Here is a 144,179-nt window from a genome sequence, read left to right as displayed (position 1 = left end):
ATGGGTCGATCAGCTACCTCACTTACTATGGGCCATAAGAACACACAAAAACACAAGCAACACGGAAACGCCGTTCAGCCTAACTTATGGTACCGAAGCAATGATCCCAGCCGAAGTTGGTGTCCCATCGCCAAGAATCATAATACCGAAAAACAACGACGCAGAAAGGAAGTTAGAACTAATGCTTCTTAAAGAGCGTCGAGAGTTGGCGGCAATAAGAGAACAAAATTACAAACGCCAACTACAAAAGTATTACAACGCTAAAATGAAAATATGTGAGGTCAACATCGGAGATTACATCCTTCGCAATAACGAGGCATCAGGAGCACAACCGCAAGGTAAGCTAGCGCCATCTTGGGAAGGCCCACACCAGATCAAGGAAGTATTGGGAAAAGGCGCCTACACTTTGATGCACCTCGATGGTTCAACGATTCCTAGAACATGGAACGCAGCACAATTACGAAGATGTTATATGTAAATCGATTCCAATTGTAAAAACAGGCCAAGGGTCAAATATGAATGGAAACGATACTCCGCATTTCACAAAATAAACCTTTTCATCTATAAGCAAAAAAAGGGAGAAAAAAAGGGAGAAATACAGAAAAAGAACACAAAAGAAAAAGCCTAATCTACATCGTTGACACTCCTTCTAGAGTCAGCGACCGAAATATCCTCTTGATCGCCAGCAGTAGCGGTGGAAGGACCAGCCTGCGAAGGCTCAAGCAAATTCCTCAACAGCTGCACGCCATTCTCTTCCTTAGCATACTGAGCAACTTTAGAAAGAATAGGAAACGTGAGGGAATCATAGTCCGTCTCAGCAGCAGCATACTCCTTTTCCACGTCAATGGCGTGAAGGGCATAGGCCTCAAGTGGAAGGTTGTTGCGCAAATGCGCAATACCATCATGAAAACCAGCCTTATGACCAAGCTGTTGAGAAGCATTGACAAGGGCTCCAACGCAGCGCGTTAAATCATCATCACTAATGATGCGTTGAGCAACCTAAACAAAGGAAAACATCATCAGAGTAAATAAAAAATATATATATAATAATAAGGGGGGAAGAGCAACGAAAGAAGATAATACCTTGCAAATAGCATGCTTCAGCAACCAATCGCGGTCGGCAGTGGTGGCAGCAAGCTTGGAGGTCAAAACCTTAATGGCCTCCTCATTAGAAGCCAGCGTATCAGCCAACTTACCAGCATCCGCCTTCCTCACCGCGGCTTCCGTCTCCAACTCTTCAATACGCTTGCGAAGGTCAGCGTTTTCACTCTCGAGTCGAGCGGAAGCCTCCTTGGAAGCAACAGCGCGGCTGCGTGCGTCCGCAAGATCAGCGTTTGACTTCTTGCACGCAGCCTCAAACTCTTTATAGCGGGAAGCACAGTCGCGGACAGACTCTGCCAGGTCTGCCTCAGCCTTAGCCAATTTCGTTTCAACATCGCTTAAAGCTTGGCGATGATCAGCTGATTCTTTACCCGCTTTCCAGGCGCCGGCCTCGGCGTCTTTCACCAACTGCTCTATCTCTCTCATTCGAACACCGACATCGATTTTGTCCTCATGAAGGGCACGGTTTTCGCGCAGCAACTCCGCAAAACAAGAGAAGGCCTGGACTTGGTGAAAAGCAGCATCGGAGTACAAAGTGCCTCGGGGCTGGATCTTACGAGCAATGCGCTCACCGGGAGGAACAGCATACTCCAAAAACTCGGAACATGTAGCGGGGTCCTCAAAATTGGCCCCACAATTAACCTTCCAGCGGGGGCGGAAAACTTGGATCGCCTCTATGGAGTTGCGGGGGTCCGTATCCACATCCAGTACACCCCCACTCAAACATTCGCTGAACCCGCCGCTGCTACTGCCTGGGATTTCGAAAAATTTACCCTGCACCGTCGCACCAAGGAGAAAAGGAGGCAACGGCACAGCCTCATCACCATCAAGAATTAAAGTCTTGTCCGGTGAGGACTGTCTTGATTTCAAAAAATCAGCGACAGAGAGACCTGCTGATTCAAGACTAACCTTAGGTGATTCGTCCACAATCGCCTTCTGTAACATCCCGAAATTTCCAAAATAATATTAATTATATTATTTAATAATAGAGGGAAAGTTTACTCGGGTTATCGGGAAATAAATAAATAGAGTAGGAGTTGGTATGGGTCGGGCTAGTGTTGGGTAATGGATATGGGTTATGGACTTGGGCTATGAAGGAAAGAGGGAAGGACCGTGTGCCTAAGCCCATGATCCATAATTATATAAACCTTAAATCACTAATTATCTTTCATTTCTCATACTCCATACACCACCCAAAACACACACTTAGTTCTCTCTCATTCCACTCTTTCTCTCTCTAGCCGAAACCAAGAAGAAGAAGAAGAAGAAGAAGAAGGATCGATTTCCGACCCGAGGTAATGATAGCATGTTATTGTAGAGATACAAACCCGTTAGATTTAGTCACGAAACGACGAGCCGACACCGTTAAACCGTTTAAGTCATGAGATCCGGATGGAATCGGGTATAAACCGAACCTAAGATGAGCTTAGGGGTCACCCTAGCTCAGATCTGGATCGAACGGGACGAAAAACAGTGAAAATGGTGGTGAAACAAGCGAGATCTCGCTTTTGCGGCGAGATCCCGTTATTCCGGCAATGGCGGCGCCGGAAAGGCGGCGCCGGAGATTCTGGTACGAGGTTCAGATATTGTCAGGGAATGTTCTGACCTAACCCTAGTTCGCTAACGGGAAGTTAACGAACTAGAGGTGTTTCGCTAAGAGGTTCGCTAAAGAAAACCTAACGAATTAGACTTACTTCGTGTTCAATTCGTTAAGGGAAGAAGATAACGAATTACCTTTAATTCGTTATAGCCATTCGTTAAAGAAGATAACGAACTAGAAGGGTTAAATTCATTAAAGAAGGGCCATTCGTCAAGGGTCCCATTCGTTATAGGGTTCAGTTCGCTATAAAGGTCAATTCGTATTAAAGTAACGAATTAGCCAGAGATAGAAGTAACGAATGAGATCCAAATCGTTAAGGGACTGTAACGAACTAGAAGGTTAACCTAATGACATAAATGGTCCCTGGACTTGGAAAGAATGAGATAATTACGTATTAACCCTTGGACTTTGATAAATTATGAAAGATGCCTTTAGAAGGTTAACAAGTACAGATTAACTAATCGGGTAATGATTTAATGAAGTAAAACCGGCTTAGACACGTAAGACTAATTAAGTAGCAATGAGAATAGCTAGAGTAGTATTTGATATTCAATTATTAAACAGTTAGACGCGCACGGCTCGAGAAGGAATAACCAGTAGCAGAAGAAGTAACCAGGTTCAGGTGAGTTTCTAGCCCCATTTCCTTGTTATGTTTTCGGCGCTGTGTGCATACTCGATGTGAAGTGTGAATACACTTACCTTAAGTGTAAGTGTATGCTATAGATGTTATACGAGGTAGCTATTATACAATGTTTGTCGGTACGTGAACGATCTTCGGATATTGCACGTATCGCCAAGGATAGTGATTGCCAAGTGGTTATTAGTGTGTATGAATGCTATGATGTGACTTGCTTATTATGTAAATGATATGAAGCGTGTTGTAGACAAGTAGAGGTAGAGTGTGTTAGAAGTGGCAAGAGTCAAGTAAGAGTGTTAGTGGCATGACGATAGTACGTGGTAGGGTAAGCCTATACGTGACTACGTCATTAAAGTGGCAAAGTGGCAAAGTGGCATAACGTTATACGTTATTAAAGTGGTAGGTGTAAATAAGAGGCTAAGTGGTAAGGTGAGCAGGTTAGATAGTGGACTACGTGTCTTCGGATACGTATATGTTGTATGTAGTGGTTGTATGACAAGTTGCTTGATTAACTAGAACTCACTCAGCGTAGCTGACTTTTAGTATGCACGCAGGTGATCAGATCAAAGAACTAGCATGAGGATGGCACATGGCATGGATTGAACGGCTGGCATCTGAAGATGGAAGAAAAGATGTTTTAAATATAATGTTTTGTGTTATGGTATCAAAGAAAAGATTTAATGTTTTGTAATGAATTATTTAAATTGACGTTTCCGCAAAAGTTTTAATTAACTCTGATTGTAAGAACTGTGTTTATGAGTAAATCTGACGCTAAAGTAGGGCTACCGGGTACGGGGCCTTACACCTTCATTGGTTGCACATACGACGCCGGCAGCGAGACAACTGGAATTGACCCAGTTGAAGCACGAACAGTCGTCACAATGGTCTCGACCTCAGACGGGCCAACCACACCCGCCATCATTGGCAAACTCAGTGTAACATCCTAAAATTTTTAATGTTGAATAAAGAAAGTTACGTTTAGTGATTTCGCGTTATTAATTAATTAATATCGAGTAAGGAGCGGATCATGGACTTAGATTAATTGAGATGGGTTAACTGAGAATGGGCCTTAGGTCCATGGGCTTTAAGGGATATAAATATCCCCTAAACCCTAAACCATCATTCATTTCCATCCTAATCTCTACACACCCCAAAACACACAACCCGAACCAAGATCCAAAGGCGAAGACCCGAGCTCGTTGGTGCTAGATCGTCGTGACGAACCAAAGCAACAAGACCAGCTCGTGTTCGTAGTTCGACTCATTTACGGTACGTTTATATCGAGAACTTGTTCGTTTAGGTTTGGATTAGTATAGAAATGATAGATCTGTGTTTGTATGGTAAAAACGAATCCAACAAAGCTAAACTTACTGAAAATGGTTACGATTTGATGGGTTAATCGATTGATAAAAGAACCCGTAACCTATATGCCTAAATCGCACCCTATAAACATCGATGTTAGGTCGATTTGATGGTTGGGGTTTGTAGGCGCTGGTCAGACGATTCTGTGGATACCTAAATCGAGTTATTTGGTTAAGAAACGAAGACGATTAAGGACGAACAGTAGCTGCAGCCAACAACTTCACCTGCAAGCTAAGTTCGCCTGATGAACTTCGCCTGCAAATCTAAGTTCGCCTGATGACAACTTCGCCTAAAGCTAAGTTCGCCTAAGGTTTAACTTCGCCTAAAGCTAAGTTCGCCTAAGGTTTAACTTCGCCTAAAGCTAAGTTCGCCTAAGGTTTAACTTCGCCTAAAGCTAAGTTCGCTTAAGGTTTAACTTCGCCTAAAGTTAAGTTCGCTTAGAAAATAAATTAAAAACCTAATGAAAAATGTGTTAAGACAGCTCGACCCCAGCCAGGGGCTCTGCCCCTTGGACCCTGCCAGGGGCGCTGCCCCCGGACCCCCGTTCGTTGTGGGTCATATAAAGATAGAAATACAATATGAGTAGTGATAGTTAATTGATACGTATACTTGTTATACAGTCAGCCGTGCACAACTGAAGAAAGGGATTACGATTAACGGTGAACGTAACCGTGTTCAGGTGAGTTTCTAGCCCCATTTCCTTGTTATGTTTTCGGGGCTGTGTGCATACTCGATGTGAAGTGTGAATACACTTACCTTAAGTGGTAAGTGTATGCTATAGATGTTATACGAGGTAGCTATTATATAATACTTGTTGGTGCGTGAACGATCTTCGGATATTGCACGCATCGCCAAGGATAGTGATTGCCAAGTGGTTATTAGTGTGTATGAATGCTATGATGTGACTTGCTTATTATGTAAATGATATGAAGCATGTTGTAGACAAGTAGAGGTAGAGCGTGTTAGAAGTGGCAAGAGTGTAGTAAGAGTGTTAGTGGCACGACGATAGTACGTGGTAGGGTAAGCCTATACGTGACTACGTTATTAAAGTGGCAAAGTGGCATAACGTTATACGTTATTAAAGTGGCAAAGTGGCATAACGTTATACGTTATTAAAGTGGCAAGGTGGTAGGTGTAAATAAGAGGCTAAGTAGTAAGGTAAGCAGGTTAGATAGTGGACTACGTGTCTGCGGATACGTATATGATGCATGTAGTGGTTGTATGATAAGTTGCTTGATTAACTAGAACTCACTCAGCGTAGCTGACTTTTAGTATGCACGCAGGTGATCAGACCAAAGAACTAGCATGAGGATGGCACATGGCATGGATTGAACGGCTGGCATCTTAAGATGGAAGAAAAGATGTTTTAAATATAATGATTTGTTTTATAGTAGCAGAGAAGAGATTGAATGTTTTGTAACGAATGCTTCAAGTAAACGTTTCCGCGAAAGTTTTTAATTAACTCTGATTGCAAGAACTGTGTTTATGAGTAAATCCGACGCTAAAGTAGGGCTACCGGTTTGGGGCCTTACACTCAGCATCTGTACAGTTGGCCCAGCCTCCGACAAGCTGCCAACACTTGTTATCATCGGCAAACTGGCAAAAAGAGACGCCAGAGAAGATGTAACGTCAGAAGATGCAGGAGAAACAGTCGATGAAGAAATCGCCATCAAACCTGAAATAAACAAATGATTTCAGAGAAGGTCTAAGTTCAATCAAAAGAAAGAGTAGAAAAACATATATCTGACGATTTAACAAGACCACGCTTGACAAAACCGCCAAGAAGAGGTTTCTTGACGGCGCGGAAGACTTCTTTATCATCTTCATTAATCACAGGGGTGGGACCCAAATGGTTTGGAACAGTGAACGCCCACCCGCTGAGGAGGAAGAGGAAGAAGATAGACCGGTAGATACGAAACTCGTATCCACAACGGTTTCAGAAGCTGCAGCTGCAGAAAACACATCAGTCGCCACCAAAATGGGAGTGGCAACCGATGTGGTTAGCGCAGACACATCAACCACAGGCTGTGAATCTGTCGGCGAGAAGAAGCCAACAGAAACCTGGGCGGAGGTGGTTGGGGAAGACGCCACACTGCCGGCACTCACACCAGCTTCAAGCAATGAAACCGACGACGACACCGGAACCCCAAAGGGAACGGCAGAGACCTCGACGACATCGTCATCATCATCCACGGCGTCTCTTGCGGCGGCGTCTATCGGAAACACAACCATCTCCCCACCACTGCGTTGTGCGCCCCTACCACTGCACTTAGGAAGGCGCACAACGTTAGATCGTCTACCTGAAAAGGAGAATGAAACGTTAGTAAAATAAACAAAGCAAACGGTGGAAACAGTTGAAGAACTTACCAATCTGAAGGGTAACGAAGTTAGGAGGTGGCAGCGGCCGCGAGGCAGGTGATCGCCCCATAGGAAGAGGAAACACAAAGTTTCGAGCGGTCCGAGTAAGGATCGGCTCTTCACGGGGACCTAACTCCCTTCGCCCCAGCATCTTAATGCCCTTAGCTGCAGGTTGCAGGAGGAGCATGCGGTCATCCACCTCTGAAGAAAAACAAGTTACGATATCAAAAAAAAAAATTATATAGTAACAATAATAATAAATACTAACCTTGACCGCCATTAAGAATGACCGGTATGAAAGCCACATCATCCCAGATACGACTCATGCCGAATAACACCAACGTGCGCTCCGAATAATGACGGAGCGGAGACAAGCTAGCCTGCAAAGTGGTGAACCAGTCTGAACCGGAATAAGGAACCACTTTCGGCTCAGGAAACTCTTTCACATCCATGAAAAACATGGGATGTGGCACCACATGAGCGGAGACGTAGAAGAACACACTCTTCCACTCATGCAAACTGGGTGGTGCATCCAGAGCAATGGCCTTTGCACCAGGGCGGGTGTGCAAGTTATACCATCCCTGGGCAAAACGCCACCGATAAAAAGCCGATAACCTATCAGCCGTCGGAGTAATACCGAGACAATGACAGGTATATTCGAAATGGAGAATACGAGCCATTCCGAACGGATGAATCTGGCTAAGATGCAGCCCAAAAACACCCAGAACATCCACCAAAAATCGGGTAAGGGGAAAACGAAAATTGCCCAAAAAGAAATACTCCCGATACACTGCAATCTTGCCGGCAGGAGCCTCTCGAGCAGTCCTGCCAGGGGCAGGAAACTCGGGCTCATACTCAGGACCAAGATTGTACACCCTGACAATATCGTTGAAGTCCTCGGCTGACATACGACAACCGACGAACTCCATAGAATTATTCTTCTTAGTCTTGGAGGTTTGGGAAGACTCAGCCATGTAAATAAAAAAAGACAATAAGAAGAAATGAGAGAAGAAGAAAACTATGAGAGATGGTGCTTAAGGCGGTGTAACCTCCCCCTATTTATACTAATCGCAATTAATAAGGGACAAGGGTACAAAAGGGATATTTAACACGTGGCCCAATCGGAAAGCACCACGATAATAACGTGACAGAGGGTATGCACTACAACTGGGCGCGTCACCGGGATTCTCGCCCACTCGCCTGACACAGGCAGAAAGTTTGCAGGGCAGAGCAACCGTCGTCAAACTGTCACGTCCAGCAGTGGTTTCACTTAATTGCATTTTATTCACTCACCAACGCCAAACTACACGTCATCCATATAAAGGGAAACAAAAACGGTAAGTGTTGGCAGAAAAGGTTACGCCAAAAATAGGCGCAATCATGAGATGATTAAATATAAATCACCCGCCAAAATAGGCGCAATCATGGAATGATTTAAGAAATCACTCGCCAAAATAGGCGACATCATGGAATGATTTAAAGATAAATCACCCGCCAAAATAGGCGCAATCATAGAATGATTTAAGAAATCACTCGCCAAAATAGGCGACATCATGGAATGATTTAAAGATAAATCACCCGCCAAAATAGGCGCAATCATAGAATGATTTAAGAAATCACTCGCCAGAATAGGCGACATCATGGAATGATTTAAAGATAAATCACCCGCCAAAATAGACGCCATCATAGAATGATTTAAGAAATCACTCGCCAAAATAGGCGACATCATGGAATGATTTAAAAATAAATCACCCGCCAAAATAGGCGCCATCAATGATTGATTTAAGATAAATCACCCGCCAAAGCAGGCGCCAAAATGGGATGATTTAAGATAAATCACCCACAGAAATAGGCGACATCATGGAATGATTTAAAAATAAATCACCCGCCAAAATAGGCGCCATCAATGAATGATTTAAGATAAATCATCCGCCAAAGTAGGCGCCAAAATGGGATGATTTAAGATAAATCACCCGCAGAAATAGGCGACATCACGGAATGATTTAAGTATAAATCACCCGCCAATGTAGACTACCAAACGGGATGACTCAACATGAATCAACCGTCAACCAACGGTTACGACTAATGAAGTCACCCGTCCAATATGTGGAAATACCCACGAAAATAAACCAACCCAACAAGGAAAGAAGGTGAAAGCCAAAAGCCCATGATAAGTCCACAGCCCCCACTTCTTAAAGGAAGGGCGACTATGGGCTAGGGGGACTTGTAGAGGTAGGGTATGAAACCCACCATTTGGCTAAGTATGACACTAATTGCATACGCCGGGCGGAACACTAGGCGCCGGGAAGCCACTAACGCAAGGCGTAATGCATGGCGAGAAGAGTGAAGTCCAATATAGCTTTTCCTGACACTTCGGGAATGGTAATGCAAAGGTCCCACCAGCATGGGACAAAAAGATGGTAACCCACATAGGGATAAACACCAAACCAATGGGGATTGGACAACACATAAAAGATGGTACAAACAGTACAATCAAATCCTTGTCAAAAGGCCATGATGCCCATCAACTTCCACCAACCACCACGACCGCACGAGTGGGGAACATTATTGGTGGAGAACCTGACAACGTGGTTGGTCACACTCTCTCTCCTACGGCTATAAATACCAGTAAACCTCCAAATGGTAAAGCATATACTCACTCTCACTATCACTATCAAATTATACCCTCTCGTATTATCAAATACCGATTCTCACGCCGGAGGGTGGTTACGAGAGAATCCCCCCATTCCTCGTAACGAGCTCACGGTGTTCTATATTGCAGGATATACTTGTCTGCGCCAAGAAGGTTTTATAACACATCATGTAGAATACTTAACCATTACCCTCAGACTAACGTGTTAGACCTTGAGGGGTTGATCAGTGTTTCTTCAATTAACTTAACATGATTTGACATGCACTTAAAATGGGTTAAAGGACTAAATAGATATTGGTACCAAGGTATTTAATAAGTTTTTGTCTTTTAAATAGTAATTTTAAAGTATAGGCCAAAAGCATAAAGTATAGGCCAAAAGCATGTGAGATGTTCGTTCCATGTAAATGGATTAAAGGGGCAACTAAGAGACCTAGCGTCGCTTATGCCCTCGCCATCACTACTTACGGCCTTAATTATCACATTGATGTTATACATAGATCATATTATTTCATGGATTGGATTTAACTTAATTGTCTATTGTTCCATTGCGTTTGCTCGGAATAGACGTTTTGTTTAAATGAATCGTCATGCTATTAAGTATTTTGATTTAAGTTTTTTTTTCCTAAGATGTGTAAAGATGGAGATGATTCTCGCATTTTTTGTATCTACCTTCTCTCACTAGGATGGAGAAAATGATGAATAAAATGGCTAGATATATTTTTCATGGGGGTTATGTTACTATATACATAATCAACTTTGATTAATGACGTAATGATCTCTAAATTTTCATAAATGACATTTAGAACTTAAACAATGAAATACCCATATTTATATAATAAACTTAGATTTTTACAAAATTTGGGTCGTTATATTCATGGTCATGGACAATCATACGGTATTGCAAGAATTTTTAGGGTTTGCGTGCTCCACATCTTTCAAAACATCCATAATATTTTCACATGAATAATTTTTCTAGAACTCATTAAAAATGTTTGTTCTAGATGCCCAAGACTGATATAATACGTGACTAATATTAAGATATTTTAAGGTGAAAGAGGAAGTTAGCACCCATCACACATAGATACGATACCAATATCTTAAACACAAACAATATTACATGGATCATCATTTAAACAAAATATGTTTTGAATAATTAGCACCCCCAACCCACACTAGTGACTTGATTGAGATGGGATTACAAAGAAAAAAACCTATTACTTTTTTGCAACCTCTCACAACCCAGACTCCATGACCACCTGGGTTGCAACTCCACATCTATCGAACCAAATGCATTTTTTTTTTCTTTTAACAATTTATTTTAAATATAAATTATTTTTGTTAAATAAGTTATATAATTTAACATCTTCAAAAAATCTAAAATACAGTCTCTTTTTAGTTTTTTTTTCTTTTGTGAACATTCCGGTGTGTAAATTTTATTAAAATCGAAGTTATTTAAAAATATATTCATTTTAATATGATTGGGATATAATATTATTGGTTCGTAAACTAATTATCTTAAGATTTTATTTCTTTTACATCTATATTAAATAATCATAAACCATACTTATTTAATGAAATAAATTGGTTTAGGTTAGGTTTGCGACTATGAGTGAAAAATAGGATTAGGTTGGATTATGTATGTGAAAGAGAGAGGAATTCATTTTTAATTGGAATTGGGTTGGTAACTTGATTGGATTGTGAATAAGAATTGTTAGTTTTGTGCGGAATTCGATCCATTAACATTGAAGAATAGATTGCAATTCATAGATCTGAATTCTCATAATTACACAATGAATTTCCAAATTGAATTAGGGCTAACACTCGTTTATTGATTTCCAAAGCAAAGAAACATGAACGAATGAAATATATAATACAACGAAGAAGAAAACCGAAGTAACATTATTTAACAAACCCTTATAAAATTATTTATATAATATTAATTCATTATATAATTATATATAAAAATATAATTATAAATTAATTAAGTAAGTATATTATAATTTAATTACTATTACAATATATTATAATAGTAAAATTAATATATTATATTAATTTTTATTAACTTATATAAATTAACTAATAAAAATTAATATTTTGTATTTCAATATAATGTTTATATTGAATTAACTTAATACAATATGCACTAAACTATTATATAACATATAGATATCACAAGTGTAATATCTATATGTTTATATTGTGCGAGCCACCCGAGAAGCAAGCTATTACACCTGATATTGAGAGCGTCTGTTGTCTTTGTAGAGGAACAGTACGATCTTGGACTGGCCCCCTTCGCATGACCTAGAAAGAAAAAGAAGTCCGTGCTACTATAAGGCCTCTAAACTCCTCCCTCAGGACACTGTTGCGTTGCCATGGGGACGGGCTAGCCCCGACTTCCATAGGTCCTTGGTTCGACCTCCTAATGAGAATTGAGGTCCTTGCGCGGGCGTCTCATCCCTAAGACTTGTTTGCTCTGTATGGAGTGCCCCGTGGTTCCTCGAGTGCCAGCCGCAGAGAGGAATGCCATCAACTAGGGCGCTATTGGCCACTAACCACTCGCTCGCCGGACGTGTGTATATGTATACTCCTTTACCACCTCTTGTTAGATCTTAACAAACATCTTTCAAATGTTGCAATAGGACCCCTCAAGTTCACATGATATGCACCTTCAAACTAAACACGTACACTGAAATTAAATAACACATACACTTTAAACAAAATGTTGAACCCAAAATCAAACTAAGCATCACATCCAACATGAATGGTGTAAATCACTCAAGTCTTTATGCTTGCTGCTTAGAATAATAAATCCCAAGGAGCATGAACGGTCACTTTAACCCTCCTCGAGGCACTTCATCCATAAAATCAAATTTCATGCCTAACTAATATGACTCATCATCATTTAGTTATTGTGTTTATTTTTGTTATTGTTGGGCACATGTGTACTTGTGTATAACTAATTTAGGACTAGGCACGTTATAAAAGAACTTTTAGATGCACATATCCAACCTTGAGGAGGTTGGCACGATTAATAATTTACATTCACAATCGGTACAAAATATTGCGGATCCTACTATATATATTTTTTATAAAGTATTACGGTGCAAGGGTGCAGCTTAATGGAAACCCAGGGGGTCCCCGCCCCACCCATCCGCTCATGTTTCGTCTAAACTTCGCCACTGTTTTGAGTATATGGTAGGTTTTGTAATATGATTTCTAGCTTTAGTCGTAAAAAGAAGAAAAGGAAAGAGGGGGCCATAAATATCTTCTTTTGTAAATTATTTGTCACATGACAACAATGTAGAGCCACGTGATATTGATTATTAAAAATGTGGATGGAAAGTGAGTTGCTTTTGTTATATTACCAAAGACATTTGCTTGGTTTCTTCTTTCCTTTGATATTTTATTCATGTGAAGTACAAGAAGAATAACCAACTCCTATATACATGCTTTTTCTTTGTGTGTTTGTTGGTTGGTATTTGAAATGCATGTGAGAGGATTGAGGCTAATATTTTCATAAATAGACCTTTTTCAAATCGATTGTTTTATCAGTTCGTTTGTCTGATCAGTTTAAAATACCAAATACGTTATAAAATGTTTAATATCTATAGGTACTAGCTTTTGACCCGTGTAATACATGAGATTTGTCAAATGATCAAAATTTAAGTATTTAATCATACGTACTTTAGAGATTTTCTTTTAAATTTATAGATTAATTTTAATATTATCACACACACTTCAAATGTTACATATTTAAATTTTACATTTTCCTAAGATTGAAATAATGTTTTAAGATAACATATAATCAAATGCTGGTGATTACCTAAACATATAAAAGATGTTTTATATGATCAATACGAATATAAATTAACTAAAGTTTTACACATTGTAAGATTATAAATATTGTATTTATTCAACAAAATTTGAAGTACACACATAATTAAATATATATTATAAACATATGTCACTAATTATTTAATAGTTCGAGAAATCATTATTTAACTAATTTAATAATTCACTGTTTGTTTTAACATTATTATATTATTATAGATATTCAATAGTTTATATATTTTTTACAAAAACATGGACAAACTTTCTATATCTAATAGTAAAATTAGATGTAATGAGTTAGTAAAAGTTAGTGTGATTAAAATTATATTAAAACCCTATTTTTTTCATATGTGTTATAACTAATGGTTCGTAACAATTAAACCTATGTCCTATGAATAATATGGATTATATAGAGTAAAGGTTTAAAATATGAGAAAAATTAAAGTTAGAATTGAATGTGATTATGTTTGTTTATAATAATAGGTAGACACAACTAACTTAAGCAAATAATGAAACTACTTTGTCTTTTTAGTGTGAAATTAGTCAATTACAACGTTAATTAAGGGTGGGGTGGCTTTACAGTAGAAGCAACTAAAGCAACATAAACATTAACATTATGTCTTTTAGCGCTCTATAAAGTTACATTTCTAGAAAAAAATTCATATATTCAAAACATTTTACAAAAGAGCCTCAATTTTAGAGCCCTAAAAGTATGTTGAGTTGCCCTGACATTATTAATGCTTAAAAGACAAGGTTACAACTTGCTAATTAAGGGGCAGTTTGTTTACATCTGAATGAAACCATTCAGATGTAAACATCTGATTCATTCAGACTTTAGACTGTTTGGTTCTAAACAGAAAAACATCTGAATAGTTAAAATTATGTCTGAAACATTCAGACTTACTGTTGTTGCTGAATGGGACATATGTTCATTCAGATCTGACTTATTCAGATCTAAATGAACCAAACAGCCCCTAAGTAAAAATGATTTATATTTAACCGAATATGGTGTGTAGGTGGTTCTGAATTCGACCGTGTAGGTTGTTCCGGATCCGACCGTCGACATCCATGGTTTGAAAAATGTGATTCAAGAGTTGTAAGGTTTCACGGAATTGAACTTTGCAAGGGTTCCAATCTATTTCAAAAGTATTAAAAGTTGGAGAGACATAAAAAACGAGAATGAAAAATTGTAAAGAGACATGGAAAATGACTAAATGAGTGACGGTTTGTGTGACAAATGTTAAAAAGATGTATTGGTATTTATAGAGTAAAACTTTTAAATATTAATTTTTATAAAAAGACTTATTGTTGAATGGCAATATTATTTACCATTGTTGAACGACTAACTCACCATTGGGAGATCGTGTTCACCAAGCAGATCAACATATTTTTCTGTTGGTACGAGAACACCCAGAGTGATATTCCTGAAGGTACAATGTTTGAGCTGCCCTTTCCCTCCCTTCACTCTATCTACACTTACTAGTTATTCCATAAAGTTAGCGGATCATTCACAAATAGGTGCTTTATATTTATGTGAGTTAGTTCTTTATATTCTATGAAGTGGTTGTAACTGAAGGAGAGAGAACAAGTTAATATTCATGAGTAAATTTAGAGAATTATTGTTCACCCTAACAATTCTTTAATGTTTTTTTTAAAAATGGTTGCGAGTGGAGGAAATATAAACGGTAATGATAAAATTATAAAAAAAATTATTTAATTGAAAATGAGAAAAAAACATAGTATTTTTAATGTAATTATTGTGATTGAGATAGATAATCTAATGAGAATGCTTTAGGGTTAGGTGATAGATGTCTTAAGTCTCTAGGATTCTTTTTTAATCACACTAACACAAAGAAAATATTATTCTCGTCATTTTTGATAAAATAAAAGAAGAAGGGGTACCGATATAATTGCATAGCTTGGCGGAAGAAATAGAAGTGTTTGGCTTTCTTTGGGTAAAACACAGGTAAAAAAAGATTGGATTATTATGAGAGGATTGATGTAGTTTTCGGTTGTAATTAAATATGTAATAGAAGTATTATTGTAACATGTATTGTTTTTTATGGTTGGGATTGTACTACTTTGGTGCATGTTCCATGCGTTTGGTAGTTGTAACTAGTGGTTTCTAGCTCTTCCTAGAGTATTAATAACTTCTGTCGGTATAAAAAAAAATAATTCTAAATTTACGTTGTTTTTATTAATGGGTTGAAGTGACCACACCAAATTGACCATAGAAGCTTACTGGATGTGGGTACACAATATCACAATGATATCTTGGTTACTCCATCGAAATTTATGGAGTGAATTAACTAGTGCTGCAAACGGGTTGAGCAGAGTAGACCCTTACGGTCACTACTCGAGCTCGGCTCGTTAAGCTTTATTGAAGCTCAAGCTTGGGCTTGTATACAAAAAATTGAAGCTTGAGATCGTCTCGAGCTCATTTGGGAAAAATCTTAAACAAGCCTAACGTGTGTGGTACCATAAACAAGTCAAAGCTCGGATCGAGCTCGATGGTGCATTGAGCATTGTGATATAACACATAGAAGTACAAAATATTTAAAACTTAAAAATACACAAGGCTTGTTAAGGTTTAACGAGCCTAAACAATCTTCCCATACAAGGCGTGAGCTCAGGCTCGATAAGGCCTAACTCGTTTCAAGTTTTTTATTAATCCAATTTCAAGTAGCTCGGGAGGGGCTTGACTTGTATAGTCGTATGCACCACTAGATTTAACGGACAAAACTAACAATATTCGAACCCATTGATTATGAAAACTTAGTTAAAGGTAATTAGTTTTTGTTATTTCGCCTCTTCTTCCGTATATACATGAAACTGAATATCGTATCTTTTATAACGGTACAACAACAGTTCGATCCCAAACTGAAAACCATCAACACCAAAGAAATGACATATCTTTGAGCTCAAGACTACTTTTTTAAGATATGTCATTTCTTTGTTGTTGATGGTTTTCGGTTTGGGATCGAACTGGTGTTGTACCATCATAATTAAAGATACGATATTCAGTCTCTGTTTTTACTAGTACCGTTGGAACCCATATCCAACCGAACAACTACTGGTATCAATATTCATTTTTATGGTTTTTGATTTTGGTATTAGTTGGTTTCTATATTCTTTCACTAACATTCCAACCGCTACCGTATCGTTGTGTTCAGGATGTATTTTCACTCATTTTTTGTTTCGGTATTTTTCCGGCTTCCGGTTCGGTACTGATCTCATAGTTGGTCTTCAACAATATTTTAACACTTTATGAATTATCTTTTTCTATTTATATATGTTTATATCTAAACATGTAGGCCAACTTCCGTACAATAAGGTATTTTATAGTTTCAGCTTATCTTCGCACATGTTTTAATAAGTCAGATTGTAAGTATAACATGCACAAAATTCTCACCGCATCAAATATACAAAAGATATAAACATGCAACTGTAAGATGTGATTTGTTAACTAAATAAACATGCAACCTTAAAATTTCCGTTTGGAAATACATATAATTAAGTTTCATTATCATTGTAACAGTCAAACCTAAAATGTATGCTACAATGAAACGTTTGGAACCCAACCTCTTATCTACCGAATTGAATATAAATACACGTGCATTAAGGATGTAAACGTATTTAGATTTTAAGTCTTTATTTCTAATAAGCTGTATTCATTTTTAGCATATTTTACTTGTTAAACTAAACGAGACATGTTCAATTCATACTTAATCTTTTAATTGAATAGATCGTGTTTAGATTAACGGAGTTATAAGTACTTATCAAGGCATAACGAAATTAGGTTTGCTCAATCAAGACATCGGTGCTGGAATAGTGGATTGGACCAACTACGTGACAAAGCTAAGATGAAGAGGTTACATCCTATACGGGCGTAAGACTTATGTATTCAACTCAACTAGGTTAACACATTTAGATAAATTGGTCGAAATTTTTACTCTAAGGCATACATATATTTTGTTTGTATATTTTATAAGATGAATCTCTCAAGCACATAACACTAATACGTATATAAATAGATAAGTCGTTTGGTATTAGTTTTGTAGCAAAGTTGGTTTTAAGTTTAAAATGTTGGTATAACACGATAACTATAATCTTATAAGAATAATTACAACTATATTAATTTATTTTACTTCGGTTTATTTAATTGTTTAGAGCCGGAAGTCTCGTTGTTAACAATCTCTATTCTGAAGTTTTTTTTTGAAAGATTAAATGTTGCACAATACATGAATTAAACCTTTGATATCCTATTTTACACCCTAATAATCATCTTACCACCCCACAATCTCTTTCTTGAAGTATTGAGAAATATTATCTCTATCTTATAAATTACTATCGTATATATTTGTTTAGTATTGCTTTTTAGAGCTAAAGTTTTTGGTTGTATTTGTAAACATACTCGCCTCATGTTACTTGGACAACCAATCATTTTTTTTAAGTTATATTTTCTAAGCATTTATATAAATGCCTTATTTTTGGATTTTAACAAACATGTATTTGGATCTTTGATGGGGATTTTGGTTGTAAGTGTTTAAAACCTCACCACCATGTCTAATCACCTAACTACATAAGAAATGTTTTTACCAAATTTTGTCTTTTGAATTTCATTAATTTCAAACGTTACTGATTATTACATCTTGCATCATAGTTATGTTATACACTTCTATATACATCTTCACTCGGCAACCTTTCTTCCATTTTTTATTAAAATACCAACACTTCATCTTTATGACAAATTGGAAATAAATAATCTCACATTTTGTGTATTAAACGATAATAATCCCACCTTTAAAATCTCTGCCAACGGTTCAATCTTTTGACTATTTTTCTTTCAATAGATATCCGTTAAAAAACACTTAGTGTTGTTAACTTTTTTTTCCCGAATTTCAAACCGACGCTTTAAAGCTTTTAACATGTGTAGTGTGCAATTTGAGTGTGTAAAGGGTTTCACTAATGTAGGCACCACTATCATGACAAACTGCATAGCGATCAATGGTGTGTTTGTGAGTAGGGTGGCCATTGGTGCAGTCACACCACACCCATGAAAGATGCCCCGTTGGAGGGCGTGGGTTTCAAGGAATTATAGCTGTTGTAAATTGACTTTTTTTTTTAAAAAGGGACAGCGCAGCTTGTTGCCCGCTTATCCACCTCTCTATTGTAATTAGATCCTTTTATTTAATCTCGAATAATTAAACGAGCCTCCGGTAAAAAAAACATTAAAATTATAAAAGAAAACTCTATAAATAAATGGTATTTTTATAAATTCATCATCAAATATTCTCTATTTCCTTCGTCTTCTTGCTTAATATTTTTTTTACCTTTAACTCTATAACTAGTTGGTATTTTTATTAATAATATATTTCTATTTTCGTAATAATCAAAATAAATAATGTTACTTTCTAAAATAATACTTAAAGATGGATTAAAAAGTTAATTTAAATGCATAATCATTATAACTTACCAGTAGATACATTTATTGATATTAAAACTCCTTATGTTATGTGACCACACTTTTACTATCATCACTTACCATTAGACATAAACTTATAAAAAGTATAACGACATAACTTTAAAATGGCCAAATGCTTTTGAAAATGACCCAAATCCAATCCCATAACTTAGTTACAGAGCTTTTAAATTTAACAAGGCCTAAATTACGTGTTGTTTCTAAAACACTATGAAGGCATAGTAACTAGATGTGTACAACACCAGTTTCGGTTTAAAACAATAAAAGTTAGAACAAGTTTTGGTCAAAACCAGTCCTAGTTCGGTTTCAAACCGGTTTTCAAGTGAAAAGGACGTGTTCTAGTTTTTAATCAGTTTTTAACAGGTTCAATTATTTTTAACCAGTTTCAACATAGGGGTTTCCGACGCAGTTTCAATCCAACAATCCAAAAAGGAATACGAAGTAGTTTGTTTATAACTCTAGGCATAACCGTTTGCCGACCCTTTTAATGGTGTTATTTTCCGTTCTGAGGACTTTCACCATAAAAAGCTTTGACTTGTCTAATCTCTAGGCTCATGAGTCATGTCTCTATGCGACCTTTTAATGTTGCGCTATTATAGTTAAACTTTAGGAGACCGCATTCCCTATATTTAAAAGAACAAAATATGTCGTTTAATTTTAGGTGATGGTGAAGCATGGAGGAAAATATGTAATGATAGTGTATGTGGACATGTTATCATCAAACAACTACAGGAAAATGACATAAAACATTTTTTTTTCTTATGTAATGATGGTGTGATATATCCCTTTCATTATTATGATATGGGATGGTCTTAATATCTTTTATGATTTTCCTTTCTTGGTTTATATTAAAGAATAAAGAGCATGAAATGATGACCAGGCCCGGTCAATCCTCACCATATTTTAGATAGACCTGGTGTGTGTATTGTTTGATTCGGTTTGGTTAATAGCCTCAACTAAATTAACCAATCAGTTTTTGGTTAATAGATTCGTTTTATTCAGTTTTGGGTTAAGTTAATAACCAAAATCAAATTTAGACTAAACATTTTCTTATATATAAAATGGATGCTTAAATACATGAAATGAATGTATAAATACATGAAATTTAGATATAAATACATAAAATTGTGGTATAGAACATGAAACACATAAACATAAATTGGAGAAATACAAGTTAGAAATGTATGAAAATATTAATGGTTCGGTTCGCTACAATAATTTTGGTTAACCAAGGATACAAAATATAATTGATAACCACTTCTTGGCTAATTTAGTTGTCGGTTAATCTCGATTCGGTTTGGTACATGCTTACCACTACTTTTAGGTTGTATATTGGACACATGGTTGAAGTTCTAATTATTTGTTGGGTTTAAAATATAGCGGGTTTAAAATAAGGTTTATGTTTGTAATTATAAATTGTTTAAAGGTTGTTGTTTAAGATTTACGCACACATATATATCCGTTGGAACGGATTCTAACTCCGTGTTCTTGAGTTTTTTTAAAGGAGGGAAAGTAAAGGAAAACTAAAAAAATGGGTGTTCTTGAGTTTTTTTTATGATGAAAAAGAAATGAGTAAAAGGAGTTAGGAGTGATTAAATTAATGTATTTTCCCAATAAGTTATCATCCCAAAAATGGGATGATTACTAAGGATAACCATTATCCTATTTTTTAACATAGTTATCATTTTCTTTCCTCTAATTTCCTTCCAACTCGAGGACACACTTAATTAAAAAAAATTTCCTTCCCTTCCCTTTCTTATCCTTCCATCTCCTTTCCTTGGTTAAAAAACTCACGAACAAGGGGTAAGCGTTCGTGAAGACCACCACAATTAAAAGCCGTCCTTGAAGAGATGATAGATTCATACATATCTTTTTTTAAAAGTTTTATTATCAAGATGTTTCAGAGTAAAATTTATATCTAAAACACCAAGATATAATGTATTATTTTCATTGATAAAAAGTTTGGACATATAAGTAAAGAGAAATTTCAATTTTGGAAAGGGGCCATAATGGAGCTGGAATGGAGATGGGGGAAGACTGCGAAAAAAAAAGACCTATCGGGAACACCAACCGTGGATTCGAGAGTTCAATATTTTAAACAAAGCAAGGAATTTTCCCCGTCTTCTTCCACTACTTTTTACAGTTTTTTAACTAGTTTTGCACCTCATATAGGAGACAAGGGACGACTCCCGTATGCAGGGGCGGCCCAACCGTGTTGTTGGGTGAAGCTAGGGCTTGAGGCCACCGAAAAAAAAATTAATTTTAGGTATTAAGGCCTCCGTTTAAAATGTTTAAACATTTATATATATGCAGAAAATGATATTATAACTGTTTAATTGTGTCATAAATCAACACTACATCTTGGCCTGGTGGTTAAATTAAAAGTTATCTGCATTATTAACTTCCCCACCCAGGTTTGAGGCCTCCATTGTCTTGTATTGCATTTGTTTTTTAATATTAGTAGTTTTATTTTTGTTCATTTTATTTCTATTTTCTTCCCTGGGTAAGTTTTTGATGTTTTTGAGAAAAGTAAAAGAAAGATGGTTGTTCTATGATTTGTATTATATAATCAAACTTCTTTTATAAAACAAAAACATATTGTATTATAAGCCTCTTTTATAAAACAAAAACATAAAGTTATGTAATTTCATATATAAAACATGACAATATAAATTATAAAAAAATTATAACTTTATACATTTTGTAATTTTATTTCTCTAATACTCGGTAAAGGCCCCGGTTTTACCTTCGCTTTAGGTCTTTAAAATGGTTGGGCTGCCTGAAGAAACACTAGGTGACCCCGAGTAGATTATGGATAATCTGGCGGTTAAGTAATGTTTCCCACGAGGGTTAGGTCCGGCAGAGATGGTTATTCTGATGACCTGCAAAACAGACACCGTGAGCTCGTCACTGAGAATGGGGGGTTCCTCCTTGTGACCACCCTCCGGCGTGAGGATCAGACTAGATTGCTCTGAATATAAGTGTATATAAAGAGAGATTGCTAGAGAAGATAAGATACAAGATAATAATACCGTTCCAAGGTGTTGGAGTATTTATAGCCGAAGGTAGGTTTCCAAGCAGGTACAGCCAGCTGTATAATATTCCTTTTCCACCAACTGTGGGCTACGCACGTGCCATGCTGGTAGTTGGTGGGTAGGCAGCGGCTGATAGTGACATGGCCGGCTGTGTACTGTTCCTTTTCCACCAACTGCAGGCTATGTACGTGCCACGCAAGGGTTGGTGAGTAGGCAGCGGCTGATAGTGACATTTTGTACTAGAGCGTGCTCCTCGTACTGTTGTCGGTGAGCTGTCACCCTGTGATTGGTTCATGGGCCGCTCTGGTCAGATCTTGTCTATTTTGTCCATACCTTGGCAGGTATAGTACAAAAGACCTTCCAGAAGCATACGGACTGGCTCATTTGGGCGGGAGTGTTCCCGCCTTGCTCATTCCTTCAGGTGACATTATTGAATTATTGAGTTAGTGCCTTATGCGTGTAGCCTTGCTGTTAGTGCGGGTAGCCTTCCCTGATGGCTTGTATCCGCAGCTGCGGGAACAGGCGGGGTACTTCACCATTGGGAGGCTTTTCCTGCGGGAACAGCTGGCGTACTGCGCGTAAGGTCTTCATCTCTGAGCATGGTTGGTCCTGCGGAACCAGTTGGTCCTTGCGCAGACGTCCCTCTTCAAGGTGAGTCTTGCGGGTCCAACTGGGCTCTGCTGGGACCTACCTCTTCAAGTCCCCCAGTCCAATGTTCTTCTCATGAATTGTTAATAAGTGAGGTGAACTTTTGGACTTAAGCAAGGGGTTTTGAAAAGGGTTTTTAGTTTTAAGGTTTTCCGTGGGGATTCTTCCCGCGGTTTTCCTAATGTCACTCGCAGAAATTCCCGACTTTTCTGCCTGATCTTTGGTTGTGATGCGGGTAGGTGTTTAACCCCTTCGCACATCGGGAGCGTTGAGTTTCACTTGCATAGATTCTTCACGAGATTTGGTAGTTTCGGACATAGTGATCAGTTATGTTAAACCACCAATTCCGCTTTGAAGTTTCAAACAAGGTAGTTCTCAACGTTCCCGCTATGCGGAGGTGCTATTTCTCTTTCCGCAAGCACGGTCCAGAAGATCCTTCTTGGTTTCAATTCCCTGCAAGTGCTAAGTATGTGAAGGGTTTCGCCTTGACACTGTACCCGCACTCGTCTTATAGTTTCTTTACTTCCAAGGTATTCTTGGCTTCAATTCCCTGCAGGTGCTAGGTATGTGAAGGGTTTCGCCTTGACACTGTACCCGCACTTGTCTTACGGTTTCTTGGATACCAAGGTATTCTTGGCTTCAATTCCCTGCAGATGCTAGGTATGTGAAGGGTTTCGCCTTGACACTGTACCCGCACTTGTCTTACGGTTTCTTGGATACCAAGGTAAGGGGGTATATTTCCTCTTATTTTTGAATCTTTGAATCTTTTTGAATTTCTTTGAAATTCTAAGAGTTGGTGAAAGGATAAGAACAGTCCAAACTGTTGAAGGGACGTTAGCGTCCGACGGTTTCTTCTGACAGTTTCAGGACGTGCAGGAAGTTATGACGACGTGACAGTATGTGGTCATTCCAGACGCTTTTTCAGGCGCGTGGGCGCGAGTTTTCGGGCGCGTGGGTGCGGATTTTACGGCGCGCGTCCTGTCAACAGCTGTTGCCAGCTTGCTTTTTCCACGTGTCATAGTTTCATTGCACCAGCGCTTTTCTCTCTCCTCCGCATTAAATTCATCGCATTCATTGCGATGAGTATATAAAGGGGGAGAGGGTTCATCTTAATCCACACTTTCACTTCTCTCTTCTTCTAAACGATTTCCGGCGAATACTCTAAGCTTTGTCGAGCATTCTCCTGAAATCGTTCCTTCTTTACTTCTAAAACATGTCTTCTGCTCACGATCTTGAAGCTACCGCCGAAGAGTCTGACGTGTACGTCGAGAACCCGACGTCTACGTCTGATAAGGACGATAAGGGCACTGCTGGCGAATGCCAGTGTGCTCTTCCCATCGAGCTTTACCAGTACATCATCAGGAAGTTCATGCTCGAGCCATTCGAGCCTGAGTTTCCTGAGCCTCACCAGACCGTGTATGATGCCCCCAAGGGCAAAATAGGGGTATATGCCGCCTTCTTCGTCTATGGGAATCTCAGGTTCCCATTGACGAAGTTTGTATACCGTGTCTTGGAGAGACACGGTGTACACCTGACGGAGGTACACCCAATGGCGATCGCCAAGATCCGCCATTTTGAATGGGTGTGCCTCATTCTTGGCGTGGAGCCCCATGTTGACCGCCTGATGACCTTCTACTCCTGGAGGTGCATCCAAGGCTGGTACACCCTGGTCACCCGGATCAAGGGTTTGAAGATCTGCGCTACCGAGCGCAGTCTTCGGTCTTGGAAGCGGGAGTTCTTTTACATCTATGCCAGTGTCGTCCCTATTGCGATGACATTCAAGAACGGGAGAGCACTCCCCAGCCTTCACGCCTCCAACTACCAAGAGGCGGAATGGCTTGCCAAGATTTCCCGGATCCAGTCTCCGGTTTACCGCTTTGCGGAGTCCGGGATGGTGATGCTCGGTATGAGCCGGGTGTGGAAGGATGCTGGGGCGGAGGCGCCACAGATTCCCATCGTCCTTGAATACGGTTTGAACTTTATCCCTTACGGTATGCTCCGTCTTCTTTGTTAATTTAGGGTTTTATTCTAACTCTTTTTATTTCAGAGGGGAATGACTTGTAGTCGCTCTTGCATCCGCGGGAAGCTGGTGGTCCCGCTCGGCTGGGTACTCGTACTCTTGACGAGAACGAGTTGCCCATCCTCGAACAGACGGCGGATCGGTTTGTGGAGGCCTACCCGCCAGGCCACGAGATACTGAGCGCCACGCAGCCAGGTAAAAGACTATTTAACCCTCGCCCTCTCAATGCTCGAACCTCTGCTGGAATTCCTCTAATCTTGTCATCTTCTGATGAGGAATCCGCAGATGGTCCTTTCCTTGCGCGGAAGAAGAAGGCTGTCGGCGGGAAGGGTAAGGCGAATGTTGCCTCCACTGCCGATCAGGGGAACCGGTCTGAGTCGGAGACCGAGAGTGAAGAAGCGGCGGGGAACCCAGGTGGTGTTGAGACCACTGCTCCGGAGGTTGAAACGGCTGTCACCTCCGAGCAGCCCAGGACGACGACGGTGACCGGTACGAAGAGACCGGCTCCATCGGGTTCGTCCCCGCCTGTTCGCACCTTCAAGCTCAAAAGGACCCGTAAGTGTACATAACTTTAACTTCATATCTTTCCGCTATTATACTTATATATCTTGTCTTCGTGCAGGCATGGATGCTACGGCATTCCAGAGTGGAGCGAGAGGGAGCAGCTCTGGACCCATGAAGGTAGGTTTGGTCAACCTACCCGAGGCGATGACCCAGGCGGCTACGCCTGCTTGCAGTACTGGTTCAGTTGCTCATCCCGTTGAGCCAACTGTTCCAGCTGTAACATTATCCCCGCCGGCTGTCAGTGTCATTTTCACAGAATCCATCACTGAGCCGGCGGTGATTTCTCTTGCGGGTTCTTCCGCAGCCGCGGCCACGGTTGTGAGTTCACCTCCGTTGGTTTCCACCGCGGCAGCCTCCACCATGCCTCCTCCGGCGCCTGCGACTACGGCCAGTCCTTCAGGTACGTTTGGGGTTGGGGCGTCTAGCCAATCCTTGCCTCCTTCCCGTCTCCTTGACCTTTTGGATGGATATCCCTTAGATTCAGGTGATGGGTTTGGTGGCTATCGGCCTGTTGTCGACCCTACAGGTGCGTAGGGTTATTTTGGCCTATATCCCTTTCATCATTTCTCTCTCTTAACTGTTTTTTGTTTTATTGCAGTTCGTGATTCCAACGAGGTGTACGCTCCTCGGTGGAATATCCGCCGGGGAACGACCCTCCGGACTGCTGAGGAGTGCGTCGAATGGGCGCGTCACGCCGCCCCAAGCGGTGCGCTGGGGGAGGCCATGGCCAGCTACCAGGAAGGTAGGCTGTCCAACGAGCTCCGAATCCTCCTCGCCCGGATGCAGCCGCGCGTCGAGCTACTTTGTCGTGAAAACGACAAGTTAAAGACGGCGAGTAGCCTTGAAGTGGCTCAGGCACGGGCTATCCGGGAGGAGAATGCGAAGCTTGCCGCCGTTGCTGCGGAAAAGGAGAAGGCCTTCAAGGCCCTCTAGGTTGAAGTTCAGGCCCGGCTCGAGGCCCGTTCCTAGGCTGCCCAAGCTGTTAACGAACAGCTTCGGCTGGCCAAGGAAACTGCACGGAACGCAACCGAGAGGGCCACCAAGGCTGAAGCTGTTGCTGAGCCTCTACGCATCGAGAATGAGGAACTTAAAGCCAAATTAGAGAGGCTCCAGCAGGCTCATGATGCCTTGGCCATGGAAGATGCCAAGAAGCTCCAAGAGATCTTGGACCAGAGGGGAGTGCTTGACCACACTGAGCGTAAGCTAAAGGGCGTCAAAGAGGCTGCAGCCAAAGATGTGTTGCTTGCCAACCTTACAAAGAACGAAGCCGAACGCGCCCGTAATGAAGCTCAAGCTGCCCTCCAGGAGGCTCTGGTTACCAAGGAATGGCTTCTTCGAGAAGCGTTGTCACAGGTATGCGCAGTTTCACAATTTCTTTACGTTTTTCCTTACACTTAGAAGAGTTTTTGATATACTTCTGTTTTATAGGTTGTGCATCGGGTCTTCACGAACACATCATATGACGATGCGATGAGCGCAGCCCTTAACGCTTCTCATGAGGATGGGGAAAAGGCTGGCTTCCTGCTTGGTCTAGGGTTTGTTGAACAAGGCATCCCGCCTTCCAACTTCCCTCTTTACGATGTGGATACTGAAGCTGCTTATGACCAAGCAGTGAATCAGTATGCTGCCTTCCCGCATCCGGTGGTGGAGAAGGTGAACGAGATTAGTGCTGCTGATGATGGGCTAACTCTTCTCAAGGCTTTCCTTGAACCACCACGCTCTACTGATGGTGCGGGTCCAAGTGGGAGTAGTTCTGAAGCTTGATCCTTTAGATCCCTTTCCACCGTTAGAGTAGATTTTTATTTTTGTATAGATTTATATTCTTGTACGCGGGTATGTGCCCAGCAATTCTTTTAATATTTGAATTTTGATGGAATATAAATCTTTTGTTAATGCTTTGCCTTGTAAACCTTATATGTTTTGCTCATGCATATTCTAGTTTAACTTGGCAATTTCCTAAGTACTTTGGATAAGTTAACATTTCCACGTGGTAGATAATAGGTTAAAGTTCTGCTTCCTCTTTCGTGATTGTGCGGGTAAGACCATCACTTTCACTTAGTGGGATGGCTAAACTTTACCTATATCTGACCTGCGTGGAGGTTTTCCTCATCTTTTCCTTAGAAATTTTCTAAGTGTTTTGAATAAGTTAACCTTTCGACGCGCGGTTGTTAATAGGTTAATGTTCAGTTTCCTCTATCATGATTGTGCGGGTAGGACCGTCACTTGCATTTAGTAGGATGACCAAACTTCACCTATAACTGACCTGCGTGAAGGTTTTCCTTATCTTTCCCTTAGAAATTTTTACCGTTTTATGTGTTTATGCGGGTTTTGCCGCCTTCCACATGCAACGACTTACTTCTTCCCATATTTATGCGGTGAATACCGGCACATCAGTGTGGAAAGTTCATAAGTATAAAGGTAAGGCTATCAACACAATGTGATAAAGGAGAATCATTTCCATTAGAAGTGGCTCTAGGCCTTTTCTTTACAAGTTTGGAATTGATCTACATGTAACATTTGCGTAATTGAGCTCCATTCCATGTTCTTGGGATGGGAGTGCCATCGAGCCTTTCAAGCTGGTATGCGCCCTTTCCCAAAACTTCTTTGATAATGTATGGTCCTTCCCAGACCGGGGCCAGCTTTCCTGGGCGCTCTTGGTTTGAAGCCTCGTTGTTACGCAATATGTAGTCTCCTACATTGAAGTTGCAGAGTTTTACCCGCGTGTTGTAGTACTTTTGCATTTGTCGCTTGTAGTTCTCTTCACGCACTGCGGCTAAGTCTCTGCGTTCTTCGGTTAGCATAAGGTCTAACCGTCTTTCCGTATCATTGTCTTCTGGCTGAATCAAGACCCTTGGTGAGGGTAAACCAATTTCGACCGGGACCATGGCTTCAGTGCCATAAGTGAGGCTGAACGGGGTTTCTCCCGTACTGGCCTTTTTCAGCGTTCTGTTTGCCCAAAGGACGTGTGGGACTTCGTCCACCCAGCCGGATCTGTGTTCCAAGAGTCTTTTCTTTATGCCGTCGACGATGTTTTTATTTGCTCTTTCCACCTCACCATTACCCTGCGGGTGCGCCACTGAGGTAAAGGTGTGGGTGATTTGAAGTTCTTCCAGCCACTCTTGTAGCTTCTTGTCATCAAAGTTGGTGCCGTTGTCGCTCACCAAAGTCTGTGGAAGTCCAAAACGACAAATAATAAATTCCCAAATAAATTTTTTGATATGTTTTGCGGTTGTTTGGGCTAAGGGTTTTGCTTCTATCCACTTGGTGAAGTAGTCGATGGCTACCACTAGGAATTGAACGTTTCCTGCTGCTGTGGGAAATGGGCCTGTCACATCGATGGCCCACTTCTGGAATGGCCATGAAGAGGTGACTGGAACAAGTTCATTCTTCGGGCGATGCGTGTTGGGTGTGTAGAGCTGGCAAAACCTACATTTTCTGATGTATGCCAGCGCATCCGTATGCATCCCCGGCCAAAAGTATCCCGCATTGTTAAGCTTAGCTACAACAGCGCGTGGACCTGCGTGTACTCCACAGATGCCCTCGTGTACTTCCCTTAGGAGGTAGTCAGCATCTTGGTTGTCCACGCATCTTAGGAGTGGGCCAAGAAAGTTACGTCTATAAAGGACGTCATCGATGAGTTGATAGTTCAGTGCTTTACAACGTATTTTTCTTGCCTATGTTTTTTACTCTGGTAGTATACCCGCCGCAAGGTAATTTATTATTGGTGTCATCCATGTTTCTGTGCAGGTTTGGATGACACAGATTGTAACACCCCGACCAAAGGCGGATTATACATCGGGGCGCCACATATTGTTTCATTACTCGTGACACTATTGGTGTCAATATTTATTAATACACATTTTATCGCGCACGCGCAGCGGGGAAAATAAAGAACATAAATCAAACATAAGTCAATATATTATAAATTATAACATTCAAACAATATTAACTTGTCTTGATACATTTTAATTCTAGGTCCAAAAGTAAAAACGTCCTACGTGTCCACAAGCTCCAAAACAGCTACTGCAAACCTGAACATGTGTTAAAATAAACGTCAAACACTTGCGTGTTGGTGAGAAATCAAGTTTAATACAATACATAGATAACAATAAATCTGCGCGCAACATGTGTATGTCTGGTTTTCAACAAGGGTGTAATCTGATCGGGACCAACTCTAAGAGACAAGACTGCCAGTGCTCACAATTGAGCTCACAAACAAGACTAACTGTGCAAGTGTAACAAAAGAGAAAATCATAAACGAATGTTCTCCCGTGTTCATCTAATGGTACCATGAAAACTGCGGAATAGACCGACAAGACGGTTAATGATCCACACATACAAATAAACAGCCAAGTCTACGTCCTCAACACATGGGATACTGCGCGACTAAAGTTCATAAACAGTTTAAGACTCAAGTTTTGTATGAACACATGAACATCCCAAAGCATTTAAAATAAAAAGGGATTAGATACGAGATAACTCACTTGATAACGATGCGGTGAAAGATATGCAAGAATCAACTCTTAAACAAGCAAAGTTAACCTATAATTAAGATTATTGTTTTAATGATTTGTTTTAAGTCTTGATTATAAGTTAGCATAATTAAATAAGTAAACTATTATATATATATATTACCGGAAAAGCAGGGCAGAACAGGGAGGAAGACGGAGGCAGAGAGGGAGGCGGCAGAGAGAGCAAGGAGGAGGACAGGAGAGATTAAGTGTTTTGTGTGTGTAGTGTTAGGAAAATAATACTATTATTTATAGAGAAAACCCTAGGAGACACAAACCCTAGAAAAGGGGAAAAGATCTCAAAAAGTAAAAGAAAAGATATCAACGGTAAAAAGTTCTGAAAAGTAAAGATATCAAAAGATATGGCAGCTGCAGGGGGCAAGATAAAGCTGACAGGGAACAGTAAAAAGCATGGGCGGATCAGATAAAGGTACTGGTCAAGCATGGCAAAAGCAGATCTCAAAAGATTATGTCAGTCACTTTATCTGTCAACCAATGGGGTTGGTGCGCATGCTGCGCCGAAAGTAACTGTTCAGACATTAGATGGGTTAGGTCAACGGCTCAAAAGATAAGACAACACAAAAGCAAACGGCTAGATTTAAACAGAAGATACAAGGGTTAAGCGCGGGAAGGCTGAGTGCGCGAGCGCGAAGGCTGGCACAACAATCCTTAGCGCACTGCGGGAAGAATCACATCCTTAGCGTGCTGCGTGAACTAGAATTCTAAGCGCATCGCGGGAAGAACATACATTCTTAGCGCGCTGCGAGAAGAGTTCTCTTCACGCATCGCAGGAACAAGATGTCTTCACGCAGGCTTCCATGTAAGGAGTCTGGCGCGTGGAGCTGCAGACATCCTTAGGCGGGAAGAACCAAAGGACAAGCAAAGAGTTGAGGGAAACAAGGCTTAAGGGCGGGACGGCGACAAGAGGGAAAAGAAGGCGGAATGAGAGAAGGAAGAGGGAGGGGACGGCGGAAAGAAAGAGAGAGAAAAAGGCGGGAAGGAAATATATATTTTTATTATTAAAAGTAAAATATAAGTATAAATAAATACTAAATCACAAAAGAAAGAGATCGGATAAGAGAAACGGGTACCTGGGTCGGGTCGGATCGGGCAGATGTCACAGTCTCCCCTACTTTAAGAAATTTCGTCCCGAAATTTATCTCGAAGTAGGTTGCGCAGAGAACAGGTGCGGGTACTTGATCTTCATTTGATCTTCCCTTTCCCATGTAAACTCGGCTCCGCGCTTGGACTCCCAACGAACTTTCACGATAGGGATACGACTGCGCTTGGTTTGCTTAACCTCGCGATCCATAATCTCAACAGGCTTCTCAACGAAATGCATAGATTCATCAACTTGAACTTCATCGAGTGGGATGTGAAGGTTCTCGTCAGCTAAACACTTCTTGAGATTGGAAACATGGAACGTTGGATGCACATTACTGAGCGCGAGCGGCAGGTCAAGTCTGTAGGCAACTTTTCCCACACGCGCGAGAATCTTGAATGGACCAACATAACGAGGAGCAAGCTTACCCTTCTTCCCAAAGCGGACAACACCTTTCCAGGGCGACACTTTGAGGAGAACAAGATCACCAACTTGAAATTCGAGAGGCTTTCGTCTACGATCTGCGTAACTCTTCTGTCGGCTTCTGGCAGTCAGCAGATGATCACGGATCTTGGCGATTTTATCGGTTGTCTCTTGAACAAGTTCGGGTCCTGTGATTTGAGCTTCACCCACTTCGCTCCAACAAATCGAGGAGCGGCACTTACGACCGTAAAGTGCTTCAAATGGGGCCATACCGATACTGGAATGATAGCTGTTGTTATAAGAAAACTCGATCAAAGGCAGGTGTGAATCCCAATTACCTCCAAAATCAAGAACACAAGATCGGAGCATATCCTCAAGAGTTTGAATAGTTCGCTCAGACTGACCGTCAGTCTGAGGATGATATGCCGTACTCATGTCCAAGCGAGTTCCTAGTGCAGATTGGAGAGATTTCCAAAAGCGAGATATAAAACGGCCATCGCGATCGGATATGATGCTCAAAGGAGTACCATGGCGGCAGACAATTTCCTTGACATAAAGCTGCGCGAGTTGCTCAACACGGTAGTTTTCACGAATGGGCAGAAAGTGAGCAGACTTAGTCAAACGATCCACTATTACCCAAATGCTATCATGTTTGCTTGCTGTCAAAGGTAACTTGGTAATAAAGTCCATCGCTACACATTCCCATTTCCACGTAGGAATTTCAGGTTGTTCGAGCAAACCAGATGGGCGTTGGTGTTCAGCTTTCACTTTAGAACAAGTCAGACATTTAGCTACGAACACAGCAATATCCTTTTTCATACCGGGCCACCAATAAGTAATGCGCAAATCCTTGTACATCTTATCAGCGCCAGGATGAATAGAATACCGAGATTTGTGCGCTTCACTCAGGATATCAGCGCGAAGATTCTCATCAAAGGGAATCCAGATGCGATTGAGATAGCAGAGAATTCCACTCAGATTAGGGACAAAGAGTGCTTCCGCGCCACACGCTAACTCGGCGCGAAGGCTACCATTACTGATGGATGCGCGCTGCGCGTCACGAATACGCGATTCAAGGTTGCTTTGAATCGGCGCGAAGTGAAGCTGGGTGCGCGGCAAGATACAGTTAAGTTGGCAGGGTTTTCGGCTGAGCGCATCGGCTACCACATTAGCCTTACCAGGATGATACCGGATCTCACAATCGTAATCGCTGATGAGTTCGTTCCATCGGCGTTGCCTCATGTTAAGTTCCTTTTGATCAAAGATATGCTGAAGGCTTTTATGGTCAGTGTAAAGGATACACTTAGTACCATAAAGGTAGTGTCTCCAGATCTTCAAGGCAAAAACAACTGCACCAAGCTCGAGGTCGTGAGTTGTATAATTCCTTTCATGAACCTTGAGTTGCCTTGATGCGTAAGCGATAACCTTGCCTCGTTGCATAAGAACACAACCGAGACCTTGGTTGGATGCATCGCAATACACGACAAAATCATCATTACCCTCAGGTAGCGCAAGAACAGGAGCTTCACACAACAAACGCTTGAGCGTTAGAAAGGCTTCTTCTTGCTTCGAGCCCCAAATATACGGTTTGCCTTTGTGCGTCAGAGCTGTTAAAGGCAAGGCGATCTTCGAGAAGTTCGAAATAAAGCGCCGGTAATAACCAGCTAAGCCTAGAAAGGAACGGATCTCAGAAGGAGAGGATGGCGTAATCCAGTTCTTGATTGCTTCAATCTTGGATGGGTCGACATGAATACCCATCTTGTTTACAACATGACCAAGAAACTGTACTTCATCAGACCAGAATTCACACTTGGAAAGCTTAGCAAAGAGCTGCTCAGCTCTAAGCTTTTGCAATACCAATCGGAGATGTTGCTCATGCTCGGCCTTGGTCTTAGAATACACCAGAACATCATCGATAAACACGATCACGAATTTATCCAAGAAAGGCCTACACACCCGATTCATTAGATCCATGAAAACGGCGGGTGCGTTGGTTAGACCGAAGGACATGACCAAGAATTCAAAATGGCCATAACGAGTTCGAAAAGCAGTCTTCGGAACATCTTCATCGCGGATGCGCAACTGGTGATAGCCAGAGCGGAGATCAATCTTCGAGAAACAAGAGGCACCTTGGAGTTGATCAAAGAGGTCGTCAATACGCGGTAAGGGATACCGGTTTTTAATGGTGAGTTTGTTCAACTCGCGGTAATCAATACACATGCGAAACGATCCATCTTTCTTTTTAACGAACAACACCGGAGCACCCCAGGGCGAAGAGCTAGGGCGGATGAATCCTTTAGCAGTCAACTCTTGAAGTTGGCTGGCCAATTCTTGCATCTCAGCGGGTGCAAGACGATAAGGAGATTTAGCCACGGGGGAAGCACCAGGGACAAGATCAATACGGAACTCGACTTCACGAGCGGGAGGGATACCAGGAAGATCATCAGGAAAAACTTCAGGGAAATCACGCACAACAGGGATATCGCGAAGCTTCTTCTCTTCAACAGGTTTAACCACATGGGCTAGAAATGCAATACACTTCTTCCGCATGAGTCTTTGGGCTTCGGCGCAAGACATAAGTTTAAGACCACTGGAGGGTTTTTCGCCGTAGATGTGAAGATCACCATTTTCTCGAGGTATGCGAATCATCTTCTTGGCGCAAATAACTTCGGCGCGATTATGCGTAAGCCAGTCCATACCAATGATAACATCAAAGCTTCCAAGAGGCATAGGGATGAGGTCAATCAGAAAATCGTTTTCGTTAAGGTTAAGCGTGCAATCTTTAATCACCGAGTTAATTAAAACAGTTTCACCGTTAGCCAATTCAACTGAAAAATCTTCTTTTAAGTTATCGCGCGGTCGCGCAAGCTTCTGCTCGAAGGCGCGAGAAATAAAACTTCGATCGGCGCCAGTATCAAAAAGTATAGAAGCATAAAATCCGTTAAGCAAAAATGTACCATTAACTACGTCATTATTCGCTTGCGCTTGGTGCGCGGTTATGTTAAAAGCTCGTCCACGCGTCACTTGGTTCGAAATCTGGTTCACCGGATTCGCTTGCGTAATCTGAACTTGTAGTCTTGGGCACGCGTTCCGGAAATGACTGGGATCACCGCAGTTAAAGCACGATCTGGGTCGTGGGTTTTGGTAGGTTGGTTGTGGGTTCTGCGGGTAGACTGGTGGTGTTGGCGCAATTGGATTGGCGGGAAGGACTCTACAGTTTTCAGCAGTGTGACCAGTACGGCCACATCGGGTACAAAGTCGACACGGGGTTTGGGTTGGGTGGTGAAATCTACAGGTTGGGCAAAAGGGATGGTTTCCTGTGTAAGGTTTCTTAGGAGGCGGGGCAGGGAGTGCTGGATTGGTTAAGGCATAGTTATGGACTGCAGGAGGTGCTGGGTAGGTTGACAGTGGGTTAGGCGCGTAAACTGGGGGTTGGTAAACGGGTTGCTGGACAATGGGCGGGTTGGTAAGCGCATAGGCCTTGCGCCTGCGCTTGAGGTTGTTACGGTTTGAGGGTTCTGGTTTGGTTTCTGCGGGTTCAGGGACAGTTTTGGTGGTTTTGGTCTTCTCAGTTCCCCGCAGGAACAGAGTTCCTGCTCTGACATGGTTGTCGCTGAGCACAGCGGCCAACTCAATGGCGTCAGAGAGGGTAACTGGGTTTCTGGCCCATACAGAATCTTGAATTTCCATGGGGAGACCCCCAAGGAATTTCTCGATTGCTCGGCGTGAAGGGGTAACAAGGTGAGGGACCAGCAGGCTTAGTTCATGGAAGCGCGTCGCGTACTCGCGCGCTTCGCCGCTGTATTGCTTCAAGTTCCAGAATTCTTCCTCCAGGCGCTTAACTTCGTTGGGAGGGCAGAATTCTCACGTAAGAATTTCCTTGAATTCCTCCCATGTCATGCTAGAAGCAGCCTCTGCGCCACGCGCATGAGCTACTCCATTCCACCATGTAAGCGCTCTGGATTCCAGGACACTGGAAGCATATAGGGTTCGTCTGTCTGAGGGGCATTGGGTGTGGAGGAAAGTGTTTTCAATCTTCTCAAGCCATTGGAGCATCACGGTGGCTCCTTCAAGACCTGTGAACTTCGGAGGGTTACCCGCATTAAAGGACTTAATGTTATAACTCGAGGTGTTGGTATTGTTTTGGCTCAAAGCTTGGGCTATTGCGGCGGCCATTTCCTGGGAACGTTGCTGTCTACGCATGCGCGAGGCTTCTCTTCTCTGAAATCGGCGAGATAGCGGAGGCATTCTATAAAAATGTTCATTTTAGTTAATATCTTGGTTTTTATCGCAAAGTTTTAATCTTATAAAGCTTGGTTTCACGGAGTTAGATGCTATCAAAAGTTAAAGTAGATTAAATGACCCTAAATGCAGACTTAATAAAGGTAACAAATTCGAATCAGAAATCGACAATTCATGTATCACCATGACTTTCCGAATTCCCAATTTAAAATATACGAGTAAACGAGTATTGGAGATTGACGATTCATGTATCACCATGACTTTCCAATCTTCAATATAAAATATACAAGAAAATGAGTATTGGAGGTTGACAATTCATGTATCACCATGACTTTTCAAGTCTCCAACCTCAGAACATAATCGTAAATGGAAATTGAAAATCAACTATTCATGTATCACCATGACTTTTCGGATTTTCAATCCCAACAAACGAATATGTAAGTAAAATCAATAAAAATCGAAATTCAACAAAAATCGAAATATCGCGGAATAAAACATAAAATCATATACTGCGCAAGCGCGAGCATATTCATAAATAACGAGTAATTAACAATAAGCGCGCAAACATGAGATTTCTCTCATGCGCGAGAAGGGACTCTTAGGTATTCTAGGCCGTTACGTCTAACCACCTATCCTAAAGTCAACGAGCTCTGATACCAATCTGTAACACCCCGACCAAAGGCGGATTATACATCGGGGCGCCACATATTGTTTCATTACTCGTGACACTATTGGTGTCAATATTTATTAATACACATTTTATCGCGCACGCGCAGCGGGGAAAATAAAGAACATAAATCAAACATAAGTCAATATATTATAAATTATAACATTCAAACAATATTAACTTGTCTTGATACATTTTAATTCTAGGTCCAAAAGTAAAAACGTCCTACGTGTCCACAAGCTCCAAAACAGCTACTGCAAACCTGAACATGTGTTAAAATAAACGTCAAACACTTGCGTGTTGGTGAGAAATCAAGTTTAATACAATACATAGATAACAATAAATCTGCGCGCAACATGTGTATGTCTGGTTTTCAACAAGGGTGTAATCTGATCGGGACCAACTCTAAGAGACAAGACTGCCAGTGCTCACAATTGAGCTCACAAACAAGACTAACTGTGCAAGTGTAACAAAAGAGAAAATCATAAACGAATGTTCTCCCGTGTTCATCTAATGGTACCATGAAAACTGCGGAATAGACCGACAAGACGGTTAATGATCCACACATACAAATAAACAGCCAAGTCTACGTCCTCAACACATGGGATACTGCGCGACTAAAGTTCATAAACAGTTTAAGACTCAAGTTTTGTATGAACACATGAACATCCCAAAGCATTTAAAATAAAAAGGGATTAGATACGAGATAACTCACTTGATAACGATGCGGTGAAAGATATGCAAGAATCAACTCTTAAACAAGCAAAGTTAACCTATAATTAAGATTATTGTTTTAATGATTTGTTTTAAGTCTTGATTATAAGTTAGCATAATTAAATAAGTAAACTATTATATATATATATTACCGGAAAAGCAGGGCAGAACAGGGAGGAAGACGGAGGCAGAGAGGGAGGCGGCAGAGAGAGCAAGGAGGAGGACAGGAGAGATTAAGTGTTTTGTGTGTGTAGTGTTAGGAAAATAATACTATTATTTATAGAGAAAACCCTAGGAGACACAAACCCTAGAAAAGGGGAAAAGATCTCAAAAAGTAAAAGAAAAGATATCAACGGTAAAAAGTTCTGAAAAGTAAAGATATCAAAAGATATGGCAGCTGCAGGGGGCAAGATAAAGCTGACAGGGAACAGTAAAAAGCATGGGCGGATCAGATAAAGGTACTGGTCAAGCATGGCAAAAGCAGATCTCAAAAGATTATGTCAGTCACTTTATCTGTCAACCAATGGGGTTGGTGCGCATGCTGCGCCGAAAGTAACTGTTCAGACATTAGATGGGTTAGGTCAACGGCTCAAAAGATAAGACAACACAAAAGCAAACGGCTAGATTTAAACAGAAGATACAAGGGTTAAGCGCGGGAAGGCTGAGTGCGCGAGCGCGAAGGCTGGCACAACAATCCTTAGCGCACTGCGGGAAGAATCACATCCTTAGCGTGCTGCGTGAACTAGAATTCTAAGCGCATCGCGGGAAGAACATACATTCTTAGCGCGCTGCGAGAAGAGTTCTCTTCACGCATCGCAGGAACAAGATGTCTTCACGCAGGCTTCCATGTAAGGAGTCTGGCGCGTGGAGCTGCAGACATCCTTAGGCGGGAAGAACCAAAGGACAAGCAAAGAGTTGAGGGAAACAAGGCTTAAGGGCGGGACGGCGACAAGAGGGAAAAGAAGGCGGAATGAGAGAAGGAAGAGGGAGGGGACGGCGGAAAGAAAGAGAGAGAAAAAGGCGGGAAGGAAATATATATTTTTATTATTAAAAGTAAAATATAAGTATAAATAAATACTAAATCACAAAAGAAAGAGATCGGATAAGAGAAACGGGTACCTGGGTCGGGTCGGATCGGGCAGATGTCACACAGATTTCCTTGTGCGGGACTGATGGTGCTCCAAGGAGTTCAATGCGGATATCCTTTCCCAAGTGAGTGAAGGCTAACGATGCAAGCTTGCTTAACGCATCCGCAGATTTGTTTTCGCTACGCTTGACGTGTATGACTTTACAATCATTAAAATCGCGCATAAGGGTCTTTGCTTGTGCGAGGTACAGGGCCATTGTGTCGTTCACGGCCGTGTACGTCCCGTTTATTTGGTTGGCTACTAACATGGAATCCACGTGGGCTTCCATGTTTTTCACTCCCATTTTACGCGCAATTCTCAGCCCGGCCAAGAATGCTTCATACTCCGCTTCGTTATTCGTACTTGGAAAATCCAGTCGAATAGCGTAAGTATATTCTTGACCTGCTGGGTTGGTAAGTTTCAACCCTGCGCCTGAACCCTCGTTGCTGGCTACTCCATCTGTGTAGAGTCGCCAGACCTCCTGGATATCCTGTGCTGGGAAGGGTTGAGCCTCCTCCTGGCACTCTTTCTCCCGCGAAGCGGGGACTTCTGCAATAAAGTCAGCCAAGACCTGGCCTTTTATGGCTGGTCTTGGCTTGTACTTTATCGCGTATTCTCCCAATTCTATTGCCCATTTGGCTAGGCGTCCCGACAATTCGGGTTTGCCTAGAACGTTTGCAAGTTTGAAGTTGGTGAGAACGGTGATTGGGTGACCTTGGAAATATCGTCTTAGCCTGCGTGAAGCCTGTACAAGTGCTAAGACTAATTTTTCCAGGGTAGAGTACCGGGTTTCTACGTCTGTTAGGACACGGCTAACATAGTAGATTGGAATCTGGATGCCTTTTCGTTCTACTAGCAGGACTGCTCCGGTTGCTCTATCTGTGGCGGAAAGGTATAGGATTAATTCCTCCTCCGCTTCTGGTGCTGTGAGCGTTGAGAGTTCGATCAAGCGTGAACGAATCTCCTGAAAAGCTGCTTCCGCTTCTGGTGTCCAGCGGAAGTGCGTTTTCTTTAAGAAGTTTCTCAATGTTGACACGAATGGAAACAACTTATCCGCATGGTTTGCCAAAAAGCGGTTAAGTGCGACTAGTCGTCCATTCAGTGTCTGAGCTTGCTTGATGGTAGTCGGTGATTCCATTTTGATAATGGCTTCGACCTTTTCAGGGTTCGCTCTGAAGCCATCTTTAGTAACGATGACTCCTAAGAACTTCCCTTCTTCCATCCCAAAGGAACACTTGCTCGGATTGAGCTTCATGTTTATCTTCCTGAGCGTGTTGAAAGTTTCTTCGATGTCCTTCAACATCGCTTCCGCGTCAGGGCTTTTGATGACCAAGTCATCCATGTAGACTTCCAAGTTTCTCCCAATTTGGGCATGAAACTCTTTGTCCATCAGGCGTTGGTACGTGGACCCGGCATTCTTAAGTCCGAATGGCATCATTTGATAACAAAATGTGCCATCGGGCGTCCGAAAAGCGGTTTTGTCCTGATCATCAACGGCCATGTGGATTTGATGGTACCCCTTATACGCATCCAGGAAGCATTTAAGGCGAAACGGTGCTAACGAATCTACCTTAAGATCAATTTCGGGTAACGGATAACAATCTTTGGGGCATGCTTTGTTTAAGTCTTTGAAGTCTATGCACATGCGCCATTGTTTGTTATTCTTCGGTACCATAACGGGATTTGCAACCCATGTTTGATATCTGCTAACGCGTACGATGCCTGCGTCAAGGAGTTCCTTGACTTGGGTTCTACACGCGTTAGCTTGTTCCGCCCCCATTACTCTGCGCTTTTGTATGACTGGCGTAAAAGCCGGGTCACACTTGAGCTTATGCTCTGCCTTACTTCGAGGTACCCCAGTCATGTCAGCTGGTGTCCATGCGAAGATGTCAGCGTTTTTCAGTAGTAAGCGTTTGAGTAAGGTGCGCGTAGGATCAATGACTGTTGGGCCAATGGTAACGACCTGGTCAGGGTATTTACCATTGAAGGCCCATTCTTCCGGTTCGGTGATGGTTGGTTTAGCCATATTTGGTTTGGGTTTAGATGAGACAGATGCGATGCATACCTGGGGAATGCCAGTGATCATCGCTACACCCTCAGCTGTTGGCCATCCCATCATGCCGTGGACTGAAGATACCACGGCATTGAATCTTGCCATCCCGTCTCTCCCGAAGAGAATGTCGTACGTGTGGTGTGGCTTCCTTATCACGACAAAGTCCACATCTTCTGTGCGGGAGTGTTTCCCGTCCGTGAGAATGACGGGGAAAGATAGGATACCCAGGGGGTGTTTGTGCTGCCGTCGAACCCTTCCATCGAGGCGCATACCGTTTCCAGGCGTTCCGTGTCTTCGTCGTCTAGCTTGTCGAAGAACTGCCTATACATCACCGTTGACGAGGCGCCGTTGTCAGCAAGAGTGCGGGAAGTGATGTAGTGCCCCAGCTGGCTTTTGATGACGATAGGGCCTTCTTTGCTGGGTCCTCCTGGCACTCGCGGGAAGCGCACCTCAGCTTCCTTCCACGCGCATGGTTCTGTCATTCGTCTTTTTCTTCCTCTGATGTTACTATGAACCATGTGGATGCTGATGTCAACGGGCTTTCGTCCGTTGCCTTTGTATCGTTTATCATTCCTCCCTCCATTCTTGATTGATGCCACAAGGTGTGTAAGTCTTCCATCCTTGACGAATGTTTCAACAATATCCTTCAAGGATGTACACTCCTCAGTGCTGTGACCCTTTGTCCCGTGGAAGTCACAAGATTTTCTCTGATCCGCATTAGGTCGCTGCCGGATCATTGGAGCTTTTGGCCATGGGAGTTTTTCGGTGGCAAATATTTCCGTGACGCTTTTGGTGAGTGGCGTCCATCGGTTTTTTCGGCTTGATGGGTGTGTGTTATCCCTTCCGCCTACTAGAGGGCGAGAGCTGGATGAGGTGTCAAAGTTTACCCTTGACTGCCAAATACCTAGCTTCCTCTTTTTGTTTTGCCGAGCGGTCCGAACGTTGTTTTCTCTAGTCCTCTGCGTGTAGAGGTGTGTATTCTGGGGAAGATCCTTACCCAGTTACTTCTCCGTTTCGGCAAAGCTCTTGGCCGCCGTCATGATGGCATCCCATGTGGATGGCATGCCGTCCTTACCCGTCAACGTGCGGATAAGCTCTGGGTATTCGGCGCCCTGGATGAAAGCGGGGCGAACAAGATCTTCGCTTATGGTGCCCAGACTCAGCTTTTTGGAGTTGAAGCGCGTGATGAAGTCTAGTAAAGATTCATCCTTCTCTCTGACGCAGTTGAGGATCGTCCACTGCTCTTCAGTATATTTCCTCTGTTGACTGAAGTGTTGGCTGAACTTGTGTTGAAAGTCCGCCCAATCATAGATGTGGTGGACCGGTAAACGATCAAACCACGCCCTGGCCGCTCTAACCAGCGTCATCTGGAACATATAACACCACGTGGGTTCCATCCAGTTGCTGACGGTTGCCCCCGCTATGAATCTATTCAAGTGATCGTCTGGGTCGGACATACCATCATAAGTGCCTATGTTGGACATTTGTTTGGCACTTTTCGGGGCGATTGCTTCCGCAATGTCCCTTGCAAACTTGGACGTTCCCGCATTTGCAACAGTTGGTCTAAAGGTTTTGGAGAAGTCACGTGGGTTTCCCCCCGCGGTCCTTGGTTTGAAGGTTTCTCCGAAATTCCTTCTTGGTTGGAAGTCCGTTTCCTTACGCTTCCCTTTCGCCCTATGGCGAGGGTTTGCGTCGGTGTCGGATTCCTCCCGATCATCGTCCGAGTACTCGCACTCACTGCTCATGTTGAGCTGTTGTCGAGTGCTTCCGAATTCGTCAGCCTGTTGGAGTGAACGCAAGCGTTCATCCAACTCAGCTTGGAATTCCTTCTGACGTGCTTCGGCCCACGCCTTAACTTGATCGAGTGTTTGGCGGGGGAGCCTCGTCTGTTTCTCCAACTGGGCATCGGTGAGTCCCAGTGAAAGATTGTTTACTGCACTTGCCCCGGCTTGGGTAACCGGGGTAATGTTCGTAAAATTTGTGTAACCGCCGGTGTCCCCCCCAGTAGCTGGGGTTGTGGTTACCGGGGTTTCTTGGTCACTCACTGGCCTTGGGACCGGAGTAACGTTAACCATCTTTTCAGAGGTTTTTGAAAAAACTGAGAATTAGTTCTAGCTTTTATGCACGGATGGCGCCAATGAAGAAACACTAGGTGACCCCGAGTAGATTATGGATAATCTGGGGGTTAAGTAATGTTTCCCACGAGGGTTAGGTCCGGCAGAGATGGTTATTCTGATGACCTGCAAAACAGACACCGTGAGCTCGTCACTGAGAAGGGGGGGTTCCTCCTTGTGACCACCCTCCGGCGTGAGGATCAGACTAGATTGCTCTGAATATAAGTGTATATAAAGAGAGATTGCTAGAGAAGATAAGATACAAGATAATAATACCGTTCCAAGGTGTTGGAGTATTTATAGCCGAATGTAGGTTTCCAAGCAGGTACAGCCAGCTGTATAATATTCCTTTTCCACCAACTGTGGGCTACGCACGTGCCATGCTGGTAGTTGGTGGGTAGGCAGCGGCTGATAGTAACATGGCCGGCTGTGTACTGTTCCTTTTCCACCAACTGCAGGCTATGTACGTGCCACGCAAGGGTTGGTGAGTAGGCAGCGGCTGATAGTGACATTTTGTACTAGAGCGTGCTCCTCGTACTGTTGTCGGTGAGCTGTCACCCTGTGATTGGTTCATGGGCCGCTCTGGTCAGATCTTGTCTATTTTGTCCATACCTTGGCAGGTATAGTACAAAAGACCTTCCAGAAGCGTACGGACTGGCTCATTTAGGCGGGAGTGTTCCCGCCTTGCTCATTCCTTCAGGTGACATTACTGAATTATTGAGTTAGTGCCTTATGCGTGTAGCCTTGCTGTTAGTGCGGGTAGCCTTCCCTGATGGCTTGTATCCGCAGCTGCGGGAACAGGCGGGGTACTTCACCATTGGGAGGCTTTTCCTGCGGGAACAGCTGGCGTACTGCGCGTAAGGTCTTCATCTCTGAGCATGGTTGGTCCTGCGGAACCAGTTGGTCCTTGCGCAGACGTCCCTCTTCAAGGTGAGTCTTGCGGGTCCAACTGGGCTCTGCTGGGACCTACCTCTTCACTGCCCTTATGAAGCCTAAAAACGAATGTTATCATATAAAGCATGGAAGTATACACGTATACTAAACACTTATTGAAAGTTGAAACGTTAGAATTGGTCAAGTAATTCATACTTGATAGAATTATTTAATTAATTAGTTATTAACCGGTATCCAAAAAAAATCAAAATTTGGTAACGTCTAGTTTCAAACGGGGCCAGATCACGTGTCTTAATATTATAATAATAATACAAGAGAATCAATGATATGTTAAAATATTACTAACTTCTCTTTACTCGTCTAAAATTACCTTTTCTCAAAGTTGACTAGTAACAATGAAACTAAATAAAACCATAGTAACTATTTGGTTTGGGTTGGTTTCAACTTTTTAATACAAAGCTAAAGTTTATGATTATACTTGTTACAATGTTATAATAACTTAGTAAAGCTAGAATGATGTATTATACTGAGAACACATTTTGCAATAAGAATAGTAGTGTGAACTGATAAAACTGGTCATATATTATAAATAGCAAAAAAAAGGAGAGCATGAAACTTGTTTCCAAGTTTCATATAAAAAACAATGAGTAACTGGCTAAATTGAAAAAAAAAAGTAAATGAAATGAATGCATTTGAGGTCATTTTTCTGCATCTGAGCTTGCGGATGCTTGCGAATTACCATCGTCCTTTGTTTTCTTTTTCCGAGTCCTTTTTGGGAGTTCGGGCAATGACTCATCTTGAGCGTGACGACCCTCGGTGCATCTAGTGTGGTGTCGTCTTGGCGGATGCCTTGGTTTGGTTTGAGAATCTGGTTCGGGTGTGTTTTCCACTGAGCGATGGAGCCGGTGTCTAGGTTTTGCCTTTTCTTGACGATCTCTTCGCGGGATTCTTTGGCCATTATCTGTAATAAACAGATTGTTTTGTAGTATTAAATAGATTGTTTCAATACAAGCTGCACAATGATTAATTTGAGTTATAGTTTAAGGCTGTGTCTAAAACAAACAACACTAACACACTATCCAAACACCACTGGTATGGTTCGCACTGGCCAAATATTATAGAGGAAAAATGGTCTTATGGGCCGTTTGATTGGTGAAAAATGGTCATATATATAGGTCGTATGAGATGCAAATCATACAACATGTATGATAAACAAACCCGTGTTTACCCCAAACTTATTTTCACGGGTGTCACAGCCCGTCTGACCCGCCTATTTACCCTGCTAGACTTAATCGTTCAAGTTCACATGTGAAACTGTAAAACGGGTCAGAATCTTGGCTTTTAGGTTAATATATTGGTCTTTATTTAGTTTCCTGTTCGAGTCAACTTAAGTTTCCTTTCTCCAAGTCTCGGTCTATCATAAATAGCGGGTATGATTAAATAGCGTGTTTCGCGTTTTTCTTGATAGCTCGATCCGGGCTAACATCCCGGCCTATATATGCTATTAAAAATTTATTAAATAGGATTTAACAATTATTATCATAGTTAGATAGCATTGATTCAGGCATTATATTAAAGTTTGAACTATTCTAACCTTCAGAAAGCCATTCAGGACCATCATGACTCGAGGCTTCAGATACGTTCGATGATCCAGATTGAGGTGTACCAAACTCCCTCATCTGAACCCAAAACACACACAAAAAAAAAATCAAATTTTCTATCATAAAAACAAATGAAACAATGCAAAGGTGACAAACATGAAACATACCCAGCCGGGAGATGCTTGGGCCTGTCCGTCACATCCGAAATGCGCAACATGTTTAACGTCCGTGGGACCGCCAATCTGTAATTCTTGTTTTTTCTCTTCTTCTGCGTGAAACAGAACACGTTAACATAAAGATTAATGAAGAGGATGAAGGAGAAAAGGAGGCTGACCAAAAACTTGGGAGATATATCTGAGGCCTTTAAGAAGTCCTTTAACCTTATGAGTATTCATCTTCAAATTAAGAATATATGGTTTGGATGAGGATGGGGTCTAATTTTGACCCCATAAATTGCCGGATTCAATTTAGGTAGATTCAATCAAATTGAATATTGATGATGCATATGAATGAATGCAGGGGGTGTCAGAAACAAACCAGAAAGGATACAAGACAGGGAGAAATAATATTGATATTAATGATAACAATATTAAAGAACCAAGGGAATTAGATGATGAATTATGAATATGAAAGTTTGTGTTTAAGATAAAGAGGGAAAGAATAGGAAGAAGTTGGGAAACTATACATGTATAAAAAATAACAAATAGGAAAATCATGTTAATTTTTTACTAAATATATAACCAACAAAAACTCAAATCAAACTGGCAAAACGAAACCTCTCATGCGCCATTTTAAGAGTGCCGGTTAGACATTGGTGCAGAAGTTTACTCTTTATACATTTAACCTTGGCGCATGGTTAAGCATCAGAGATTTCATATTCTAATCCAACTCTCACTGGTTTATACTTTTTACCTTTAACCCCCTAAAAGGCCGTCTAATAACTAGCGTAACTGCGTAAGCTATGTTCTACCTGGTCACATTAGTTAGCAAGCTATTGGTGGGGCTACTGAGTGACGAGGCTTTCACGATTATGAAAGAAAGAGACTTCATATAGGGTCCAACCAAAAATATTATATAGATGTTAATTAATAAACTGCAAAAACAAAAAGAGAAATCTGTAATTTGTCTCCCTGGTTTATATCGACGGGAGACGGAATAGCCCCTGAAAACTAATTTGCGCATTTTGCGCACCTGTGTTTACTGGGCGGGTTTTTTTGGCTCCATACAGTGTTTATTATGAACAGATGACTCCCTGCAGTGTTAAATAATTTGTTAAATGACCATTATACCCTTCATCTTCATCTTCGTCATTAACATTCAAACACATTAAGAACATCAACACATAAACCCAGAAAATCAAAACACATAAACCCAGAAAATCAACAATATCAAGAACCCTAACACAAACACAAACCCAAAAAATCAAGAACATCAAGAACACCATCTCCTTCTAAGAACCCTAACCCATAAATCTTATACAAATACATAAATTAACATCATCATTCAAACACAAACTCATATCTTCATCTTCATCTTCTTCACCCACAACCCATCACCGCCGCCGTCACCACCATTCCTTCGCCACACCACCACCACAGTAGCCGTAAAATCACGAACATGTTGCCGGAAATCAACATACCCACTACTCATATCTTTATCTTCATCACCACCACCCATCTTCTTCACCCGTCATCGTCGCCGTACCTCTTTGCCGGAAAATCGGATTCCAGCCACCGGCCACCGGCTGTCGGAAAATCGGATTTCGCCCCTTTTCACATCTTCAACATCCATCATCACATCACTACTCACCAAACACCATGCGCTACCATTATTGCTCACCAAAGTGGCATCACCATATTTCTTTTTAAATCTCATCCACACCTTAGATCTAGATCTGTGCTCTTTTTGTTAAAATTTTTGTATAAAACTTATGGGTTTGGTGGTGGCAAGTTTTCCGGTGGACGAAGACGGCGACTGTGGCGACGGGGAAGGGATGAGAGAGTTGAGAAGATGATGATAATGGTTGAGATGATGATAATAATGATGATGATGAGCTGCTAGTATTATTATTATTACTATTATTGTTATTATTATTAGATTATTATTATTAGATATTATTATTATTATTTGTCTAATTTCTAAAATACCCTCAACCATGGGCTCAATACACTCAACCAGGGGCTTATATTACAATTATAAAAAACATGAGGGTAGAAACTTCACAAATTAGTTTTCAGGGGTTAACCCATCGCACGACGATATAAACCAGGGAGACAAAATGCAGATTTCTCAAAAAAAAAAGAAATGGTACACATGAGAGTTTAGTACATCCTCCATGAGGTTTAACAAATGAAGCAAATAACCAATAACTCCTTTTTGTTCAAAACTATGCTTTCATATCATCCAGACCATGACCAGCCTGCCAAATAGAACCACATAAATTAATTTGAGGCAATTAAATCATACCCAATGTGTATTAACTACTATAAGCATTATGATCTCACCAAGAACTTGTGATTCTCCTGAAGGATCGGTTTAAATGTCGCACAGAATTTGTTAATATCAGATTTAATGTCACCTTTCCCACCCACAACTTCGATGAACTTCTTCGTGTCTGGAGCAAGCTTCATTGCAACCTATGAATCCAATTTCGGATTATAAACAAGCAAATTATTTATAGATAATAGTTTAAGTTGTTAAATTTTAAACATTAATGTAAAGATATTCTCATCAACTCTGGTAAGATTTGTTTAATCGAAGGTCTAATTTGTTCAAATACTCAAATCCATTGCTCAATCGATGGTTAGATTTGCTCAATCGGATTTAATAAACCCAGACCCTGTTTAATACCAGTCAACTACATAAAGAGTCGCATCACGCTTGCATCAGACAGCATAATGCGATGTGCGGCACCATGTGACACGTGCAGTTTAAAACCAAGGGGTGCTGGCTTGGTGGGTCAAACCCGACATGAACCCAAAAATCATGTCACACATGTGAACCCAAACGCGATACTCATATTTGTGAGGCGACACAAATAGAGCATTGACTTTTCTACTTTTTTACATATGAATACAATAAAATTACAAACTTATAAAAAACGTATATAAACTTGTGTTTAAACTATATAAAGTTATTACTGAATCTCTTAAATTTTAAAATTTCGCTTAATACACCAAGCCATTTTAAGTTTTGACTCAAAAACACATTTTAAACTTTTTTTATAAAAATATAAACATGTTCACAGGTCAACCCAAACCCACCCTTTTAGCTAAACATGTTCACAGGCTCAACCGAACTGACCTAAACCCATTTAGACTAAACCCAAACCTGCGAACTTCGTGTTAGGTTAATGTCATGGTCATAAATTTACACCCCTAGTCGTAAAAGCATAACGGAAAAAGAATACTTACTGTAAAAGTAGAACTGGCCAGCCAGCCATGATATTTCTTAAGTGTTTTGTTATAGGCTTCAGTACAAACTTGTGACATAGCCCAATCTTCATGCTCCATTAGGTTACGGAATAATTCTACTATGAAATCCATTGCCCTAAAATAATAAAAACTTGTGAAAGGGTATTTTGGACTTTATTATTTCAGTTAACTGAGGTGTCATCCTCACCGAGTTAGCCATAGTAGCCCGTTGGTGCAGCTTGATGAACCTTTTGCTTTCTTAGCTGCAACCTCCACCTGAACCATACTGTATAGCTTCTCAAATTCTGCTGGGTGGGACAGATATTTGTTCTCCAACCTCTGAAAAAAAAACCTCATAAAATAGACGGAGAACCAAGAATATCACATGTCACATGAATTCGAAAGAGAAACACGAGACACACATGTTTTATGTTTGGCACAATGGTGTATGAAACAAGTAAAAGACGAACGTTTGATTATTCTCATTCCAAAAGGGTTATTTTTTTTCTTAAAACAAGTTGCAGATGAACAGCCCGAATTTCGTTATTACAGAGAGAGGGTCTAACATTGAGTAAAGATAATAATTGAATCGACTAAAAAAAACAAGTTGCAGCGCAGTGTTATTAAGCGGTTGAGCACTTGAGCAGCACACATTCATCCCACAACAGCAAAATAAATCCAAATTAATGACTTGAAAACTGATTTGACATCAAGGTTGACAGCATATATTCATACCCATATGCAAAAGAAAATGCAAATTCGTGACCAGAAAAATATCATCTTCCATCAAAAAGAAGGGAAAGGATGATTACTTACAGTTATATTACCACCAACATCAGTCTTGACAAGCGACATAGCTGTTAGGAACAAAGCGGCGCGCGGAAGCGAAAAAACACACACATGCACAACGATAAACACACATAAACGAAAATATAAACGACACAAGAATTTAACGTGGTTCGGTCCCCGCGAGGGGACCTACGTCCACGGGCTGCAACTAGGTTTTCTTATTAGCTCAGAACCAAGATTACAATTACATGATGGGATATATATAATAAACAAGATTAGGGTTAAACATAATTAGGAGCCAAAACCGGGCCTTCTAATAAAACCGGCCCAAAGGCCTTCATAACCCAACAATCTCCCACTTGAAGGCCTTGCGATAAATTCCAGCCTGCCATCCAAGTAAATATAACAATCTCATTCATCCAGTAACTCTAGTAATCTTCAGTAATAGAAATCAACCAAGCCTCCAGTTCCAAGAACAAGCTAAAACTTCAACAAAAGAAGTTCTCCAAGCCTCCAGTTCTCTAGGAACAAACTAAGATTTCTACCAATCCACACCAGTTGCAGCGCCCCTTTCCATCAGTTACCTGAAAGGCCCATTGAAGCTCCCGAGAGCTCCAATCCGGTCATCACAGACCCAGCCATGACAAAACCCGCCAATGGCTCATCCTCAATCTTAACCGGCCCTCACTTACTCACACTACCGGCTCCAAAGACTTCCAGAGGATAATCACTCTCCAAAAATCAGCAGACTATACCAGGAGAGATTTTCACATTCGGATTTCCCAGTCTTCCGAACTCAACGTCCCTTTGGAAACAAACCTAGAACACACCGCGTGCTCCCACTGTTACCAAAACCCCGAACATGTTCAGACCTCCGAATACGCTCAAGCTAACATCACTGTGGCTCCAGGCTTCATGTCTGCAAACTGAAACCCCTTAGCTCTACCCGATTCAGCGAGCCAAGACCTTATAACTCGGAAGTTGGTTCACTTCTTCCGACGATACAGAGACCGTATCTTCCAAAAGTCTTTAACTAAAAGATTCAACAAATGCTTCATTGAAGTGAGTAACAAGAAATAAAGCAAACTAGAATCTTGAACCCAAGAGTCTTCACCGCCTTCACTGAGTCTCAATGCATCAACCCCAGATGCATTCTCAAAAGCAGAATTCCAAACCTTTCGACATCGACTCTTAAAATGTCTCACCTCTACGCAACCTACCAAGTCGACTATGCCCAGCTCCCACTGTTCCTGTTATCCCAACCCATGCCACACCAACACTCCATGAGATGAACCCCACTCGTACTATCCCGGCAAATAACTTTACCCAACACGAGATTATGAACCTCTCAAATGGTGTACCACTGATCACCACCAAACAAGATATAACTTCACAATTCCAAACGAACAAGAAGTAATAATCACAGTTTCGAACCAGCTAACAGGCAAACAGCTATAACAACAGTAGAACTTTCATGAAATCAAGCGGTACCAAGGGTTCTATGACCGTACACACGATCAGTTAACTCAAACCCTAACCGAAAGATCATCCAAACGAGCAATAGTTAACATGACTTGCCACTAACCTCATTTTTTTTTCACTTATGCCGTCACCAGCACACCCGCTGGTTCCATTTTCTCCAAGTTTATCCATCACCAGTACTATATCCAAGTTCACATGACAAACCAATCAACCAAAATCCAAACCGTCAAACATTTCGATCATAACCACCTCGTCTTCAGTTATAACAATAACAAACGAGAACAAATCGAAAACAGTGAACAGACACAACAAGGGCACGGGCCTAAACTTGACGATTGTTCAACAGAACACTGCCAAATAAACCGATTTGCTCTTGCAATAACCGATAAATCAACTAACTGTAAATAAACTATATAAAGTTACCTCAGACTAATCTCTTGCAAACAAATCTGAACCCGAACCTAAATGGTCTTCACAAAACCCGGTTCCCTGAAGCCGAGCAACCTCCAAAGAAAAACCCTAAAACCCGAAACACCCGACCCGGTGCTTCACCTGCAACGCCCGAGTGAAACCTGCAACTCCAAGAAGTCCAAAACAGGAATTCTAATTGCAAAATCACCCGGAAAACTGTCCCAAACAGCCCTGAAAAACAGCCCCGAACAGCCCTGTTAACCAGAAAAACGAAGATCTCTGACAATACTGTTCACCGCCGGAATCACTGTTCATGCCGGATACTGTTCACTGCGGCACTGTAGCGGCGGCACTGTAGCAGCCCTTCTCAAACCAGCCTCTTCTACCTTTTTTTTTTTTCCGATCGATACCCGTGCAAAACCGTGTGTAAACAACGAGCCAAAGCTCTGATACCACTTGTTAGGAACAAAGCGGCGCGCGGAAGCGAAAAAACACACACATGCACAACGATAAACACACATAAACGAAAATATAAACGACACAAGAATTTAACGTGGTTCGGTCCCCGCGAGGGGACCTACGTCCACGGGCTGCAACTAGGTTTTCTTATTAGCTCAGAACCAAGATTACAATTACATGATGGGATATATATAATAAACAAGATTAGGGTTAAACATAATTAGGAGCCAAAACCGGGCCTTCTAATAAAACCGGCCCAAAGGCCTTCATAACCCAACAATAGCTGCTCCAAATTGGTCTAGTATCGAGTAAGAAAACTAAAATGTAAGTTGCTGAATAGCTAAACTCATAGAGGCCTGGATTTCTTATTAGATTTGGAGTTTATTAGATCTATTTAATGCCATTTATTTTGTATTTTCTCTAATAGTGATTACAGGTAAGTTCATATCGATAAAGCAAGAGCATACCGATAACAGGCAATATCTGTTTGCAGACTTCTAAGAAAGGCTTTGTGAGTATTTCTCCTTGTTCAGACTTGACATGCTTCATTCCTTCTAAAGCAGGAGCAAAAACTGTCCCTTCCATATTGATGGTTACGATTACTGCAACAGTAAATGATATTGGATTAGATCAAATGCTTAACTTTGCTTCATTCTACCCTATATACAGTTGGAAACAAAAGGCAAAATTGTATTAAATTTATCAACAAAAAATAGCATAACTCTGTCAATTACACAAACTAGACCAAAAAACTTCCACATAGCTCACCCGATAATATAAATATACACAATAATAAAACGGAAATAAAGGATTATGCTCTGTAAATCTGTAACAACTAACACCATTAACAAACCACAAGTTACAAATAGGGGTGTGCATGAAACCGAAAAAACCAAACCGAAACAAAAACCGGCGGTTTGGTTTTATATTTTTGTAAAAACGAACTTATGGTTCGGTTTTGGTTTTGCATGTAATAAAAACCGAACCAACTTGAATTCATAGATTTTCCTTTATCATTTTAAATAATTTATAAGAACTTAATTAATATGTAACTCGCATTTTAATTAACAAAATAATTTAGTCCCAAATTCATATGTTGAGCCAAAAAAAAATTTCAGCCCAAAATATTTTAAGCTCAAATGCCAAAACCGAAACCGAACGGCTTTTGAAAAAAAAGCAAACAAACCTAACGAACCGTGCATTCCTCTAGTTACAGATGAGGAAACTTTTAAAGCATGTGATTCACATTTTACAAAAAGTATATCACCTAATGAACATTAACTGACCTAATCAAAGAATTGATGTTTATCACCAACGAAATTAAGGTGAACGAATTAACACTTACATGCACAACACACAATTAGTAGACCAAAATGGCACAGATCATCAACACTTTATACGTATAAATAAATAAAATCAGATCCATAAACCCTAGCTAGATTAGGTCAATCATGAAACTTAATTTCAGGTTTCAGAGAAATGAGGAACAGATCTGATCTCGATCGATTAATCCATAGATAGATCGTTATTACATGATCATATTCAACACAAAGATTTAAAGTTCAGATTCACCTTTTTGCTTGCAGTTATTTTAAGCTTCAATGAACGCTGTTATTTGGTTGATTTGGTGTGTAACAGTCAATAGCGATTACTATTTATAGGTTCATGCTGAATGCTGGAAACTGGACTGCACGATCAAAATATTATTATTATTATTATTATTATTATTATTATTCTTATTATAAAACAAGAACCCTTTAGTTTACTACTTTGACGTTTAAAAACCTAAACTTTTTGCTTCACTAACTTTTTATTTCTTTTTTGAATGACGACTTTCTACGGTACGACGGGTAGTTGTAGGTCGGCTGCGGCCAACCCTGGTTCGGAACCCACCCCCAAAGAGTGTCTCTCCTGATGTCACTTGACACCAATTGCGCCACCACAAGAATCGAAACTCTTTGGCGAAACGTAAGCATGATAAAACCCTCATGCGGCTCAAAGTCGAGCTGGCAACTCCCATTCTTATCTTCATTATCATAACTAATTGGGCTAGTCCAAAAGGTTTTTTTTGTTTTAACTAGTTAGGTACTTTGGTGTGCCAAGGTTTGATGCACACACAATGCCAAAATTGAAAAGTTGAATGCAGTGTTGTAATGAGTTGGACGCATCATTGTAATGGGTTAGACACACCGTTATAATAACGGTCAGTTATATTGTTAAAAGTCAGAGTTTTAAAGAAATTGGCAAGAAGTTTATAGAATGATTTAAGAAACATGAATGATAAAAAGAGATCAGAGTTTAAAAATATTAATAAGTTTTTTTAGATTTAAATGAAAAGTAATATTAAACTTTTTCCACTACAATCTCCCCAACCCAGATTTTCTATGACAAATGCACCACAACCCGCATCATCCGGGATTCGAACCCCTAACCTTTTGGTTGTGAAACACACCACTTGACCACCAGTTTCAAACAAAAAGGTATAATAGTAACACCAAATGTGTTATTACTATTTAGTAGTGGGGACCATACGCACAAGTACTCAACTTCTAAAAGAATAATAAAGCATGCGATATAAACATATCACGTGAATCATTCGTGAAATTTACTTGTCCTTACAGTGCATCTTAATGATACAAATACACGATTATACAAAGAATTACACAAGCACTCACTCTGTTTTGAGATGCTTCAATCCGTATCAAAACCAATACAACCTCAAATGGATCCAATATACGGACACCATAAAGAATACTCACACATCGAGACGAAACCTATTTGGGTCCCACGTGTCGGTGCAGCCATAACATGCTAACTCGGGGAAAACTTAGCACCAAATGAAGATCAAATGAACAAATATAAATGTCTAGAATCACACAACAAAAGAATTGGTGTCACAGCTGCCTGCAGAAAACTTAACTTCCGTCAATTTCTTGCCTGAAACCGAAAACATAAGAACCCGACATTAGATTTGTAAATTGTATTACCACGTGTAATTTAGATTTGTTATCAATAGCGAGTAAAAGTTAAAGATAACGGGTCAAAAGTCGTCCAAAATGGGTTAGGTATCTTAAAAGATGTAATGCTTGCCTTGCTCAGATACTTTTTGTGAATTCTCAATGCTTCTTTCAAAGCCTTTTTTGCATCCAAGCTTCCGGTTATATCACCCATGATCTGAACAATAAGCAACTATTAAGTCGAAAGTTATAAACGGAAACGAGGCTAGAGTTACAGGTGAGAATTTCAACTCATTTACATATAAACAGGTCGATTATTTTATATCTAACAGATCAAACAAATAAATTTAAAAAAATAGCTTTTAACTAAAGGTGTAATTGTGTAAATGAGCCAAGCCACTCGTGAGTTACTCGAGATCGACTCGTTAAAAGCTCGAATGAGCTGATCTTAAATGAGCTTGAGCCTAAAAAACAAGCTTGTTTGTCAAACGATCCCGAGCTTCACTGTAATTAAAAATATATAAATATTTGTAAATATATATATTAAATAATAATATAATATATAATAAACGAATAGAGTTCAAGCTTGAAAAACTGCTCAGGCTCGGGCTTTACAGATAAAGCTTGAAATGAGCCAAGCTCGAGCTTAGTCGCGCTCGGCTCATTTACACCCCTACTTTTAACAAGTCCAAGTGTATGTTTTAAAGCACAAAATCTCCTAAACCATTTTATTTAAAGAGTTAAATTATAATTATAATGACCATATTTGGCAAACTAACTAGTACACAAATTTTAACAAATATTGGAAAAAGAAAGTGTTCCAGGTCATCTCAATCCAACCCAGACCGTTTCAACCTGTACAAAGTTATACCCTTTAGACCCGTTCCCCGACCCGGCCCGCCCATTTTGCCCCCAAAAGTAAAGTTGAAGTAAGAACCTGGGCAACATCATCTAGGCCTTTTGCTTCGTTCAACAACTTTTTATTTTTGGTCTCGAGAACACCTGCCACTAAAAAAACAGCAAGAATACTTTTTTGGTCCGTTCGTCCATCTTTCACATTTTTTCTCTCATATTTTCCATATTGTAGTAACACTTTGCTGCTTAATTTTGTGGCTACAACTTCATTCGTACCATTTGAAGCATAATCAGAAAACATGTTTGGATTATACTCCATGGCCCACATAACCTGATTCCACATTTCAAAAAAATATAAACATCATTTTCAGATTCAAATGCATTAAAAAACAAAGTGATTATTCATAGGAAGATAAAAATATGTAGTATCATCTTACCTCCCATAAATATAAGGCATCTATAAATGAAAACTCCCTTCGAAAAAGTACCATTAGCATTCGAATTGCAAATAAATATTCTCCACCGTCCAAGCCCTCTTATTACATAAAATAATCAACAATTTTTCAATTAATGTAGAGTCATTAATTGAAAACAACTCAAATGAATCATGTTAGGGCTGTAAACGAGCCAAGCGTTCAGCAAATCGGAAGTTCATTTGCGTGCATTCTTTTAATAAATGAGCGAATGTAAACAAAGAATTTGGTTCCGTAAATTAAATGAATGAACACGAACAGAGACAATGTCCGTTCAATTGCGTTCGTTTATGTACATTCATTTACTCTTGTTTACGTTTGTTCGTGTATGTTTGTATATGTTCGTTTATTAAAATTTTTACTATTTTTTATTTACTTTTTTTTCTTTTACCCTTATATTTACACTAAAAATTGAAACACTAATCAAATTTACTTGGAACTTTGAGACATTATTTTAATATAATTATGTTTATGATCATTGTTTTTAGTTTTATTTTTACATTATGTTAATTTTATTTTTTTTGGATATTATGTCCGGTACTTGAATACTTCAGAATTTTTGGGTGATTATGTGTTGATATCTATTCATAAAATGTCCGTTTCATTTCCTTAACGAACGAAGACAAACAAATTCATTTCCTTAACGAATAATGAACGCGGACACGTAATTTCGTTCAGTTATTTGTTCATGAACAATCTGTTTGTCAAGTATTGTAATAATCTAGTTTTTGTAACCTTTACAATTCTACAATATTCTCCAAGCATCTTTGCTCATGATAAATATAATAACAATTTTGCGAACCAAACGAGTGTCATAGAAGATGTGTTTTTCATCAAAATTTGGTAATGAACGGTTAAAAGGTCAACTTACCAAGGTGTTGATGAAGCTTCGGGTCAACAACTCTCATAACTTGTGAAAGTATGCCAAGTTGTGATTGTACTCCCATAGAAGTTGCATTGGACCTAAAGTTTTCCCTCTTCATAAAAAAAACCAAACTTGTATAATTTAGTATCAATAATTTGACACGTGTAGTTAAACCAAACAAATTGTGCTAACTTGATATATTACACACCAAATATTTGTTTCATACAACATTATAATCATTTAAACCAAATTTAAATCAGTTAGAAAAGAATTGAAGCTTACAACTCTACGCATTGCATGTTCAAAACACCAAAAGGCATCTGCTTCATCCTTCAAAAGCATTACCATTGGGGAACATATATCATTCATCCCTGCTTAAAGTTGGTGATTATAATAAGCATATGATATTATAATAATCTATAGTTTTAATATAGAGTTTGTTACCTTGAACATAACCAATATCATCATCAACCCAAGTGTATATAGCAAGTAAATCCCAAAGTTTGGCCTGATTAGCTTCGGTTTCATAAAAAACAAGAGAACGATCGGTGCGTACAACATCCAACCCTGCAAAAGTAACAAGAACAGCCTGTTGGTTATAGGCTTGTAAACAAACCGAGCTAACATGTTTCATTAAACTGTATTTCTTATGGACAAAACCATCTATATCATTTTATTCAAAAATCTACACTATAGGCCTGTAAACAAACCGAACGGACATGAATGGAGCGTGTCCATGCTTGTGTTCATTCGTTTAACTTGAAACTAGCAAATGATCGAACATCAACAATTAAACGAACGGGTTTTTCTTGTTCGTGTTCAGTCGTTAAGAAAACTAACGTGTTTGTTAACAGTATAAAGGAACGATTAATGAACGTAAAAAACAAACATAGCTGAAAATAAATGAATGAACAAAACTGAGCTAAAGCCAATTAAAAGTAAATGTGAACAACACAGTGTGAGGCCTAAAAAGCTATCCTAAAATTTTAAATGAATATTTTAATGAATCACGAGTGAAAACAAACAAACTTAAATAAACGTAAACTAACAAACGAACATAAAAGAATGTTCACGAACATAAATGAACGAACAAGATATGTATTCATGTTCGCATGTATAATAACTAAATGAACAAAAATTTTTGTTCATCTTCATTCGTTTATTAAATAAATGGTTTACTGAACATTCGGTCCGTTTAGTGACTATGATTGAAATAATATTAATTTGTGATGCAAGGTTAGCTAACCAACCTATCTGAGGCAAACTACGTTTCCACTCGCTGACTTTCTTGTCTGACTCATCGTCGGATTTTGGGTCAACAATTCCATTATTTTCACCCGGTTCTCCATTTTCAGACTCTAAAGGTGCCATGACAAAGCTCCCGGTACCGATAACGGGTACAATCTTTTTGCATTCTTCTTTCCATGAATTATACTGTTCCCTAACAACAAAAGGATGAAGCAATTGGTTAACATGTTTCCAATAATACCAAGTATTATTTCATTCGTTAATGCATTTTTATGTAAGAGCAGTGTTTTTATAATCTATATATGGGTAATAATAGTGGTCCTTGAAAGATGAAATGATCGAACTCGGTTAATTAAACGAACGAGGTTTTCTTGTTCATGTTCGTTCATTTAGAAAATGAACGAGCTTGTGTTTGTGAATAGTATAAACGTAAAGTTCATGAACGTAAAGTTTCGTAAACGAACAAGCATGACTAAAACAGAACATAGGTAAACAAACATAAATTGTAATGAGTGAAATTTTACTTTCATAAAACTAGACTTAATAATGATGGGCCTAAGAAATTTAAATGAATATATATAAAAGAACATAGAGGGACAAACTTAAACAAACCTACACTAACAAACGTAAATGAACATACGGGGCATGTGCTGATGTTAATTCGCTTAATTAAATGAACAAAAACTTTTGTTCACAAAATGTTCATTCGTTTATTACAAAATGAACTTCCCGTCAAACGCTCGGTCTGTTTACAAGCCTAGCTATTAGCTGAGAGTACCACCTTCTCTTTTTCCTGAGGTTATCTCGTTCCTCCGTGGTACTGTTGGGATCATAACAACCCAGCAAAAATTCCCAAACTACCCCTTTAATCGCTGGATGAATGCCCTACAATTAACATTATAAAAACATTGATGTCCCATATAACCATTGCACAATAATCATGCTTGATAAATATTAAACAAGTGAAAAAACAAATATGAAACATAGATCACATACATAAAACAATAAACCGAAAACCGTACCCCTCTTTGAATCCTTCTAAGCACAGCTGCAATATCCAAACGACCGTCTTTATCAAACGCAGCATTCCATCTTCTTTCACTCAGAGTTTTCCCAACCTAAAACCGTTAACCAATCACCAAACTCCATTTAAAATATTTAAAAACAATGCTTCACATTCACAAAAGTAGTAAAGTAACAATTTTGAACAAACCTTGGGCTTAAACCTGGTTTTAGGCATATGTTCTTTGCATTCTTCCCTGACCGAATAATACGATTCCATATCGGCATTGCCATTTGACTTACTACTACCACCAATAATACTCCTCAACATAACACACAGCAACAGCTAACTCCTATAAACCCTAATTAGTATTTTGACTTCAATATATTCAAATTCACACCTTATAATTTTGTAATTCAATCAACTAACCAAAACCCATGTCAGATAGACCATCAAATTACAATCTTTATTGAAAATTTTGAATAAATTAAGAGGATTTATTACCTAATTTTGTAATAAATTGGGTATCTTTGAAGATATACAGGCGATTAATGATGTGGGTATCCGACAATAAGCAAAAATTTTGCTGGATTTGAACGCCAATTGATGAAGAATCAAAATATTATTATTATGGATTTGGGTATTCAAATTATTATCATTATTATTTGATTCTAATGGTTGTTTACAAATTGATTATCGCTGTGTGTGCTTTAACCGTGTTTGAATCAGGCCCCTCGGTTTATGAAGAAAGTCGAGTCGGGCCCTTGAAGTTCATCGGGCGTATGAAAGTAAGGGGTGTTAATTTCTGACACGGTCAGAAAAAGCGAAAACAATCTAACACAAAATTTGCAGGTTTGGGTTTGGTGTAAATGGGTCCAGATCGGTTTCGGGTCAACCAGGCGAACATATTTAGCTAAACGTGGGTTGACCTTTTTAAACCATTTGTTTTTTTTTTTATTTTGTTTTTCTAATGCGTGTATTATGTAATAAGTTGAATTGTTTACGTATTTTTATGTCAAAATATGAAAGTAAAAAAAGATTCACACAAGATTTTTATAATTAACATGTAATTTTTTCTTTTACATAAATTTGTAGATTTTGTTGTAAATATATAAAGCGAAAGAATTAATATGTGGAAACAATAAAAAAAGAAAATAGATGAAATGCTTTTGGGGTCAAACGGTCGTGTACAGGTCAACTTGCGAATATGCGTGATTGACACGATTTTTGGGTTTGGGTCAAATTTTTGGCAAAGTGTCGGGTTGGATCCGGCAACCCACAAACACGATTGGTTTAATGCTCCTAATGAAAGGTATGTAATTTCATAAACATATCATTCTTGTATGAATGGGTTTAGATCGTATATAATGTTTTTTTTCAAGAGAAAAGTATTAAAATTAGGAAGTATAGTTAGAGAATTTATAATATGATTGAAGAAAGTTGTTTGCGATAAGAGTTGGGAATTTTTAAAGTGTGCCATTAGTATATGTAGAAAGTTGTTTACTAGATGAGTGCATGTTTTACTATATTTCTTCGTAAATCGTAATATTTACTATTGCGAAATAAACATATTGCTAAAATAACAATCTTGAGCACACTGATTAAAAATATTTAACACTCTCTCTATGCACGTGTCTTTTATGTTCTTTCGTTTTCTTTCATTTGAAAGCTTGTAAGTGTTAAACTTGAAAGGATGTTTATTCTTTGTTGAAGATATTGACATTTATATAAACTTAAGTCTGGATTTCATATAATTCTTGATTTCTAGTGGTTTCATAATCATCGTAAACTTTGTTGTTTTGTATATGGACTATTTTATCTTTGATCTATAAGTCTCTATAATAAGGCTTGTTACATAAAGTTTGCAATTTTAAAATATTTGTTCTTGTATCTTTGTGATCTTTTGGTAAAAACTTCGCAAAACCTTTGTCAGCTTTCACAAATCACAAGCACTAACAAGCATCTTTGATCTTTACTTAATAGTCAGAAAATTCATCTATATTACAGCAACTCAAACCAGGGCCGTCCCAACCCTTTGAAAAATTGAAAGCATTTTTCAAATTTTATTGTTATAAAATAAAACAACTAAACTACAAATACATTTGGCTTTTCAAATAAATTAAAAGTAATTTTCACTATTTAGTATGTTTTGTTCTAATACCTAAAAGCTTCTAACTAGTCGAGTAAAAACAAACACTTTTCACAAACTCACAACTTTTGAGCAGTCTTTTACCACTTTAGTTTTTTTTTTTTGAACGGCAACGGTGCTGAGGGGTTTCGAACCCACGACCCCCCTGCCACAAGCATTAGTGGAAACAGCTTAAATAAAAGTGTAAAATCATAAATAATTTGACTTGTAAACAAGTCAAACAGATTAAGATAACTAAAGTCTACTCTTAAATTTTAAAGCAATTAACAGATAAACTCATAAACCCAAAACACAAGCTTAGAATTGCTCTTAAATGGGTATCACGTTCTGGGAAATTTTCATATATTGGCGTTTAGGTTTTCAAAAACTAAAACTTGAAAACAGAATAAAAAACAGCAAACATCCCTTCAAAATTCAATCCTTTGTAAATGATCAGACATAAACTCCTACCAACAAACACTGGTTTACTCAACGATAATTTAAATAAAATGGAACAAAATCTCGACATTCATACAAATTAAGCAGTCTCCTTCTTTAGCTTGGCTAGCTCTTGCCTAACGACTCCCGCCTTCTGCAAGATCACAAAACAAATATGCAGTGTGACAAAGTTATCAATAGTAAAAAAAGTTAACAAAGAATGAACTAATGCTAACCTTGATTTTTGCCAACATAATCTTAAACCTGTCGAAATCATTGAGTGATGCTCTCTTCTTTTGAACAATGAACTTTCTTCCCCATGAGCTGTTTTCCCATTTGTTTTTGACATCTACAAAAGATACTTAATAAATAAAAACAGACCTTTTTCAAGAACAATCAGAGCACATAACATGTGATACACGATGTATAGAAATGAGTATATTAAAAAAATAAAATATTTGGCCAAAGGGCAGTATATATCAATTTTGCTTTTAATATAATAGTAACAATAATAGCAATAAACTTTTTAATACCATACCACCAAAATATTTATATCTTCACCACTGCTATGTTATAAAAATGTTAATGTGTCATTATAATGGTAAATGATACACTAAAAGTTTGATTTATAAGACAAATAAAAACCACATTTTAAGTTGAACCTCGGCATCATGGATCGATGTTTTTGTATACCGAATTTAGAAAATCATATTATATATATACTTAGATTAATATTCTTAGAATCAATCAATCTGTCTCAATATCTATACCAATGTTGTACATACCAGCAGCCTCCATAGCAGCAATAAGAGTTTTCTTGTTTGGAACTCTTTTAATGTCAATTTTGATGTCGGTAAGCGTTAGCCTCTTGAAGTTCATTTGGCCTCTCACCATGTCAGGAGAATCAACAAGAGCCTGCCAATTCAAAACAATTATTTCAGCACAACCTTAACTTCTTCCATTATATTCAACTTGAACAACTAAACTCAAACTCCTCACATAATTGCAGATACTATAAGCTTATAAAAAACTTAACATTTAAAATAACACTATGCAAAATTGTAGTATATATAAGCTTCTATAAAACTTAAGATTATGCATTTACTAAAAGCTTCTGAAAAAAACAATTAGAAATAACATTTCTCAATAATAAAAGTATAATAAAAAACATATTTCATTAAATCTTATCATTTTGACCTAAACAATAATAAAACCATGACTGTAGCACTGCTAGCAAACACACAAAGCAGTTTCTTATAGGTTTTAAAAGCATCAAATTCATAACCATTGGTAATTAGCACATAGAAATCAAACAGTAAGTTAATATCTCAACTTGTTAAATGAAAATGAATGAAAAACATCAAGCATTTCCTGTATCAACATTTAATTCCTATATAATCACGCAATAATAACAAAAAAGTAATTAGAGCTAGATTTAAGATCTGTGTAGCAGTGGAATAATAATAATAATAATAAATTACTCAGTTCTGATCGATGACATCGACGATAACAACGAGCTTGCCGTAGTCCTTTCCGTAGTTAACGAGTGCGATTCTTCCGATCTCAACGTACCTCTTGAACGGCTACAATATTAATACAACAACATTTGTTAGTTCAGATAGAATAAGCTGGTTGAAATTAGATTAGGGTTTTGTTTTACCATTTTTGCAGGAGAACTGAGGCTGCGGCGATGATTGAAGACAGACGAAGAAGGCCAAGAGAGTTAGGGTTTTAGATTGGAAGGTGTTTAATAGTTGTTGGGAGTTACTGATTGGGCCTGCAGTTTGTTTCAATATAGCCCAATGTTATACACCAAAATGCCAGACTGGATTTGTAAGGATATCGTGACACTCCTACATAAACCGAAAAATAAGAAGCCAAAAAAATTAAAAGTCATAATACCGAAAGGCGAAAAGATATCGAAATACGTTCGACTCATTGTTTTCTTTGTTGTTTAACTTTACGTCGCAATTCAATCAGTATTGATTCGCTTCGTTAGTAAATGAGATAGAAAACAAAATAAAACTGAAGTCAAACCATTTTTTAAAAGTTAATGAACGTGAGCTAACTAACAAAAATCAAACTAATTTAAAACGAATCATGTTAAACACATATATTACTTAAGTATAAGGGTAAAATCGAAAGTGAAAATCAACACTTCTAGTATGACAAGACAAAGTTACAGAACGCAAATGCAATTATAAGACTAGAGAAAAGAAACACGCAAAAACTAGCATGCAAAAAAAAAAAAAAAAGTTCGAAAGGGAGTAAGACCCTAACAAACTCACATGACCCTCCACCTAACTTAGAACCTTTTGATTTCTTTTCATTATGTTTGGGTTATTATATTCAAACACCACCCACATGGTGTGTTAGTAATTCTATACGGCTTGTATAGGGGCTATACGACTCGTATAGCCCTCACAAGCCTGACAGATGTACGGAGGGGACATTGTGACAACTTTTTTAGTCTATACGGGCCGTACAACCCCTATACGAGTCGTATAGGCTTACTATCTCGTATAGACTCACTAATCACATCTGACTTATACGACCCGTATAGATAGAGTTGTGTAGGGTATATACGACCCATATAACAACTATAGTTCAAAATTTTAAATAACTCATATAGGTTTCGACAAGAATAGATCGTATGATGACATCTAAAAAGCCGGTACCCCGAAACGCTCATGTTGCTCGTAAGTTGTTTGATTAGTATGGAGCAAAATATACTTTTAAATTACGTGTTTTTATTTTATAATCAACTCAGCTGTTATGTTCAATATTTTGTATTTTTAAAGTAATTCAAAAAAAGCGTATACGAGTCAAATATGTGCTATACGATACAAGGGGACAACATCTGACATACTCAGACACAAAAAGACATACATTTGCACATATACGACTCGTATAACTCCTATACAAGTCGTATAGACACGCCTAATATCCAAATAACCTATGTGGTGTTTAAATAACCTAAGCCTAATGTTTACATCTAAACATACAAAATAAACCATTTCATATGATAAACAAACAACTTAACGATTATTTATCTTTTACATACTATTTCAATTCATTAGTTCACCATACAGATACTACACAACTAAACACATTTTTGTTCCATTTAAACCAAGGAGCTTGAGGTCAAAACGTTGCTATTCATGACCCGCTGAACAGTGTTAGCAGCTACACGACATCAGGCGCAAAGAAACCAAAAGTAATAAACACAAAGGGTATAAACACGTGACCATTCTCATAGACTTTTTTTATACAATAGTAATTACATTATGAGAAATAAGAATAACCAAACGGTCAATCCAAAACACGCAAAACCGATAAAATAACAATCATCGTATTCAAATGTGACAACATTACAAAGAGTACACGAGTCATTTGCAACCCGAAATCTCTAACACAAGATGAAGATAAAGCCGAAACAACATACAGAAACTCAGATATCTTTTACCTTTTTACTTCCTTATTTGGAGAAACTCAAAGCTTCTAAGCGGGTCTTCCCGAACCTTTGTGGCCCGCCCGAATGCTGATGATTTGGTCTCGGACCCGTGCGGTGTTCTAGATCCACGGGCCGCACTGCTTGACACAACCCGACTTGACGGGCCTTCTGTAGCTTCACCTGATGAGCCGGGCCTGGTTGAGTGACCCGCATACCTTGATGTGCTCCCGTTTCGAGACGATCGCACCTTTTCAGAATCAGCTTGCTGTAAATGAGATTAATGGACGTTGATTATGTTTAATCTTAAACGGATCAAATGCTGTACGGGTGTGCATGAATCCCAAAAAACCGAACGCAACCCAAAACCAACAGTTGGTTTCATATTTATTTAAAATCTAGGCAGTTTGGTTTCGGATTTGTGTTTACGAAAAACCAAAAAAAAACAAACAGAATCGAAAAAACTGAACCAACATGTAAAGACCGAAAAAAACAGACTTTTTTTATTATTAAATTAACGAATTACAGATGATGTTACTAAAAAGTTTTAGGCCCAAATGATGTGTAATAGTCATCAGTAAATAATTAAGTAACAAAAACATTTAGGCACAAAATTCATCATCATCATCGTACTCAGTATATCCCACCAATAGCAAAGCTATGGTAGGGTCTGAGGAGGGTAAGATGTAGGCAGCCTTACCTCTACCCCATAGGGATAGAGAGGCTGCTTCCGGTGAGACCCCCGGCTCGATAGTAGTTTTGCATCAAGCCTTGGACATAAGGCACATAGCACTCAATCATCGGGACACCAGCTGATCGGTGCATGTACCCTTATCTTTCAGCTATCAACGCCACTACATGATGCCTGATTAACCGTCCGTCACTTTTAACGTTATTTTCACGAGATTAGTAAAATAACGTCAAAATTAGTGCAATTTCACTTTTGCCCACCCGAGGGTTCACACATATATACATCATATGTGCGCACCGCAAGCAAGGCTAACATTTAGGCACAAAATTCATCATCATCATCATCATCGTACTCAGTATATCCCACCAATAGCAAAGCTACTTAGGCACAAAATTGCAGGCCCAAATTCATAGTTTATAGAGATGGTTTGAGTTGCCCAACTTGTTTTTGGCCCGTTACCCACCAGACTCGACCCGCCCCGTTTTGTAACCTCTAACACTATAATATAAGCTTACCACGTCCTTCGATGAAGGCACATCTTCCGAGGTCCTATGTCTCGCATGTTCATAACGTGCCCCGGTTCCCAGATTTCTTCTCGGTAATGCTTCTAATGCACGGGAATCTTGTTCACCTGTTTAACAACACGTGGCATATCTATATATGTATATGCGTATCTACATTCAGACCAATGATTTAAAAAGTATAGTTAAAAAAAATACCCGGATTTCTTCCATGCTTTTCGCCCCCAGTTCCAGCATTACCACTAATATGCTGCTGCTGCTGCAGAATAACTCATTATTATTTTTTATAACAATAATAATAAAAATGATAACAATATAAGTATGTATGTATGCACGGACCCATCCTCTGATCTGAGGATACTTCAATACAGTCCAGTCAAATATATAGTCAAATTGATAGCCTGAAAAAATGAACACAAAGGGTAAATTAGTCATTAACTGTGGCAAAAATCAAAATAATTAAATAAATATATAGGCACCTTCACGAATAAATAAGTCACGGAAAAGCCTCTTCAAGTACGAATAGTCGGGTTTATCTTCGAATCTCAGTGACCGACAATAATGGAAGTATGAAATAAACTCCGATGGGTATGATTTACATAGTACCTACAAAAAAAGTTATTAATAATCAATAACTGATATTCCAACCATATTTTATGTGGGCCCACACACACGGGCGTATATGTATACCTCTACTAGAGTCAACACTTTCTTTTCACTAATTCGGTCATATTTCTGCTTCTTGTTTCCCGCTTTCAGTCCCTGCCACGGGAGGCTAATGCAAAAGCACGCACAGAATTAAAGGGAAGCAAAGCCAAAATTTATAATTAAAATTAGAAAAAGGCAAAAAATAAAATAATTTCATATGCTCACCTTCCTCTTATAAAATACATAAGAACATAACCAAGAGATTCAAGATCATCACGCCTACTTTGTTCTGTGAATACAAAAACAAAAAATATAAAATAAAAAGAAATATTAATTATTGGAAAATTTTTATATATTAGAGGTTATAAAACCGCTTACCGACTCCAAGGTGTGTGTTGACACTAGCATAGCGAGCTGTGCCTGTGAGATTCTTGTTTTCCCTGAAATAATTTTCAAATGAATTCACAATTCAGTTCAGATTATATAACGGGTCTAGGGGCAAAAATGAACAAAAGTGTTTGCAGCTCAAACCCGACACGTCCTATTTTCATCTGCTTTCATAAAACTTACCTGTTTTCAAACCCGAGCGTCTAGGGGTGTAACAAGCAAAGTCACGTGTGAGCCACTCGAGATCCGCTCGCTAAAAGCCCGAATTGAACCGAGCTTAAGCAAGCTTCAGCCCGAGCTCGAACCCAATGTTAAGCCTGTTTAAATAACAAGTCCAAACCCGAGCCCGAGTTCACTTATTGAGCCAGAGCTTAAAATAAACTTGCTTTAATCAAAAAGCCCAGGCCCAAGTTCACTTATCAAGCCTGAGCTTAAAAGTAAGCTTGTTTAGTTAATGAGCCCGAGCCCGAGTTCACCTATCGAGCTTGAGCTGGCTTGCGAGCCTATTATTTATAAATTTTGTAATTATTATACATTTATATAATAATTATTATATGTAAAACTATGATAAAATAACTAAATAAAATATACTCTGCTATATATAAAGCTTTTTGTGAAAAATATATAATCTATTAATATACATGTACGCGCATCTAATCATTAAAAACGTATAAAAATTAATAAATAAAATAACAAATGAGCTAAGCTCAAGCTTTAGAAATAGAACTTGAAATGAGCCAAGCTCAAGCGTTAGAAATAGAGCTTGAAATGAGCTAAGCTTGTGCTTTCGTAAGTTAAACGAACCGAGCTCGAGCCCAAGCTCGGCTTGAGACAAGTCCCTCTAGACCATGTGCCAAGTCAAAAGTTGCAATCTTTATGAGAAAAAAAAGAGTGTCATGTAAACTAAAGAACCTTGAGGAAATAAAAGTTACCTATAGGGAATGTGTTTATGAGTTTGAAGATCCCTATATTTTTTTGCAAGCCCAAAATCAATCGCGTACACCTGTCACAAGAATGAAATAACAAAAAAAATTACAATTATTGGGCTTGGGCTTGCGACCGAAAATTACTATCAAAAAGTTACCTGATTGGCCTTGCGACCGAGGCCCATTAGAAAATTATCGGGCTTTAAGTCACGGTGAAGAAAACTCCTCGCATGCATATACTCAACTCTATTTAACTACAAAACACCATAAACATAAATAAAAAGTGACTTAAAAGTTTAAGACATAATTTTATAAAATAGTGGCATGAACACATACCAATTGATCCGCAAGCATTAAGACTGTTTTCAAGGAGAATTTTCTATTGCAATAATTAAAAAGATCTTCGAGGCTCGGTCCAAGAAGGTCAATGACCATGATATTGTACTCTCCATCAACACCGAACCACTTGAGGCTTGGTATTCCCGCTTAGCAAATGATTTGATTAATTAACAAGAGTTGATTAGTTTGACTCAAATATATAACCTTATAAATGGTTACGTTAAGTTACACTTTATCCATAAAGCTATATAGTAAGAAACCGGTCAAAAGAAGCCCAAAGTGTAGTTTTAATGCAGACAACCTCCTAATTCACTTTATTCAAAAAATTATATTATTGCTGGAATAATACGGTTTTCTAACTCATATAATAAAAAATATAAAAGTGAGCAAAAAATGCTTTGGGTCAACCTAGCCAGTTTCGACCCGGGCTAAAAACAACCCACGTTGAGGTTTAGTATTCTTGCTTTAGTCACAAGATAAATAATAAAAAAAACACTGACTAATTGGCAAGAGTTGATTAGTTGACTCAAATACATAGCCTTATGAAACTAATATGAATACATATTTACAGACGGTTAATTTGGCTTATGCTTTACCCATAAAAGGTCAAATGGATTAAAAATAATACTATATAATAAGAAGGTTAAAATATAAAGCTATATAAGAAACGAGCAAACGGATTACAAGAAGCCAAAAGTACTTTCTAAATCAATCTATTCAAAACGGTATACTATTACTAGAATAACACAGTTTTCCAATTCACATTTATAAAAAAATATATATAAAGTGTGCAGTGTGCACAAAGTTTTTGGGTTAACTTTAGCCCAAACCAGTCCACTTTAACTGATATATGTTTTTAACATGTTACTCGACCCACCCTTTTGACCACCTCTATTAAGCAGTTTTAAGTGTCCGGAAAAAAAAGTGATTATTATCATGTAACTTTGATTCTTTAAGCTTAAAATAATCTAAATATAAATGATATAAATGTAAGAAAACTAATTATTGAGAGAAAGAGACTCACTTCCTCCTTGAAGAAGCCTATATATTTTTGATTCATAATGAAGTTGAGGATGCCTCGTCTTCACGGGTTCCTATAAAAAGTAAAAATTCATGTGCATGATGCATAATTACAAAAAAGTGAAAAAAATGTAATGATAACTAAAGCACCTCTAATAGATAAAGTATTTATAACATGTTTCCTACATTGGAAATATGAGTGACCCTTTCGTTTCTTTTTTATTCTAGTAAGAGTAAAACGTAAAATTTTGCAACTTTTATGGATTATGCATAATTATGATTTTTGAAATTTTGAAATGAAAAAACTTTTGAGTGAACAAAATTTGTACCATATATTAAAATGTAACACTATAATGAGCTTTCAGGATATTAATGTGGCATGCCTTAAATAAATGACATCACTGACCAAATACTACACCATTACTGACTTATACTTCACTATTTTTAACTTACTATTTCACTGCTTTGTTTCATTTAAAACCCACCCAATTTGATGCAAGATGAGCAGTTTTGGACAAACAGTAACATCATAAATACCAATTGTAGTGTTTTCTTTTGCCTTTTTGGCAGAAAAAGTTTCTTTTTTCAGAAAAAGGACAATAATAACTCATGATTAATCAAAATTAAAATAAAAGGACATAAACTAAACCATCAAGAATAGAAATGAATAATACCAGTTTAACAGCTACTTCTTCACCACTATGAATATTGACACCTGCAATAATCAAGATCATCAACAAAACAAAAACACACATTTACATAATTACTTATATGATACATGTAATCAAATATTTAAATTTCCAATAATAATTATAATATACCTAAATAAAGTTCACCAAAGGATCCACTTCCAATTTTCCTTCCAAGCTTAAACTTCCCACCAACAATACTATCCATATTTGTTTCTTCCAAGCTCAGATCTATATACACCTCAATTAGGATCTCAAAAGGATTAAAAATTCCCAATTTCCAAACAAGATTAGAACAAACCCTAATCTTGATTCAACAAAAAAATTGAACCCATTTCACAATTACATCAAAATCACCCAAAATTCAAAATTCCCAATTGTAAAAACAAAACTAAAAACAAACCCTAATCTTGATTCACAAAAAGACTATAACCCATTTCACAATTTCATCAAAACTACCCAAAATTCAAAATTCCTAAATGTAAAACCAAAATTAAAAACAAACCCTAATCTTGATTCAACAAAAAGACAAACCCCATTTCATAAATTCATAAAATCACCTAAATTTCAAAATACCCAATTGCAAAAACAAAATTACCAACAAACCCTAATCTTGATTCAACAAATAAATAAAACCCATTTCACAAATTCATCAAAATAACCCCTAAACTTGATTGAACAAAATTACCAACCTAATTTTTCAACAATTGAAGCCCATGGTGAGCGGCAAATGATGAAGAAGGCATAAATTCAGCCAATTTCATGAATGATGTTTGATCATGGTTGAGGAATATTTTGAATGAATAAAGATGTGACAGTAATAATAATTATGTAATTGAAGGATGGGTGGGTGAAAAAAAGAAGGATGGATGGATATGTGAGGACGAGGAGGAAGAGGATGTTGACGAAGAAACAAGAATAATAATAAGAAAAAGAAAAGCAGGCGTCAGTCAATATTTTGCTTTGCTTTTTCTTTTCTTTTTCCTCATTCTTTTTTGAGTTTTTTACCAAAATGGTTGGAGGGAAAAAAGTATTTACCGATATATGTTATTTTAAAACTATTTACCAAAATGAGGATTTTTCTATTCTCTCTTCTTTTTGTTTAATTCTTTATCAATAGGGTTAAAAAATAAAAAAGAAAAAACCATAAACTGCTGGAGTTTTAATTTCTATAGCACGTTTTTTAGAAAGTTCATCCACTTACATCTATAGCAAGTTTTGTAGGAACCAAATGGAGTTTTAATTTCTGTTTTTTAATTAACTAATTAGAATTATTTTCTTTTTATTTTTTCTTTAATCAAGCCATGTTAGCTACAACTTAGCAATCATCTAAATAAACTTCAAAATAAGATAAAAAACATACTAAACAAGAGTTTCAAACTAAACGGTCTCAATATCAAAGACAAACAAAATAAGAACGTCAAATAAAGTCAACTTGATAATATTAAGTAGAGATTAAAATAAAAATGTCAAAACAACTTCATCCACTTAGACGTCAATTCTTCTAGGCTTGGAGGGACATGTTGACCGATTATGACCACGTTCTCCACAAATTCCACAACGGTTACCACTTTTTCCTTCTTTAATGTCCATTCCATTCCGTAGCCTTGTAGAGCGAGGGCGACCCTTTTTGTCTCGCTTTAGATCCAAATTTGGAAGTAATCTAATAGATGGTGATTGCGGCCAATAAGCTTCATGAGGAATCGGGAAAAACTCGGATGACCAAGTAGCACAATAATCCACAATTGAGTAACACTTGTTAATGTATTGCCAATTGTTCAAAGAAAGTTTGGCGCATACACTCAAAACATGAGAACACGGATACTTAAATATCTCCCATTTACCACACGAGCAAGTTCTTTGTTCCAAATTAACTACTTGGACATTTTTTCCCTTTTGAGTTATGACCTCAACAATTCCCTTCTGTCGATTAAAAATTTTCAAAGAATGCGCACCTGCTTTTGACATTAGAGCAGCTTGTTTCGCCGCGACATGAGGAGTATACACATCTCCATTAGCTTGAGCACTAGATCCCATAGGACGTCTCACCTCAAAATAGTTAACCAATCTATAAAATGTAAGTTGAACACATGATGTGATTGATAAGAAACGAGCACCTTTAAGTACACTATTAAATATCTCAGATAAATTTGTAGTGAGCAGCCCATATCGCTTTCCACCATCATGTGCAAGTGTCCATTTATCAAGTGCATGGTCCTCGAGCCATTGAAGAGCTTGCGAATTTATCGTCCCAATTTCTTCCATAATAGAGTTGAACTTTCGAATTTGATTTTGACTTCCAGCACGATAAGCTAATCTTTTCAATTTTGAGTTGCGAAACTTATCATTAAAATTGTTGATAAAATGCTTTAAACAATACCTGTTGAAAAACAAAATGATAACTGTTACTGAGATAAAAAAAACAACAAAACCAATATGATATAATTTTTATAAACAATACCTGTGAAAACCACGTGGTTCTAACCAAGGAGATCCTTCTTCATTAATCGCCTTTAAGATTCCAGCATGACGATCAGATATTAAACATACCCCTTCAATATCTTTTGCAACATGTTTCTTTACATGAGAAAGAAACCAATTCCAACTAGGGTAAGATTCATTCTCAACAATAGCAAATGCAAGTGGCAATATCTGGTTGTTACCGTCAACTCCCATTGCGATCATCATCTTGCCTTTATACTTACCATACAAATGTGAGGCGTCAATACTAATCACAGGTCGGCAATGTTTAAATCCCTTTATACATGGATCAAATGCCCAAAACACACGTCTAAATTCCACCTGATCATTCGTCGGTCTCATAACACACCATTCAACGATAGTCCCCGGATTAAACTTTCGTAATGCATTTAAAAACTTAGGTAACAAAATATAAGATTGTTCCCAATTCCCAAAAACATGTTCAATTGCCTTTTGCTTTCCTACCCAAACCTTCTTATATGAAGGAGTATAGCCTAACTTATCAATCATTTCGGCTCTCAAAGCGGTATTATTAATAGAAGGTTGCTCTTTTATAAGGTGTTCGATTTCTTGAGCAATTAAAGTTGCATCTAGGTTTGGATGATCCTGGGTAATCTTATAATGCAAACAAGTATGTGGACCTATATACCGTGTGATTTCAAAAGATCCACTACGCTTACGTTTACTTGCACGAACATGCCATTTGCAACCTTGTTCATGTAACTTACATATTATACACCAAGTGGTTGGTTTCGATTCTATAACCTTAAAATGTTTATGTGACTTGATATGATAGAGTTTGACAGCTCTAATAAATTCTTCCTTATCATCAAAAGAGTCTTTTCCCAACTCACTAGTGAAATCATTTTTACTCACAGTATGTGAAATCATCCAATTGTTATCAACATTCAAGTTAGTTTCCTCTAAATTGGTATAAGTTGAAGGTACTTGAACATTACCATGTGATGTTTCATCTGCAATTCTGTGAGCCTCATCCCCAGTTTCGTCATCTTCTAACACATCATCAATATCATCATCGTCGTCATCATCATCTTCAATTCCATCTTCTAAAACATCATCCACATCATCATTATTCACAACCGCAAAGTGAGACATTGTGTTAAAATCTTCATTCTGCATCAATTTTAATATTGCAGTTATTTGATCCTTTCTGTTAAAGAAGAAAATTACATGGTAAGCATCAAACAATACAATTATTTGTTTAATACTAGAATCAAACATTATAATATCGAACCAACAGTGGACAACAACTATTAGAATCAACCAACACATGCTATTTTACCTATTAGAATCAAAAACTAAACAAATATTATAATAATAAAAACCAACAGTGGACAACAAAACATAGAATAATATATATAATCTATTAGAATCATGCTATTTGACCTATTATAATCAAACCCACACTGTTTGTTGATTGTAGAATCAAACCAACACCACATGTGTCCCACTCACTTTCTTTCAAGTTGATTAAACAGACAACCTCAACAATATTGATCTTCGTTACGCTGTAGAAAATTAATTGAAAAAGCAACAGATGAATGATATCGCGATTGAAGAATGATATCGAACCTTGAATTGGCGATTGAAGAATCGCGATTGAGAGCAGGGAAATCGATTATCAATTGAAGAACTTCATCAGTCTGTTCAGTTTCTTCGTACGTGGGTTTATGGTTTTTTCTTTTTTTATTTTTTAACCCTATTGATAAAGAATTAAATAAAAAGGAGAGAGAATAGAAAAATCCCCATTTTGGTAAATAGTTTTAAAATAACCTATATTGGTAAATATTTTTTCCCTTCCACCCATTTTGGTAAAAAACTCTTCTTTTTTCAACCTTTTTTTATTTTTTCAGTTTTTTTGTCTCCATACGTTGTTCGGTTATTTTTGTTTTTTATTTTTCATATAGTTTTATTTTCTTGTTATTTCTATTGATCGGTTTAACTCATTAACTCTGTTAATTACTTCTGTTTATTTGAAGGATGCAAATGTTCTTAATGTATACGGGACAACCATATACTAAATACAAATATAAACAATAAAAAGAAATATAAAGAAAACAAAAATCTCGAGCTTCTCTCTTTTATTTAGTCTATTCTAACTCTCTTCGCCGTCTCTTTGCATCTTCTCTTCGCCGCCCATAGCTAGCACCACCAAGTCACCCCGCTAATGGCATATGATACATGTACGAATGCTTGATGATTATTAATTTCTATTAAAAAAGAAGGGGTATCGATTTTAAATTTTGCTTTAGACCTTAGATATATTAAACCGTCCGTATATATAAAAAAGGGTATTGATTTTACATGTACGTCTTTAATATTCACTTACCTAGCTACCAAGCATCAAAATCTATACAAAATATCTATTTCGGGATGTCCGTGAAACACAAACTTGATTGGAATACCAAAACATCTCAGACATGTTTAGGGTCGGATACTTGGTGAGATTGCTTTAAGATTTTTCAGGTAACCGGGAGTATTAAAGCTTTTCATGGGTATGAAATATGATGATATATATTGTTGGTTATCCTACATAATTACCAAATAACATTTACCCCTTATATACCTTCATGGTTCTTTTTATTTGAAGTATATATATCGTATTTATTTTAACTGTCTTTCTGATAAATACCATACAGAGTTTGGGCCGAGTATATTTTACGTCCGAACGTGTATTTTAATAAACTAGCGGGTATATCGAAAACCCGTGGCTATACCCAATATCTATCTCGTAATTACTCGATAGATACATGAGGGGTTTTGGGTCGGTTATGTTACAACCTTTTATAACTGGGCATTTGAGATTATCTAAACCCGTCCCATTTCCATCTCTATCTCCATGACATATATATTACAAAATTCTTCTTAGAACTTATGTCATTGTAGAAGGTCTTCTGGTAATGTCAAAATACCACATATCCAAACAATAACTTCATAACAAAAGCAACTATAAAACTACTTAACAAATCAAATTTTCAATCAATACTAATATTCAACACGATTATACTTCTCATCTTGAAACATGACAAGTCCAAGCAGAAGCAGTGTACAAAGCAGTCTCTTTCCACCCTAACCTAAGTGTCCCATTTTCTTGGACCAGATTATACCCATGTGTTGGTGGAAACATGTTAAGAATTAATTGAGCCTGTGCTAGCGAGTTACTACTCATTGGTACTTGCAAGAATCCGTTTCTCCCGAGCTCATTTCTCCAAACCCTAAATTTATCATCCCCACTCCTCCCGGGTCCTCCAACTGCAATTATGTTGTTGATCTCTCTATGGATCAATGAGTGCTCAACGCGATGTCGGTTGTTGTCGTCGTTTGGGAGGAATGCTCCTAGAGAATCAAAGATGGCAGAATAATAATGGAGAGAACTAACAAATCGGTCCAAGAATAAGCCTCCATGAGATATGTCTTGTTCAACTAGAGTGATGATTCTAGGGTTAAGTTCTTGGAGTAGTCTCATGGTCTTCCAATCGGTCCCCGTGGCATCATAAAGCGAATGTTGAAGCCAATGTATTGCGATTGCCTCCCCTCTTCGGATTTGCAATGAAGAGAGATCAACAACATCCCCGATCTTTTTTGCCATAGGATGGAACTCAAATGACATTCCAAGACGTTTTGCAAAGTTAGAGAGTTGTTTTCCCGTCTCTACTAAAAGTTCTATAGAGGTGCCCATGCCAGTCATCCTGACATAGGGTGGGCCCTCTATTCGTGTGGCCAGAATATGAAACAGTGCTGGCCACTGCAAACCTTGCATGATGTCAAGGTCCAGGATATGGACCCTGTCTTGACGCTGGAAAGCTTCGAGAATGGCTTGGTTGGAGGTGAAATGAGCAAACTTGACAAATGGGGATACGTTGTTAAAGACTTGAAAAGCACCAAGAATAAGCTTGTGATTAGTCAAAGGTGAGCAAATACCTAGCCATGAGTTCACAACCCTACTAGCCATGGCTTTTGCAAAGTAAGCAACAACTCTCTCACCACAAGATGGAGCATACGGAGAAGCCATTTGGGTTAACTCAAGAACCATCCTATGAGCCTCACCCAAATTATCAACCGAAATAGCTACCGCACACTCAAATAGAACCGAGATCAAACTCAACCCTTTGTTACCTTGATCACCAAATTGAACATCATCCGACCAACTCCCTCTCACCATCTTCCGTTGTCTTGTTCCACACATCCGCGGTGAAACATCAACATAAGTTGGCATCGTAGCATCGGTTTGGAAACTCTCTTCATGGGTGGATTCAGGTAAGTCTTCAATGAGTGTCTTGGTGACATGTTCAACCCATTCAGAAAGCTCATTTGGTCTCTCCATGTTCACAGCCAGAGTATTATTGTAGCTCCATTGTTCATGGGGCTGTATCAACTCAAGAGCACCTTGACCAGCCTCAAAGCCTGCTCTCATTATATGTTTGTGTGTGTGTGTGTGTGTGTTTTAGAGAGAGAGAGAGAGAGTATTAAGGGTTTGAAGAGTAGTTTTTAGGGTTACAGCTGACCAAATTAAGAGTGTGTGTATATACTTATATGTATGTATATATATACACACACAAATATTTGAATGGAAAATTAATTAATTACATATTAAAGAAATGGTCATTAGTGAAGCATTAGTTTAATAAGGGATGAAGTAATTAGAGAGCAGCCATGGCCGGCATAGTTTAGAGTTGAGACATGAAGAAGAAGTTGAGTTGCTAGTGGACAAACACTCCACGTTGGTTTTGGTGGTGATTTATTACTTGTTTATAACTTTAATTAACTATGATAATGATTATATTAATTCATAATTATATAAATGTTAACAAACCCCATTCTTCAAGTTAGACCTATTCGTTTGATTATGTCATCATTTTCAACTAAATGGACCATACATATGTTGTTGACGACCAAAAGCTCCCCTGGTTGTGGTTTTCACTTTTTAGGGTTTTGTCATATTTGTATTTTATATTAATGTAAAAAAGGTTTGAAAAAAGTTTAATTATATGTTATATATTTATTGTATTAACACGGGTAGGACTTAGGAGTACGATCCACGAAACTTTCTAGTCGGCTAAATTTGTTACAAAACATGTACAAATCTAAAAGTGTAGTTTTAAAAAAGCGTAGAGTTTTTTAAGTACGTGCTTTATAATTAACATAAATATATACCATTTATACCTTTAATCAAACTGTGCCAAGCAATTATAAGGAGACATCACGGTGGACCATTTTGTTATTCATTGTCCATTCTTGTCACCTTGTAAGTTTACATCTTGTCGACGTTAACTTTTAATGGGACGGATTCGGGTTTAACTAATCACACTACGGATGCATGTGTGGCACGTTATACCCACACACAGATCCGATCCTATGCCCCATCCCGGGCTCCTGTTGACACATTCACGATTAAGATGAGTCTATAAGATTGGACCATGTTTAGTTGGAAAATTAACTGAAGCCAAGAAGGAAGAAGTCTACAAAAACATCTTGCCCTTCCATTTCTAGGCAACATACACCTATGGATTTCCGGATGGGAAGAATAAGAAACAACCAAGTATCGTTCATGCGCACCATTTTTACTACTCAACCTTTTTAGCTACCAACAGTTTACTTTTAGTTAATTTTAGAGAGTTTGGTGAGTTTTTGCAAAACAAGATAGAATAAAATAGCAATATAAAATGAAAATAATAACAAGATAATAAAACAGTGTTGCTTTAGGATATCATCCACTTGGGATAAATTAACCGATTAATTAATTTATTAGTTAAGTGTTATGGTTCTCATGTTCGCCTTACCCGTGACACCCCAACGGATCAATCGTCCTAGTTAACGTGGATTGTCTCGTTGATTAGGCCGGATTTTGTGTTCCTTTTAAATTGAAGCCTTTGCAACCTATTTTCCTCTTTGCCTCTAAACTCTTATATATATATATGTATATATATATATATATATATAAAAGCATATGTTATATCTCTCTCTAATATCCTCCATATCTTACTTCAAATTGCGGAAAATAGAAGAGTCGTTTCACAACTAAAATCTTTTCATTCTTTCTCAATAGTTTCTTGTGTTATTGTCGCCGTTATTAGTTTTGTTACATGTTCATCATTCTTGGTTGGTAATTTGTGAGAGAGGTGATCGCTACCAGCTATTGATACTAATGAAACGTAGAAGGTGATCATTGGCTTGGATTAATGAAACTTTTGAACAGCATGATCACTACCTTTGGATTAGTGAAACAATTGGTATATTGGCGATCTCTACCGTTTAAGAGAAAATAAGAAATGTTAGTGGAGCAACTCCCGATTAGAGGATCGGGAAAAGGACGTAGAGCGGATTGGTTAATATCCATTTGAAACTCTATAAATCAGTTTTAATCATCTCTATTCTCTAAATTCTTTACATACTTGTATATATACTTTTCTTCTTTGATTATAAAAAGAGATTACAAACAAGTTAGCATTTGGTTGAAATAAAAAACTTAAAGACCTATTCACCCCTTTGGGTTTCAACATGAATAATGATAATCCAATGCATGAAGATGATGCTCCTTTCTTTATGAATGATGTGGTAATGAGTGACAAACTTTTGTGGTTAATCTTTAAAGGCTAAAAAGGAGCACCATTTCTTAAAAAATAAAAAAATTCCATTAGGTGTGTGCACGGTTAAGTTCAAGAGGCATGTGGTAATGAAGGACAAACTTTTGTAAATGACTAAACATGTAATTTGAAATCTAAATAAAGAGCTTCTAGCATGCTAATGGGCATTTTGTATAGTTTTGTATAAACAATCTAACATCATGTATCAAGTATTATACAAGTCCATATGTTTTAATAGTTTGTTTAAACCACAAGCTTTCCATGAAAATTATAAAGGTTATATTTTTGGGACCATTTTCCGTTGGCTTATTTAAACAAAATAAACACTATAGAATTCCGGTGTAACACCAACCAGTTTAATCATATTGAATATGCTATATTTAAGTTTATTTTGTTGTCTTGGGTTCACTCGAATTTTGAAAACCTATAGTAATCGATTAGACCGAATCAAGCATTTAATCGGTTACAGACTAGTTAATCGTCACTACTAGAAAAAGATATGTTTTTCCACAACCAAACTGTAGGAAGTTTGTTGGAAAAATCCAGTTTCTAACAATTTTCTAACAAAAAAGTTGTTGGAAAAACACATGCTTGAAAATCGTTTTCAACCGTTTTCCAACAAATTTTCTTACAAAATTGTTACAAAAACATGCGGTTGTAAACTTCCTACAACTTTCCTACAAAAACTATTCATAATGTTTATTAAATAATATTGTAACAAAGTTTGAGCTTATTTTTTTGTTAAAAATTTGTTGAAACTACTTGTCATAGGAAATTTATACGAAGATTTTGTAAAAAAATGACTTGTTTTCTAGTAGTGCGTGTACACTTAAAAAGTTATGGGCACTAGACATGCTACATGTTCTCATTTGTTAGTTGTTAGTTGTTACCATAAAAACCTCTTGAAGTGCCAATTGGCATCCTGTTTGATCCCCCATTGGCCCATTTCGATAGCCCATCGAGTCCACAAACCAATTAACATAAAATTTCAGCCCACTGATTAATCTTTGTTTGTGAAATGCAAGTCCATTGTTGATTTTCAATTTTCTTGTCGACTTGTCTGGAACCCAATTTAAATCAGTGTTAGAGGTGTGCGTGATGCGGTTTGGTGCGATTTTTGACTAAAACCGAACCAAAAACCAAACTTTCGGTTTTATGATTTTTTAAAATCATTCGGTTTAGGTTTTTTCGGTTTTTGGTTTTCGGTTTTTGGGTTCGGTTTGGTTTTGAATGCGGTTTTTCGGTTTTGCTAGTCGAGCCAAAACGTTTTGGGCAAAAAACACTTGACCCAAGATATTGAAATCGAGCATGCCATTTTTTTTCTTTAAACTAATGATTAATAGAAAATTGAATATTGGACCTAAGATATTAAAAGGTAATAAAAGACCTATTTTAAATTAAAATTCAAAATCAAAACCGAAAGTACCTATTATTGGTTTTTAATCATACTTTCAAACCAAATATATTTGTATTAACAATATGTAAAAACTAAACAAATATTCATCGGTAGATTTTGTTTTAATGATTATGGTTAAGATGATATGGTTATTTCGATTCGGTTCAGTTTTTTTGGTTCTTAGCAAAATACAAAACCGAACCAAAACCAATATTTCGGTTTTTGCTAAAGTTCAAAACCGAACCACCGGTTTCTATTTCGGTTTGGTTTTTCGGTTCGGTTTTTCGGTTTTGTGCACACCCCTAATCAGTGTTGTAAAAGTCGGATTCCAAGGCGATTCCAAGGTCCTCGGACATCAGCCTTGCCGCCTTTTTCCAACTCGGCCACCATTACTCGCCAAAGTCCAACTCGGTCAAAAGTCGGAGTACTCGGGATTACTCGGCCTCCAAGGTCAACTCGGCCACATTTTTTTATTTTTTTTTTAATTTTTTTATTTTTTTTATTTTTAGTAAAATATTATAAAAAACAACAAAACATGAATTTTTTGAATTATGTATTTTTTTTCATATGAAATATCCTTATTTTGATGTGAATTATGCTTATTTTGACATATATATAATATCCAATAATTATTTTACGTTATATTTATCATATCCGAGTACAAGCCGAGTATTCCCCGAGTACTCCAAGTACTCCCTATAAGGGGGTCTGCCGTCTAGGAACCGCCTAACAAGTTTTACAACATTGATTTAAATCATGAATAGTTTCAGATTTTAAATATGAATATTTAAACAAACATTAAGGTTCACTTTATTTAGTTTTCATGGTAGAAAATACTTTTAAATTGAAAAATAAAACACAATTTTTTTAATGACATAAATCCGCTGTACCATTGAAAAGCTTTCAGGGAGTTTCGTATCGTGGAAGCCAAATCCACCCAGTGATGCTTCATATAGACTTAAACACGTGAATATGACACATTATTAGGATTAGGACTGACATTTCGTGTCGTAACGGGTTTAACATGTCGAATCCAACGCGACTAACACATGCATCAAACATAAATATGACTCGTTTAACTATTTTATACTTTCATGACTATAATTTTAAGTTTCATGTAACCAATGAGAGAAAATGATGGAGTCTGATAGTTTCAATTGTTTAATAGAATAAAAATTACATGTCATACGTTTTTTTATTAACATTTTATAGAATATAAAATTTAAGTGCATGTTAAGCCAATGAAAACATCTAACTATACTATTAAAACAAATTAGTTTTAATTAATATGGCCTCTTGCTATTGATGGATTATTAAACTTTCCATTTTTATCTATAAATTCTCTATTTTTGATGTGAATAAAAAAAATTCTAAACTAAATAAAAATACTAGACAATAAATTCTATTAAATGATTGTTGATTATTAATAAAAATTTGTATCATTTATATTATTCATTTTTCATTATTCATTATAATATATTTTACCCTAAACTCAAATAAATTATCTCCTCTTTCATGTTTTCATCATGTTCTTCCACAGATTTCTACCTTCATTTTCATTTATCCGGCAAATTGACCGTCCACCGTCGATGAAGTTGTTCATCAGCCGGACGTTTAATCTACAGAAATTCGGCTTATCCATGACTGTGTTAACAAACCATCAACGTTTCTACCGGTCACTTAAAGCATCAGGTATTATGTTGTGTATGTTGATTCACATGAAATTATATATATATATATATATATATAGGATTGATTTCTTTTGAGAACCACTTTGAGTTTTAAGAACTCGAAAGAACTCAACGTAACAATTTTTTTTCGAATTTTTATTACACATGTGTAATACGTAAGTGTAAGTGATATACAAAAAATTACGGTATTTTTTTACACACCGAATCGACTTTTTACACATGTGTAACTAACGTTTAAACTTGTGTAATTATCAAAAATACTTATTCTCTCTCCTGATTCATTTTTATTCAAATTTAATCTCAGTCACATATTCAAACTCATTTAATTAAATGTGTGGTCCAAAATTGAGTTCTTAAAGTTCTTACAACTCATCAAGTTCTCAAAATATCCGGGATATTTTGAGAACTTGATGAGTTGTAAGAACTTTAAGAACTCAATTTTGGACCACACATTTAATTAAATGAGTTTGAATATGTGACTGAGATTAAATTTGAATAAAAATGAATCAGGAGAGAGAATAAGTATTTTTGATAATTACACAAGTTTAAACGTTAGTTACACATGTGTAAAAAGTCGATTCGGTGTGTAAAAAAATACCGTAATTTTTTGTATATCACTTACACTTACGTATTACACATGTGTAATAAAAATTCGAAAAAAAATTGTTACGTTGAGTTCTTAAAACTCAAAGTGGTTCTCAAAAGAAATCAATCCTATATATATATATATATATATAAACGAAGACATAAATATCCTACGTGTCGCGATGTGGTCGCTCCCCCTTTTTTGGAGTCACCAGATTTGCTTGATTTTCAAATGAAGGCTTCTCATGCATTTGACCCGAATTCATGGGTATGAGTCCTACCAAACCCAGATATTCTTTAAACGGGTTATAACATCTCATTAAATTAAAAATTATTCTCACCAATTTATTGATGTAAAAATCCTATAAAATAGGATATAATAAAAATTAATATCTTATTTATTTTAAAAAGGAGATATATATCATTTAAATTAGAAAACCAATTTGATAGTAAAAAAATAAATATACGGGTCTTGGGTCTTATCAAACCATGCATAAGTATATTATTAACTTTCATAAATATTATTTATAATTAAAAAACCAATTTTATAGTAAAAAAATAAACGGGTCATGGGTCTCATCAAAACCATATAGCTTTTAAACCGGGTTATAATATCTCATTTATTTGTGAAACAATTTATTATCAAACCATAGGTATATTATTAACTTTCATATAATAAAAAAATATAAATTCAAAAAATAAATAAATATTAGAACACACAATATAAAATAACCCCCGTAATACGGGGGATAAAAACTAGTATATATATGTTGTGATTTAATACACTAATTTAGGCTGCCCACCAGGTGTTCGATCAAATGTCAGTTTGTTATTTTTTATTATTATTGCTTAATGTTTAATTTTTATAATTTATTTATTGATAAATTATGGTTTTAATTATAGATTTATAAGATTTGACCGGTTAATTGCACGTAAACTTGAAATCCATAATCAATTGCAAGTAAATTTCTCTATATTAGGAACAAATCAACCATATGATTAAGGATTACTTTGATTACGGAATTTCAAAATTATAATCAATTATGATATATACGTGGTATGGATGATTTTAACATAATAATCAAATCAATCATATGATTAAGGATCTAATATTATCATAATTATTCTAATTTTAGGGATGGTAATAAATAAAAAATAAGATTCACTATACAAGAAACAAATATCATAGGGATTCTAAAATTATCATAAATCTACAACTTATATCAGTTATGCAATTATTCAATTATTCAATTGATGATTAATTTTATTAATGGTAATAAATAAAAAATAAATTAGTTACATATTTTTGTGCATTACAATCTTTATGTTGTATGTTGAAATATGGTGTAGATTTAAACACATTAATTTTATTTATATTATAATTATAACATAATAATATAATTGAACAACATTAAATTCAAATATTTCAAAATTTCAAAATCCGTAATCAAAGACCTCCTAATTTTCGTCCATATTCAAGCTAATTTAAAATCCCTAATTTTATGATTTTTAATTAATTACCTTTATATCTTCTTGTCTTTATTCACCTATCCAAAAATTCAAACATCTAATACTTATGTATAAATACTCTGACATTTACACAATAATTCTCACACCATCACACCATAATTAGCAAAAACGAATTTGTTTTGTAAGGTATATAGTTTGGTCGTGCTTATATAATTCATTTTGCTATTTAGTTGTTCGGTTCAAAGTATAATTGTTCAAAAATTAATAGTTTGTTTATTTTTAATTTTTCGCCACCAGGAAGATGGAGCCAACAAACATTACAATGTTGAATCAATTGGATGTGCTTAATAACGACTGTGTCCTCAAGGTTCGTATTTTGAAATTATGGCGTCTCAAGGACAATAACAAGCCCGGAGAAGATTGGTCGATAGAGATGATTTTGCAAGACGAAATGGTATTGTTACATAAAAATAAATAATTTGCCATAATCCGGACTTTTACTTTTATTCCAAATTACACATTCATTAATTTTAGTATATTATTTACACAATTTTGTACTAATTATTGGATGGTGAATGTTTATTATATTTATTGGTTAGGTTTTCACCGATTTGTGCTTATACACATTTATATGTTTTTCCGGTAAGGTTATATCGTTTTCCGGTAAGGTTTACATTTGTTCACATAATTCAAATCTTCCATAATTGGTAATTTATTTATTATGTGATATTAATATTAATATTTAATTTTATTATTTCAGATTATTGTCCCCAACTTGATATAATGGATTGAGGATTTGTTGACAAGATATCTTATTTTTTGTTTAATGTTAATGTATATTTTTGTTATTATTCATGTATTTTATTTCACAATTCATGTAATTTAATATTATTATATAATCCAGAAATTAAATTTAACTGATCATTCTATAATACATTAAATTAGTTATAGTTGATAATCAATCTTATATTATAGTTGTTCAAATTCCAATTAAATCACTAATGTCAACGCAATTTAAAATATTATTATACTTTACAATATTATCGTATTTACCATTTTAAAATAATACACATTTAATATGACATTTTAGAAACCGATTTTCACCATTCAAATTTGGATTTTCACTATTTATGTGAAGTTTACAAAAAATGTGTTATATAGTTTGACTTTCACCAGCTATTCAAAAACCAAAATTTAACGAATTTGACCATTTCATAAATTTTCAATATTAATGCTTTAAATAAAAAAAATATTTGTAATAACCATTTCTAAATATTTCAAGTTATTATGATTTTAATGTCAATTTCAACTAAATCTATTAATATATTTATTCCTAAATATCAAAAATAAAATATATAATAAAATGTACATTTATTTAATTCAGTTTTTATATAATACCTTTAATTTGTGGTTAATATTCATAACATATTTAAACCCTTATTTCTATTTTTTATATTTGACCATTTTTTAATTATGTCTAAATTTCAAGATTCATACCTTTAGTAAAAACCCCATATTTTCTCTAACCGATTAAATATGGAATATACAAATTAAATACAAACTTTTACAAAATGAATGTCAAAATTAATGTATAAAATAAACGCCCATTTTAATATTACAAAAAAATCATTTTTTTGAATATTTATTACAATGCAACTGTACTAAATATCTTTTTGAAGTTTACTAATAATTTTTTTATTCATAAAAGTGAACTCTATCATTGGATTTAATAGATCTAACAAAAAAAGTTATTGAATGTTTCTTACACAAAGTTAAAATAAAAATTCTTTTATAACAATTTGTATATTTATTGATTACAATTTTTATATAATTATATGTTTTTTTTTCATATACAAAACATGTATTCTTTCTTAATTTCAAATCTTATTAACAAACACTACAATTATAATTTGTCCAATTCTAGCAATATAATCCATTTGTATTCGTATCTCAAACTCAACAAACATTATTTGACTAATTTTCATTGACATTTAAAGATTTTGATACTTTCCAATCCTATAAAAGTTTACATTTTTTTATTTGAAAATTTTATAATTATATCTAAATGTCAAGATGCATATGCATAAATATAGCATCAATTGACTTCCTGAATTTTTGTATCTTAAGCATTTTGGTATTCCATCATTATTATCGAATTAACTCACTTTCTACTGTTACAATATTTTATAAAATAAAAAACCATATTGTTAGAGTCAAAAATCAATATTCGTTTTCTATTAATAATAATCGCATTACCAAAATTAGCGTTATATTAAATACAATTACTTAAAAAAATTGATTAATATTAATTAATTATTTATTAAGAAATTGTTACACTTTTAATTATGGTATCAAAATATATCAATACATTATTCCTAACTAGAAATAAAAATTATTTGTAACTTTCAACTTATATTCGTTTAAATAAATCTAATTATAAAGTTTCGTTAATAGTCATCAACCATATTCATAAACATCATCTACTAATTTATGTTTTAATTCGTATTTTAATTACTATTTTTATTGTACAAAATTATAATACTTTTTTGACCTAATATAAGTTTTGACTTCAAATCAATTATTAAGTTGACAAACATTAATTTAAATTAGATCATATAGTTTTAAACAACTAAAAATAATGCATAAAATAATTTTAACATAATTGTCAAACAAATATTGGTTGCTAAAAATAAAACACGTTTTCTTCTTAATTTATACATTTTTCTCCGTAAATAACCATTAGTGATCATAGAATGTTTTCTTAGTTTATTCATATTATTTCCATAATGAAAAAACAAATTTTAATTATTTCTATGTTTAAGTTTTAACAAAATTAAATTTCTATTTTCATCACCACCAAATTAGTATGTACGAAATATGATGAAAAGTTTAATCTCCCGAGTAGATGCAATTTGTCTAAATGGGTAAAAAAATACAGCCACAAAGAAAACGGGCTAAACGGATACACAATGAAATAAGCATAACCTAAAGAGCACAATCTATTGAAACAATATTATTATTATATTATTTTTATTATTATTATATGTATTCAATAATTATTTAACATAATTTGTCTGTAAAGAAGTTATAAAAAAAATAGATGAGAAAGCTTTACCTAATTTCCTAAATGATATATATTAGGAATCAACTATATGTCAATTATACTTAAATGAAAATTAATATGTTATTGAATATTAATTAAAATTTTATTTTGAAAATCAATTAATTATAGTATATGAAAGATTAAATTTAGGTTTTAGATTGTCATAACAGTTTGTTTTGTAACATAAATTTAAAATATATTTATGAAAAGAAATGTCTTAGATATTATTCATCTTTTAACATTGATGTGCAACAAATATTTAAATTAATGTGTAAATAAACACATGTACTATCTTAAAGTAATAAACATTACGGTTATTGATGTATGTCTTAGATAAAGTTCATCTTTTGAATCAACATTGAGATAGAAGTTTAGTAGAAAAAAAAATGTAAAATTGTTTTGTTGATTTGGAAACTAATTTCTTTGTTTGCTTATTATTGTACTCATGATATAAGTTATAAATATTTTAATTTTTCATTTATCTTTGTTAGTCTTTGTATGTTCTTGTATTTGATTCAAATATGTTATGATGTCTTATAATTAATGTAAAATTATAATTTTTTATAAATACAACATTTGCATTTCATTATTTATAAATACAACAACGCCATTATAGATATACCATATGATCTTTTGATTGGTGATTTATCCGATCCTATTTCTGATCTGATTATATCCAACATTATTGGAAAATTTTAATGATATTTCATATTTTCAATAAAGGGCCATACTTGTCTATACTATCAGAATTGAGATATTCAACTTCTTCTCCGGGAAACAAATACAAAAATTTGTCATTAATATCTTGGACAACCTCATTTAAAGATAGTGTTTGTCTTGGTTTCGATCCAACATTACACTCACCGGATTTTCTAAATGGTTTAAAGATGTCTGGTATGCCTAATCATAGATCGGTTCTAAAAGTTGGTGTGCCAATAATGTTACTAAGGAATATTGATCAGAAGAACTGTTTATGCAATGGAACCTGATTACAAGCAATTAACTTGGGGAGACCTTTTATCGAAGTAAAGGTTATTTCAGGTACTAACATTCTAACATCGGGTTTCGCACTTATATAACTCGTTTTGGTATAACTCCTTCATATAAGAAACTGTCATTCATATTGAAACGAAGATAGCTTTATTACGAGTGAAGAGTAGAGACGGTGTTAAATTGCTTATATTAGACAAGGAATGTAAAGTTACAAATAAAACTATAAATGTGGTTTATAATGAACTATTTACTAATTTATAATTATAAAATGGATGTTATTTTAGTTGAATGTTATGTTTTTACATGATTTATATATCACTTGATGATAGAAACGTGTGGATGTTATATGATTTAAAATTTTCCATCCGTGAACCTAGTTTTATCTAAATAAAATATATTTATTATTTCCGTAAGAGAAGTGAAAACCTAATTAATTGTGTCTGTAAGTCTTCATCTTCCGGTTGACTCCGGTGGCCGGAACTGAAGAGATAATAATAATGGAAAATGATAAGAATCCGTCAACATCACGGAAGAGAAGCAGAGCAGAAGACGATGATGATGATTCCAATTCCAGTCAATCTCTTTCATTATTAGGTTTATTATTTTATTTAGTTTCCCCCTTTTTCATCATTATTATTATTATTATTATTATTATTATTATTATTATTTACGCCAGATTCAATATCTCAGTGTCTAATTATTCACTAGGCAGAGGTTTGGTCTCGGTCGTTTTGGGCTAAACCCAAACCAAAAACCAAAACTTTATTTACTTGATTTTTTTTAAAGTTTTGGTTTTTGGGTATGTTTTGCTTTTCGGTTTTAGACTTTTACCATTAAATTTTCGCGTGAAAAAAAGAAGACTCAAAATAATGAATTTGGGCCTAAAAAGAAACAGACCCAAAATAATGCATTTGAGTCTAATTAGTTTTTTTAATTAATAACTAATGGATTATTATGCATTTTACCAATGAGCTAGTAGTGGAGCGGTAAGGAACAAACTTGGTGTTTCATGTGACCCGTGTTCGATTCTTGCCCATAACATTTTGTTTCAGAGGCACCATCTCACCACACTGTCGTTGGCCTTAGGTGAAGGTTTTTCCCAGATCGAAAGACGAGTGCATCCCGATGCGGGGAATTTAACCAGTAGCCTTTTTGGAGGATTTGTTGGCCGTTAAAAAAAAGGAATATCTGAGTTGCATATTTGTTAAATATTATAAATTACTTAAAATGAAAAATAATTTTTCCCGGTTTTGGACCTGTGTTTTTGGTTACATGCAGACCCTAATTATCACTGTGTTAATGATGTAGAAGATAACCTCATATTCAGTGACACCATGGTTGCTCTTCGCATGATGTGCGCACAATTTCCTCATAATGATAAAGTATGCATTTCCAGTTTTTGTGATTCTAGTTAGTTGACTTTGAACTTTGACTTTAAGTTTTGACTTTTGCAGTTTACTGTTGAGCCTTTTATTTTACAATCTCAATTGTACAGTAGTGTAAAGGATAGGACACAAGTTGATAGAGAATTAGAGGTATGCTCTGTTTTTGTTATTGAGATTATAGTTTATAAATTATAATGCATAGTTATATAATTATATTTGTGCTTTAACTTCTGCATTGAAAACAGTCATTAAGGAGGGAGAAAGTTTTGCGCGTTTTTAAGTTAAATACGGGACAGGATGACCATGCTCTAATGTTCATGGAAGATTATTTGAAACAGGTTAGCTATCTTATTTAAGTAACACATTATGTATTTGTTGTTTATATATAACGGATTTTGACTTTGATTGTAGATGAAACGAGCTGTGAAAAGGATGGAAACGAAGAAGGAAGGTGTTCTTGCGGTTTTTGAGTGGTTTGAAGCTCATGTTATAAATAACAAGCCTGAACCTTGTATTGGACATCAAGAACTAGTAAGTTGTTAACAACTGATCTTTTTTGTATAAATATATTGACCATTTATTTGAACAATCTTTAGTTACATATAGGATATTGACTACCGTTAGTTGTGTTGCATTGTAGTGTTCACTATTATCAATAGGAGGAAGGGTGAAAGATGAAGACATCTCGCTTTTGATAAATGCTGGTCTATTGGTAAGTATTTCTTCGCTGTAGATATTTTTAACATAATAATAGAACAATGTGTTACATTGTTAGAACATCATCAATCCACAATGTTAAAAGAATACCCATGGTGATTATAAACTACGTAGGTGAGGTAAATGCCTTGGTTCTGTTCACACGCGTAACCTGTCTGAAACGGCCAGAACCGGTTAAAACAGTAGGTTTGGGAATTGGGATCGGATTTCCGTTTTGGAAGCAGGAACTGGTTTGTGAACTGATTTGTGAGGAACCAAAATTAGGAATGGTTTATACCGTTTGAAAAATCTAGCTGCTAGAAAATGTCTGTAACTCTGTATAACCGTTTGAAGCAGGGTGTTTTGGGCTTTATGGACCATTTTGCCCCCATATGTTAGTATATTAGGTGTTGCTTGTATTGGTTTAATCACAACACTTAAAAGCGCAAAAACACTCTCAAAAACGCAAAAAACACACTATGTGGTCTCAGTGGCAACTGAAAATGGACAATTGCAACCATCCGTTTGTGTTGGTGCATCAAACGTGAATGAAAATTTTTGTACATTTCGATTTATGTGAATGTCAAGTGGTCCAAATCGTGCTCGATGCAAGAAATGTGGAACCTTTTTCAGACCTGAGTCAAACTCTACTTTGGGATATTATTTATCAAAGCATTGCAAGGCTGTTTGATTCCAACACAAACTGCTTTAGGGTTTCCAACTGATTTGTGCACCTCTATGAGTGACTATTTGGTTCACTGAAAACTCGTTGAGATTAAAAGACATTAGATTTATCGATTTGAGAACTAAAATACATTAAATTGTAACTCTCGAGAACTAAAGTAAGTTAAATTTTAAATCTTGTGAACCAAGTATATTAGATATTGTTTCTTGATATCTAACATACCTTAAATGCTGAAAAGTAAATAAATTTAAGGGTTGATGTATAAGAAATTAAAATAAAATTAATATTGGTAACTATTCAAGTAGGTTGATCATTAACAATTTAAAATAATCAAATATTGGTAGCTATGCAATTGACAGGCTGTTTAGCTAATATGTTATATGCTGTTAATACATTATTTGTTATAGTAATTTAGTACTAGACTTTTGTTTAATTTTTTGGAATTTGATTTAAAAGGAAATTAAATTAGGTTTTCTCTTATTATATATGTAGAATAGTATTAAATTAGTAATTATTTGTGCCTATTATATATTTGTATGCTGTTTGTTTATCTGTTTATTATTGCGCTACCATTTACAGACTCGCCAGCTTATTGATTGTGACATGTACTGGTTTGCAATTCCAAATATTGGTTCAATGCTCAAAGGCATCACACAGGTATGTGCATTTATGATATATAGTCATATATTATTTAACAATAGATTTTGGGGGTGACTTTAAAAAGTGATTATATGATATTAACAGGGAGAATCATATAATCAACTTTAATACAAACAGGCTGCAAAACTAGAAAATAGTTTTTTTTTGATGTGCTTGTGTTATTTGAAGTTGTAATAATCACATAATGTAATCCTTGAAAATTATTTGTTGTATAATAAATTAATATATAAAATTACGAAAACGGACATATGTTTATATAGAGATTGTTTATAAAATGGAATTGAAGTATATTTATTTTAAAATAAGGGTAAATTATCAATATTGTTTTACCCTTTGATAGCAAAACCGGTTAAGAACTAGATCAGTTTCAATATGTAAAACCAGACACACCCTCATTATGGCTACATTTCATGATGTTTTAAAAATATATAAAAAAAAGATCAATTTACAATTTTCATCCTTAAATCAAGGAAATAACATAAATCATCCTTTATGTTCACGTTTTGTCACAACAGCGTACATCATTTCCGTTAACATGCTAATTTTTTTTTGGGGTCAAGTGCACTACACATGAGGGTAATTGGTCATTTTTACCCTATTTACACGAAAAATATAAAATAAGTAAGTTAAAGTTTTTATATAACTAAAGGACGAAAAGCGAAATTTGCTAAATTTTTTTTACCGTTCGTGTGTGTATCTTGCATCTTATTGTCGGTGAAAATTGGAAAAGGAACATATAGTCAATTCTGCTTAAATTTACAATTATTTCTCTTCTGTATTTGACATGAAAGCATCATGTTCTATATAAGATAATTGTTATATCTATATATGCATACATGTATTATTTAACACGACACTGCACATGAATCATGATATCGCGTCATGTTATTTTCAGGGAAGAAAGGAGCTAATGTCTCTACTAAACCGTAAAAAACACAAAGAAATGATGTTAGCCATTCTTGAGAAAAAACGTCTACGTCTGTCCCCTTTGGATATGAGATTTCATCTTCGTGATCTGCTCGGTTCTGGTCACCTCAAAACCATCCAAACACCCACTGGTTTAGTAATTCGAGTCGTGAAGAATTAAAATTAGGCAAACAGAATACTCTACGCGTTCTATACGTCTACGTTTGTACTCTTTTCCTTTTAAGTATAATTATTTTGTCAAGGTTTTTTAATTATATCTTATGCTTTTTATATTGCTTTTTGTCGGTGTCCGTGTTTCGTCGGTGTCCGTCTTTCATGAGCCATGATATTCTGGTCTGTCTTTAACAACGTAAATGGAATGTTGCATATTTGTTGAAACAACTTAAAATGATAACTGTTATGTTTTCTTTTGTAATGAAATGAGTAGAAAGAGTACAGCTTCTTTTCTTTTCTTTCTTTTTTAAATTTTTATTTACAAGTTTGATATCCACCAGAGAATAAGATACATCCTTGTAGTTTGGATGCATGCATGTTAGATGGGCGGGTCGATTAACAAGTGAAAATGGGTTCGAGTAGAAACGATTATTAAAGGATGTAAAAGATCTACAATGTGTTGTTATGTAATGCTACTTAAATTTTATTGAAATGCAGACAAATATAATAAAATGTCTGCTTCCTTGGAATTCAATGAAATTAGAATCTGAATTCTTTTTTCTTTTGTATGTTAAAATTCCATATACCTCATTAAATTAAAAACGATTACAATAAAGTGATATGTTAGATTTGAATTATGGAATTCACGCGATATGCTTGGTCGGACAAAAAAGACCAGGTTTACTCAAGTAAAAGAATTCAAAATTGCTTTCGTATCATCATCTTCAACGCCGACAACCTCCTTCACATTAAATTTCTTAGATGAATTAACAAAACCAACATAATTATCATGTCAAACAAGCAATTCCTCTAACATATTATGGGGCGTTTTGTTCCTTTGAATGATTACATTAAGATTTTACATCTGTATTGGTCAGTATCAAAATGCGTTTGGTTCAATAAAATAAAACCTCTTAATCAATCATGGAGTCTTTTACATGGTCAAATTTATAAACATGCTAAATGGAGTTTATTAATCGGTTAGCTCTCTTAATAGCTCAAGCGATGAATGAGCTCCATCTATTCCCTTAGATCCTATATATATAATTTCATTTCATTTTATAGATTTCAGTGAAATATAAATATGTGAGTTAAAATGATTGATCATAAGCATTAAATGAGAAAATAGGATCCGGTAGTTACTAGTTTCAGTCAATAGCATTGATAAATTTCAATAATGAGCCTGATTTCATGGTCCAAATGATTTGTATGATGTAGTGATGAGTATGGGGACTCTAATATATCATTGTCAAAACTTGAAAAAGAGAATAAATAACACAAGAAAATGTAAAATGGTGGTAGGGGTGTGCACAAAACCGAAAATATAAAAAAAATCGAATCGAAAAACCAAACCGATATAGAAATCGATGGTTCAGTTTTGAACTTTATAAATAACCGAAATATTAGTTTTGGTTCGTTTTTGTATTTATTTAAGAACCGAAAAATCGAACCGAACCGAAATAACCAAAAATATAAAAAAAACCATAATATCTTAACCGTAACCATTAAAACAAAATTTGCCAAATGCCGATGACTTTTTGTTTAATTTAACATATGGTTAGTAACAAATATATCTGGTTTCTACATATGGTTAATAACAAATAATACCGGTACTTTATTTTTTATTTTGATTTTTAATGTATCTTATATTAGCTTTTAATATTTGAAGTTCAAATATTTAACATTCTATTAATCATTAATTTAAAGAAAAGAAATATCATGCCCAAATTTCAATATTTTGGGTCAAGAAATTTTTGGCCCAAAAAGTTTTGGCTCGATTAGAAAAGCCGAAAAACCCATATCAAAACCGAACCGAACCCAAAAACTAAAAATCAAAAACAGAAAAAACCGAAACCGAACAGTTTTAAAAAATCATAAAACCGAAAGTTTGGTTTTTGTTCGGTTTTAGTCAAAAACCGTACCGAACCATACACACCCCTGGTATGAACTACTTATGAATATTGGAATTCAAACAAACTTAGATTATTAATGTCTATGAAAAGTTCTGCAAGTGTTTCTTTCTAATAAAGAATAAAAGATATGCTAATTAGTTAGTTATAAAATATATTAGGGGTTCATACTTGGTTTGGTTTGAAAGCGAGTTAAACCGAGTGGATTGAAGTTAAAGAAACGAACGATTTTTTTATGCTTGAACTTGGTTTGATTTGAAATTAAGCAGCTTGGTTTGGCTTGGTTTCGTATAGAGTTTTCATTTAAAATTTTAAAACTCCTAAATATTATTAATTCAAGACTTCCAATTCCAAAATATCTACATTTCCAACCTTAAAATGTCTTAAACTAAAAATTAACAAGAAAATATATATAAAACGAGCACCCACAGTCTAAAATTTAACTTATAAGTCAACATAGATTAAAGAGGAAGTTTTATAGGGTTATTGTTCAACCAACTATGTTATTCGAAACATATTGCTAAACAGAGATGAAAGTGTTGAGGTGGATGTGGGGCTCAAGAGGTTGGATTAGAAATGAGGTTTTTTTAGGAAGGCTATGGGTATGTGGTTGGTATGTCAAATTAAATAAGAGGGAGGAGACGGGGATAGTTTGAGCATGTAAAGAGGAGACATACGACGAAGCCGGTTACAACCATGGAAACCCTTATGAGTCTTTGCGGATTAATAAATGATTTGCTAAACATACACCTTAATGAGGATAGGACTTTATGGAGACGTAGAAGTATCAATGTTAAGGACATTTAGAGATGGTACAAATTTGCTTTAGCTTTGTAATAGGGCCTTACATTACCCGATAATTTTTGGTGGCCATTGAATGTTATCATCTTCTTATTTTCGCCTGTTTCTGTTATCTGTTACTATTATATCTTTTCACCATTTTCTGTTATTGATAGTTACCAGCTCTATATTTTTATGACATTTATTTTCACTTGTTTAAATTTCTTAATTAAGAAGCATTTTGTTAGTATTTTAGTGTAACTGGATTAACTGGACGATCAATGTAATCATAATAAACATTAAGTAAGTACGGGATGTGCGGAGTGTATGTAACATCCCGAAATTTCAAAGTGATATTAATTATATTACTTACTAATAGAGGGAAAGTTTACTCGGGTTGTCAGGAAATAAATAATAGAGTAGGAGTTGGTATGAGTCGGGCTAGTGTTGGATTAATGGAGACGGGTTAAATGAGAATGGGCCTTAGGTCCATGAGATTTCAGGGATATAAATATCCCCTAAACCCAAAAATATCTTCATTTCCTTACTTTCTACACACACTCCAAAAACACACACACCATCTACACCGCCGCCGGGCCGAGGAGAGGAACGGGCAGATCCGAGAGAGAGAGAGAGAGAGAGCGATTAGTGTGTTAACAAGTTAAACGAGATCCAAACAAGCTCAAAAAGGTATGATTCTTGATCTTTGAAGTTTAAAGATCCAAGCTTTTTAGTGTATAAGCGACCGAAAATGGTCGGGAAGCGTAGTGGGTGATATTGAACCATAGCAAGGGTGTTAAAATCGCTCAAAATGCTGGACAGAAACCGAACAGCGGCTGATCTGGACAACTTCGCCTGCAACTGGGCAACTTCGCCTTCAAAGCGATGAACTTCGCCTGCAAGCTAAGTTCGCCTGATGAACTTCGCCTGCAAGCTAAGTTCGCCTGATGGCAACTTCGCTGTAAAGTTAAGTTCGCCTAACTGGTAACTTCGCCTGAGGCCAAGTTCGCCTGAGGCCAAGTTCGCCTGATGACAACTTCGCCTGAAGCCAAGTTCGCCTGATGGCAACTTCGCTGTAAAGCTAAGTTCGCCTAGCTGGTAACTTCGCCTAAAGCTAAGTTCGCCTAAGGTTAACTTCGCCTAGAGCTAAGTTCGCCCGAGGGTTAACTTCGCCTAAAGTCAAGTTCGATTAGAAAATAAATTAAAAATCTAATGAAAAATGTGTTAAGACAGTTAATGGAAATAAAATTTTCCAAGCTGACCTGGCAGCTCGACCCCAGCCAGGGGCTCTGCCCCTTGGACCCTGCTAGGGGCTGCCGCCCCTAGACCCCGCTGCCAGGGGCGCTGCCCCCGGACCCCCGTTCGTTGTGGGTAGTAGTTAAGACTGGAAAGATGATATGAGTAGTGATAGTTGTTTGATACGTATACTTGTTATACAGTCAGCCGTGCACAACTGAAGAAAGGGATTACGATTAACGGTGAACGTAACCGTGTTCAGGTGAGTTTCTAGCCCCATTCCTTGTTATGTTTTCGGGGCTGTGTGCATACTCGATGTGTTGTTAATACATTTATCCTAAGTGATAAGTGTATGTCATATGTGATATGTGTGATAGATATGAATGATTGTTTGTCGGTACGCGAACGATCTTTGGATATTGCGCGTACTGTCAGGTTAAAAATAAAGGTACGAATATTATATATCGAAGATGTATGAATATTTCAAATGAATACTTGTCGGGGCGTGAACGATCTTCGGATATTGCACGTAACGACAAAGGGGTATGGTTGTTAAATGAATGAGGTAAAGAATGCCTAGAGTGTTCTTATGTTATAATGTAAGTATGTGTATATAGGTATACGAATGGCATGTGAGTTCTACGTTCGACATAGTAAGTTAGGATGGCAAATCCTTCTAGCTTCTGTCGGACATAGACTCGGCTGGTGATGGCGTAGTTAAGGACTGCGAGCCTTATACGTGAAGTAGATGATATATGTAAACGTAGATAAGGACTGCGAACCTTATACGTAATGTAGATAGGCGTCAGCATAGGAAAGGACTGTGAACCTTATACGTGCTGTATTTGTAGCATAGGGGAGGACTGCGAACCTCGTACGTGCTATGAATTAGGTTGCAACATAGGGAAGGACTGCGAACCTTGTACGTGTTGTGGATGTATTTCAGCATAGGAAAGGACTGTGAACCTTATACGTGCTGATTTTGTAGCATAGGGGAGGACTGCGAACCTCGTACGTGCTATGAATTAGGTTGCAACATAGGGAAGGACTGCGAACCTTGTACGTGTTGTGGATGTATTTCAGCATAGGAAAGGACTGTGAACCTTGTACGTGCTGATTTTGTAGCATAGGGGAGGACTGCGAACCTCGTACGTGCTATGAATTAGGTTGCAACATAGGGAAGGACTGCGAACCTTGTACGTGTTGTGGATGTACTATGGTATAGGGAAGGACCGCGATCCTTGTACGTACCATAAATGGTGAACATAGGTAAGGACTGCGAACCTTGTACGCGTTCACGACCTTGAGTACAGGTATAAAAGGTGAACTATGAACGTACTCTCGGTAGACTGAGGTTAGTGATTGTAGATATGTATGTATGTATGGTAGCAAGTATGTATGTAGAACAGAAGGGTAACTAGTGAAGTATGGATATGTATCTACAGATATGTATGTATGTGTATGTATTGTATGGCGTTCGATTAACTAGAACTCACTCAGCGTAGCTGACTTTTAGTATGCACGCAGGTGAGCTGATTATAGAGTTAGCATGAGGATGACACACGGCATGGATTGAACGGCTGGCATCTGAAGAAAGAAGTAAAGATGTTTTAAATATAAAGTTTTGTGTTATGGTATCAAAGAAAAGATTTAATGTTTTGTAACAAATGATTGATGTTTTATATTCCGCGAAAAGTTTTAATAAACTCTGATTTGAAGAACTGTGTTTATGAGTAAATCCGACGCTAAAGTAGGGTCACCGGGTTCGGGGCCTTACAGTGTACTCTTGCTTTAGTCTACTATGAGGTCCGAGGGCAGCACCTCCGATTGCTGGGTCATAGGAGCGACATCCCCTAGCAAGGTCCAAGGGGCAGAGCCCCTAGCTGGGGTTATATTGCTTCATTAAAATTTCATTAGAAATATTAATTAATGATTATGTCACACATAATCATAAGTTAGATTTTAGAGTCAAGTCCCGTATCGATAATCAAACACGAACTAAACGAATAACTCTCGTTTATATTAATCAGAAAATCTTACTCTAAAAACTGATTACAATATCTCTCAAATTCTAACTCGGTTTGACTCTTGATGAACCCTAACTTGGTTACATCCAGATGAACCCTATCTCGGTTACATCTCGTGTGTGTCTCTAGATGAACCCTAACTCGGTTACATCTCACACCACCCTCTATAATGTCTAACCATGAGATGTTTATATAGACTAACCTAACTTGCTAGCTAAGACATTACCAATTATAATTACAATACAATTAGGATACATAACACTATGACCTACTTGTCAATATTTTTTCCTCAAGTTCACTGACTTGTTGGAGTCTGAAATTACTTCCAACATAAAGGCATATTAATATAATTTAAAATTTGAAATATAACCGTCTAAGGTAGTTATCCAAACCTAAGTGCTTCTGCAGAGATATATGACGCTCCTTCCAATTGATAGATACTCTGGTTCATCTTCTTCACAAATCCCATACTAAATTCTTGTCTCGAATTCAAAGTTTTATCCGATTAAAGTATTTTGAAGAACTATCAAAATAACTTTTAATTCAAAAGTAATCATACGACTCTTTGAATAATCAAGGTTGCAATTCCAAAATCACCAACACATTTTCATGTTTATTAGTTATGGGTTTGGAGTTATTGAAAGGAGGCTTTCTATCTTTTGTAATAGATATATGGTTTGTCTATACATACCTTTCTGGTCTTCTCAGACCATACCATACCATACCATACCATACCATACCAATTGCTTTGCTATCTTTTGTAATAGTTATGGGTTTGGAGACGGATGTCTTGTTGAAAGGAGGCCCTTCTGATCCGTATAAATGAATAAATATTCAGCTTTATAAAACTGGTACAAAAACCGGTATAAGTCTCATAGGTAACATGCAGTTAAACCATGTCTTATTCGCATGATGTAAGCCCTACAAAAAAGCCAACAAAATGGAATCTTGGACAAAATGTGAGCGTAGGTTATTTTGGTAATTATGTAACCTAATTATTATCATTCAGGTGTCCCTACTGTTTCTAAATTCATCCATATTCCCAAAGATAAAAATGCTGCAAACATGTCAATTATGACCATCTCATGTGATCCATTCTGACTATGTTTTTCCGCGTGAATGTTGAGAATATGACAATATCATGTGGGTTGGAAGACTTGGCTAACAGGCCTGGTGTAACTAGTGGTGATCATTTTTGACACCGACTTAAACACAACGCAAACATGACATATAATAATCAGGTCTTGGTTTATCATATCTAACTTGTTTAATAAAGCGGACCATGCAAGTTTGGGATTACTTGTTTAATCAAAACAGGCCGTGTTTGTGCCGATCCATTTAATACTTAAACATGTCGACTTGCCAACTTGTTTAGTTAAACAAGTCGACCCACTAACATGTTTAACCTAGTTTTTTCAACCAACCAACCCGGTTAGCACATTTACAACTGCAAGGGAATGAGTGGTTGCTTCGCAAGCCTATATTAAGGTCTAGCGTCAAATGAGTCGTGTTCAGAGATAACCTGATTTTAAGTGTATACCACATGACCCTTTATTTGTAATGGGAATTCCAGTTGCAAGAGTCATTTGCACAAGGATTTAAGAGACTTTCAGAACCACTCTTGCGATCGTTGCATATCTTCTTCTTCTTCTTACTTTTTTTGTGTGTGTACTAATAATACTTGGATATTTGTTTTCCATGTGAAGTTTCTGACTCAAAAGTAATAACTAGGTGTGTTAATAGTTGGCTTAAGTTAATCCTGAAGAGTTTGGAACAGTTATTTGATGTTTAATTATCCAAAATAGAGAAGTTGTCATGTTCATTAATTACTAGGAATATTTTTGTGGATAGAAGAAGACTAGAGTTGAGTGTATCATAGTGAGATAGTAACAAAAGTCTCCATATATTGTAACTTTGTAAGTCAAAATATTCTCTTATGTGAGCATCTCCATTATTGTAATACGATGAGGGATCGGGGGACCATGCTTGATCAAAGGACCGGTATGTGTTAGCTAGTGTGTCGTTTTGTCATTGGTTTATGTTATATTTGACCATCATTGTATATTTGTATGAGTGTTGTTTATGTATATTCCAACAAAATATTCATTTGATTGAAGATAAAGAATAGTTGGGCAATTTAAATATCCACACAAAATTAAGATCAGTTTACAATTAATTAGATTTGTCAAGATTACAATACTAGCTAATGCATGAGCCAGTAAAGCATAACTTAGAAGGGGGGGGGGGGGGGGGAATTGTATTTTCACTATTTTTAACTTTATATGGCCTACGGTTCATGGAAGAACTCAAAAAAAATTGTATTTTCACTATTTTTAACTTTATATGGTCCGTGATTTCCACTTTGGTGGGATAGTAAGATGGTTTGGGATTAGAATAGGAGCTCAAGGTTCAATACCCATAGAATGTAATGTTTAGTCGTTCATAAAAACAGAGGTCCGTTGCTAATCACACTGAAATCATATAAAACTGTTACGAAAATAGACAGGTTCATATGTTGTCATACAAAATAAGGGCCGTGGACCATATGTTTTAAGCTTATGATGAGTCAAGTCTATGTCACACTACAGAAATCTGTCAAGATTGGGGTATCCTGTGAACTGCCATAAGTATATTTCACCATGATCCATTGCCGGTCGATCTCGATGTTTTGTCCATGTCTATGATGGAGTTTCCTGTTATTTCATTTGCATGGACCAATTCCATTAATGTTTATTCTTTTGGACGAGTGTTTGGTGTACAAAAAAACAGATCTATCTATATCTTGTAAGTTGTAAAGTTTTTATAAAGTATATGAGGGTTTAAAATGAGTACATTCAGAGATAAACATGAGTTGTCATCTAACCAATCTTGTAAAAATTGTGCTTCCCATGAGAAAAGAAAGAATTAATTTCCCTGTAAGAAAATGATTTTAGTAGCTCATATGTTTAACTGTTTTAAGTTTAAATTATTTAACTTGAACATTTTTATAAAAGAAAAGAATGCAACGGTTGATCACGACACCTCTAGACAAACAAGCACTACAAACCACCGGGCTTTTGTTTGGGGCAAGATCGGTTGCTGCTTCTTCAGTGATTGTACCCACGAATTATTACTGATGGGCGCTTCGACAGATCAAGAACAACTTGTTCATAGATGGAACACATGTGGATGACTGATGAGAGTATCACTCGCTGACATGTGACAGCCTCACGAACACATCACATTCCATTAATGATAGTTATTTAGGGGGTGTTTGGGTGAGTTTTTAAAATTCGTTTATTTGCGTTTGAAAAGAAAAAACACTTTTGAAAAGCTCCGGTTTGAAGCTTGTGAAGAAGTTTTCTCAATTACCTTTTGCTTTTCAAAAAACAAATAAGCAAGTTTTGAAAACTTACTCAAACACCCCCTTAAAAAATATGAATTTTGAACACAAGATTTTTAAGTGTTTAAAAGACTTTGTCTCTGTCACTATTGGGCTATCAAATAACAGTATGACTTAACCTTAACAAGCAACATTTATTTTTCCACAATATTAAAAATAATGTTCAAGGAGTAGATTAATCCATATGAATATTTCAGAGTTTTGAGAACCTATTAAGTATTTAAAGCCTAAATTAAAAATACACATGAAAATCTTAAATGTCTAAACGAGGGGCCAGATCTATGGCGTGAGGACGGGGCCAGGCAGCTGCCTCCTAAAAAAATACTAATGTTATTTATATTTGAAAACCATAATCGCCACCACATAAAATTTCGGTTATGCTTTCAGTCGAACAGTCTCTTTGAGGACATCCTATAAAATTGGAACGATACATAGAAGATTAGCATGACCCATGCGCAAGGATGGTAGACACAAATCAAAAAATGGTCCAAATTTGTACGGTTCGGAAAAAAAAAGCTTTCAGTTGAACAACTCATATTAAATAATAATAATAAAAACAATCCCGGGTTCCCATCACTTTTGAAAACACAATTTTGTGCTTGCTACATAAAAGATCACGCGGTTTGTTGTATGTTTATAGTTGTTTCTTGCTTTGAATGTATTTTTATGAAGTATTTACATATATTTTGTTAAGATTACATATTATATATTTACCCAAACCAAAAAATCAATTAGATATTTCTCTTTTCTAAGATCCTTAGTTACATATGTCCCAAACTAAAAAATTAATTACATACTTCCATTCCTGAAACATATATATTACATATTTATCCAATTAATCAAAATTAATTTATTGAATGACTATTTTACACTTATTTTTCTTACAATAGTTTTACCGACCTTGAACATGTTTAACCAGCGTTGAGCGTGTTAGCAGATTTCGTGTGTGTTACTGGCGCGCCATACATGTTGATCGGCTTCATACACGTCAATCGGAGTTAGTGACTTAACCAACCTCTGACGCGTTACCCGACGTCTAATACATTGTTGGATTTAGATGTCTTAACCAGCATTGGACGCACTAACCGACGTTGGACACGTTAACAGTCACTAGACATGTAGTCAGTTACTAGTGTCAGATGCGTACCGATACCTGACGCACAACCAACGCGGGTTAACATGTCAGACGTCGGTTAACGCGTTTGAAGCTGGTAAAAGTGTCTTGCGCCAATAACACGTCCAAAGCCGTTAACGTGCCCAACGCTGGTTAAACTCGTTCAAGGTCGGTAAATATTTATTAGGAAAACTAAGTGTAAAATAGTTATTCAATAGCTTAATTTTGATGAAATCGATAAATATGTCATGTGTGTGTGTTGCGCGTGTGAGCATGCGCGCGTGTTTGTTTTAGGAAGTGGAAATATGTAATTGATTTTTTTGTTTGAGTAATTTGTGATTAAGGATCTTATGAGTAGAAATGTATAGTTGATTTTTTAGTTTTAGTAAATATGTAATTGATGAGCTTAGCAAGAAAAAATATGTAAAAATCCTAATTTTTGTTATTTACATTTACAACTTCATCTTTCTTTAGAGTCTCTCCATGTTAGTATACTCTTTAAATCATGCGGAAACAAACATAAGGGAGTTTAATAAACATTATATAAGCAGGGGTGGTGACACAACTTTTAAGGGACCCGGAGGGTTAACGCACCCGCCCTCCCTCCATTGTTTTTGCTCACTAGTGTAAATTTAAGCGTTTTTGTTCGAACACCTTTATACTTATTGACTTCAACCCACCTGAAACAAGGTCTGTGATTTTCGGCCCCCCTATATAAAAGTCCAGGCTTCGTCACTGTATTCACTATATATAAGTATGCGTCATTTCATCAATTTAAATAGGAAACGTATCTATTCTATCAACTTATGGAAACTACATTCTTGTTTCGTCAGTCTATCTATGAACATTCCTAGTAATGTTGCAAAAGGTAGGAGATGTGAAAAAGTTGTTCATTGCTAGGGAGTTGAGTGTAATTAAGAGAGAAGTTGAGGGACTAATGATTGTTCAAAATATAAATTGAAATTGCTTACTACTGCCCAGGAACGCGATTGTCAAAAGGCGATTGAAGTAGGGACTGGCATATATATTGCTTGATTCTTTGGGTGCTCGAAAGTCAAAGCCTATGGAAAGTGTGTTATCTTATATGGAAAGGGTGTGCTAACTTTTTAGGACAAAAAATATATTCCTCATAAAAAAAGCCTATAAAAAGTGTGATCATTTGAAAATAGTTTTTGTTTTTTTATTAAATATAACTATTTTTTGAAAAGTTAGGGACTAGCTTATATATATTTTAAGAAACTGTCCGCGTGATGTAGCGGAAAATACAAACATTTGTAATCACGTAATAGATTTATAGGTGTTTATTGTTCTATTTGAAACCATGAAAGCGTTTATTGGTATAAATAGATCAATAATTATTATTTTAAGCTAAATTTATTATTGAAGTACAAACCAAATCGGAACCAAGTCGCTGGTAATGTTTTGGTCTGGTTGGTTTCAATTTTCAACGGTTCGATTTCAGTTTTGACGATAAAATACCTTCGATAACGATTTGGCTCACGGTTTAATTCAAAGCCGCGTGAGGGAAGATCTACCCTGCGTCCTGCGGATGTTCTTGTGTTTGGCTGGGCAGGGGGTAAGCATGCGTGTGTTGATCTCACTGGGGTGTCCCCGTTGGTGGGGCTGAGAGACAGTGGCTTCGTACCGGGACAGGCGGTTTTGAGAGCGGAGTCTAGGAATGTTGCTAAGCATAAGACATCGTGTTTGGAGAATCAGCACGTGTTCATTCCATTTGCCTTCGACACTTTTGGATCCCTAGCTCCCGAGGCGGTTCGCTTCTTGGAGCGGGTGCAGAAGGTGGTCCACAGTGACTCGCAGAGCCCGAGGAACCAAGGATTTATATTTAGTAGAATAGGCTTTGCGATTCAAAAGGGGATAGCGGCGCAGCTTGTTGCTCGCTTACCCATTATCCAGATGTAGTTCGGTTTGTGTTATATATAAAAGGATTTATGGGATTAAAAAAAATATATATATATATTCCTTCACAAAAAAAAAAATTCAAAATCGGACCACAAACACCTATACATAAAATGATATTTTTATAACTGAAACAAACTATGACAATATCATACTCAAATTAAAGAGAATAAAACACTCGTTTTTATGATGCAATTTTAAAAAAAAATGTGTATATCTATATTAACTCTTAAGAGCAATGTTTTCGGCCAGGACCCGCTATACATTCCAGTCCCGTTCACATCATATACCCCGTATTCTAACATCCTGGCCCCATCATATAACCCGTATTCTATCATCCTGGCCACGTTTTCTAACAACGGGTTTGTCGGTTAGCGGTATGACCGGAACCGTTGAACCAGCAAAACCTCTTTTTTTATTATATGTAAAACAAACCATAAGCTGGGAGTCGAACTAAGGTAACCAACATAGATGAAATGTTTAAAGCACTCCTCATAAACCAACCAATCAAACTCTTTTATCATGAATGTAGTTTTAAAATAAATCATATATATTGAAAAAGTACATTAAATGTAAAAATGGGCTTCAAAGCAGTTGGAGACAGTGAAGCAACAGACTTATTTCATCTTTTTATTGGTTAAACAATTTTTTGGAATCTCTTGTTCGACTAAAGGAAATTAACCCACAAAAGGAAATTTAAATTACTATTATTTTTTTTATATAAAAATTATAAATATATATATAAGGTGTCCGAGTCGATGTCCAGTCTGAGTCTAAACGGGTATCAAATTGACTAAATTGGTACGGGTATCGTCATTCAATAAACCATAAAACCACAAGCGTATATACCACCACCAACTAATATGGAGATGTGCAATCCGAGCAGGTTTCCACGTGAAAGAGTAGTTTAAAACATCAATTGTGAAGTCCAATATCTTCCTTTTTTTGTAGAACGACAAATCACATACTCTATAAATTAACTTCTTCTAAATTCCGCTTATATGTCAACCAAGGAACCTTCACCTATTGTAACGACACAACAATATATTATACCGCTAGGCCAAAATGCGTTGGGTAATTCTTTATTCTCTTAATTAGAAAAGTTTAAATTCAGGTTAACGCAACCGAAACCATGTCATTCCCTGGACCACATTGATATTACATTTCTTATTGTACATACATGAAACCTTGGACGAAGTTTATGCTATATTCAAAATCATAATGATTAAGGTGTATATGGGTGCTTATGTGTCAAATTCAAACCTAGTACATGAAAAAATCATGACACTTCAGGAAATTCAAAAGGGACCAGACTCAAGCAGTAAATGTTATTATGAAATTAAAGCTACAACTAATGATTCAAGTATCTCCTCGAAGTTATTCTTTCCATGCAAGGGAAAGAGACTATGGATGTGGCGTTGTGTGTACGTGTTTCTACTAGTCTTTTAAGTTTCAACATTTTCGTATTATTTATATATGTAACATGGTTAGGATCCGATACAAATATATTTTAACGTAAGACACGTACAAACAAGTAGACTAATTATCATTAAACTAAAGTAATTAATTATAATTACGCTACTTCATTTTGTTGTGTAATAATTCTTACACTACACACCACAACAAAATAGCATAATAATACTTACTCTAGTTAAAAAATAGCAAAATAATTACTCTAGTACAAATAATACTTAGATATGTGGTCTAAATTAGCGGTGAGCAGACCGTACCACACTTGGTCATTTCCATGTTCACAAGAGCCAGAGTCAAGTAAGCTCTTAATTAGAGGAATGGTTTCGTGTATATAATTAGTTGCTAAAGCGATGGAGGCTATCCACTAAGTTGTTCGAGTTGAGGTTAGTTTTATGAAGTGTTATGAAATTGTTTTATGTAAATCATTGGTTTGTATATAGAATTTAGATATTACATAAAACCTAGAATCCTAGATACGCATCTTTAGTATATATACGTCATCTAAAATCCATCACCGTCACCCACACGACACTTTCCACCACTATCAGCACCTTGCTAAAGAAGCCTCTCCCACCCAGCACATTTCTTCAAGGTGTTTCAGTCTATTTTATTTTATTTTATTTTATTTTTGGGTTTCATCCGAATATTTATTAGTGACTTATGTGTTGTTTGTTTTTTAAAAGGTAAAATGTCTGCATTCTACGGACATATCTGTAGACATTTGTAGAAGAAGTGGACCAAATTACCTTGGCAGTCTGCAAAAAGAAGACTATTTGTTTTTTAACGTCTGTAGATTGTTAAAATAAACTGGTGGTGATGTACGAACTGTGGTAGTGTATGGTGGTGGTGTTGGATGGTGATAATGGTAGTGGTGGATGGTGGTGGTAGAAGGCGGTGTGGGTGGTGGACAATGATGGTGGCGGACTGTGGGTGGTGGCGGGGGTGGACGGTGGTGGCGGTGAACGGTGGGTGGGTGGTGGATGGTGGTTGCGTCGGACGATGGGTTGTGGTGGTGGTGGATATTGTGTGTTGGTAGGGTGTAGTGTTTTAACCCTCTGCAGACCTTAAAGATCTCAGAAGTGAATGTGTCAAGTCTGCACTAAGAAGAGCTTGCGCAAACGTTTTTTAATGAAGCGTCTTCGAAAAAACAAACAGTCCGCATACTGCAATGTCTGCACGATGCAGTAAAAAAAGGTTGTGAAGATATTTTTTAGAGAAACAAATAACACCTTAGTGTGATCATTAGATATGATAACGAAGTTTTCTGTTTGTTTTTAACCTGCTACATGTCATATGGTTGGTAATTACCAAATTAATTTATCAATATTACAGTTTTCCAAATTGTATGCTATATCTACATATGCTAAAGTTAATTCATCTACACTGAACTAAAGGATGCTCCATCTATTTTATAATTTCTCTTTTAGTTGTTTTAGAGACTATTTTCGTATTAAATAACTATTTCTTTTAACTATTTAGTGATTATCGCTTGCTATAGGATATGGAAAGCTAGGGCCTAGGAACGAGAAACTTTTTTATGGTATAGATGTGAACATTAAAGAGATCACTGGCGACATTAAGGCATTGAGGGGTTTTTATGGTATAAAAATAAGTCGTAAAATAGATCGATAGTATGATCGAATTGGTGCACATTTTGTTCAATGTAAGTTTTGCGGGTGCTTTCTGGAGAGGATGCCCTATTTATTTGTTGGTTTTGGACTTTGGTAATAAAATTCATTGTTCGTAAAAAACAATAATTACCATTTAATTTTCCTAAGGAAAGATTGATAGGGGGACTAAAGTTAAAAGTAAAATTGTACCATATTCATCTTTATCTTGTAGTCAATGAAACCTGACTTCCTTGTGAACATAGGTGTATATAATACGATTGTTGATTTGGGTGTTACGTGAGATAGTGGAATTGTGGGTGATAAGCGTCCCCATTGGAGATATAAGATTGCCCATAACTTACGGAGTGGATCACAATTAGCAAATAAACACGTATTCTCACCGCGTTCTTTAATGCTCTTTTAACATTAAGGAGACAAGTAAACCATTTGAAGATGTACAGCACTCCCCTTTCATCACCCAAGCACTAGAGATTTGAGAAACACAATCCTAAGCACTTGAGATTTGAAAATAGCTTTAAAAACCGGGTTATAACATCTCATTTATTTGTGAAACTCTTTTATTATTAAATCCTAAATATATTATTAACTTTTTTTTATAATAAATAAAACTAAAATCCTAAAAATATATAAATATTAGAAACGAATAATGTAAAACAACCCCGTAATACGAGGATAAAAGCTAGTAACATATAAACCTAAAAAAAACTTTTATGGAATCTAAAATAAATAAAAAGAATTTACAAAAATTCACATAGATAAGGCATTCATTTTTCCGATTGTAAAAAAAAAAAGGATTAGAAAACCCACATAATATAATGTTCCATCTATTTATTATTAATGGTCATGTTATTCTACAAAGGGTGAAAAAATGATAAGGATGAAAATAATTTCTATAAAAAAAACCCTAAAAATAATGAAAAATTAATAAAAAAATCGTAACTCAAAATTTAATAAAAAAAATATATAAAATGTAAAAGCTCAAAAATGTTTTCACCGTCTTCCTCGTTCTCATAAAAGAAATCTCGAAAAAGACATAATGTTGAGGAAAAACATCATTGTATCTTTTTATTTATCGGTATGTTTTGTGTTTATTTTCGTCATTGATTTTGTCTTTTTTCCTTGACATTGTGTCTTTTTTTTCTTGATATCGTGTTATATTACTCAACGTCGTGTTATATTTTGTTCGGCATTGTGTTAAATTTTCGACATATGGTGTCCTTTTCTATTTATCATTGTGTAGTTTGTTCATTTTCAGTATTGTGTCTTTTTTCTCGACATTGTGTCTTTTCGTCGGGTTTTTTTTTCATCGAGAATGACGGGGGAATCATTTTGGTTTTTTATTTTTTTTTCACTTTTTTATTTATATTTTGAGTTATGCTTTTTAAATTATTATTTTTTTTGATTTTTTGTTGAGGGTTTTTTACGTTGACACAAATTATTCTCACACTTCTTATTTTTGTCACTCTTTATATTTAATTTTACCCTTATTATTGATATTATATATGCACTTAAATATATTTTTGTAAGGTATGTGACATTTCGGTGCCAATAATGTTTAAAAAAAATTATTGAAATTATAACATGTGACCTATTTGTCATGTTTAAGATATTTGAGTATGTTTGACAAAACTAACTGTTGGTTGGAAGTTGCTAGCTAATGGCTGGAAACTTGGTAATTGTTAGTTGTAGCTTTTTATAAATATTTAGAAATTTGGCAGAGTAGGTGGAACTTTTAATAAAACTAGTTGGTTGCCCGCACGGTGCACTATTTTAATCTAAAACCTATTACGACATGACCCTTTTCGACTCAAAACCGTACCAACACGAACCGAACTAAATTAGCCCATTTTACAATTACTTGTTCCGACCCTAATTCAGTCTTACACATGACTCGAGCTTGCCTGACTCGACTTGTTGTCGATCCTAAGCAGTACTCACATAATATGTTAATTTGTTAAAGTTAAAGAAGTATAACAATACCATACTCAAATTAAAGAGAATAAAATGCTTACTTTTATTATGCAATTTTTTTTAAAAAATATTAACGTGTGAAAAAGTTATGACAACTTAAAAAGTCATGGGGGAAATTAGTTTTGAATAAGGGTTAAATATGCAATTATTATATGAATTAACAAAAGGTGATGGAAGTTTAAGTAACAAAAATGTAAAATTTGAAATACTAAATGGCTAAAAGCTTGTAGTTTTTTCTAAACGCTACTACTTGGAGCTTTTAGCTTCAAGCTTTTACTCTTAACCTAAAAACTTCAAGCTACTCTAACCAAACAAAAATTTTCAATAAATATGAGTTTTTTCTTTAAAGCTTTTAGCTTAAAGCTTCTATTAGCTATTTGCCAAACATACCCTTATATATAACTCAACACATTGTAAAAATATTAGGGAAATTTCTCAAATGCCCCGTCTTTCCTCTCATTAAAGTATTCACATTTTATCCAACACTAAAATTTAATTAAAATTCACACTTTTTATAATTAACCTTTATTTTTAAATATCTCTCACGTCCTTTATCATTTTTATCTTTATCTTACTCACAAATAATTATTTTATTATATTTTATGTTTTTATACAGTCACAGTAATTTAAAGAATGATGAATAATAATTTTTTATATATAAAAATTTGATATAACAACGTTTTATAATTTATAGTTGGGGTAAACAAATAGTGGATTGAATGGAGTTAGTTTTTAATATATTTTTTTAAAATTTAAAGATGGGGGGAAGATGATGGATGTGGCGAGAAGTCGAGAATGCACTCAAAGAGAGACTCCAAATATCTTTCCTTAAAGTTTAAATCTCCTATCTGTCCCTTTACTAACCCGTCGTCGCCGCTATTTTAGAAGTTCAAGACGACATGTTTTTAACCCTTTGCATCCCAGCTATGTTAGCTCAAAACCTATCACCACATCGCCATGTTAGCTCAAAACACGCCACCTCCTCGAAATGTTACTACAAAGTCAAACCTCGTCGTCACCCCCGCCATATTAGCTTAAAAATTAAATCTAATAAATCATGTTATTTTAAAAATATAAATCTAAACAAGGTACACATAAAATGATTTTGATTGTATGCATGAGTTTTCTTAATCATATTATTATCCATATTCCAATATACAAGAATTTAAAAACAAAAAAAAATTGAAAATATTCTAATATTTGTTAAATTAGTTCAGGTTCATGTGTTTTAGCAAAGATAAGATAGAAATTTTTTTAGCTAACATGACGGGGAGTCGACGGGTTTTGAGCTAACATGGCGGGAAGACGACGGTTTTGAGCTATGCGGGGTGGCGACAAGTTTAGAATCATGTCATCTTGAACTTCTAACGTAGTAACGACGATAGGTTAGTAAGGGAACAAAGTTGGAATTTGATTTTTGAAGAGATATATTTGGAATCTCTATATGAAGATAGGACATTTGCGGAATTTTCACAAAATATTATCTATCTATTTAAATGTATATTAAAAAGTCCTATGTGTTACTCTCTAGTTGTTTCTCACCTCTTAAGTTATCAAATTGCTTGATTTGTGATTTGAGATTTTCTCATAAGTTTGACCTGAATTCGCGGGTACGGGTCTCATCAAATTCGGATAGTCCTTAAATGGGTTATAACATCTTATTTTTTGTGAAACGTTTTCATACGGGTCATGGGTCTTCATCAAGCCCGGATAACCCTTAAATGAGTTATAATATCTCATTTATTTGTGAACCACTTTTATCATCAAACCCTTATTTAATTACTCTCATTTACATATTCTTCGTTGCCGGACTATTCTCTCTATTACCAGTTAACTTCCGATTACCACCCACTATGGTCAACCTCCCTTGTATGCATCAACCACCATCATCATCTGCATCGACCGCCCATTTTTCACAAGACTATTATATGTGCTCATGTTTGTTCGCTTAAAAAATCACATGTTCATGTTCATTTATGTTCGTTCGTTAAAACTCTATAAATATCCACATAATATAAGAACGTAACAAATAATATATACATACCAAACCAAAGCATAACTAATTTAAAAAATAAAACGAATAATTACAAAATATAAGATAACAAAACAATTAAAAAAAATAAAAAACCTAAATAAACCTACGTAACATGAAATGCTCAAACCTATAAGGCTATGTGTAATGGGGGCGACTTTTGTGGGCGATGGGGGCTACAAAACTGATGAACACCGCCCCCCGGGCGATAATAGGGGCGATAAAAGGGGGGGGGGGTGTTATTTGTCGCCGGTTTGTGTTTTGTGTTTATTATTATTATTATGTTTTGTGTTTGTGTGATATATATGGACTACAACACCAGTACACCCTTAAAACAAAAATTTACACTTTATTGACAGAGCGTCACATGTCATAAAACGCCTCATTTTATAGCCATTTCACTACACATAACCTAATAACTGGACATTAAAATTGAGATTCCATCATCAAAGGAAAAGAAAAATTGACGGGGGCAATTAAAATCGTGATTTATGGAAGGATGAGATGCTGGAGAAGAACAATTAGGAGTGAAAATAAGAAGCTGACTTTGCATAAATATGAAATGTGGCACAAATAGTTTTTTCTTTATTGGTAGAGTGCCGTGGCCCGTGTGATACTGCAGTGTTAGCAATTTGCAATGCTATAACCTATAATTATTTATATTAATTTATCTATTAGCTCGTGATATATTGTATGATACCTTAGTTTTTTTATTTGTGTAATATTTTAGAAAAGTTCATTACATTAGCATTAGTGTGATATATCCATGCGTTACATGACTTTTATATAAAAACCTTTAAAGTATATATAGATAAGATGGGTGCCCGTACGGTGAGACGAAGTGAGAGCGCAAACGCGACATTGAACGCATAACCGGTGTCTAACACGTGCGGAACATATATCAAAGAAAACCTATTCTATAATCTACCTAAAACAAGGCACCCGACGGGTCTATAAGGCACAAGCATACCGTTTATATGCAATTCTTTATTTACGGGTTAATACAGAATTAAGCACAGAATATGGATCACCATTTTCGCACTCAAGTGTGATCAGTCTCTAAAAAAATAAGTGTTAGAAAAGATTCTTGGTTGAAATGGATGTTTATGTTAAATTAATACTTTAATAGTGTATGATAGATTTGTTGGAATTAATCAGATTGCTTGTATTAAGATTACATGCATGAACTTAGCCATTTGCAGTATTAACTAATCGTAAGAGTTCAAATTATGTTTTCTCTCTCTCAGTCACACACATATTATAAAGGAAAATAGAAAATATAATCTTCTTAAAGATATGTTAAAATGTTTGTTACTTCTATGTTACGGTGGTGCTATAAACTTTTTTTTGAAAAGGCGGTATTTTATAAAAATAAATAAAAACAGTCCTAGCAAATAGCTAGAACAAAAAAACATAAAACATTACAAATACAATAGAGGGTTCTTAAGCCACTCGATCCTAGAAATATTACATTTACGATTTCTGCTACTATACCATAAGAACGAGAAATTTAAAATTTCATCAAATATCGTTTCTTTGTTATGCCGATTCTTCTCAAATACCAAGTCATTTCTGAATCTCCAAATAATCCACCAAGTGACAAATATAATCATCCCGATCATATCTTTCTTATGAGTTTGGACTCTTAAAGTGTCCCACCAAGACATCAGCTCAATCGGAGCCAAAGAGGAAGACAACGGTAGGCCAAGCCAAGAAGCAACAAGACCCCAAATCCGATTAGCCACCGAGCACATACCGAAAACACGGTGGTGCTATAAACTAATTGTATCATTTTTTATATATTGAGGAGAGACGTACTCACACATTTATTTTAGATGGTTATGGACCAACTTAATAAGAAATTATATAAATGTATGGTTAATGTCATTAAAAAACAAATAATGTTTTTTCATTTTTGAAAAAATCTATGAAAACATATTTTTAGCATTTTAAAGTTACTAAACTACATGAAAAATCTCACTCGATCGATTAGATTATTTTTATATTAAAATTTCTACACTTGATTAAAGCAAGGTATCATTAACCATTGTATCAAAACCCACCGTGTTGCTGTAGTATAGGGAAGCGAATTCGGTTGGTATCGGTTAGGTTCGTAATGTTAACGACAATAAATATAAAAAGGTAAAAATACTGGATACTATTACCCCTCGTATAACTTATAATAAAAATATAAATTTAAAACGACGTGTATTTGGTTGGTAAAACCTGCGTGATACGACGGCAAGTATTTTGAATTCGGTGAGTATTGGGTTCCGGCACTGGAACTAAACTAAAAAAAGGTAGTGCTATAGAAAAAGCTTTTTTTATTTTTTTATTTTAAGTAAACAAAAATTGTTATTTAGAAATAAGTTTTTTTCCTATAAGTGTTTTTTAAAGAGTGTTTTTATAATTAGTTTTTAGAGACCGCTTGAATTTTTTTTAAAACAAATTTTATATTGTTTATTAATAATAAAAATATAGTGTATTTATTTAATAAATTACACGAATTTTGTGAACTGAGAAAAAATATCTAAGTCTACCTGATACTTAATATTTTAACATATAAATTAATAGTGTTAGAGAGAGTAATATGCAAAATAAAACTGTTAAAGAAAATGAAAGTTTATGGGAGAGGTTATTACAAGTAAGGGAGGATGTACGTTTAGCCTAACCCAAAAAAACTGGTCCATGTATGCTTAAATATAACAAATTAACGTATTATATGAAGAAGGCTTTTCAATGCGAGTTATAAAAAAATATATACTAACCTGCCAACCCTTGTTTTGTTTTCAGTCGTCAAAGTTCAAATCAACTATCTACTTACCCTGGTAGAACTCTTTTGATCTCCACCCCCCCCCCCCAAACACAAAATCGAGAAAAAGCACAACTAAGGTTTAATTTCATTCAAAATATGATCTTTACGTGTGTTTATGGATAAATGGATACACAATGATGGATATAGTTTTCCCGATAAACATTCATTTTCGATGTACAAGGTTACAAATTTTGGTTAAAACTAATCTGCTGGGGGTACGTATTCATCTCGCGACTTTATCGTATTCATCCAATGACACTTGTCAATAAGATACTTCTATTGTCGCACGAGAAATTTCTAATATGGGATTGAGTTTGAGACATATCTAGGGCTACATTGAAATTTTGAGGCACTTAATGTAAGTTAGACGATAGTACCTGTGACACTGACGACAACTATAGGAGAATTCTCGCACTCCAAATTTATTTTTTTGTTTTCATTTACGGCAACTTTAATTTGGTTGATACAAAAAAAAGTTAGAATTTTGTTTTCACAAAGATTCAATTCTTGTTTTTACGTAAATTTATTTTTAGCCGATTAAAATTGCTCGCACTCGAAATACTTTAACATGATCGTCATCGCATAAATTTAATATTTTCATACCATATAACTTTTAATATTTTATGAAAATGATTATAAGTGGAGAAGAGAAAATATAATATTAAATAATATAAAAAATATTAACGACAAAAAAGGAAATAAAATAATGTAACTACATAGATACGGTAAGGATTGGACTGGGAATGCTCTTAACACATAATTTTACACGGTTTATATACTTAATACAATGTATTATGTAATCATTAAAATAATAACAGGCTACATGGTGGAGTCCGTCAGTTTATGACAAATGGCATGTATTTAGACTTCTATCAAGGTCATGATCACTTGTTTATCATTAGCAGGACCCACAAGAATTGTTTACAAATCCATCCCAATCACCACTCATTCAAATTATCCATTTCATGGGTATAATTAGACGTGACAAGATATTCATTAGTTCTATTATTAACATCTCTGTCTCTCCCCTTGTTTAACATTTAGTGCAACATTCATACTTACTAGCTCATTAATTCAAACGCCAATCCACCAGAACCCTTGCCACTTATTCAACAACATGATCATCAGCTTCTCCCTAATTTTACACATCTGGATTTGTTCGAGTTTTTTTTTTTACCAAACAGGCCGGTGTACTTGAGATTTTAAAGTCTCAAGTTCAAAATATGACTTAAATGGATTTTTCTTAAGTTGCGGGTATCCTCATTGATGGTGTTTTTGAGTGAATCAAACGCGAAGCGTTAAAATTAGTAATTTAGTATGAGATTATTAAAATCCAATTTGCTTATCAAAGATAGTTGTGGCTTTATCGTTTAAAAGGGGTTTGCCACACAGCTTGTTGGCATGTAATTAAATCATTTTATGAAATCATCAATACACCTTTAATTTATGAATAAAATACCTTCCCAATTAAGTTATCTGTCATTATTCAAACTGTTTGTGATGGAATATAATTTTACCTTTTAATAGAAAAAAACAATCTGTATTTGCTTAATTATTTAAAAAGCTGTAATTAAAAAATGGAAAACCGTTATGACGGATACAAATGTCGGTCTCAATAGAGGCCGTTAACGGTTTAATATAGCAAAAGAAGGTGGTATCATGGTTTAAATGTTCTAAAATAATTAAAATTTAAGGCCGATGGAAAGATTATGTTACTATAATCTCTTTTCTGTGACGTACTGGATTAGTTATTAACCTAATCTTCTCCTACATATTTGAATCTTACATAACACGACTCACATGTACAATTAAAATATATAATTATTTTATTTTTGAACAGGTGAAGTAACAGGTACAGACAATTCCTTGTGACCTTGGTCTTTCTTGGAAGTTCCATGGAAAAAATAATCAGAATATCATTTTGACTTAAGATTATGTGCTGTGGAGAGTATCCGAGTCATCACCACTCACCAGTGACGGATCTATGATTTTTTTTCCAGTGGGTTCACTGTTCGGGTTGGCTCAACGGTTCAGATCGGTTTGTCAATTTGGGTTGGGTCGGTTAAGGATTACCACATAACAAAAAACAAGCATTCTTATTAGAAATTAAAAAACACATAATATCTCTTAGTATTCATAACTACTTGGCTTTGCGGCGCGTTTCGTCGGAGACGTTTTGCAGGTACCGATTATTGCTATCAAGCCGGTACCGATTATTAATTAAAAAAATGGAAATGGCCATAATTTACTTAGCAGGTCATATACTACTTATGATGAAAATATACTGTCTTCAACTGTAATATGTAATTCAATGATTTAAGTTGCATTCAGAAAAATCATATGTTGAAAATATACTGTCTTCAACTGTAATATGTAATTCAATGATTTAACTTGCATTCAAAAAAATCATATACATATGTTAAGGGTATGTTTGGTAAGGAGCTTTTAGAAGCTTTTAGGAGCTTTAAGCTACAAACTTTTAAGAAAAATTTCATATTTACTGAAAAGTCTTTTTGGTTAGAGTAGCTTTAAGCTTCTAGGATAGAAGAAAAAGCTTACTAGTATCGTTTAAGAAAAGCTACAAGCTTTTGGTATTTCATATTTTACAATTTTGGTATTTGAATTTCCAACACCTTTTGTTAATTCATACAATAATTACATATTTAACCCTTATTCAAAGCCAACTACCCTTCATAACTTTTAAAATGCCATAATTTTTTCACACGTTAATATTTTTTTTAAAAAAAATTACATCATAAAAACGAGCATTTTATTCTCTTTAATCTGAGTATCATATTGCTATACTTCTATAACTTTAAAAAATTAGCATGTTATGTGATTATTGGTCAGGATCGGCAACAAATCGAGTTAGGAAAGCCCGGGTCATGTGTAAGACCAAATTAGGGTTAAAACAAGTCAATGCAAAAAGGGTTAGTTTAGTTCAGTTCACGTTGGTACAGTTTTGAGTCGAAAGGGGTCAAGTCAGAATAGGTTTCAGATTAGAACGATGCACCGCGCGAGCATCCAGCTAGTTTTATTAAAAGCTCCAGCTACTCTACCAAACACCTGAATATTTCTAAAAAGCTACAGCTAACAGCTACCAGCTATAGCTTCCAGCCACCAGCTAGTTTTGTCAAACATACTCCTTCAAAGCAAAGTATATAAAGGGCTGCTCTAATTAATTAACCAGTTTATAGAAAAAAGAACAAAAATAACAAAACTTACTGTAGGAGGGAATCAAACACAAGTAATCACACAAACAATGTAAGGGGTTTACCATAACACCATAGTACCACTTTGTCCATGGGTTCACTCACAAATTACATATGGGTTCACTTTCATATATTATATAGGCATTCCATATAAAATTCGAAATTCAATGGGATTCCGTGAACCCGTAATCGTATACATAGATCCGTCCCCGGTCATCACCACTTTGCATGCTTTTTGCCAAGTCATCACCATTTTGGGCGTGATGGGGCAGGGGCACAAGCTAGTTAATGGCATAAAGAGACGTGGTAGATTTGTTGGACGTGGCTCTGACATGAGGCGGTGGTGGCGCCGTGGGTAGTGCACACTATGCATGGTTTTTTAAGATTAACAATTTAGACGTTGACTTATTTATTTATAAACTATCATTTACCATTTTTTCAGTTTTTAGTTAAGAACTTGTTTAAATCAACTAGAAACTTCACTTGACACACACTTTTGCGCCTTAACAACAGGTTTTGAAGTGGTAACAAATTTTGTTGTGACGCAAGAGAATGGATCTACTGTGGTAGATATTTGACGTGACAACATTAAAATTTGTTGTGATAAGATTGAATTTGACGCGCCAATGGACACTTGTTAAACATCGTTTGTTTGATCGAAATTTTTAAAAGTTAATTACTGTTCAGATAAATTAACTCGTTGGTTAAGATTGCAATTTTGATGATTTTCCCTTTAACTCGTTGGTTAGAATAATACTTTTAATTATTGTTAAGAGGTCGGAAGGTACCTCTTAAGATTGCATGCTTTTTGCCAAGTCATCACCATTTTGGGCGTGATGGGGCAGGGGCACAAGCTAGTTAATGGCATAAAGAGACGTGGTAGATTTGTTGGACGTGGCTCTGACATGGGGCGGTGGTGGCGCCGTGGGTAGTGCACACTATGCATGGTTTTTTAAGATTAACAATTTAGACGTTGACTTATTTATTTATAAACTATCATTTACCATTTTTTCAGTTTTTAGTTAAGAACTTGTTTAAATCAACTAGAAACTTCACTTGACACACACTTTTGCGCCTTAACAACAGGTTTTGAAGTGGTAACAAATTTTGTTGTGACGCAAGAGAATGGATCTACTGTGGTAGATATCTGACATGACAACATTAAAATTTGTTGTGATAAGATTGAATTTGACGCGCCAATGGACACTTGTTAAACATCGTTTGTTTGATCGAAATTTTTAAAAGTTAATTACTGTTCAGATAAATTAACTCGTTGGTTAAGATTGCAATTTTGATGATTTTCCCTTTAACTCGTTGGTTAGAATAATACTTTTAATTATTGTTAAGAGGTCGGAAGGTACCTGTCTACACCTCTATATATACATATATAAATAACTATATATACTCATATACATCTATACATATATGTTTATAATTATATTGTAAAAAAAATAAATCCACATTAGCAACAAATCTTATAAAGCTTTATATTGGACCATATTTGTATCCTGTCTTCATCAAGTCCTAGAGCTTGCTTAGACACGGCAATTCTTGATATATATACATGATATGATATAGCTTTTTCAGGCACAATATTTTATAGGATTCTGAGCAAGAATTGATACCTCTTTGAAAAGAGAGTCTTGATTAATCAGGATGGGTTTGAATGATATAGGAGCCAAGTTGCCACCAGGGTTTAGATTCTACCCAAGTGATGAAGAACTGGTTTGCCACTATCTTTACAAGAAGATAGCAAATGAAGATGTGTTAAAGGGTACTCTTGTCGAAATTGATCTTCATGTTTGTGAGCCATGGCAGCTTCCTGGTATATCTTCTATCCCTTAATTTGCTGGTTATTTGTTCTTAATATTTACTCTCACCACTCTCAACAAATTCATGTCTGTCTGATCAGATATTCATGTAACAATTAGAAGTACACGAATTCGCAATCGCTAGTAACACAGATCATGCGTAGTTCATCTGTCGGTGTTACACGTAGTACTTTCTCCATCAAACATATTATTAGAAATCACATGACATAATCAGTCACCATCTTTTTACTACTTTTATTGCCATATTCATGGTTACATCCTCCAAGACTTTAATGATCTGAATCTGTCTTATATTATCTTGGCCAATCTTTAATTCTATATCTAGAGTTGAATAAAGTGGTATTGCTTTCCAGGAATATCTAAATCACCTATCTTTAATTTGTAAACAAGAAATCTTTTAATTTTTTATCACCTCTAGCCTTCTCATCTTTTAAAGGAATACACATACATACATACATACATCTATGTTTGTGTGCATATGTTTGTCAAGATGGATATGGATATTAAGGTGAAGGATTGATTATTGTAAACCGAATAACGATGGAAACGTATAGATGAATTCTTGGTTCTGGAAAAGGTAAAGTTGTAGAAGTTCAAAAGCAATGGTACACGTTATTGCTGCAAGCCAGCATATATACACAGTCCGTGAATATATATACAATATGAATAATATACATACACATTCTCTCTCACACGTTAATGATACCAAGCTAATAAAGGCATATTCTGAAACAGACAATAAACCAAATTCTATCTTCTTTTAGTTATTGATTTGAATCCTCTTAAGCAAAACTGGAAATACTTGCAATCCTAATACATGTACAGTGTTCATATCATTTTGAGTGTTAATTGAGTTTGCTTTAAGGTATTGCATAAACTATGATGATAGCTATATATATTTGAATTTGCATCTAATAAGTTTCTAATGGATATAAATTAAGATCTTATGAAATATCTTGATCTTTTGTTTTTGATTTGAAGAGGTGGCGAAACTTAATTCAAGCGAGTGGTATTTCTTTAGTTTTCGTGATCACAAGTATGCAACAGGATATCGAACCAACAGGGCCACGAAAACTGGGTACTGGAAGGCTACTGGGAAAGATAGAACGGTTGTCGACCCGAAAACTGGTGTCCTTGCGGGGATGAGAAAGACTTTAGTGTTTTACAAAACCCGAGCTCCGAATGGGATTAAAACTGGTTGGATCATGCACGAATTTCGTCTTGAAAACCCTCATGTTCCTCCTAAGGTTTGTATCAATCATCCATTATACATGCACACACATGTAAACACACTTTTTTAGACCTCAACTCACCCTCCCTCTAATCATACTCTTACAAAACTACATATTTGATACATCAACATGTACAGTGCTACACATTTGATTACAAAACTATATTTAGTTCAAATGCGTATACGAAACTTATATACAATAATTAAGTGTAACAAACTTTTTTGTCGAATTTGAATTGACAGGAAGATTGGGTGTTATGTAGAGTATTTTACAAAGCAAAAGGAGAAAATAGCAACACATTTAACGCACAAAACAGCATAACTCATGTTACTTCACCGAATACAGACTCGTATTCTCTTCATACAACCGACAGTGGACCACCGCTGTGTGGTTGCCACCAGATCACCAGCAACCCTTTCCAACAAAGTATACCTGTCTGCAACCACCTTCACCAAATCGACTATAACCGCCCTGATTATTCACAACTGTGTCACAACACTGGACTGGAGGAATCAACAAATTACCAAACAAGCGCATACTTAAACACCAAGTGTCAAGATCATGAATCTGGGCTGTTTTCTGATTTTGGTTTGGATTTTAGCATGCCTTCCCCAATGGAACTTGTCAACGGGGATATCGAAGACAATGGCATAGTGTTCTTCTAGCAGTACTTGGTTATGTTAATCAAGTATATTAGTATAGGAAAAACAGTAAAGATTGCCCATTTGATAATTTATGATACACATTTGATAATTTGTATACATACATATTGTGTGTGCTTTTGGAGTTGGAAGAAATGGCTTGTTGTATATTCCTAGTATACAGTTATAATAGTGGGTTTGTAATTATTGTACTTCAAATATATACATGATCATGAACTTTATATTCAGATTTAATACGCTTATGTGTGCTAAATTAGATTAATTTTACTTTAATGCTGAAGTTGTGAGATTGGAGCATTATGGGCGAAGGTTAGTTGACCTTCTTTTCTCATGTAAATTTATCAGTTTTCATTCGAAAATTTTACAAGTAATATTAATTTAACGGTTTTTGCCAATGAATAACATATATATGGTAGGTTAATCTAACGTTTTTTAAGGATATTGATTTTTAATACTCTCAACTTTCACATGTTTGCTGATGCTACTCTCAACTTTCAATTTGTTACTCACATCTTCCAACTTTCACCATGTTTGTTTCAGACACTCTCAAACTTAACATACCCTAACTTCGTTAGTTTTCTTGCTGACGTGGACCATTTTTTGCACACATGGCATGCTTATGTGGAATATATCTCTTTTTTAAAAGAAAAAAAAACATTTGACATAATTGGATAGTTGTAAATAGCCCTAGGGCTATAACATACATATCTTGTTACGTTGCATTGGTGATATGTCAATTTGTTACTAGTTGGTGCGGTATACCCCCGGTGTTCGCGTTCGAGATTCAAGTCCTTTTCAAAATACATCTCAATGGCAGTTATGATAAGGTTAAACGTAAAGCAATTCAATCGGTGATTAGTACGACATGTTGGTATCTTTGGAAGTCAAGAAAAGAGCCTTGGTTGACAACAAACGAGCACCCATCAATAGAATCAAAGAAGACATCAAGAGATTCAGTTTTCTTCATTGAAAAATAAAGGGAAGTTAGTACTTGTGGATTGGATTGATGATGTTCTTTTTAGATTAGTTAATGATGGTATTTTAAGGTGTGCTTGTAATCGAGTGCCAAAGTTGTCTATAGTCTAGCTCATTGCTAGTATAGACTTATCATTATTTTTTAATAAAGTCAGTCGTTCAAAAAAAAAAGAACTAAATGGTCAATGTCCCTTAAGAGGCATTTTCCCCCGCGTCATCCCTCGTGTTTTTAGTCAAAAACATATGTAATGAATAATGTTTCTTGTTTTCATTTCAATCATAACACTTCAAGACACATATGATCTTTATTGTAAAAACGCACGTGCTCTTATAATGCTACATAATGCTCTGGAGATGGTGTAAAGGCTTAATCTACACATATAATGCTCAATTACAAATGACCTTAATACATCTATATATCTAGATAAGTATATATCTTATGATTCGATATTTAAAATGAATTTTGTAAACATCATGTTATGTCTAAGTTTTTGTAAGTAGCTCATGTAATATATGATTTTTTTTACAAGTCTCACTTTAAATGAAATCTTAAAAGAAGTTAAGATTAGTAAAAATTTGAAAGTGTGATTTTTGAATTATGTGATACGTTATACCTCGTTGAATATGTTAACCCGTAAACAATCCTTTCCAAAAATTCAAATATAGTCAATTGGCATTTTCAATATGGGCTTTATTGAAAGTGTGATTTTTGAATTATGGGTGAAGAGGTAGGTCCCAGCAGAGGTGGTTAGGACCCGCAAGACTCCCTTAAAAGGAGACGTCTGCGCAGTTGAACACGCAAGACTCCTTAAACGGACGTCTGCGCAGTTGAACCCGCAGACTTCACCATAGGGACGTCTGCGCCGCGACCTACCAAACCCGCAGGACCCACCACGCTCAGAGTTGTGACGACCTCACATGCGGTACGCAAGCTGGTCTCGCAGGAAATGCCTCCCTATGGTTTCCAAGTATCCGCCTGTTCCCGCAGGTACGGATACCCGCCATTAGGGACTGGCCACCCGCGCAGCATGGCTACACGCATAAGGCTCAAACTCATAATAATTCAGTAGTCACCTGAAGAAGGAATGAGCAAAGCCGGGAACATTCCCGCATAAAGGCGGGAGGGGGAAAACTCCCGCCTAAATGAGCCAGTCCGTACAATAATGGAGGATCTTTTGTGTGATACCTGACGAGGTATGGACAAAAGATCTGACCAACGATACGACAGCTCACTGACAGCAGCATGGCAGACAACACGCCACAGCACTGTGACCAATAGCCGCCGCCTGCTCACCAACTCCTGCCATACCACGTGCCTAGCCTGTAGTTGGTGGAAAAGGAAAAGTGAACAGCACGCCTGGTCACTGTCAGCCGCTGCCTATCCACCAATTACCAGCAGAGCACGTGTGTAGGCCACAGTTGGCAGAGTACTAGGCCGGCTAAACCTCCTTGGAAACCCACCTTCGGCTATAAAAGACATCAAATGGTATTATCATTTCATCATCTAATATCTTGTATAATTTACCTGATAACTGCTCTAGTATTAATAATATACTTTTATATTCAAAGAGTAATATAGACTGATTCTCACGCCGGAGGGTGGTCACAAGGAGGAACCCCCCCCTTTCTTAGTGACGAGCTCACGGTGTCTGTTTTGCAGGTTATCGGAAGAACCATCTTGCCGGAATTAACCCCTCGTGGGAAACGTCTATCTAACCCTCAGGTTACTCGTAATCTGTCGGGGTTCGACTGGTGTTTCTTCATTGGCGCCATCCGTGCATAAAGCTAGAACTTTATTTTTCTCCAGTTTTTTCAAAATTTCTGGAAAGATGGTTAAGGATACTCCGGTCCCAAAACCGAGTAACCAAGAGACTCCGGTAATTACGACCCCAGCTATAAGGGGGAATACCGAGTACACAAACTTTACGAACACTACCCCAGCTACCCAAGCCGGGGCAAGTGAAGTAAATAATCAGACACTGGGATTCACCGATACCCAGTTAGAAAATCAACAGACGAGGCTCCCATGCCAAACACTCGATGAGGTTAAAGCGTGGGCTGAAGCACGTCAAAGAGAGTTCCAAGCTGAGTTGGATGAACGTTTACGTTCACTCCAACAAGTGGAAGAATTCGAATACGACGATGATTCGGAGGAAGACGCGAACCCTCGCCATAGGGCGAAAGGGAAGCGTAAAGAAACGGATTCCCAACCGAGAAGGCGTTTTGGAGAAGCATTCAGTCCAATAAACGTGGGCAACAGCCCACGGGACTTCTCCAAAACATTCACACCAACTGCGGCAAGGGCGGGAACGTCCAAATTCGCAAGGGACATTGCGGAAGCAATCGCCCCAAGAAGTGCCAAACAAATGTCCAACATAGGCACGTACGATGGTATTTCTGACCCTGACGATCACTTGAACAGATTCATCGCGGGGGCGACCGTCAGTAACTGGACGGAACCCACGTGGTGTTATATGTTCCAAATGACGCTGGTTGGGGCAGCTAGAGCGTGGTTCGACCGTCTGCCGGTCCACCACATCTACGATTGGGCAGACTTCCAACAGAAGTTCAGCCAACACTTTAGTCAGCAAAGAAAGTACACTGAGGAGCAGTGGACAATCCTCAAGTGCGTCCGAGAGGAGGAAGAATCTTTGCCTGACTTCATCACTCGCTTCAACTCGAAGAAGCTAAGCCTGGGCAACGTTAGCGAAGATCTCGTTCGCGCCGCTTTCATCCAGGGCGCAAACGACCCGGAACTCATCCGCACCCTGACGGGCAAAGATGGCATGCCATCCACATGGGATGCCATCATGACCGCAGCTAAACGCTTTGCGGAAACCGAGAGGCAACTGGGTAGAGATCTTCCACAAAGCACGAACCTCTACACCCAGAAGACGAGGGAAAACAACGTCCTTACCGCCCGATTAAACAAAAAGCGGAAGCTGGGCATTTGGCAGTCAAGGGTAAACTTTGACACCCCGTCCGGTTTCCAACATCGGTTGGGCGGAAGAGATAACGTGAAACCGGAGAAGAACTCCAGGTGGACGCCACTCACAAAGAGTGTGTCCGAGATATTCGCCACGGAGGAGCTCCCGTGGCCGAAGGCTCCATACATCCGACATCGCCACAATGCTGACCGGAGAAAGTATTGTGATTTTCACAAAACCAAAGGTCACAACACTGAAGAATGCTTAGACGTAAAGGACTTGGTCGAAGCATTTGTCAAGGATGGGACACTCGCGCACCTTGTGGCGAAGTGAGCGTCGAGCAGGCTAATGCGTGAACCCCAGCTGGGGAAACGCACGAATAAAATCGCAGCTTCAACGGAGACTACATACTGCTTAAACAACGAGATCCCGAACAAGATACATGTCGGCTCGATGGTGCTCCCATCCAAGCCACGTCTAATGGGAGCTCAATTATACAGTTTATGTAGATCAATTCCAAATTTGTAAAGAAAAGGCCTAGAGCCACTTCTAATGGAAACGATTCTCCTTCAAATTGAAGCTGATGATTTTACATTTATATTTTATGAACTTTGCACATGGAGATGCCGGTATCCGCCGCATCAAGTGAAGAATCGTTGCGCAGGGAAGGCGGCAAAACCCGCACAAACCCAAAAAACGACAAGACCTTCACGCAGGTTAGTTAAAGGGGAAAGGTTCAGCCATCCCACTATGTGAAAGTGCCGGTATATCCGCATGAATCCTGGTAGAGGAAGCTGAACACTAACCTATTAACAACCACGCGTTGAACGGTCGATTCGAACACTAATGCCGGTATTCACCGCATCAAGTGAAGAATCGCTGCGTGGGGAAGGCGGCAAAACCCGCATAAACCCAGAAAATGACAAGACCTTCACGCAGGACAGTTAAAGGGGAAGAGTTCAGCCATCCCACTATGTGAAAGTGCCGGTATACCCGCACGAATCCTGGTAGCGGAAGCTGAACACTAACTCATTAACAACCGCGCGTCGAACGGTTAAAAGTCATTCTGAAAGGATAAGGAAAAACCTACGCGCAGGTCAGACATAGGTAAAGTTTAGCCATCCTACCAAGTGCAAGTGCCGGTCCTATCCGCACACTCACAAAGGGGGAAGCAAAACTTCAACCTACTGTCAACCACATTCAAGGTTAACTTATTCTAAACACTTGGGAAATCGCTAATTTAAACTAAGTATGCAAGTCATATAAGGTTTATAAAGCAATGAACCCAAAGGAAATAACAGTCTTATCCTCATAAAGATTTGTATTTCACAAAAGATATATTACAAGAATGGCCGGGTAACTACCCGCCTACAAAACAAAATCTATAGTCTATCCTAGCAGCGGGAAGGGATCTTCAGAATCAAGCTTCAGGACCACTTCCACTTGGACCCGCCCCATCAGTAAAGCGTGGCGGTTCAAGGAAAGCCTTGAGGATAGCAAGTCCATCATCAGCAGCAGCGACTTCCTTCACCTTCTCCACCACCGGATGCGGGAAGGCGGCATATTGGTTCACCGCTTGGTCATATGCAGCTTCGGTGTCCACATCGAACAAAGGGAAGTTGGAAGGCGGGACGCCTTTCTCAACGAACCCTAGACCAAGCAGGAAGCCGGCTTTTTCCCCATCCTCATGAGAAGCGTTGAGGGCTGCGCTCATGGCATCATCGTAAGTAGTCTCTGAGAAGACCCGATGCACAACCTACAAAGAAAATACAAGTGTCAAACACCTTTTCTATGTACAAAGGAAAGCGTGAAGACGTAAAGCTAAACATACCTGAGACAACGCTTCTCGAAGAAGCCATTCCTTGGCAACCAGAGCTTCTTGGAAGGCGGCTTGAGCTTGAGTGCGGGCGCGTTCGGCTTCGCTTTTGTTAAGGTTGGCAAGTAGCACTTCCTTTGCAGCAGCCTCTTCAACGCCCTTAAGCTTCCGCTCGGTGTGGTCAAGCACGCCCCTCTGGTCCAGGATCTCTTGGAGCTTCTTGGCATCTTCCATCGCCAAGGCATCATGAGCACGTTGGAGAGCCTCTAATTTGGCCTTGAGCTCCTCGTTCTCCACGCGTAAAGGCTCAGCAACGGATTCAGCCTTGGTGGCCCTCTCGGTGGCGTTCCTCGCAGTCTCCTTAGCCAGCCGAAGCTGTTCGTTAACAGCTTGGGCAGCCTTGGAGCGGGCCTCGAGTCGCGCTTGAACCTCAACCTCGAGGGCCTTGAAGGCCTTCTCCTTCTCCGCAGCAGCTGCGGCCAACTGTTGGTTCTCCTCCCAAAGAGCCTTCGCTTGAGATACTTCCTTGGCGCGAGCTGCTTTCAACTTGTCGTTTTCACGACAAAGCAACTCGATGCGCGGCTGCATCCGGGCCTGGAGAACCCGAAGCTCATTGGTTAGCCTACCCTCCTGGTAGCTAGCCATGGCTTCCCCCAACGCGCCATGGGGAGCAGCGTGGCGAGCCCATTCAACGTACTCCACAGGGGTACGAAGGGTTGTTCCTCGGCGGATGTTCCATCGCGGAACATACACTTCATTGGAATCCGACACTGCAAAAGAAACAAAGCAGTTAGAAAAAGATGAAGAAAAATATGAAGGCCAAAAGAACCCTACGCACCTGTAGGGTCGATCACAGGCCGATAGCCACCGAACCCATCGCCTGAACCTAAGGGAAATCCATCCAAAAGGTCGGGCAGATGGGAAGGTGAAAAAGATTGGCGAGAAGCCCTCCGCGTACCTGATGGGCCGGCCGTCGTTGCCGGTGGCGGAGGCATAGTAGCGGCCGCCGTGGTCGCCGCCGCGGTCGCCGCCGCAGAATCCGTGGCAATCGTAACCGCCGGCTCGGTGAAAGATGCTGTAAAAATCGCACTTACCACCGGCGGTGACGTCATCTCAGCTGGAACAGTCGGCTCAAGGGAGTGAGCAACTGATCCAGCGGAAGCAGGCGCAGGCGCCTGGGTCGTCGCCTCAGGTAGGCTGACCGAGCCTACCGTCATCGGCGGAGGGGTACTCCTCTGCGCTCCACCCTGGAATGCGTCAACATCCACGCCTACACAAGAAGATAAGTGTTTCAATAAATTTATAACGTGATAAATCTACAAAGATAAGGACGTTTGTACTTACGGGTTTTCTTGAGCCTGAACGTACGGACGGGCGGGGACGAGCCCGATGGAGCCGGTCTCTTGATGCCGGTCACCGTCGTCGTCGTTGGTTCTCCGGAGGTAACAGTCGTAGCCTCCGGAGCAGTGGTCTTCTCACCACCGGGGTTCCCCGCCACTTCTTCACTATGGCCTTGAGCTCCTCGTTCACCAGCCGAAAGCTCCTCGTTCACCACCGGGGTTCCCCGCCACTTCTTCACCACCGGAGCAGTGGTCTTCACTATGGGTTCCCCGCCACTTCTTCACCACCGGAGCAGTGGTCTTCACTATCTTCACCACCGGGGTTCCCCGTTCACCACCTGGGTCGTCGCCTCAGGTAGGCTGACCGAGCCTACCGTCATCGGCGGAGGGGTACTCCTCTGCGCTCCACCCTGGAATGCGTCAACATCCACGCCTACACAAGAAGATAAGTGTTTCAATAAATTTATAACGTGATAAATCTACAAAGATAAGGACGTTTGTACTTACGGGTTTTCTTGAGCCTGAACGTACGGACGGGCGGGGACGAGCCCGATGGAGCCGGTCTCTTGATGCCGGTCACCGTCGTCGTCGTTGGTTCTCCGGAGGTAACAGTCGTAGCCTCCACTTCTTCACTATCTGACTCGGTGTCAGATAGAAGCACCGGATCAGCTGTGGAGGCCACCTTCTCCTTCCCTTTCCCGCCGGCAGCCCTCTTCTTCCGCACCAACGGAGGACCATCTGCGGATTCCTCAGAAGAAGACAGGATGTCAGGAATTCCAGCAGCGGGTACAGCATTGAGGGGTGGAGGATAGAATAACGCCTTACCTGGCCGCCGGTGGCTCAGGATCTCATGGCCCAGCGGGTAGACCTCCACAAACCGATCCGCCGTTTGTTCCAGGATGGGCAACTCGTTCTCGTCTAGAGCACGAGTACCCATCCGCGCGGGACCGTCAGCTTCCCGCGGGTATAGGAGCGACTCCAAATCGTTCCCCTCTGAAAGAAAAGAAACAGTTAGAAGACAGACTCGTATCAGCAAGAAAAACAAGACATACCATAAGGAGTAGAGTTCAAACCGTATTCGAGAAGGATGAGAACCTGAGACGCCTCCTTCCATACCCGGCTCATCCCCAGCATCACCATCCCGGACTCCGCAAACCGGAGACTGGACCCGGGATATCTTCGCGAACCATTCCGCCTCCTGGTAGTTGGTGGCGTGAAGGCTCGGAATTGCTTGGCCATTTTTAAACTTCATGGCAATGGGGATGGCGCGGGCAGAAATGTAGAAGAACTCCCGCTTCCACGATCGAAGACTGCGCTCGGTCGCGCAAATCTTCAAACCCTTAATCCGGGTTGTCAGGGTGTACCACCCCTGGATGCACCTCCAAGTATAGAAGGTCATCAGGCGGTCCACATAGGGCTCAATGCCCAGAATCCGGCACACCCACTCGAAGTGCCGAATCTTGGCAATCGCCATCGGATGCACCTCGGTCAGGTGCACACCGTGCCTCTCCAGGACACGGTACACAAACTTCGTCAATGGGAACCTAAGATTCCCATAAACAAAGAATGCAGCATATACCCCGATCTTGCCGCTGGGGGCATCGTACACGGTCTGATGGGGTTCAGGAAACTCAGGCTCGAAAGGATCGAGCATGAACTTCCTAACAACATACCGGTACTGATCGCCGGGCAGAGCACACTGGCACTCGCCAGCAGTACTCTTATCGTCGACTACAGCTTCAGCATCATGGGAAGACATATTGCAGAGGAAGAAGAAACGATTTCGGAGGAATGCTCAACTGAATAAGGGAGTATTCACCAGAAATCGCCTTAGAGATGAAGAGAAGAAATGAAGGTGTGAATTACAAAGGACCCTCTTCCCCTTTATATAGTGATCGCAATTAATGCGATGAATTTAATGCGGAGGAGAGAGAAATTGAAGGTGCAATGAAACCGTGACATGTGGCACCAGGCAAGCTGGCAACAGCTGTTGAAAGGACGAGTGCCATTAATTTTGCGGCCACGCGCCCGAAAAATCGCGCCCACGCGCCGTAAAAAGCGTCTGGAATGACCATATAATGTCACGTCGCCATAACTGCCAGCACGTCCTGACACAGTCAGAAGTAACCGTCGAACGACGACTGTTCTTATCCTTTCACCAACTTTTCAAATTTCAAAGATTCAAAAAGATTCGAAAAGTAAGCGGGAAAAACCCCTTACCCTGGCTATCCAGTTGACCGTAAGTCGGGTGCGGGTACAGTGTTAAGGCAAAACCCTTCACATACCTAGCACCCGCAGGGAACAGAGGCCAAGAAAACCCAATTATGAAGCCGGATGCGGGTACAGTGTTAAGGCAAAACCCTTCACATACCTAGCACCCGCAGGGCACGGAAACCGGAAAAACCCAACTATGAAGCCGGGTGCGGGTACAGTGTTAAGGCAAAACCCTTCACATACCTAGCACCCGCAGGGAACGGAAACCGGAAAAACCCAATTATGAAGCCGGGTGCGGGTACAGTGTTAAGGCAAAACCCTTCACATACCTAGCACCCGCAGGGCACGGAAACCGAAAAAACCCAACTATGAAGTCGGGTGCGGGTACAGTGTTAAGGCAAAACCCTTCACATACCTAGCACCCACAGGGAAGTGAAGCCGAGAAAATCTTGGCATTCCACCCAACTACAAAACGGGCAAAGGTACAGTGTTAAGGCAAAACCCTCCACATACCTAACACCCGTAAAAAGTCATACCTCGGCACCCAATTGTAAGTCGGGCGCGGGTACAGTGTTAAGGCAAAACCCTTCACATACCTAGCGCCCGCAGGGGATTAAACGCCAGGAACACCTCGGCAACCATAAGTCAGGTGCGGGTGCAGTGTTAAGGCAAAACCCATCACGCACCTAGCCCTGCAGGGATTTAACGCCAGGGATACCTTGGGAGTAAAGTAATTAATAAGACGAAGTGCGGGTACAGCGTCAAGGCAAAACCCTTCGCATACCGAGCACTCCATGGGAATTGAAACCAAGAAGGATCTTCTGGGCCATGCTTGCAGAAACGGGATTAACATCCCCGCATAGCGGGAACGTCAGGAACTAGATTGTTTGAAACTTCAGGATGGAATTGGTGGTTATAACATGATTGATCACTATGTTCAAAACCACCAAGACCTCATGGAGAATCTACACAAAAGGTTCTAAACGCTCCTGACTTGCAGGGAGGTTACAGACCTATCCGCATCATCCCAGAGATCAAGCAGAACATTGGGAAATTCTGCGTGACATTGGGAAACCCGTGGGTAAGACTTCCCGCGGAAAACCCATAAAACTAAACCCTTTTCAAAAACCCTTGCTTAAGTCCAAAAGTTCACCTCACTTTATTAAACATTCATGAGAAGAACATTGGACTGGGGGGACTTGAAGAGGTAGGTCCCAGCAGAGGTGGTTAGGACCCGCAAGACTCCCTTAAAAGGAGACGTCTGCGCAGTTGAACACGCAAGACTCCTTAAACGGACGTCTGCGCAGTTGAACCCGCAGACTTCACCATAGGGACGTCTGCGCCGCGACCTACCAAACCCGCAGGACCCACCACGCTCAGAGTTGTGACGACCTCACATGCGGTACGCAAGCTGGTCTCGCAGGAAATGCCTCCCTATGGTTTCCAAGTATCCGCCTGTTCCCGCAGGTACGGATACCCGCCATTAGGGACTGGCCACCCGCGCAGCATGGCTACACGCATAAGGCTCAAACTCATAATAATTCAGTAGTCACCTGAAGAAGGAATGAGCAAAGCCGGGAACATTCCCGCATAAAGGCGGGAGGGGGAAAACTCCCGCCTAAATGAGCCAGTCCGTACAATAATGGAGGATCTTTTGTGTGATACCTGACGAGGTATGGACAAAAGATCTGACCAACGATACGACAGCTCACTGACAGCAGCATGGCAGACAACACGCCACAGCACTGTGACCAATAGCCGCCGCCTGCTCACCAACTCCTGCCATACCACGTGCCTAGCCTGTAGTTGGTGGAAAAGGAAAAGTGAACAGCACGCCTGGTCACTGTCAGCCGCTGCCTATCCACCAATTACCAGCAGAGCACGTGTGTAGGCCACAGTTGGCAGAGTACTAGGCCGGCTAAACCTCCTTGGAAACCCACCTTCGGCTATAAAAGACATCAAATGGTATTATCATTTCATCATCTAATATCTTGTATAATTTACCTGATAACTGCTCTAGTATTAATAATATACTTTTATATTCAAAGAGTAATATAGACTGATTCTCACGCCGGAGGGTGGTCACAAGGAGGAACCCCCCCCCCCCCTTTCTTAGTGACGAGCTCACGGTGTCTGTTTTGCAGGTTATCGGAAGAACCATCTTGCCGGAATTAACCCCTCGTGGGAAACGTCTATCTAACCCTCAGGTTACTCGTAATCTGTCGGGGTTCGACTGGTGTTTCTTCAATGGGGTTCTCCTTTATTGTATCCAACGATTCAATATCACAATACAAGACGTTTGCACAACCGCTTTGAACATACAAATATCATACAGTGTTATTAACATGTAAAGAGATTTGTACATTTTAAATGCCTATTTAATGTGTTTTCACCTCTCACACTGTTGTGTAAAAAGTTACTAATCTAACTTCTTAAATATTTTATAGAATTATATAATTGTTTTTTGCAGTAACAATGTCAAGTGCCGTTAATTAGTAATCAAGAAAATTACATAAGCCACGTGACATTACACAATATTATATGCATGTAAAAATGCTACGTGATCATGAATTGTTTGGCGAAAAGTTTGTTTATGCTTATCTAATTAATAAACGAACAAACGTGAACAAAATTTGTGTGTTCATTTAAATACACAAACGAATATGAACACCCATTTTATTTGTTCGGTTTATATTTGTGAGCGTCCATATATGTCGTTATTTAAGTTCGATTATGTCTGTTAGTTTGATCTGTCGAACACCAGGATGAACGGAACACAAACACAAAATACCTCCGGTTCTGTAGGCGGCATGCTCGGTAAGATTCTGTTTCAGTATCGGGTCGTACTTTTATTTTGACCTGTATCATTTTTTAGCTCTACTAGGCTATTTTTCGGATTTGGGCTCCAAAACTGGGTTCCAAATGCTTCAAACATTTATTTGAATAATTGGGTCGTGAAGCTATTTGTTTTGGGCTATAAATTCATTTATGTTTTGGGCTTGACAGGTTACGAATATTTGTTTTATAAGTTTAATTACAAGATCCTATTTATACCAGAGTTGACGTTTCATTATACTTACGCTATGGGGGTATACAAGTTTCTAAATTTTATATAGGCACCACATCACTTACTTTACCCCCATTTCGCTTCACTTCACCCTAAGAAAATTGTTTAACCTCCATTTACCTATATTTATTTAATGTAAAACTGATTCCACATTAATGTGATTGTGTGTAGATGATTTTAAAGCCCATTAACATTTTAAGGTTGTTATTGTTTTTGCTTAAAATATCTACAAGAAGCTTATGTCTGCTGGCTCGCAGACATAAGCCTCTGAAGACATTTTGTTTAAAAAAGAAAAAAAGATCTAAAAACTGTCTTTATGGTCTTAAAAAATAAGCTAATATCCACAATCTTCACAATTCTTCACACTTCTTAATATCCTACCAACACCCAATGTCCAACACCACCACCACCACCGTCCATCATCACCACCACCCCCGACGGCCACAACCACCGTCCACCACCACCCACCGTCCAAGGCCACCACCAACTGTCGCCACCCACCGTCCACCACCACCACCGCCGTCCATAACCAACACCACCACCCACTGTCGTCCACCATCATCGTCCATTACCACCGTCCACCACCCACCAAAACTGTCCATCACCACCACCCACCGTTCACCACCTACCACAATCGTCTACCACCACCCACTTCCATAGTTCGTACACCACCACCGTTCACCGCCTACCTCAATCGTCTACCACCACCCACTTCCATAGTTCGCACACCACCACTCACTTCCATAGTTCGTACACCACCACCAATTATTTTAGCAGTTTACAGGCGTTAAACGGCTTCTATCTACTGTGATATATACGATATATAAATAATTTTCAGATTATGCAGACGATATCCAGTTTATAAAACAAACAGTCTTATATTTTCAGATTGCAGACCTTCAGACCACATCTTTAGTTGCAGACATAAAATCAGATGAAATCAGATTGTAGACAGTTTTTGTCTTAAAAAACAAACAGTACCTAACTCATCTTAAATTTAACGTCTCTTAACCAATGAAGGAAGTGGTATAACAGTTGTTAACATTGTCAATTCAGCTTTAACACCCTGTATGTTAAGATATACCACTGGGCCTTAGAAAATTTTCTTGTTTATAGAGATTTTAAAAATGAAATTAGCATTTTGTACAGTCTTAGAATTTTCGTTTTTCTTATTTAAACAGTTTTCAATCATGTAGCATTTTGTACAAAATAAAGCATAGAACTAATCAAATGATGCTATCATGAAAAACAACTGATCCCAGTTTGCAACCTTAATCCTAGAGGCGGAAAATGGTTGACAAACACAACCCAAACTCAACATGTAAAAAATTGAATCGATTAACATGACTCGTTTAAAAAGGTATCGGTTTGGATCGACAAACATAACCCGTTTAATAAATGGGTCGGGTTCGTGTTGACCCATTAAAGTATTTAAAAAAGCCATTATTATTTATTTATGTTTAATCTGTTTTCAAGATTTTTTTTTTTAAATATACCCTTGTAATTTCCAATACATTTTCAAACTTTTAGTAATTTTAGAAAAGAAATATTCATATTACTCGACTGATGTACCAACCCTTCATCATATCATTTTTTGTTTGAATGTACCAACCCTTGATCATATCAATTTTGTGTTAAAAAAAATTGGGTCAAGTAAGTGTAAACGGGTCGATCGAATTTAGCATGTGCGGATTAGGGTCGAAGTCTTTGACACGTATAAGTCTAAAAGTTTCTTTTAGGGTACAAGGCAATCTTAACTTTTTAATCAAATGGTGGGCAATCAAAACAATAACAAGACATCAAAAACACTACAAACTTATTTTCACATCAATCAACCCAAGTGACTATAAGACTATTTGCATCTTTAGGGCATCGAAAATGATACAATTTAAGGCAAAAGAACCGAAACTTTGTTTTTAGTAGGATTGAGTTTGCTATCCAAAAGGGGGTTGCGGCGCAGCTTGTTGCCCGCTTACCTGCCACTTCATTGTAAATTGTTTGGATGTTTATGTGGTATTTATCAATTTATTTAAAAAAAAAATGCAAAAGTGCTTTGAGTTTTGAAAATAAAATTGTTTGTATGTCACCATGTTGCATTTGATGTCGGCTGCCAGTATAAGCTTCTTTTTTATCTAGTTTTTTTTTTCTTTGAACGACTTTATCATCTACTTATCTCATGTTTAGGATTGAATTCCAAAATAACTTATTGACTTTTTTCAACAAATCATTTCAAAACAACTTATTTTTCTAACTTAATAGGCTTTTTGAAAAAATAAATAAATCAATAAGTTGCAAATTAACTATCAATGCAGAAGAAAATAGTATTTTATCTTACAAAAGTGCTTGAAAGGTATAGACTTTATTCATGAACCTCATTTTTCTTTTCTTAAAAAACACTTTGACAGAAAAAATGCTATTCAAACTTTGAAACCAATCATTGATTCATTCACCGACTTGACCACTCAAAACAAAAAACGACATCGTGACTGTAAAATTGTTGCATCTTTATTTCTATAGTTTTTACATACTTTCTGATAGGCTCATCTTTTATCATGTGATGCGGTCCGATTCGAAAAATTCATTTATATGTCTGTTTGTATTCAGTGGCGGACTCATGATTTTTTGTCAATAGGGTCCTAATATTTTTGGTATATAAAATTATCGGGCTGGTCGTTATTCGGGTAGGGTCGAGGCGAAGAACATTATAAAACATAGAAATACGGTATCATTGGAAACGAGTAAGTAGAAAGAATTTAGATTAGAAACTAGATATAATATAGACTTTTAATTCATTTTTATTCATACCAGGAAAACATAAACGTAAGCTATATATATGGTCTTACATACATGACCAAAACACGAAAAACTAACTCTAACACACATAATGATTAGTTATAATATACACAAGATAAATAATAAAAGAATATGTAAAACCAATGTTGTCATTATATATGTTGCATAGTGATAATAGATTTATGGGAGAAACTAAGGAAAAACACAAATACCCAAACTAAATAACTAATATTTATTAGGATATTAAAAAAAACAAAAACAGAATATAGTGAGACTTGAACCTACAACCTCTCAAAGGAAAAACAAAATACTTTCCACAACAACAATTTATCCTTAATAGTATAGGTTCCAAGTATTAATTTTATGAAATCCTTACATAATTTAATATATTGCCTCTAAGTAATTTTTAAATACATTGCTATCTCCAGACCCTGATCAGACCTATGTGAGTCCACCCATACTTCTATCATATATTATTAGCTATCTTATTAATTTTTTAACTAGCAAAATACTTAATAAACCAAAGTACAATGTTATTTATGATAAATAGAGCATTTTCAGTTTATATATAAAACAATCATAGAAAAGCCCTCAACCAAAAGTTAATACTTGTTATAATATTAGCCCTAACTATAACAAGATTATTAGGGTAATATGAGAACTTGAAGATAACAAAAAAGAGAATAGGAAAATATATGATTCAATAACTTTGTTGATAATATTACTCGTACATGCATGTAGCATTTATAATACACTAACTTTACTATTTTGGGAGACAATCCTTACTTATTGGTTTGACAAAATAGAAAAAGTGACATACAAAATCAACGGTGGTTCACAACACTACTTTTATTATCTTTATTGTTTATATGATACGTTCAACTTATATTAGAGTGAAAGGGGTACAATTTTTGGAACCATTTACCACTCCAGACACTATCATTGATCACCTCATAACTATGACTGTGTCGTATCTTCAACTTCGGATGCAACCGTGACAGCTTTGGCAAAAAGAAAAATTATCTCACTATAACGGGATGACATGGAGTTAAATGATGTTGGTCGAAGAATAACATTACATTTCATTATGTTGAGTGGTGGACGAAAGTTTTATATTCTTTGTTGTAGAGAATATATAGAAGAAGAGTAGTATAAATTATAGTGTAAAAGTAGCGGTTAACTTTATTTTCCAATTTGGGAACGATTGTATCTCGGCTTCATCTCCTGCTCCGTGAACCCAAACTTCAACCTGAAAATCGAACCCGCATCAGTTGCGTCGCTTTTTCTGCTTAACCCAATCGAACCCGATCTCTAACCCGATTGGTGGCCCGACCAGCATAATAAACACAATTTAATTATAGAATGTGAGAATCTGTTAAAAGATTGCGAATGGTATGAAGGTTGAAAAGGTGGCAGTTACAATGAAGAGTCAAAAGAGGGTTGACCAATCAACATCACCTGTTGCATCCATACCATGCGAACTTTTTTTTTGGCACTCGTTGCCTATTTTTATAAGAGGTAGTCATAATAATAAAAGTTATTTTCATTTAATAACTATTGGTCCTGCTGATGCAGCGGGTATGCATCGTTCAAACACGACATTAAACGTGTAACCGGTGTGAGTACGCGTCTGATCTCACATCGAATATGTAAGAGGTGTCGATAAACGCGTCACACAACAGTTGTACGTAAGCCTGGCTCCGAGAAAGCAAAAAAAAAAAAAATTGGGTCGAAAACGAAATTTTTTTTGCCCTTAAGTAAAAGGAGTTTTTTTTGTTGAGTTTAAATAATTTAATTTTTATATGGGTTTACCTGGTTATAATTGAGTTGTGTAAAAAACTTTTGTATAAAAATAGAATTAAACATGACTCAAATGAGAGTAAAACTCATAACCTTAGGATTAGGAGTAAGACCCCTTTGCCACTAGACCAGGCTAGTGATTATGTAATTGAGTACAAACACTAAATATACATATTGTTTTAATAAAAATACATATAATTTTTTTTTGAAAAAAAAAATCGGGTCTAGCGGGGTGTCGGGCATGTGGTCGTCGATTACCCGGCCACACCTTATGGCCGGCCCTGGTTATACGTGCGCAATCCAGTGTTGTACACGCGTAACGCTACGTTAAACGAATAACCGGTCCAACCAGACCCTAACCAAATTTACTTTTATTGTCTCATGTGTCCATTTCTGACCCTTGACCAGAACCCACCCACCCTGGCCGGTCCGTTTACGGGTCATAGCTGATAATCACGTAACACTTTTAAAATATAAAAAATATAGGAATACCATACTTAAATTAAAGAAAATAAAATGCTCATTTTATAGTGTAACTTTTTTTCAAAAAATATGAACGTTTGAAAAAACTATGACAGTTTAAAAGTTGTAGAGGTGTTAATTTAGAATAATGGGGTTAATACATAACTATTTTATAAATTAATAAAATGTGATTGAAGTTAAGGAACCATATTTACAAATATTTTTGAAATTAACCGTACCACATTACCCTAAAATCTCTATATATTATATATAAAATATAGATAATTACTTTTATTTCATTCTTTGGTTTGGGTTGGACGTCCGTTTGGTGACTTAATGGTAGTAACATAGACAAAGTCTGTAAAATAACCAACGGAACATATTCGAGTTCCACATACAATAAGAGATTTGTCTTTAAAAAAAATACATAAAATCATTTTTTTAGCATTCTGTTATCTTTTCTTTGTGGGTGGCTGTGATAGCTACTCTGGTGTGTGGGTGGCTGCAGTGACTGTGTGTGTGATGTTGGTGGATTCGGCGGCGGTCGGAACTCGATTTTCCGGCGGCCATGTCAAACTTGAGCAACACTCGAATACGTAGGGCGGTTCGGTTATGATCTCATGGGGTGGCTTGGAGGATATCAAGATGATAATTAATTTAATTATTATCATTATCTATTTATTTGAATTTTATCAGTTTGTTTTAATAATTTAAATTTTATTGAGTCATGATTTAGAACTTATATTTGTTAGTAGTTGTAGTAGAATACAACTGGTGTAGTTGTTTCGTAGGGACCAAGTAAAGGGTTGGCTATATAACCCAGGTCATATTTCAAAGTTATTTGTATGTCTTGAGTTTTTAGTTTTATAATAAGAAAGAGTCGCTTGTCAAGCATACTGTAAGCGTGCATCTGTGTGTTCCCAACCCTTGATATTCACTTGTAAAGTTAACAAGTGGTATCAGAGCCACGTTTAAGGCTCGGAGAAGAATCCGTTCAACATCTGGAAGCTGCGATTGAAGTAGTAGCAGGTTAGAGGAAGGCTACGATTCGATTGCAAGAAGATAGTATGGCAGATCTTCAGGTTACCGGTGGGATAAGGAAGCTTAATCAGACGAACTACAACACATGGTCTACTTGTATGATGTCGTATCTACAAGGACAAGATCTATGGGAAGTTGTTAATGGTTCGGATACCGTCCTACCTAGAAACGATGTGAACGAGGCAATCGGAAAGTGGAGAATCAAGGCGGGTAAGGCGTTTTACGTTCTCAAGACTACGATTGAAGAGGAGTTGTTAGAACACATACGAGACCTTCAAACACCTAAACAGGCATGGGATGCCTTGGTAGCTTTGTTTTCCAAGAAGAATGATGCAAAATTGCAACTTCTTGAGAATGAATTGTTGTCCGTAAGCCAAAAAGAATTGACGGTACCGCAATATTTTCATAAGGTGAAGACCTTGTGTAGAGAAATCGGGGAGTTGGATACGGATGCAAGAATCGGGGAACCGAGAATGAAGCGAATCATCATACATGGGTTAAAACCCGAGTATAGAAAGTTTGTTGCTGCCATACAAGGATGGCCGACTCAACCATCATTGGTTGAATTTGAAAACTTGCTAGCCGGGCAGGAATCGTTAGCCAAGCAGATGTCGGAGACCACACTTGCTGACCCGTCGAAAACTGAAGACATTGCCTTGTATGCAGATCGAGGTAAAAACAAATCCCGGTCAAATAAATGGGCATATCAAAAGAACTATAATGATCGATCAAAGAAGCAAGAATGGCGAAAACCTAACTGGGAACAAGATAAGGAACAAAGTGAACCGAGCAACAACAAAAGAAACAAGAAGCCATGGAAGAATTTTCCGTTCAACTGTCACAAGTGTGGGCGTCGTGGCCATATGGCAAAATATTGTAGGGCACCGGCCACTGAAGAAGGAAACGCTGCTGAAACTCAACCCGAAGCAGTATGGGACGCTGAGGCCTATTGTGCCACCGTTGAACAGGTGCTTGCCCTAAACGCCACAACCGAAGAACAAAACAAAGAAAAATTCGAGTGGATAGTCGACTCAGGATGCTCGAATCACATGACAGGAGAGAAGGATCGTTTGAAGAATCCGGTAAGACATGAAGGGAATCAGGTGGTGGTAATCGCTGACAATTCTCGACATGGCATCCGCCATGTAGGTGATATACGTTTTCGTCCGGACAGCAGCCAGGAACTCGTGTTAAAGAATGTGTTTCATGTACCGGGAATGAAGAAAAACCTACTGTCGGTTCCACAAATTACTGCTTCGGGTAGGTATGTACTTTTCGGTCCGAATGACGTTAAAATATATAATAAATTTGAAACCTCCTCCAAAGCAGTTATAGAAGGTAGAAAAGCCGATACTGTTTATGTGTTGTCGGCTGAAACCGCGTATGTAGAGAAAACCAAAACCAATCAAAATGCAGATTTATGGCATCAAAAATTAAGCCACGTGGGATATGATCGACTCGAAATAATGATGAATAGAAGCCTAGCCGTCGGGTTGCCAAAGTTAAGTATCCATAAAGATGTAGTGTGTGGAGGATGCCAATATGGCAAAGCACACGAACAGCCTTTCGAAAATTCGAATCACAAGTCAACGAGGCCTTTGGAACTCATTCATACAGATGTGTTTGGGCCTGTTAAGCAGGCTTCATTCAAAGGTATGAAATACATGATAACATTTATTGATGATTTTTCTAGGTATTTGTGGGTATACTTCATGAAAGAGAAATCAGAGGCGTTCACAAAGTTCAAAGAATTCAAGTACGAGTCAGAACGAGATGTCAAGTATTCAGTTCAATGCTTAAGGTCGGATAATGGAGGAGAATATACGTCTAGAGAATTTAATGACTATCTTAAAGAACACAAGGTTAAGAGGCAACTCACATGTTCAAATACCCCACAACAAAATGGGGTTTCTGAACGTAAGAACCGACATCTTACGGAATTGTCGGTTTGTATGATCCATAGCAAAAACGTTCCTGGGCGTTTTTGGGCTGAGGCTATGAAAACGGCGACATACATTAGTAATCGGCTTCCGCAAAAAAAACATGCAATATGTGTCACCGTATGAACGAATGTTTAATCATAAGCCAAATATTAGCCATCTTCGGGTGTTCGGTTGTGTATGTTATGTGTTCATTCCAAGCCACTTGAGACATAAATTAGAGAAGAAGGGGATTAGATGTATCTTTGTTGGATATGATAACGAACGAAAAGGTTGGAGATGTTGCGACCCATCTACGGGTAAGTGCTATGTATCGAGGCATGTGATTTTCGATGAAGCTTCATCTTGGTGGTCGATAAATAGAGAGTCGTTACCTGATTCAAATGAATTAAAAGATGAACTTGAGTCCTATGCTACATTAAGGTTTGATGGCATAGATACTGTAGTAGAAGCCGACGAACCAGAGGAACCGAGTACTTCGACGCCACAGAATAATCCATGGCAAACTGGGGTTAACAACACCTCAGCAACAGAAGCTGATCAAATCAGCATGTCCAACGAAGAGTGTGAGGTCAGATGGTTAAACCGGGTTCGAAAACCGAATGCAAGATATGCAAACGTGGCTGTAACACAAGCAGAAAACGAAACCAAACCTGAGACGTTCGAACAGGCAAATAGAAGAGCTGCATGGCAGAATGCAATGAGAGAGTGAAGAAACACTAATTGACCCCGGGCAGATTACGGATAATCTGGGGGTTAAATAGATGTTTCCCACGAGGGGTTATGTCCGGCAAAGATGGTTCTTCTGGTGACCTGCAAAACAGACACCGTGAGCTCGTCACTTAGAAGGGGGGTACCTCCTTGTGACCACCCTCCGGCGTGAGAATCAGACTAGATTGCTCTTGAATATAAGTGTATATTAAGAGATTGCTAGAAAAGATAAGATGTGATAAGGTAATGTAATGTGTCCATACCATTCCAAGGTGTTGGAGTATTTATAGCCGAAGGTAGGTTTCCAAGCAGGTACAGCCGGCTGAATAGTATTCCTGTTCTGCCAACTGTGGGCTACGCACGTGCCATGCTGGTGGTTGGTGGGTAGGCAGCTGCTGATAGTGACCAGGCCGGCTGTGTACTATTCCTGTTCCACCAACTGCAGGCTATGCACGTCCTCCGACAGGTTGGTGAGTAGGCAGCGGCTGATAGTGACATACAGTACAAGAGCGTGCTGCTCGTCATACTGTTGTCAGTGAGCTGTCGTATCTTTGGTCAGATCTTTTGTCCATACCTCGTCAGGTACAGTACAAAAGATCCTCCAGTATCGTACGGACTGGCTCATTTGTGCGGGAGTGTTCCCGGCTTTGTGCGGGAGTGTTCCCGGCTTGCTCACTCCTTCAGGTGACATTACTGAATTATTTAAGAGTTAAGTGCCTTGTGCGTGTAGCCTTGCTCCGCAGGTAGCCTTCCCTGATGGCTTGTATCCGCAGCTGCGGGAACAGGCGGGGTACTTCACCATTGGGAGGCTTTTTCTGCGGGAACAGCTTGCGTACTGCGCGTAAGGACGTCACGTCTCTGAGCATGGTGGGTCCTGCGGATCCAGTTGGTTTCTGCGCAGACGTCCCTCTTCGAGGTGAGTCGCGAGTTTAGCCTTTGCGCAGACGTCCCTGTTGAAGGTGAGTCTTGCGGGTTCAACTGCGCAGACGTCCCTCTTTGAGGTGAGTCTTGCGGGTCCAACTGGGCTCTGCTGGGACCTACCTCTTCAGAGAGGAAATTGAAGCTTTGTTACATAATCAAACATGGGAGCTTGTTCCAAAACCGA

General features: G+C 37.4%; 6 protein-coding genes, 1 non-coding gene and 2 pseudogenes across 11 annotated transcripts; 3 read left to right on the top strand and 6 right to left on the bottom strand.

The window, feature by feature from the left end:
* Nucleotides 1-43,800: 43,800 nt before the first annotated feature.
* On the bottom strand, nucleotides 43,801-45,189 carry LOC143637479 (uncharacterized; annotated as a pseudogene).
* Nucleotides 45,190-47,030: 1,841 nt separating this feature from the next.
* Nucleotides 47,031-51,891, bottom strand: LOC143637478 (glycolipid transfer protein 1-like). Its single transcript, XM_077104862.1, has 7 exons — nucleotides 51,761-51,891; nucleotides 50,879-50,893; nucleotides 48,969-49,009; nucleotides 48,361-48,491; nucleotides 48,153-48,288; nucleotides 47,244-47,375; nucleotides 47,031-47,158 (listed from the first exon to the last, which is right to left on the bottom strand). The coding sequence occupies exons 1-7, from the start codon at nucleotides 51,876-51,878 to the stop codon at nucleotides 47,126-47,128; spliced, it is 606 nt and encodes a 201-aa protein (XP_076960977.1). The 5' UTR covers nucleotides 51,879-51,891; the 3' UTR covers nucleotides 47,031-47,125.
* A 2,029-nt stretch (nucleotides 51,892-53,920) lies between these two features.
* LOC143637477 (uncharacterized) lies at nucleotides 53,921-59,332 on the bottom strand. 2 transcript variants are annotated; one of them, XM_077104860.1, is made up of 12 exons: nucleotides 59,199-59,332; nucleotides 58,905-59,046; nucleotides 58,714-58,809; nucleotides 58,473-58,576; nucleotides 57,694-57,884; nucleotides 56,888-57,010; nucleotides 56,726-56,814; nucleotides 56,450-56,555; nucleotides 55,543-55,640; nucleotides 55,188-55,436; nucleotides 54,384-54,467; nucleotides 53,921-54,230 (listed from the first exon to the last, which is right to left on the bottom strand). In XM_077104860.1, exons 2-12 carry the CDS (start codon nucleotides 59,022-59,024, stop codon nucleotides 54,219-54,221), a joined length of 1,272 nt encoding a protein of 423 aa, XP_076960975.1. In that variant the 5' UTR covers nucleotides 59,025-59,046; nucleotides 59,199-59,332; the 3' UTR covers nucleotides 53,921-54,218. The 2 variants fall into 2 exon arrangements, with proteins under 2 accessions (XP_076960975.1, XP_076960976.1); XM_077104861.1 differs by having other exon boundaries at nucleotides 53,928-54,230; nucleotides 57,694-57,877; nucleotides 59,199-59,328.
* A 1,885-nt stretch (nucleotides 59,333-61,217) lies between these two features.
* On the bottom strand, nucleotides 61,218-63,006 carry LOC143637476 (large ribosomal subunit protein eL14y-like). The gene is made up of 5 exons (XM_077104859.1): nucleotides 62,921-63,006; nucleotides 62,742-62,843; nucleotides 62,046-62,175; nucleotides 61,497-61,609; nucleotides 61,218-61,414 (listed from the first exon to the last, which is right to left on the bottom strand). The coding sequence occupies exons 3-5, from the start codon at nucleotides 62,152-62,154 to the stop codon at nucleotides 61,361-61,363; spliced, it is 276 nt and encodes a 91-aa protein (XP_076960974.1). The 5' UTR covers nucleotides 62,155-62,175; nucleotides 62,742-62,843; nucleotides 62,921-63,006; the 3' UTR covers nucleotides 61,218-61,360.
* Nucleotides 63,007-64,594: 1,588 nt separating this feature from the next.
* Nucleotides 64,595-70,719, bottom strand: LOC143637497 (casein kinase 1-like protein 9). 3 transcript variants are annotated; one of them, XM_077104877.1, is made up of 15 exons: nucleotides 70,638-70,719; nucleotides 70,065-70,185; nucleotides 69,918-69,958; nucleotides 69,248-69,317; nucleotides 68,221-68,369; nucleotides 68,043-68,138; nucleotides 67,891-67,961; nucleotides 66,950-67,011; nucleotides 66,797-66,860; nucleotides 66,614-66,698; nucleotides 66,403-66,529; nucleotides 66,263-66,324; nucleotides 66,122-66,182; nucleotides 65,918-66,033; nucleotides 64,595-64,979 (listed from the first exon to the last, which is right to left on the bottom strand). In XM_077104877.1, the coding sequence occupies exons 2-15, from the start codon at nucleotides 70,138-70,140 to the stop codon at nucleotides 64,731-64,733; spliced, it is 1,329 nt and encodes a 442-aa protein (XP_076960992.1). In that variant the 5' UTR covers nucleotides 70,141-70,185; nucleotides 70,638-70,719; the 3' UTR covers nucleotides 64,595-64,730. The 3 variants fall into 3 exon arrangements, with proteins under 3 accessions (XP_076960992.1, XP_076960993.1, XP_076960994.1); XM_077104878.1 differs by having other exon boundaries at nucleotides 66,122-66,179; XM_077104879.1 differs by having other exon boundaries at nucleotides 66,122-66,173.
* A 4,539-nt stretch (nucleotides 70,720-75,258) lies between these two features.
* LOC143637475 (protein SCARECROW pseudogene) lies at nucleotides 75,259-77,423 on the bottom strand (annotated as a pseudogene).
* Nucleotides 77,424-88,676: 11,253 nt separating this feature from the next.
* LOC143637474 (uncharacterized) lies at nucleotides 88,677-92,950 on the top strand. 2 transcript variants are annotated; one of them, XM_077104858.1, is made up of 8 exons: nucleotides 88,677-88,850; nucleotides 89,568-89,638; nucleotides 89,711-89,791; nucleotides 89,887-89,979; nucleotides 90,053-90,172; nucleotides 90,282-90,353; nucleotides 91,602-91,679; nucleotides 92,578-92,950. In XM_077104858.1, the coding sequence occupies exons 1-8, from the start codon at nucleotides 88,754-88,756 to the stop codon at nucleotides 92,767-92,769; spliced, it is 804 nt and encodes a 267-aa protein (XP_076960973.1). In that variant the 5' UTR covers nucleotides 88,677-88,753; the 3' UTR covers nucleotides 92,770-92,950. The 2 variants fall into 2 exon arrangements, with proteins under 2 accessions (XP_076960973.1, XP_076960972.1); XM_077104857.1 differs by having other exon boundaries at nucleotides 89,565-89,638; nucleotides 92,578-92,949.
* A 9,541-nt stretch (nucleotides 92,951-102,491) lies between these two features.
* On the top strand, nucleotides 102,492-102,594 carry LOC143637518 (U6 spliceosomal RNA). Its single transcript, XR_013154441.1, has one exon. It is a non-coding gene; the product is annotated as a U6 spliceosomal RNA (small nuclear RNA).
* Nucleotides 102,595-119,712: 17,118 nt separating this feature from the next.
* LOC143637473 (NAC domain-containing protein 21/22-like) lies at nucleotides 119,713-122,045 on the top strand. Its single transcript, XM_077104856.1, has 3 exons — nucleotides 119,713-120,087; nucleotides 121,076-121,341; nucleotides 121,569-122,045. The coding sequence occupies exons 1-3, from the start codon at nucleotides 119,919-119,921 to the stop codon at nucleotides 121,989-121,991; spliced, it is 858 nt and encodes a 285-aa protein (XP_076960971.1). The 5' UTR covers nucleotides 119,713-119,918; the 3' UTR covers nucleotides 121,992-122,045.
* The last annotated feature ends 22,134 nt before the right edge of the window (nucleotides 122,046-144,179 follow it).

The sequence above is a fragment of the Bidens hawaiensis genome, unplaced genomic scaffold, assembly GCF_021521415.1.
Source record: "Bidens hawaiensis isolate Kalapana, Puna unplaced genomic scaffold, B.hawaiensis_p1.1 tig00008321_1, whole genome shotgun sequence".
Classification (NCBI taxonomy): Eukaryota; Viridiplantae; Streptophyta; class Magnoliopsida; order Asterales; family Asteraceae; genus Bidens; species Bidens hawaiensis.
This window is presented reverse-complemented; position numbering and strand designations above follow the sequence as displayed.

Excerpts from the sequence above, each read along its gene's own strand:
- LOC143637473 (XM_077104856.1), top strand. The coding sequence starts at position 119,919 with ATGGGTTTGAATGATATAGGAGCCAAGTTGCCACCAGGGTTTAGATTC. Across the intron at positions 120,088-121,075 it reads TGAGCCATGGCAGCTTCCTG|AGGTGGCGAAACTTAATTCA; the intron begins GTATATCTTCTA and ends TTTGATTTGAAG. Across the intron at positions 121,342-121,568 it reads ACCCTCATGTTCCTCCTAAG|GAAGATTGGGTGTTATGTAG; the intron begins GTTTGTATCAAT and ends TTGAATTGACAG.
- LOC143637477 (XM_077104860.1), bottom strand. The coding sequence starts at position 59,024 with ATGTTGAGGAGTATTATTGGTGGTAGTAGTAAGTCAAATGGCAATGCC. Across the intron at positions 57,885-58,472 it reads AACCTCAGGAAAAAGAGAAG|GGAACAGTATAATTCATGGA; the intron begins GTGGTACTCTCA and ends TTTTGTTGTTAG. Across the intron at positions 54,468-55,187 it reads GCCTAGATGATGTTGCCCAG|ATCATGGGTGATATAACCGG; the intron begins GTTCTTACTTCA and ends CTTATTGTTCAG.
- LOC143637476 (XM_077104859.1), bottom strand. The coding sequence starts at position 62,154 with ATGGTGAGAGGCCAAATGAACTTCAAGAGGCTAACGCTTACCGACATC. Across the intron at positions 61,610-62,045 it reads TGCTGCTATGGAGGCTGCTG|ATGTCAAAAACAAATGGGAA; the intron begins GTATGTACAACA and ends TATCTTTTGTAG. Across the intron at positions 61,415-61,496 it reads TTATGTTGGCAAAAATCAAG|AAGGCGGGAGTCGTTAGGCA; the intron begins GTTAGCATTAGT and ends GTGATCTTGCAG.
- LOC143637478 (XM_077104862.1), bottom strand. The coding sequence starts at position 51,878 with ATGGAAGGGACAGTTTTTGCTCCTGCTTTAGAAGGAATGAAGCATGTC. Across the intron at positions 48,289-48,360 it reads GGGCTACTATGGCTAACTCG|GGCAATGGATTTCATAGTAG; the intron begins GTGAGGATGACA and ends TTATTATTTTAG. Across the intron at positions 47,159-47,243 it reads AGGAGAATCACAAGTTCTTG|GCTGGTCATGGTCTGGATGA; the intron begins GTGAGATCATAA and ends TCTATTTGGCAG.
- LOC143637497 (XM_077104877.1), bottom strand. The coding sequence starts at position 70,140 with ATGGATAGTATTGTTGGTGGGAAGTTTAAGCTTGGAAGGAAAATTGGA. Across the intron at positions 69,959-70,064 it reads CTTTGGTGAACTTTATTTAG|GTGTCAATATTCATAGTGGT; the intron begins GTATATTATAAT and ends TGATTATTGCAG. Across the intron at positions 67,012-67,890 it reads CATAAACACATTCCCTATAG|GGAAAACAAGAATCTCACAG; the intron begins GTAACTTTTATT and ends AAATTATTTCAG.
- LOC143637474 (XM_077104857.1), top strand. The coding sequence starts at position 88,754 with ATGGAAAATGATAAGAATCCGTCAACATCACGGAAGAGAAGCAGAGCA. Across the intron at positions 88,851-89,564 it reads TCAATCTCTTTCATTATTAG|AAGATAACCTCATATTCAGT; the intron begins GTTTATTATTTT and ends TTAATGATGTAG. Across the intron at positions 89,792-89,886 it reads AAGTTGATAGAGAATTAGAG|TCATTAAGGAGGGAGAAAGT; the intron begins GTATGCTCTGTT and ends CATTGAAAACAG.